We start from the raw sequence: 144,179 nt of genomic DNA, 5'->3' as shown, positions 1-144,179 counted from the left end.
ATCCCAGACGGGCTGGCCTGATCTGTTGGTGATCTAGCAAGACAAAAAGACAAGAGACACAGTGAGATATTGGGAAGGATCCCAGCATACTCCTGGCAAACGTCCAAGCGATCGAAAACAAGCTGGATGAACTTAACGCCAGACTTACCTCTCAGAGGGAAGTAAGAGACTGCTGTGTGCTCTGTTTCACAGAGACATGGCTCACCCCCGCCTCACCGGACTGTGCCATACAACCTGAAGGCTTCTCAATTCACCGGGCGGACCGCCACGGCATCATCAGTCAAAGCGAAGGGTAGAGGGGTGTGCCTCCTCATCAACTCCTCCTGGTGCTTGGATGTGGCGACTCTGGCGACCTACTGCTCCCAGACCTGGAATATCTGACCGTGAAGTGCCGCCCATATTACCTTCCACGTGAGTTCACTTCAGCCATTATCATAGCGGTCTACATCCCACCCCAGGCAGTAGTGAGGAAGGCGCTGGATGAACTATACACAGTAATAAACAACTACGAAACAGAACACCCGGAGGCCTTGTTCATCGTGGCCGGAGACTTCAACAAGGCCAACCTCAAGAGTGCACTGCCAAAATTCCACCAGCACATCTCCTGTCCCACCAGGGGCGACAACACTCTTGACCACTGCTACTCAAAAATCAAGGGTGCCTACCGTTCCATCCCCCGACCGCACTTTGGGAAATCAGACCATAAGACGGTGCTCCTTCTCCCGGGATACAAGCAGAAACTCAAGCGGGAGAATCCAGCTAAGAAGGTTGTGCAGTGCTGGTCCGAGGAGACAGAAGAGCTCTTACGTGACTGCTTAGAGACAGTGGACTGGTCCATATTTAAGAACTCAGCAACCAACTTAAATGAGTATGCCACCACCGTCACAGACTTCATCAGCAAATGTGTGGACGACTGCGTGCCAAAGAAAGCAGTACGTGCATTCCCCAACCGGAAACCATGGCTCGATCGCGAGATTGACTCCCTACTGAAGGACAGATCTGAGGCGTTCAAGGCAGACGACCCTGACCTATACAAGAAATCCAGGTACGACCTCCGCAAAGCCATCCGGAATGCCAAGAGAGAATATCAAACCAAGCTAGAGTCACAGACAGACTCTCGGCGGTTGTGGAAAGGACAAAACAACATAACGGGCTACAAAGCGAAGCCGAACAGTATCTATGGCAGCAGCGCACTCCTCCCCGATGAACTCAATGCATTCTATGCTCGGTTCGAGCAGGTAACCAACAATCCGCTGGCGAGTGCCCCAGCAGCCCATAATTCACCCATACCCACCATCACAGCTTCCGAAGTCAGATTGGCCTTCCTGAAAGTGAACCCTCGGAAGGCGACGGGCCCAGACGGGATCCCTGGTCGTGCACTCAGAGCCTGCGCGGACCAGCTGGCAGAGGTATTCACGGACATCTTTAATCTGTCCCTATTCCACTCCGAGGTCCCCACCTGCTTTAAGAAGACCACCATCATACCGGTACCAAAGAAGAACCAGGCAACGTGCCTCAATGACTACCGACCAGTGGCCCTGACTTCAGTCGTAATGAAGTGCTTCGAGAGGTTGGTCATGAAGTGCATCACCTCCATACTCCCAGATCGCCTTGATCCACTGCAATTCGCATACCACCGCAACCGGTCCACAGCAGACACCATCTCCCTGGCCAACAACACCTCCTCCACAATAGTCCTCAACACCGGCGCCCCGCAAGGCTACGTACTTAGCCCCCTACTCTACTCCCTGTACACACACAACTGCGTGGCAAAACTTGGTTCCAACTCCATCTACAAGTTTGCTGACGATACGACCATAGTGGGCCGGATCTCGAATAACGATGAGTCCGAATACAGGAGGAAGATAGAGAACCTAGTGGAGTGGTGTAGTGACAACAATCTCTCCCTCAATGCCAGCAAAACTAAAGAGCTGGTAATTGACTTCAGGAAGCAAAGTACTGTACACACCCCTGTCAGCATCAACGGGGCCGAGGTGGAGATGGTTAGCAGTTTCAAATTCCTAGGGGTGCACATCTCCAAAAATCTGTCCTGGTCCACCCACGTCGACGCTACCACCAAGAAAGCACAACAGCGACTATACTTCCTCAGGAAACTAAGGAAATTCGGCATGTCCACATTGACTCTTACCAACTTTTACAGATGCACCATAGAAAGCATCCTATCAGGCTGCATCACAGCCTGGTATGGCAACTGCTCGGCCCAGGACCGCAAGAAACTTCAGAGAGTCGTGAACACCGCCCAGTCCATCACACGAACCTGCCTCCCATCCATTGACTCCATCTACACCTCCCGCTGCCTGGGGAAAGCGGGCAGTATAATCAAAGATCCCTCCCACCCGGCTTACTCACTCTTCCAACTTCTTCCATCGGGCAGGAGATACAGAAGTCTGAGAACACGCACGAACAGACTCAAAAACAGCTTCTTCCCCACTGTCACCAGACTCCTAAATGACCTTCTTATGGACTGATTTCATTAACACTACACCCTGTATGTTTCCTCCGATGCCAGTGCTTATGTAGTTACATTATATGTTGTGTTGCCCTATTATGTATTTTCTTTTATTCCCTTTTCTTCTCATGTACTTAATGATCTGTTGAGCTGCTCGCAGAAAAATACTTTTCACTGTACCTCGGTACACGTGACAATAAACAAATCCAATCCAATCCAAGGAGTGGTCTGGGGGACAGGGGTGACTCACTTACTATAGGGACATCACTTTGCATTAGGCGTTTACTTGATTGTCCCATTTCGACCTCCAGCTGGGATGTAGTCCTCCCTTCCACCTCCCTTGCTAACTCCATCACCCTCTGCCATGTGGGGGTGAGAGCCCTGAGGTCCTGCTCAGCCCCTCTGTTCTTCTCTCGTTCCCGGTGATTAGGGGCCATCTTTTCCTAGGAGATACATAAAGGACATGGTGAGATGCATGGAGGAGAGTTACACCGGGGGGTCTGTAGCTGGTGGCCTCTGAGTGTAAGGTACCTACCCAGAGAGGACAATACAGGTGTTGGGGTTTGGTGCAGGGTGGAATGTGAGGGAAATGCAGGCAAATGGGCTTTGATTGGCCTCTGGAACGGGTGGTGACGAGTGAGGGACGGGGCTGATACCAGGGGCACAGAGGCGGTGACTCACTCGAGCTGACCGAAGGAGGCCATTCATCGTTTGGCGACATTGCAAGCCAGTCCGCCTGGAGAGGCCCACAGCACTCGCTGCCTCTGCAACCTACGCCCAGGACCGGTTGACGTCCGCAGGCCACAGCCTCCTGCCCACTCTGGGGAAAAGGGTGCCTTGCCTCTCCTCCACCACATCCAGCATTCGGTCCAACTGCTGCTCTTCACGGGGCCTGTATCCATTGCCGTGCTTTAAGTGTCCTGCCCCCGGGACCCTCCGTATTGTCTGGACTCAGAGCTGCAGGTTCCACCAGCGGGTAATCGAAAATCCCAATTCTGGCATAGACTTTGTCCTGAGGGAGACAGATTTTGTACATCAGATATGGGCATAGCACCTTTTCTGTTACACGTTATCCTCATTATAAAATTCTCTGTTATAGCACTCTCCCATCTCCATTCAGCATCCTTATTAAGGAACTCTTGCTTCTGACATGTTTTATTATACCCCACCCTCATTTATAACTCTCAGTTATAACACCCTCTTAATCCACTACCCACCCTTGTCAAACAGCTCTCGGTGATAACTCATTCTTCATTTTGCCACACCATCCACACCAGTGGTTTGGAGAAAGTTCAGAGGACTTTATCAGCAATGATCTTTATCTGATTCTACACAGGGATAGCTTGGATTTCCCGCTCCTTTTTCAATAAAATCATCCAGGACTGACTGGGTGGATTGATGAAACAAAGACCATTCCTTACCGTTGTAAAAGTTATTTTTCCTTCTTTAGTAGGATGCTGTTTTATCGCTTGTCCGTTAAACTTGAAGACAATGTGTATGTGCCTTTAGCCAATAAATGCTCATTTCCTCTACTGATGTGTCATTAGGGTTTGCCTTTCACAGCCACAGTTAATGGAACCTCTTAGAGAGCCCGGTACCATAAAGACAGCCCAATTAAATTCCTGTTCGTGGAAGAATCTTCAGCCTTAGTATTAATTTTAAAAATAAATTTAGAGTACCCAATTAATTTTTTCCAATTAAGGGGCAATTTAGCATGGCCAATCCACCTAGCCTGCACATCCTTTTGGGTTGTGGGGGCGAAACCCACGCAAACACGGGAAGAATGTGCAAACTCCACACGGACAGTGATCCAGAGCCGGGATCGAACCTGGGACCTCGGCGCCGTGAGGCAGAGGGCCAACCCACTGCGCCATCATCCTTAGTATTCTTTATTGACCTTAATATCCAATTTTCTCTCTTCTCCGCTTGAAGATTGTCAGTCAATGCTGGCAGCTTTCTGCTACCACGTTACGGTCGCCATTTTCCATGTGGGCCTCCAGATGAGGCTTTTACAGGCTGTTTATTCATCTGGGCAATGGGATTCCTCTCTTCAGTGCACTTTGCAACAGAAATCACTGGGCAGTACCACAAGTGGGAAGTTTGACTGATAATTTTGTCCATAGCCCAGATCCACCTACATTTTTGATTTGAAAGTATAAGTCACCTCAATGCCTCAGTGCTTGATATATTGATTCCGAAATGGCGGCTGTTAGCCAACTGGTCAGCGATGCAGGATAATAATAAGGATCACCACATCTCAGGGAAGGGGCAGGGCTGAGAATTCATGAATAACCTCAGCCGGTACGGGAATTGATCCCGCGCTGCTGGCCTCGCTCTCCATCACGAACCAACCATCCAACCAACTGAGCTGAACTGTATGGTGTCTGCACTCTGCCAGAAATGGCAGTCAGATATTCCAACTGCCTCAGTGTGAAGGAGTCACTTTCCAGATCTCAGACTATGTAAGAGCGCAGTAACACAATAATAATTAAGGCAGGATTGCAACATTGGTCTGCCAAGCCAACGCTTCTAAATCCCTGATCAGATCCCTGTGTGGAATGAAGAGCATTATATAATACCCTTTTGTAACAGAATTTCACCTAGTCCTTTTTAAAATCTGCCCTTGTTTCTGTTCCAATGTCTCCACCCTCAACCTTAGTAATCTTTCCAGAATTCCATCAACCTTCTTTGAAAAGAAGGATGCATATATTTCCTATTTTCTTTTTAATTAAATTTAAATTGTGTATATTACTCCTCAATTTCTGTGTCTGACTTTATTAATACTTTCCTGGGTTGAAATCTTCATTCAAAAAATTCCGTCAATTCTCTCCTTATTCCCCTCCTTTTCCCAGAATAGAGTTCCAGGATAGGTCAGCTTTGATTAGATTAAGGAGAAGAATCATTACTGGAATAATCACACAGAGTTACTCTATTTTATTAGTCTTCCAACATCTGCCATATCTTTTGCTTTCCTCTCCTGAACACATCATAGAATCTTGACAAAAGGGCAGCACGGTGGCACAGTGGTTAGCACTGTTGCCTCACGGCGCCGAGGGCCCAGGTTCGATCCCAGCTCTGGGCCACTGTCCGTGTGGAGTTGGCACATTCTCCCTGTGTTTGTGTGGGTTTTGTCCCCACAACCTAAAAATGAGCAAGCTAGGTGGATTGGCCACGCTAAATTGCCCCTTAATTGGAAAAAATGAATTGGGTACTCTAAATTTAAAAAAACAAATTGAATCTTGACAAATAGCATCTTGACAAATACATGAATAGGATGGGAATAGAGGGATATGAACCCCGGAAGTGTAGAAGATTGTAGTTTAGTCGGGCAGCATGGTCGGCGCAGGCTTGGAGGGCCGAAGGGCCTGTTCCTGTGCTGTACTTTTCTTTGTTCTTTGTAATCATAGAATCCCTTCAGTGCAGGAGGAGGCCATTCGGCCCATCGAGTCTCTGGAAAAGTACTTCACCCAAACTAACTCCCCTGCCCTATCACATTAACCCCTTAATCTAACCTACACATCTTTTTGGACACTGAAGGGCAATTTACATTGTCAATACACCTCACCTGCACACCTTTGGACTGCGGGAGGAAACCGGGAACAGGCGCCGGAATGTGGCGACTCGGGGCTTTTCACAGTAACTTCACTTGAATTTACTTGTGACAATAAGCGATTTTCATTACATTTCATTTCATTTTGGGGCACCCGTAGGAAATCCAAGCAGACACGGGGAAAATGTGCAAACTCCACACAGACAGTGACCCAAGGCGGAATTGAATCCGGGTCCCTGGCACTGCACTGCACTGGGATACTTGTTTGTAATCCGTGGAATCAGCATGGAGATTGCTACAATTCACATTAATGTCCTTGGGCTAGGGAACCTATATCAGCTCTGATCACTGTTTCCAGTAGTATGGATGTGTCCATGTCAGACAAGGATAGTATTGGGCTTGTCTGTGATGTCCTCATGGTTAATATCCTGCTCGTACATTATCTAAACTCAAATCTGATCATGGATTGATTGTGGCACCAGAGGTGGGTTGGGACTGTGATCCCTGAATCTAACCCCTTAAGCAGAGAAAACACTTGAGCAAAACCCCTGTAGTGTCCAAAGACACTTCTGCAAAAGGAGTTCAGCACTGAACTGTTCATCTATATTCTTTTATTACTGCCTTTGTCCATCACAGAATGGCCTGCGAGCATAAATTGCCTAGCGTGACTAATCCCACCACAACAGACTGGCCTGGGTGTCACGCACATTTACACTTACTGCCATTTGGCATTGTCATGGGTGAGGGAGGTGGGGGTGGCTGCAAGAGGCGCTGCTGTCTCCCCGCCCCTAATCTATCTTGTCTACCTGGCAGCTAGCTAGGGAGGGAACTTAGATTCTAATGGCACTGAATGTGTGTGGAAGAGTTTGAAATGGAGCAGGCAAGGCTGCCAATGCATGTATGAAGAAAGCAGATGGCTTGGTGTGGTGAATTGTGTCTGCATGAAGGGGCAGCCACGGCTTAATTTACTGCTGGCAATCTTTCAGCCTCGGAAAGAATTCTCAGGATGCAGACTTGGGAGGGTTTTGAAGATGGCGGGCGCGATTTAACAGGACAGAAACAGAGTCCGTTTCGGGCGTGTTCAGTGGGGTGGTTCTCGGTACTACCGGGCTGAGAAACACCCCGCTATTTAACCAAACTTTCCCTGTCGAGGCGGCACGTACATCATTTCCTGTACTGATGAGATCAGCTCGCTAGTGCAGGAAGATGATAGGCGGATCCGGGGGCCATTTTTAAATGCTGCACCGATCTTTGAACCTTCCTTCCCCCCCCCCCGGCCTCCGGACCCCCAACCCCTCCACTGCACCCAACTTGCCTTTTGCAGGGTCCTTGAGCTCCCCCTAACCCCCCCCCCCCAACCCTGCAACCTCACCCCTGCGTCCAATCCCTGGCACGGGCAACCTGGCACCTGGGGACTGTCAGCTTGGCACCCTGGCAGTGCCCCAGCAAGCCTGGCAGTGCCACCCAGGCCAAGATGTCAGGCTGGCAGTGCCCAGGTGCCAGTGAGAGTGCCAGAGTAATGCCCTGCCCAGAGCCAGACCACCCAGGGGACTCTAATGGCTTGCGAGAACCCCTCCAGGTGCTGTTACGCCCGGTCCACTTTTGTGTGGACCAGTGTTAAACGGCAGCATTGCGAATTATCCCAGATGAGGCGGTTCGATCCCAGGCGCCGGGACACTGCACACAGACATATTTAAATGAGCCCAATGAGTTGAATCTCGCGAGAGGTTTCAAGCTTCGCGAATCTCACGCGACGCCTCTCGCGAGATTGAATGGCCTCGTCATGTCACCAAATCGGGCGCGACAAGGCCGCTAAATTGTGCTTGGCTTTTCTCGGGATTCAGTGGCTTAAGTCCTGCTCCAAAGTCTTTTTTCTTTATAAACTTAGAATACCCAATTCATTATTGCCAATTAAGGGGAAATTTAGCATGGCCAATCCACCTACCCTGCACATCTTTGGGTTGTGGGGGTGAAACCCGCGCAAATATGGGGAGAATGTGCAAACTCCAGACGGACAGTGACCCGGGGCCGGGATCAAACCTGTGTCCTCGGTGTCATGAGGCAGCAGTGGTAACCACTGCGCCATTGTACCACTATGGGGCGTCAATATTAGAGGTCGCACCAATCTCAAATTTAAAAATAAATAAATTTAGAGTACCCAATTATTTTTTTTTCCAATGGTAACCACTGTGCCACCGTGCAGCCCTGATCTCAAAGTTAAGAGACAGCCTTCCCTCCCCACCCCGCAGATATCAGGATCCCGCCCAATTCCACCCTTGCCGGCAATAAGGCCCCACTACAAATCCATCCCGGCCAGATATCTCTCCCCGCCCTCCCCATCCATCATCACCAAGGCCCCACTGCCAATCCATCCCGGCCAGATATCTCTCCCCACCCTCCCCATCCATCATCACCAGAAATCGTCACCCCACCCCCGGCTCAGCCCGGCCCCTTGGCAGTATCAATCTGGCACTACTCAGTTGGCACTGCTAGGGCACTGCCAAGCCTTGTCCTTGACCACCTGGGGGCTACACTGACCTCTGCGCTCCTGGCGTGGTCATCTAGTTGAATGTTTTTAAGGCAAAGATAGATCGATTTTTGAACGGTAAAGGAATTAAGGGTTATGTAGAGCTGGCGGGTAGGTGGAGCTGAGTCCACAAATAGAGCAGCCATGATCTTATTGAATGGTGGAGCAGGCTCGAGGGGCCAGATGGCCTACTCCTGCTCCTAGTTCTTGTGTTCTTATCTCGAGTGCTGGAGAGTAGAAGTGATCCCTGCAGCCTGATGCCACCCATATGGTGATATGTCGTTTAGGCATTTTAAAATCCTAACTATCTGCCAGCAGGGGGTGCAGAAATCCTGTCATGGTCCTCTCGCGAGTATTAATGGCTCTAACGGGGCTTGCGCCCATGGCGAAGCAGCCTGGGAAATCGCTGCCATTGTGAGCAGATTTTTTTTACAAGCAGACTGCTGTGTTTTTAATGCTTCCCATCTCCAAACTGTTGATTGTGAAAATGGCTTTTATTTAAACAAACCTCCATTCCCGTTTCCTGGACACTGCTGCACAATAAGGGAGCAATACAAACATCAAAGGAAGCCCTGTTCAGTTAGCGAGAGCAAAGACTGATGCTTCTCCTTGCCTCACATTTGCCTGCTTTAACTTAAGTTTGGACCTGATAACAGACATGATTAATATTGTCACCCTCTATTATGTTAGAATAAAATCACACTTTAGACTCAAAATGCTGGAGCTTCATTAAGTGTATCTTTTGTAAATTTATGTTTAAATAAAATTGGGGCACCGATCATGTGGAGCTGGGCTTGCCACCATCATTCGGCCTTGCCCCTCAAGAATGACAGCGCAAAGCATGCCCCCTGCCTTTTTCGGACCAAGTGTCAGAGGAGCTGGAGAGGCAATCTGGCTGTTTCTCTGGGGGGGGGGAGCAGTTTTCAGTCAGAACCTGACACGTCATTTTTTTGGTAAGATTCTGCCTAACGTCTCAGCACATTGCAAACAAACATTCCCCAAGTGGTAATCCTGAGTGGAATTCTGGCACCATTCCAATGTGTGAATCCCACCGGCAGGGTGGGAACTTCAGGTTCTATCTTTGTCATTGTTGGAGCGACTGGATAATGGAATTGTCCACACTGAGCTACATCGGTATCGAGGTGGCTGGCCTCAAAACAGGCTTTCTGGCCTAAGTTATATTCCTGCATCAACAAATTGAAGATGCTTCCTGTCCACCCAGTAGTGATGGCATGGGCTGGGATTCCCCGATCCCACGCCGGGTCCGAGAATCGCGCTACGCCGCTCCGATGCCGGCCCGCCAATTCTCCAGCAGCCGGAGAATCGGCGGCAATCGCGCCCGTGCAGTCGCCGGTCGGGGGCCGTTGAAAGCGCCCCCACCCCCCCGGGTGCCACCCGGCGGGACCTTGGAGTTCTGGCTGCAGGGGCCGTCCTGGTGGGAGGATACGACTCCGGGAGGGGCCTCCAAGGTGGCCAGGCCCGCGATCGGGGCATGCCAATCGGCGGGCGGGCTAATTCCGGGGGGAGGGGGCTATGTTCCTCTGCGCCGGGGCCCTGTAGGGCTCCGCCATATTGCGCCGGCTGTGGCGCGCATGCGTGGACCCGCGCCGGCCGTGGCGCACCGACGTTCGAGCGCACAGCACTCCGGCGCCGCACTAGCCCCCGAGGCAGGGGTGAATGCCTGAGCCTGGAGGCCCACTGACTCCGGCGTCGCTTGTGCCGGGTTTGACGCCAGCGTCAACACTTGGCCGGGATTTCAGAGAATCCCGCCATCATCTAGTGTTACATAAAGGCATGTGTTCCTCATCTGTGCTTTCAGCTGCCTGGATGGAGCTATTGTTGCTACAACTGATAATACCCTGTTTGTGTTCTTGTTCTCACCATGGTCTCGGGAATGTTGAGGTTTAGTTTGGACCACAACCAGTGTAAAGCTCCCTCTGCTCTTTCCTGAAGTTGACCGAATGCCCAGTGCTGTCTCCACAAGAATCTGTAGGTTCACTTACATACTCGAGGCTGGTGGGCAACAGTGTCACTATATGAACATTTCAGACTCTGGTCTGCTCCAAGATTTGGGAATGTATGTGTTTGTCGTATTGTAGACAATGTCCAATAACCATAACACCAGAGACCCATCAAATCTAATCTTGGGACCCTATATGAAGGTCCCATCCAGACAGTTTCCCTGGTGGGTAAGCCCTCACTTCCCCATTGGTGGGGCCCACTCGTACATTACTAGAGCCTGGTTACGTACTTCTTTCTCAGAGTGCCAGCATTCAGTCATAATTCCCTGCTGAGCAGGGAAATTATCAATCCCCTCTGAATCCTTCCAGTAACTGCCACTCTGACTATTAGGGCCAGGCAGAGGCTCCCAGAGTCGATAGGGGCCAGGGCTTTTACTAGGATGTTCTGAGGGACTCCCGCTGGGGTTATAACTAAACTCCCATGGAATGCGCGACGACATGTCTAAATCCCAACCTTTGAACGTCACTGCCAATATGACACTTACTATTTTGTGCACCAACTTGTTCTTTCTTTCAGTGAGGCAGCCAGTTTAATGTTATTTTCTGCAGAAATATGGACAATGTTGGTCTGTAAAATCAGGTATATAAGGACAATGAAGAGTATCCAATTTTACGTAGGATCTGACTATCTCAAAGGGATCTTCATTTGACCAGCTCAGAAGGGCATCAAATGAGATTTGAAAGGACAATTTTGTAACGGACCATGCCACCCATTCTGATCAGTGACTGCCTATCAGAGCCGGTACGTCTCCAGTAAACTGCAGGGACATCTGGCCTGTAGCTTCAGGTTTCTCTACCCCAGAGTTCACTGCACTCTGCAGATGCTGTGCATTTAAAAATAGGATGTGACAGGAGAGTAACAAATGCAACTCCAGAGCATTTGGAGCCGTTAAACCAAATGGGAGAGGCGTGTTCTTACTGAGTGAGCAGGTTTTAGCAAACAGATGGTTGATTTAAGAGGAATTTCCAGCATTGCCTTTGATCGGTTGTTTGTTAAAGAGTAGCCCATCCACCACCTCTGTTCCAGCACAGTAACTATCAGAATAAGGAGTGACGATTCAATCAGGGCTCTGTATTGGTCGCTGTGGCAGCTCTGTTTGTGTTGCGAATTGATTTGTTGTCAGGACTGACCTTTTTCGGAGATTTGGAATGAAGAGAGTTTTCACACAGTGGAACCTGGGAGTGATTACAGAAAACGAGGGGGTGGGGACTGGGGAATGTGTTCAAATCACTTTAAACATCCCCTGCATTTAAATTCAAAAACAACACCGTGCGCTTTTATAGTCACTTTTAGGCGGGAAAAATACAACAGTTCACAACACAGGAGAGGAAGCAGACAAGAAATGATGCTCAGGCAACGAGAGATGAGGGCAGCACGGTAGCATTGTGGATAGCACAATTGCTTCACAGCTCCAGGGTCCCAGGTTCGATTCCGGCTTGTGTCACTGTCTGTGCGGAGTCTGCACATCCTCCCCGTGTGTGCGTGGGTTTCCTCCGGGTGCTCCGGTTTCCTCCCACAGTCCAAAGATGTGCAGGTTAGGTGGATTGGCCATGATAAATTGCCCTTAGTGTCCAAAATTGCCCTTAATGTTGGGTGGGGTTACTGGGTTATGGGGATAGGGTGGAGGTGTTGACCTTGGGTAGGGTGCTCTTTCCAAGAGCCGGTGCAGACTCGATGGGCTGAATGGCCTCCTTCTGCACTGTAAATTCTATGAATATTAGCTTGGTCAAAGCAGGTCTTGAAGGAGGAGAAGTGGCAAGGCAGAGAGATTGAGGGAAGGAGTTCCAGAGCCTGGAGCTCAATGAAGGCAAGACCAGTAACGATGGGTGCAGGGCACGTGGAGTTGTGAGTTAGGGACACCTAGAGGTCATAGTTGGGAAATCACAAGAGACCTGGAATGATTGGTTGGGTTTCAGGGATATGGGAATTGAGTAAGTGAACTGTAAGTTGAAAGTGTTGGTGGACTGGGAGGCATGCTGGGTGCAGGGGTGACCACCGTTCGTGCGAGGTCGTATCTGGGGATCAGGTTTTTGGATTGTCTGAATTTATGGGAAGTGGGAGGAAAAAGCAGGTGTGTCTGTGGTGGGTCAGGCTTCAGAATATCCAGTCCACTGGTGATTTCCTGCTTGTAGTATATTTGCATACTATTAAAACTTTTTGTAATTATGAGCTACCTACAAAGTCTGGGGTGCACAAGAAGCCCGTGGTACCCCTTTCACATTTGTTGTCATCTTTTGACAGACATGAAAAGTAGGGCACAGTTGGCGTGGTGCATGCTATGTCTGAGGTCAGCGGTCTTCCTGTTGAACTCTGCAGCACAAGGGAGCAGGAGAATGGCAGCTTGCGTGGAGGATCGGGACTGGCAAGGGTGAATCGGGGGTGGATGGGGGATGGGATCGAGCGGGGTTGGAGGGCATTGGGGAGTGAAGTGGGAAGGAGCTGGCATCCTGGATGTGGTGGGGCTGATTAGAATGGTCAGTCAGTGTAAGAAAACGAGGGGCTGTAGGAGCGATTTAATTACTGTTCTCATTGTGGGTGGGTCCATCTCCGGGTGTTGACTGGCAGAGTCCTTACAGGGCTTTGAGTTCACCGACAATATTTCAGTATCCCTGCCGAGAGTGATCTCTGACAATGTCCTTTCCAATGCATAGAAGGGAGGGTCGGCTGTGCCTGCAGATTCAGTCATGTCCCACAGAGTGATGTGATCCAATGTCCCACACGGGACACTAACATGAACATTCAATAAAGAGTAAAGGTAAAAAAACTACGGGCGGAATCTTACCACAAAATGGCTAAGTCAGATCCGGTGAGAACATTCTCAGCGGCGTCGATGGGAATCATCACGGAATTTTGACCCTTCACGTTTTTTTTCTTCACGTGAAAAACTCCATTCTCTTGGTGCTCTCCCTCCGATTCGCTTGTCTGGGGAAACTGAAATGGGGAACGCCATTTAAATGCCTCCCCAGCACTTGTTTCAGATTCATTAGCCAGGAAGATGTCTTACAGCACCAGGTTAAAGTCCAACAGGTTTGTTTTGAATCACTAGCTTTCGGAGCACAGCTCGTTCCTCAGATGAGTGAGGAAGGAGCTGTGCTCCAAAAGCTAGTGACTCGAAACAAACCTGTTGGACTTTAACCTGGTGTTGTCAGACATCGTACTGTGCCCACCCCAGTCAAACGCTGGCATCTCCACATCATTAGCCAGGAAGACTTGCTCCACAATTCTCGGAGGGAGCCCCGACCAGACTCCTGGATGGAGTCCAGCAGAGGCGGGACCTCCTGTACCCGCATTCATCAAGGCAAACATTCCGATAGTGGCGTCTGCAGTGGAGACCTTGGTACAGGAGGCGCACTCCACGGTGGGGCATGTCCGCTCCATGGCTCATCTCCTGACCTCCATGGCTGAGGGCATGAGCTCCATGGTACAAACCTTCAACTACATGGTTAGGCACTAGTGGCATGAGGGTCTGTGCCAGCGGATGGCAGGGTTTCTGGATCTCATTCCAGCTGCCCCTCTAACGCATGAGGGATTGCAGGGGCCCGTGGACACCCAAAGGGAAGAGGATCAGCAGGAGCGCACCCCTGGGCCCTCCAACCAGGACACCTTGGAGATCTGCAACCCATCTGACACCCCTTCCTTATCTGTGACACCCCCCAGCCCCGCACTCATGAGGGCAGCACTGCAACACCTGTGCTGCCCAAAAGTAAGACTGGTCCCTCAATGTCCAGGCCCCCAGGGGATGTTTGCCAAGGTCATCTCAGGCAACAGGCCACCTCAACCTCAGCTGTGGATCCGGGGAATAAACCTAGATGTAACAGAGGGTGAGGAAGAGTAAGAACCTATTGGCACCTAATTGGTAGGGGTGGACATAGGCACCAGTAGAGATAAGTCACCATTGTAATATCCCTGTTGTATTAAACATGACTTTGTTCCTCTACAGATCCTCCATCCTGTCATTTCATGGCGCCATGTTCTGCAAACCCCCAATCACACTCGGTTCATCATCCCTGTGGAGTGTGAGATGCACAGTCATATGTCTCTCCCCCCTCTCACACTGATGACTCAGTAAAGATGTGCTGTTGCTGGTAAGCCCCCCCCCCCCCCACCAAACCGAGTGGCGATGAGGGTGTCCTTGGCTGACGGCCCATGGGGCAATGGCCATTGCCCAAAGTCCTTTGTCCTCCTCTTCTGTGGGTAGTGCCTCACTGCCCTTCTCGACCTGTCCTCAGGTGGCGCTTTTCCATCTCCTGGTCCAACAGGTCTTCCGTCTGCAGTGTCAAGTAGTGGGGAGAGTGCAGAAAACCATAATTATCTGGGATACCCTTCAAGGGGCTGGTTTTCAGGGCACCCCCAGACCGATCCAGGCACCAGAACGACATCTTGAACAATCCAATAGCCTGCTCGTTGTTGCAAGCCCCACAGGTGTTATGGCCTCCCTACTGGCGTCATCTACCACCTCGGTTGGGTACCCCCTGTCCCTGAGGAGCCATCCCACCAGCCACTGCTCTCCCTCAAAGACAGCTGGCATCAACCCGCGCCCCAAGATGTAACTATCATGGACGATCCCCGGCAAAGAGGCTCACACCTGCATTATGTGCACCGTGTAGTCACAAACGAGTTTGGCATTGAGGAATTAGAATCCCTTGTGGTACATAAGAGGTGCCACATGACGCCATGGGGACCGCAGGGCCACATGGGCGCAGTCTACCACACCCGGCACCTGGGTTATGCCTGCTAAGCAGTTGAAGCCCATGGCCCTGGTGCCTTGGCTTACCTGGTCCCGGTACAAGTTAACATACATGTGGGCAAGTTCCGGTGGCGGCCATGGAGGAGTAGGTTGCACATTCGATAGCTCCCGCCTAAATCGAACTTTCGGACCTTTTCTCCCGGATTTTTGTTGACTTTATGGGATAAATCGGTGGAGTTAGCATCAGTAAGGAGGATTTCCCTCCCGGTGTATGGATAGCTGGACCAGAAGTGGCCGTGTGAAACGAATTAGTCCGATGGAGGAAAGCGAGGGGAGCTGGCAGTGTTGGCGAAGCATGGCAGACGGCAAGGGCCAGGGATCGGCGGCTCACTGGCCGAAGGGGCAACAGATGAAGTTTTTTAAGAGTTGCTTTGCCGAGCTTAAAAGGGATACGCTTGACACGATGAAAGTATCGATCGACTAAATGGTCGCGACTCAGACAGCCCAGGGGAAAGCGATCCAGGAGATCGAATTAAAACTCTCCAACCAAGAGGATGAGATAACTGTGCTGGAGCATAAGGTGGCGGTGCTAGAGGACCGCCACAAGCAGATGCAGGAGAAGCTGGAGAACAGAACCAGGAGGCAGAATTTAAGAATCGTTGGCCTTCTTGAAGGTATTGAGGGGCCAGATTGGGAGCGTATGTGGTGGGTATGCTGGAGTCGTTGATGGGAGCGGGGCCTTCCCTCGACCCCTGGAGCTGGATGGAGCCCACAGAGCCCTCGCAAGGAAACCCAAGACGAGTGACCTGCCAAGGGCCATAGTGGTCCGTTTTCACCGATTTTCAGACAAGGAGCGTGTCCTGCGATGGGCCAAGAAGGAATGGAGCAGCAAGTGGGAGAATAATGAGGTGCGCATCTATCAGGATCTGGGTGCGGAGTTCAACCGGGCGTGCGGGGTTCAACCGGGCAAAGGTGACCCTCTTTGAGAAGGGAGTGAAGTTTGGGGTGTTATACCCAGCGAGACTGTGGGTAACGCACGAGGACCGACACTGTTATTTCGAGTCGCCAGATGATGTTTGGACATTTATTAAAGAGAAGTTGGACTCGAACCACAAACGACCTGGGAGCAGCCTGTTGAACAGCAGCAGCTGGAGCTGACCAGCCTCCACCAGGCAACTTGACGCAAACAGCGTCCTTCGGAGAGAGCACGGGCAGGTCAGTAGCATGAGCATCATATGTTAGCTTTTGCTGGGTTCTGATCTGCTGCATCTTTTGCAGCACTCGAAGGTGATCCAGGTCAGGTACATGAATGGCCGGAACAGTTGTCCGCAGGTTACGATTCATAAGGAGCTGTGCCGGAGACACACCGTTGGACAGAGGGGTTGCCCTGTACACCAGGAGAGCAAGATTAAAGTCGGAAGCTGAGTCCCCAGCCTTACAGAGCATCTGCTTCACGATATGGACCCCTTTTTCGACCTTCCCATTAGATTGCTGGTAATGCGGGCTCGAGGTGATGTGCTGGAAGTGGTATTGCTTTCTGAAGTTGGACCATTCTTGACTATAGAAACAGGGACCGTTGTCGCTCATAACCGTGAGCGGGATTCCATGCCTGGCAAATGCCTCCTTGCAGGCCTTTATGACAGTCCTGGATGTTAGACAGTTTCACTACCTCGGGGTAACTGGAGAAGTAATCAGTTATCAGGACGTAGTCACGCCCGTTTGCGTGAAAAAGGTCAACTCCGACCTTTGACCACGGAGAGGTCATGATCTCGTGCTGCTGGAGCGTTTCTTTGGGCTGAGCAGGCTGGAAGCGCTGGCAGGTCGCGCAATCGAGGGCCATGTTTGATGTATCCTCATTGATGCCGGGCCAATAGACAGCCTGCCAGGCCCTGCGCATGCACTTCTCAATACCGAGGTGTCCCTCGTGTATCTGCGTGAGCACCAAGCTCTGGAGGCTGCGCGGAATGACGATGCGATCCAATTTCAGGAGGATCCTCTCGACGACAGTTAGGTTATCCTTTACATTATAGTATTGGGGGCATTGCCCTTTCTGCAGCCATTCGTGAGGTGATGTATGACCCACTGCAGAAGAGGATCCTTGGCGGTGTCTTCTCGAATGATGACGAGGCGTTCGTTGGATGTCGGGAGGGTGCTGGCACACAGTTGCACCTGTGCATCAATGTCGTGTATGAAGTCTACCTGCTCACATGGTGAAGTGATGACATGTGACAGGGCATCCGTGATGATTAGCTCCTTTCCAGGTGTATAAACCAGTTCAAAATCATACCTGCGGAGTCGAAGGAGAATGCGCTGGACCCTGGGTGTCATGTCATTTAAGTCCTTGTGTATAATGTGCACTAGGGGTCTGTGGTCCGTCTCTACTGTAAAGGTCGGGAGACCATAGACATAATCGTGGAATTTCATGACGCCAGTGAGAAGGCCCAGGCATTCTTTCTCTATTTGAGCATATCGTTGCTCGGTGGGGGTCATGGCCCTTGACATGTAGGCCACTGGAGCCCAGGACGAGGTGTCGTCCTTCTGGAGGAGCATCGCCCCAATGCTGTCCTGGCTGGCGTCTGTGGAGATTTTAGTCTCCCTCGCTGGGTCAAAAAAAGCTAGAACAGGAGTGGTGGTTAGCTTCGCTTTCAACTCAAGCCACTCTGCTTGTTGTGCGGGTAGCCACTGGAAAGTGGTGGACTTCTTCAGCCGGTGCCTGAGGTGCCGGTGTGTGACGCGAGGATGGGAATGAACTTCCCCCAAAAATTTACCATCCCCAGGAAGCGGAGAACTACCTTCTTGTCGTCTGGGGTCTTCATTATGTTGATGGCCTTGACTTTGTCCGAGTCTGGTTGCACGCCCTGCTGGGAGATCTGATCACCCAGAAACTTAATTGACGACATGCCAAAGGAGCATTTGGTTTTATTTAATTTCAGGCCGTTGGCATGTATGCGCCTGAAGACTTGTTGCAGACGAGAAATATGTTCCTCCGGGGCCGTGGACCACATGATGACGTTGTCAACATAAACCCGCACACCATCAATGCCCTCTAGTATTTGCTCCATTATTCAATGAAAGATTTCAGAGGCTGAAACAATACCAAACGGCATGCGGTTGTAGCAATATCTGCCGAAGGATGTATTAATCGTGCAGAGCTTCCTGCTGGACTCGTCCAGTTGTATCTGCCAGGAGCCACGCGATGCATCCAGCTTTGTAAAGAATTTGGGATGTGCCATCTCACTCGTCAGCTCCTTCCGCTTTGGGATCGGGTAGTATTCCCTCATAATGTTGCGGTGCACATCCTTGGGATCGATACAAATGCGCAGTTCTCCAGAGGGCTTCTTGACACAGACAATCGAGCTGACCCAGTCAGTTGGTTCCGTCACCTTGGATATTATTCCCTGATCTTGGAGCTCCTGCAGCTGCGCCTTTAGACGGTCTTTTAGGGGCACCGGCACCCGGCGTGGCGCATGGATGACAGGCGTGGCATCAGACATGAGCAGAATTTTATAGCAGTAGGGCAGCATACCCATCCCACTGAACACATCCGGGTATTGCAATAGTAGCTCCTCAATGTCGGCCTGAAGAGTGCTGTTGGCAGAGGACATGGCATGTACATGCTGGACAAGATGGAGTAGCTTGCATGGGCACCAAGCAGAGATACCTTGCCGGGCTTGACGACCTCAAACAGCAAAGTGGCCTTGATGGCCTTGGTGGATACATGCAGGTGACAGGACCCTAACGCAGCGATGGCATTTCCATTGTAGTCGAGCAACTGGCAAGCCTGCGGAAGAATTGTTGGCTGCCTTTGGCTACGAGCAAGATCTGCTTGGGATATTAGATTGGCTGAAGCACCGGTGTCCAGCTGGAACCGGATGCTACAATCGTTGACTTGTACTGTGGCACACCACTCGTCCGCATAATCCACATTGAGGATGGGTGTGTGTATTGCTGAATGCGAGGAGGCCTTGTCATGCATGGTGATGATGCCCGCTCGATATGGGGACTCCGGGCAGTCATCCTCTGGATCCGTGACAGGCTCAGGTTCCAAATCCAGCAGCTCTTGCTGCACACTTCGAACGCGTCTGCGTTGGAGCTGGGATTGCTGGCCCCCTAATCAGAGGTGCAGACCTGCACAAAGCTGCATAATGGCCAAGCTTCTTGCAGTTGAGACATCGCCTGCCTCTTGCTGGGCATTGCCGCTTTAATTGGGCGGTGCCGCAGTTGGGGCACGTCATCACGTCGACGTCATGACACTCGTTGCGTCGTCGCACATGCGCAGTGCGGTCAGCCGCCGCTCGCACCTGAGCAGTGTCGTTTTCGGCCGGTTCGTTCTCCCGACCGTGGTGCACATGCGTGGGACCCCTGGAAAAGCGCGCAAAATGGCCGCCTTCATCGATGCTCAGGTGCCGCATTCGGGCGATGGCCTGTACACTCTCAGCCTCGTGGAGGCAAGTTGGTCCTGGTCTGCCGACCTAAGGCGGGAATAGCGACTTTTCGCCTGTTCGTGGACTTTGCACGTCTCGATGGCCACTGGCAGGGTCATATTTTTTATTTTTAGGAGCTGCTCTCGCAGGGCATCGGAGTGGACGCCAAACACGATCTGATCCCTGATGAGGGAGTCAGCGGTGTCACCGTAGTTGCAGGATTGAGCAAGAATGCGAAGATGAGTGAGGAAAGATTGGAAAGGCTCATCCTTACCCTGAAGGCGCTGCTGGAAGACACAACGCTCAAAGCTTTCGTTCGTCTCAACCTCACAGTGACTGTCGAATTTGGCTAAGACGGTCTGGAACTTGGTCTTGTCCTCACTGTCGGCAAAAGTGAGTGAATTGAAGATTTGGATGGCCTGGTCCCCCGCAGTCGACAGTAGCAGCGCGATTTTTCGGGCATCGGACGCACTTTCGAGACCCGAGGCCTCAAGGTATAGACTGAATTTCTGCTTGAAGACTGGCCAGTTGACGCCAAGGTTCCCGGAGATCCGGAGCTGTGGAGGTGCCTGGATCTTTTCCATGCCGCTGGAAGGCAGTTGCTGGTCATCAGTGAATTTTCGAAGGTAAATTACTTAGAATCAGTAGCCACCCCTGATATCATGTTGTGTTATTCACCTTGGGGTAACACGGAGTGCAACACGATGCAGTTAAATGATCAAGCATACACCAAACGTAGGCGTTGGTTCAATAAGATTTATTGAACTTCAGTAACGAAGCACACAGTTGCCTGTGGGTTGACTCTCTACTACTCTAAGTAAACTATCATTAACTATCTAGACCAGGCTAGCTCTGATCCACGTGTAGAAGGTGTTGAATGATTTGTACACCCTGACTGTCACTACAGTTGACACCAGTGGAAAGAGGCAGAGTGCTGATGCCTCGTGTGTTTTATAGTTGGAAGCCCCCCCACTGGTGTTCTGTCTGGTGATTGGTCATGTTTTGTTCTGTATGTTGATTGGCTCACCTGGGTGACTGTCACTGCCTGCTTTTACCTCATGATGTGCATGGGTGCATATTATGACAGCGTCCTGCTCCCAGGGCCCCGCACAAACTCCCTCTTGGTCGGAGTTTGTGTGCTCACGTGCGATTGGCCCCGAGCCAGTTAAGTGGTCTGTAGAGCCCACCCCTTAAAGGGGCCACAAGTTCCTTATTACAACCACCCCAAAATGATATGCGAAAGTTACAAATGTTGCAGAGACAAGTGAAGAGAGAGTCCATCAAATAATCGATCGATCTGTAAACCTCGGGGTCCTCCTGGACCCCTGTAGCCTTGCCACAGGCTCAGAACTCTTCCGAGCGATCGAGCGGTCAACAGTCGGTGCCGCCTCAGGAGGTACCACCTCAATGACTAGCGAACTGGCCTCACCGGCCTCAACAGGAGCAGAGGTGGAAAGGGTTCTATCGCAACAAAAAATTAGTCAACCGTTGCCGAAGTGGTTTATCAGATTGCTTTTTCATGGCATTCTTGAAAGTTTGAAAGGCCCTTTCAGCCAGACGGTTCGACACTGGGTGGCAGAGCTTACTCCGTGTGTGTCGTGTACCATTTGCTTGCACTAAAAAGTGGAAATCATTGTCGGTAAAGGGGTGTCATTGTCCGAAGCAATTGACTCGGGAGGGCCATGAATGACAAACACTTGGCGCAAGGCATCCTGTGATCCCCAACCCTTGAACCATTAGCCACTTGCCACCAGCACCAAAGACACCTTGCTCATAAATGGGCCTGCATAGTCAACGTGTACCCTGATGCACAGGTGACCTGGTCATTCCCAAGGGTGAAGAGTGCTGTATTTGGCAAGGGTAGCACTGTTGTACTAGTTCTTCAATGGCTTTATCTATGTCTGGTCACCAGATGTAGCTGCGTGCCAGCCTTTTCTTCTTTGTCTGCCCTGGGTGGGCACTATGTAGCTCTTGATGGGGTGGCCCCCTGTCCAGAGTCAGGATGACCACTCGTGAACCCCCACAGAATCACGCCATCCTCACATGTCAGCTCATCCTGACGAATGAAGTAGGACCGCAGCTGTTCAGACGTCTCATAATGCCAGTCAGACTGTATAATTTGTTTAACCTTTGAAAGAATAGAGCTTCTTTGGGTCCAGCTACTGTTGCACCCCACAGACACTGGCAAGGTGGCTCGGAGGTTGAGGACTAAAATGATCTCCTGGGGTACAGGTGATGGCGGAATGCTCTTGGGTAGGGGAAGGCCCGGCCCATGCTGGAAAGCACAGTTGTAGGCCGCCAGCAGTTAGGGCCAATGTTGAACCCGCTCTGAGGCAATGGGCACTATGGGCTTTTCTTCGCTTAACAGGCCCAGTAATGGTTTGTGGTCAGTCACTATGGTGAACCATCGGCTGTACACATACAGGAGAATTTCTTTGCACCATATATGCCGGTTAAGCCCTCCTTCTCAATCAGGGTATAGCTTTGTTCTGCTTCTGAAAGGGTCCTTGAGGCAAAGGCTCTAAACTATCTCCCATTTTGTGGGATAAGGCTTCCCCATAACGTAAGGGGACACATCACATGTCAGCACGATTGGTTTTCCCGGGCCAAAATGCACCAAGAAGACTGTAACGTTTGCTCCATTACTTGAATGGCTTCATCTTGGGTCTCTCTATATTGCCACTGCTGACGGCACCATTGTTGTGGCTAAATGCGAATTGAACCTTCCAGAATAACTTTTTGGGTGCAGGGACATCTCGTATGGCCTTGACCTTTTCCTCTAAGGGGTGAAACCCCGTTACATCAATGTGAAATCCTAGCTATGTCACTTCTGAGGCCTGGAAAGTAAATTTTTTGTGTTTTAGGTGGACCCCTGCATCACAAAACCTCTTTAATACTTTCTCTAGGCTGGCCATGTGTTCTTCGGATATATGTTGTTTGAGAATTCCCTGGAGAAGATTTCCCATTGTGCGTTGGAATATAGTGCAGACTGAAGAGATGCCGAACGGCAGTCTGGTATATTGGAGGAGGCCTTTGCGGTTATTGTAGCAAATCTCTGAGACTCGGCATCCAACTCTAGTTACAGGTAGATGTGACTGAGGGCCAATTTTGAATAGATAGCCCCCCGCCGCCCCCCCCCCCCCCCCCCCCCACCACCACCAGCTTAGTAGTCAGCTTATAGTTCCCACAAATCCTTGTCGAACTATCTGGTTGGACAAGGACTATCGGTGCCTCCCATTCTGAAAACTGGACTGGCTTGATTATCCCCAGCTCTTCCAATCTCTACAGCTCTGCTACAAGCTTCTGAGCAGTGTATATGGCACTGGTCTAGCTCTGCAGAACTTGGCCGTCGAATTCAGATTGACAAATATCTTGGCTTTTACACCCTTCATCCGGTCCATTTCCTTGTGGAAGACATCTTCACAGCTGCTTAAGACATCTTGGAAGGGACTTTTGGTGGTGGCTATGAGGGAGTAAGTCGCATACTTGGTGGCTCCCGCTCTGGCCGGGCTTTTGGACCTTTTTCCCTGACTTTTCCGTGACTTTGAGTTCTGATTTTGAAAGTGCGGGTATTTAAGCACTGGATCCACACAGTGGTGCATGGAATGGAGAACCCCAAGGGATCGTAAGGGAAGGAATAGAAAGATAAGCAAGGGCTGGGTAGACGTGGCTGCTGAAGCTAACATGGCCGAGGTTCGGACCCCTGCTGCGACGGCCCAGCCATCGATGGAGGAGCTGGTGCAGGTCATCCAAGAGGGCTTCGCCAGACAGAAACGAGATTGTCTCGACCCGATAAAGGAGTCGGTCGATCGGATGGAACGTAGGCTGGATGCCCAGGATCGGACGATCCAGAAGTTGGAGAAAGCGCTGGCGGACCAGGAGGAGCACCAAATGGTGGCGGAGCTGGAGGTGGGGATGATGAAGGATCTGCAGAAAAGGCTGTTAGAAAAGGTGGAAGAGATGGAGAACAGCGCGCGCCAGCAGGACTTAAGAATTGTCGGTCTCCCTGAAGGGGCTGAGGGGGCTGATATTTTGTGGTAAATATGCTCCAGAAGCTTCTGGGGGAGGGGGCTTTTCCCCGACAGTTGGAGGTGGACAGGGCGTACAGGGCGATGTCGAGGAAGCCACGGCCGGGGGACCCCCCCAAGGGCGATGGTGGTTCGGTTCCACAGATTTTTGGATAAAGAGCGTGTACTCCAGTCGGCCAAACGTACCAGGAGCTGCAAGTGGGACAATAGCATATTGCGTATCTATCAGGACCTGAGTGTGGAGGTGGCCAGAAGGAGGGCCGGCTTCAGGCAAGTGAAGGAGATCCTGTTCAAGAAGAAAGTGAAGTTCGGGCTCCTCTACCCGGCGCGCCTCTGGGTCACTCATGGGGACCAGCACCATTACTTCGAGATGCCCGAAGAGGCGATGGATTTTGCCAAGAAGGGTCTGGCGCAGAACTGAGAACTTTTTGGACTTAAGCGGCGGTATCTTTCTTTTTTTTTGAACGATGTATATATGGCGTGATTGTTGCCTTTTTTTTGTCTTTGAAGTTTGGGTGAAGATGGGGGAGTAAAAGATATTCATTTTTTGTTGGGTTTTTTGGTGTTTTGATGGGGATGGTTGGTGGGGGCTTTCTTTATTTTGTATTACTTTAAATTGTGTTATTGAGGGGTTTATTGTGGGGGTCTTTGTCTCTCTTGGGCTGTCTCCTATGGTAATTAGGAGATTGTTCGGTTTTGGTTTGATGCGGGAAGTGGTTTCGATGGGCGGGGGGGGAGGGGAATAGGGAACAATAGGTGGGAGACTTTGTGGCGCCGGAGGCGAGGGTCACCAGGCTAGCTAAGTGAGCTAGTCCACGGAAGCACAGTGGGGAGGGGGGGACTGTATTGGTTCAACACAGGGCAGGGGTTGGGTTACAGGGTGATGTTGCTGGAGAGGGGAGGGGGGAGTTACTCTGCTGTCGAGGGAGGGACCTGGGTTCTGGGACGGAGAGGAGGTCGGGGTGAGGGCTACCTGGAGGCGGGCAGATGGCGGCGTGGCGCATGGGTGGGGGATGGACCCAGAGAGGGGGATGGCTGATCGGCAGGGGGGGGGGGGGTGGCGGGACGCGGTGCCCCCCAACTGGGCTGATCACCTGGAACGTTAGAGGGCTGAATGGGTCGGTCAAGAGGGCCCGTGTGTTCGCACACCTGAGGGCTCTGAAGGCGGATGTAGTGATGTTGCAAGAGACACACCTGACAGTGGCGGATCAAGTTCGGCTAAGGAAGGGTTGGGTCAGTCAGGTCTTCCATTCGGGGCTGGACACCAAGACAAGAGGGGTGGTGATTTTAATTAATAAGCGGATGCAATTCCAGGCGGGCAGTACAGTTTCGGACGGGGGGGGGGCGTTATGTTATGGTGAGCGGTAAGCTGGAGGGGAGAAAGGTGGTATTGGTTAATGTCTATGCGCCGAACTGGGACGATGTTGAATTCATCAAGAGGGTGCTGAGGAAGATACCAGGTGATCTGGACTTGCACAAGCTGGTGATGGGAGGGGATTTTAATACGGTCATCGACCCCGGCCTGGTCCGGTCGTGCTCGAAAACGGGGAGGGTGCCAGCGATGGCAAAGGGGCTGATAGGGTTCATGGAGCAGATGGGGGGGATCGACCCATGGAGGTTTCGGCAGCCGACGGCCAGGGATTTTTCTTTCTACTCGGATGTACATAAAGTGTATTCCCGGATCGATTTTTTCATTTTGAGTAGGGATTTGCTGGCGGGGGTGGTGGACACTGGGTACTCGGCCATCACTATTTCTGACCATGCCCCACACTGGGTGGAACTGCAGGTCAGTGAGGAGAGCTTCCAGTGCCCGCAATGTCAATTGACGTGGGCTTGTTGGCGGATGAGGCGGTGTGCGAGAGAGTAGGGAAGTGCATGCAGGACTACCTGCAGGTCACCGACACAGGGGAAGTCTCAGCAGCGGTGGTCTGGGAGGCGCTGAAGGCAGTGGTGAGAGGGGAGTTGATTTCAATCCGAGCTCATAGGACAAGACGGACAGGGCAGAGACGGACCGACTGATCAAGGAGATCCTACGGGTGGATAGGAGGTGGGCGGAACTGTTAAGGGAGCGCCGGAGGCTGCGGGCTGAGTTTGGGGTACTGTCCACGGGCAAGGCAGTGGAGCAGCTTAGAAAGGCGAGGGGGACGCTGTATGAATATGGAGAGAAGGCCAGCAGAATGCTGGCACAGCTGTTGAGGAAGAGGGAGGCGGCCAGGAGAATTGATAAGGTGGTCGACGGAGATGGGAACCTGGTAGGGGACTCGGCTGGGCTAAACAGGGCATTTAGGGACTTTTATAGCGGAGTCTATTGCTTGGAACCCCCCACGGGGCCCGAGGAGATGAAACGCTTTCTGGACGGGTTGACTTTCCCAAGGGTGGGTAGGCAGCTGGTGGGCGAGTTCGGGGCTCCGATTAGGGCCGAAGAAATATCTGAGGGCTTGAAGGCGATGCAGTCAGGTAAAGCTCCGAGGCCAGATGGGTTCCCGGTGGAATTTTACAAGAAAGTTCCGGGGATATTAGGGCTGTTGCTGGGTAAGGTTTTTAATGAAGCGAGGGATAGAGGGGTGCTGCCCCCGACGTTGTCACAGGTCACCATGTCGTTAATATTGAAGCGGGACAAGAACCCGTAGCTATGTGGGTCCAATAGGCCGATTTCGGTGCTTAATGTGGATGCTAAGTTGCTGGCCAAGGTGTTGACCTCCAGGATTGAAGTTTGTGTGCTGAAGGTGATTATGGAGGACCAAACCGGATTTGTCAAGGGTAGGTAGTTGGTAGCCAATATAAGAAGGCTGCTTAATGTGATTATGATGCCCCCGGAGAGAAGGGAAGTTGAGGTAGTTGTGGCCATGGACGCAGAGAAGGCGTTTGACCGAATAGCGTGGGACTATCTACGGGAGGTGCTGGAACGGTTTGGGTTTGGTAGGGGCTTTGTCGACTGGGTCAGGCTGTTGTACCAGGCCCCGGAAGTCAGTGTAAGGATGAATAAGACGACCTTGGACTATTTTAGGCTCCACCGGGGGACAAACAGGGGTGTCCCCTCTCCCCACTGCTGTTTGCGTAGCCATAGAGCCGCTGCCAATTGCTCTGAGAGCTTCTAGGGGCTGGAAAGGGCTGGTTGGGGTGGGGTGGGGGGGGGGGGGGGGGTGGAGCATAGGGTATCGCTGTATGCGGATGACTTACTCCGACATGTAGCAAACCCAGGGGCAGGGATGAGGGAGATTCTGGCGATTCTGGGGGAATTCGGCCGGTTTTCGGGTTACAAATTGAATATGACGAAGAGTGAGCTGTTTGTAGTCCAGGCAATGGATCAGGAGGGCCAGCTGGGGGAGTTACCGTTCAGGTTAGTGGGAGACAATTTTAGATATCTGGGGATACAAGTGGCACGTGACTGGGGCCGGTTACATAAGTTGAACTTGTCCCGGCTGGTTGAGCAGATGAGAGGCGAGTTTCGGAGATGGGATGCGCTCCCGCTGTCACTGGCGGGGAGGGTGCAGACGGTTAAGATGACGATATTGCCGAGATTTTTATTTGTGTTCCAATGCCTCCCGATTTTCATCCCGCGGTCCTTTTTTAAGAGGATCGACAAAATTATTTTGGGCTTTGTTTGGGCGGGTAAGTCCCCACGGGTGAAAAAAGTGATGCTCGAGGGGAATCGGGGGGGAGGGGGGGCTGGCCCTGCCAAATTTTAGTAATTATTACTGGGTGGCCAATATTGCGATGACAAGGAAGTGGGTAGTGGGGAGCGGATGGAGACAGCCTCATGCAGGGGCACCAGCTTGGGGGCGCTGATAACGGCACCGTTGCCGTTCCCGCCAGCGAGATATTCTGCCAGGCCCGTGGTGGTGCTGGCCCTGAGGATCTGGGGTCAGTGTAGTGTGGTAGTCACCACCAGTAGTATATTAAATGTATTACAGCACTGCCCGTATAGTAGAGGTACCTGGGTAAATCCCTGCCTGCTGGCTCCACCCAATAGGCGGCGTATAAATGTGTGTGCTCGCCGGTGCTGCAGCCATTCTGGTTCCAGCTACAGGAGGCACAACATCTTTGCTCAGTAAATCCTCGATTATTCCACTCTTCTCGTCTTTGTGGTAATTGATAGTGCATCAATTTATTGAGCAAAGTTTGTAAAAAACGATTGATCTTCGCATCAAGCCTGATCGCCTGCAGCTGAGCCCTCAAGCAGCCAACGCTACATCCGCCATTGACCACTGGCTAGCCTGCTTTGAAAGCTACCTCCGAACATCCGCTGAGGAACCCTCGGACTCACAGAAGCTCCAGGTCCTCTATTCACGGGTGAGCCCTGACATTTTTCCTCTCATCCGGGATGCGCCCACATACTCCAAAGCGATGGAGCTCCTGAAGGTACATTATGTTCGACCAGTCAATCTAGTATATGCCAGACACCTCCTGGCCACGAGACAGCAGCTCTCCGGGGAGTCTCTGGATGATTTCCGGCGTACCCTGCACATCCTAGATAGGAACTGTGGCTGCCAGGCAGTTTTGGCAGTCCAGCACAACGGACTTTTAATTTGATACGCTTACGTTACGGGCATGAAGTCTGCGTACGTCCGCCAGCGGCTACTGGAAGAAGGCACACTTGATCTTGCGGGAACTAGGCAGCTCACTAATTCGTTAGAAGTGGCCTCCCATAACCTCCAATCCTACGCCCCCGACCTCGTGGGCATCGTGGGCCCCACCAGCTGCTGACTCCAGCTCACCGCAAGCCTGCGCTGTGCGGCTCCCAGCCAACTCTGGGGGGCCCAAGTGCTATTTTTGCGGGCAAAACAAACACCCCAGGCAGCGCTGCCCGGCGTGGAGCGCGACCTGCAACGGCTGTGGGAAGAAGGGACACTTTGTTTCTGTTTGCCAGGCCCGGTCGGTCGCCGATGTTTCTAGGCCCGGCGTTTCTACACCCCCCACGTGCGATCCAGGGGCGCCGCCATTTTCCCCTTCACAAGCCACGTGCGGCCCATGGGCGCCGCCATCTTCCTCACCGCAAGCCACGTGCGGCCTGTGGGCGCCGCCATCTTTGATGCCGCCCGCCATGTGCGCCCCATGGGCGCCGCCATCTACGGATGCCATTTTGGACGGCGCCTCAGGACCCCTGTTGGTCTGGCCGTTCATCGCCTGCCACTACCTCCGCCACCGCTGACCAGCCCGGGACCTCCCAGCATCTGCCGCAGCTCGCCTCTATCACCCTGGGTCAGTCCCGGCCCTGTAGCATCGCGACCACGACGATGACGGTGAAGATCGATGGGCAAGAGACGACATGCCTTTTCGACTCCGGGAGCATAGAGAGCTTCATCCACCCCACTACGGTAAGGTGCTGCTCCCTCCCGGTACACCCCGTCACCCAGAAAATCTCCCTGGCCTCTGGATCCCATTCCGTGGAAATCCGGGGGTACTGCATCGCGACCCTCACCGTCCAAGGCGTAGAGTTCAGCAACTTCCGACTCTACGTCCTCCCCCACCTCTGCGCTGCCCTGTTACTCGGCCTGGATTTTCAGTGCCATCTCCAAAGTCTAACCTTAAAATTCGGCGGACCCCTACCCCCCCTCACCGTCTGCGGCCTCACGACCCTTAAGGTCGATCTTTCTCCCCTGTTTGCGAACCTCACCCCGGATTGCAAACCCGTCGTCACTAGGAGCAGACGATACAGTGCCCAGGACCGGACCTTCATCAGCTCGGAGATCCAACGGCTTCTGCGGGAGGGGGTCATCGAAGCCAGCGATAGCCCCTGGAGAGTGGTAGTAGTGAAGACTGGGGAGAAGCACAGGATGGTCATCGACTACAGTCAGACCATCATTCGGTACACTCAGCTCGACGCGTACCCCCTCCCACGTATATCTGACATGGTCAATCAGATTGCGCAGTATCGAGTCTTTTCCACAGTGGACCTGAAGTCCGCCTACCACCAGCTCCCCATACGCCCGGAGGACCGCCAATACACTGCTTTCGAAGCAGATGGCCGCCTCTATGACTTCCTTAGGGTTCCCTTCAGCGTCACCAATGGGATCTCGGTCTTCCAGCGAGAGATGGACCGAATGGTTGACCAGTACGGGCTGCGGGACACCTTCCCGTACCCAGATAACGTCACCATCTGCGGCCACGATCAGCAGGACCACGACGCAAACCTCCAAAAATTCCTGCAGACCGCCAAACTCCTTAACCTCACCTACAATAAGGAGAAATGCGTATTCCGCACCAACCGCTTAGCCATCCTTGGCTGTGTCGTGGAAAATGGAGTTCTAGGGCCCGACCCCGACCGCATGCGCCCCCTCATGGATCTCCCACTGCCCCAAGGCCCTGAAACGATGCCTGGAATTGTTCTCCTATTGCGCTCAGTGGGTCCCTAATTATGTGGATAAGGCCCGCCCACTCATCACGTCCACAGTTTTTCCCTGACGGCTGAGCGCCGCCAGGCCATCAACCGCATCAAGGCAGACATCGCCAAGGCCACGATGCACGCGGTCGACGAGTCCCTCACCTTTCAGGTGGAGAGCGATGCATCGGACATAGCTCTGGCCGCCACCCTCAACCAGGCGGGCAGGCCCGTGGCCTTCTTTTCCCACACCCTCCATGCCTCCGAAATTCAGCACTCCTCTGTCGAAAAGGAGGCCCAAGCTATTGTGGAAGCTGTGAGACATTGGAGGCATTACTTGGCCGGCAGGAGGTTCACTCTCCTCACTGACCAACGGTCGGTTGCCTTCATGTTTAATAGTACACAGCAGCACAAAAATTATAAGATCTTGAGGTGGAGGATCGAGCTCTCCATCTATAATTACGAGATTTTGTATCGCCCGGGGAAGCTCAACGAGCCCCCTGATGCCCTATCCCGCAGTACATGTGCCAGCGCACAAGTGGACCGACTCTGGGCTCTCCACTATGACCTCTGCCACCCGGGTGTCACCCGGTTCTTCCATTTCATCAAGGCCTGCAACTACCCTACTCCATTGAGGAGGTCAGGCCCATCACCAGAGACTGCCAGATCTGCGCAGAGTGCAAGCCGCACTTCTACCGGCCAGATCGAGTGCACCTAGTGAAGGCTTCCCGGCCTTTTGAACACCTCAGCGTGGACTTCAAAGGGCCCCTCCCCTCCACCGACCGCAACACGTACTTTCTGAACGTGATTGATGAGTACTCCCGATTCCCTTTTGCCATTCCATGCCCCGATATGACTTCTGCCACGGTAATTAAAGCCCTGCACAGCATCTTCACTCTGTTCGGTTTCCCTATCCACATCCACAGCGATCGGGGATCCTCTTTTATGAGCGATGAGTTGCGTCAGTTCCTGCTCAGCAAGGGCATCGCCTCGAGCAGGACGACCAGCTACAACCCCTGGGGAAACGGGCAGGTGGAGAGGGAGAACGGGACGGTCTGGAAGGCCGTCCTGCTGGCCCTGAGGTCTAAAAATCTCCCGGTCTCCCGCTGGCAGGAGGTCTTCCCCGACGCGCTCCACTCCATCCGGTCACTCCTCTGCACCACGACTAACGAGACCCCTCACGAACGGGTGTTTGCCCTCCCCAGGAAGTCCATCTCCAGGGTCTCGCTCCCAACATGGCTGACAGTTTTTGGACCTGTTCTCCTCCGGAACCATGTGCGGACCCATAAGTCAGACCCCTTGGTCGAAAAGGTTCACCTCTTACATGCTAACCCTCAGTACGCCCACGTGACACACCCCGACAGGTGCCAGGACACAGTCTCCCTCCGGGACCTGGCACCCGCTGGATCCCCCCCCCCCACGACCCCCGACCTGGCACTGCCCCCCCCCCCTGGTTACCTCATTCACCCCTGCGCCACTCATCCTCCCTCCAGCGAACCTCACCGCAGCCCCCACCCCAGCAGGACCGTCCTCCCACTGGTTCCACTCAGGGGTGACGAAGACGAGGACAACACGCTCCCGGAGTCGCAGGTGACCAAGTCGGCGCCCACATCACCACCAGGACTGAGGCGATCACAGAGGAGGGTCAACGCCCCTGACAGACTTAAATTATAATATTTTCCACCACCCCCGCCGTACTCTTTTTTTAAATGAGGTGAATGTGGTATTCACCACCAGTAGTATATTACATGTATTACGGCACTGCCCGTATAGTAGAGGTACATGGGTAAATCCCTGCCTGCTGGCTCCGCCCAGTAGGCGGAGTATAAATGTGGGTGCTCGCCGGTGCTGCAGCCAATCTGGTTCCAGCTACAGGAGGCACAACATCTTGGCTCAATAAAGCCTCGATTATTCCACTACTCTCGTCTTTGTGGTAATTGATAGTGCATCATGGAGGAGGTACGTTGGTGCAGTGGGTGCATCGCTTTGGTCCCCAATATGTGACAACCATTGGTTCGCTCCTGGGAGCCTAGGTGGGGGATTTCGGGTATGGCAAAGGGCGGGAATTGAGAAGTTGGGGGACCTGTTTCTAGAAGGGAGCTTCCCCAGCTTGAGGGCGCTGGAGGAGAAGTTCGGGTTGGCAGCAGTGAATGATTTTAGATATCTTCAGGTACGGGACTTTCTGCGCAGGCAGGTATCACCCTTCCCGCTCCTGCCACTAAGAGGGATTCAAGATAGGGCAGTGTCTAGAGGATGGGTGGGGGAGGGGACCGTCTCGGACATCTACAAAGAATTAATGGGGGCGGAGGAGACGCATACAGAAGAGCTTAAGCGTAAGTAGGAGGAGGAACTGGGGGGTGAGATGGAAGACGGCCTATGGGCGGAAGCGCTGAACAGGGTCCACGCGACCGCTACATGCGCAAGGCTCAGCTTGATCCAGTTTAAGGTGGTGCACCGGGCGCACACGACAGCGGCCCGGATGAGTAGATTTTTTGGGGTGGAAGACAAGTGTGTCAGGACCAGCGAACCATGTCCACATGTAAAATTAGGGGATATTGGCAGGGGTTCGTGGATGTCATGCCCAGGGTATTGAAGACAACATAGATTAACATAGAATTTACAGTGTAGAAGGAGGCCATTCGGCCCATCGAGACTGCACCGGCTCTTGGAAAGAGCACCCTACCCAAGGTCAACACCTCCACCCGATCCCCATAACCCAGTAACCCCACCCAACACTAAGGGTAATTTATCATGTCCAATCCACCTAACCTGCACATCTTTGGACTGTGGGAGGAAACCGGAGCACCCGGAGGAAACCCACGCACACACGGGGAGGATGTGCAGACTCCGCACAGACAGTGACCCAAACCGGAATCAAACCTGGGACCCTGGAGCTGTGAAGCAATTGTGCAATCCACAATGCTACCGTGCTGCCTGTGACAAGGGTGGAAATGAGTCCAGGGGTAGTGATCTTTGGGGTGTTGGAAGACCCGGGTGTTCAGGAGGAAAGAGAGGCAGATGTTCTGCCCTTTTCCTCCTTGGTAGCCCGGCGACGGATATTACTGGCTTGGAGGGAGTCTAGGCCTCCGAAGTCAGAGCCCTGGTTAACCGACATGGCGAGCTTTCTCGGCCTGGAAAAGATCAAGTTCACCTTGAGACGGTCGGTGACAGGGTTCGCCCGGAGGTGGCAACCATTCATTGACTTCTTTGAGGAGAATTAATCGTCCGGGGGGGGGGGGGGGGGGGGGGGGGGGGGGAGATGGTGGTGGTGGTGGGTGGGAGGGGGGGTTAGGGCAGTATAGAGTAGGGGGGGGGTGGTGGGTGGGGGGGGGGTTAGGGCAGTATAGAGTAGGGGGGGGTGGTGGGTGGGAGGGGGGGTTAGGGCAGTATAGAGTAGGGGGGGGGTGGTGGGTGGGAGTGGGGGGTTAGGGCAGTATAGAGTAGGGGGTTAAATAGGCAGGCCTTGGAGGGACGGATGTCGGCGGTTACTTTTTGATTACTGTTCTTTGTACTCTATTGTTTTTGCACTGTGATTGTTTGTTATGCCAAAAATACCACATTAAAAAATTGTTTGTTAAAAAAAAAGACATCTTGGAAGGACGGCATCAGATATTTTGACGATTTCCACCCGGTTGAGCCGGATCTTCTGTAACCAGTCTCTTCCCATCAGACAGGGTCTAAGACCTTCCATGGCAACCAAAGGCAGATTGGCCTCCTGCTCTCTGTAGGACACTGGGGTATTGGCTGCTCCGAGGATCTTCAAAATGTCTCCAGCATGGCTGTTATATTCTTCAGGTTTAAAGTCTGGGACCCTGCACAGAGATATTGGAAAGTCTGCCCCCCCTCCCCCCCCCCCCCCCCCCCCCCCCCCCCCCCCCACTAAGATCACCAAGCCCTGGTGTCGACTTCCATTTTAAGAGGTTTGCCATTTACCCTGAAGACAATTTGAATCAGGGACATCTTATTCAATTGGACTGCATTCAATAGCTACATTGCATGCCCTTCATCTTCTTCAGAGCTCTTCTCCACTATGTTCAGTGCCACTGGGGACTGCTGCTGCTGTAATTTTTTTGCACTGACCTGTTTTGCCTCATGCAGCAATGTGCTTGAATGTGCCGCCTTCGGTTGCTTCAGAAACACACAAACTCCAGAACATGACAGGTCTCCTGGTGATACCCCCCCCCCCCTCAATGAAAGCAGTCCACCTCAGACTCGGGTTGGCACCCTGATGCATGGGTTCCGGTCCCAAGGACCGTGTCTGGTTTTCCGTTGTGCTTGTTGATCCCGCCGCAGACCTCGTGGCCATACCGTCCCATACTTGGTCAACCTCCCCTTCAGCCACACTTTGGAGCTCAGTGGTGCCTTTCCAACATAAATATGGTCTCCACTAGAAGCTTCTTCAGGATATTGAGGTTATGGATCCCACAAACCAACCGATCATGCAACATGTCACTAAGCGCGGTTCCAAATTCACAGTGCTCAGCAAGGTGGTGAAACCTGGCTAAGAAGGCTGAGACAGACTCTTCATGCTCCCCAACTGCAGAGTTAAACTTACAATGTTGGAGGATAATCGAGGGTCTTAGGTTGAAATGTTCCCTAACCAATTTCAGTATCCGGTTAAAGGTCTTCGAGTCGGGTGCCTTCGGTGACATGAGATTCCTATCCGAGTTATACGTTTTGGGCCCGCAAACTGTCAAAAATATCACCTTCTGCTTGTCCTCACCTGTGATCTTGTTCACGGTAAAACAAAATGGAGCTGTTCGAAGTACTGACACCGATCCTCATCCCTTTAGTCAAATGGGTTGTAGCCACCTGAGTTGGCCACTTCCCGACTTAAAATGGAGAACCGCAAAGGCTGAAGGGAAATTCAGCCAACACAGGCAAAGACTAGCAAATACAGAAATCATGTGTATTGAAACCTGTAAGGAACCAGACAGCACTGAAACCAGCAGCCATCTACATAGTAATGCAGCAGCCATCTACATAGTAATGTGCGATTCCAAGGCACAATGGCAACAGTTAAGGTAAACAAAGCCAAGCCAGACTCCTCGGCGCCAGCAGGAGCCAAGACAAAGGAAGGCCAATGGACACTTAAGGACCGCCCAGCGATCAGGGAGCAGCTCCAGCATTGGAGAAATCGATCCAAGTGATCGGAAAGTAGTCCAATCACTTGGAACCAGGTACGGGGTCCGCCCCAAAGGGCGGGAAGCCCCTGGGGACTATAAAGTAAAGCCCCCAAGTTCAAATTGTTCTTCTTTGGCAGGGTCACTCAGCAACTTGAACCAACCCTTGACAGTGACCTGCCTCGCTGCCATCAACCAAGTAAGTCTCAAGTCAACGCTCGCTACGAGATAGGCGCTCCTACCTACCAGTCCATACCAGCTTTTGAATCCTGCAGACTCAGGAACTGAACGAAAGGCCATTTGTTCCCCTGACCTGGTGGGCCAGTCCGAAGCTAAGTATAGGCCTTTCAGTGATAGGAATAGCCTAGAAAGTAGAGTTTATGCATGAGTAGTGATTTACTGTGTATAATAAATGTGTTTTGATTTGAATCTTACTAATTGGTGTGTAGAGTTATTGATCATTACTTGAACTTGAACCTCGTGGCAGTATCATAAAGATACCTGGCGGCTCTAGAGCAAAGGTTAAACAAACAGAGCAAATTACGATTTAAGAGCCAACCAAAAGTTAGCAACATATTATTGCCGACTTCCTGACGGGACCCGATCTAGAAGTGGCTTAACCACTCCGGGAGAACCCAAAAATTTGAATTAGAAATCCAATTGAGAACAGAAAAAACCACAAGTGTTCAAGCAGTTCTGATCAATCCTCATAATTCGGAAGCGTGTTAATGCATGCGTAACTAACAGGGGGATAAGGTAAACTGATAGATTTTTGTTGCGACAAACTGTCGGGAGTTTGTATTCCGGAAAATAGCGAAAGCCGTACCCGTAATTACAGCACCGCCTTAATACGCCTTGTTCCAAATTTTAAGAGAAGTATTTAGAGAGGAAAGATGGCAATGCAGGCAATGCAACGCCTCATGAACCCCGAAGAATTCATGGTTGCGGCGACCAGCAGCAGAGTAGGACAGTGTCCCGTTTGGGAAGAGGAAATCAGAAAGTACCTCAAAGGGAAAGGGTGGCCCCTTTGGAGCGAATTCTGTGACAATGAGGAAACAGGTCCCGGGAGTATAGGACATACTTGGTGGGAGAACCTGAGCGAAATTCATAAGAAAAGCTTGGGAAAAGCTCGCCAGCTGATGGCAATCGTGTCCTGTTTGGCACAATTGTGAGGCACAGAGGAGGTCGTTCGGACGCTCCGAAAAGAGATAGAAGGAGTACATTGAATGAGTTAGGTCGATGTGGGAGAGATAGAGAAAGAGAACCTAGAATTAAGAAAGAAGTTAGCAGCAAAGGACGGAGAGGTGGATGATGCCAAGTGGGCACACCAGTCTTGTCTGGCACACCTAAGCAGCTTCCAGACACAGTATGAAAAGGCCTATCAGGACATGCAACGTGCAGTCCTGGTAAGAGAGGAAACAGAGAAACAGGTAGAGGCATTGCAAAGGCAGTGTAGCGACCTGAAAGCAGCATTACGAGCACTCCATGCTACCACCACAGAGCACAGACAGAGCTCATTAGATCACGCAAAGTGCCGGAAGCAGATTGCAGAACTGCAGTCTTTACTTTCAGTTCAGAATGGATTCCAGAGCACCTTTGGATCCCAGTTAGATACAGAAGACGGCCCGGATTGGGAAGAATTAAATGAGACCGCGCATAGATATGTTCAGGGAACATGTGCGCAAGGAAAGCCCCAGAAGAGAAAAACGCCCCAACCCCCCACAGATAGTTCAGGCACCAATTAATCCAGTAACCACCCACCGCACAGTCACGTCGGACGGAGATACAGAATTTCCTTTATACGACCCCCTAAACCGTGACCCAATTACGGGACATGTGCGAGAAAATCACACCGTTCCTCCCCACCTCAGATCCCCACCACTTCTTTGCTAGAGTAAAGCAGCAGGTGACCATGTACGGCCTGGATGAGCGTGAATACGTGAAGCTCGCAGTTTTGAGTTTAGACCCTTCAGTCGTAGCAGCCCTTCCCGACCCACAGAATGTAGGAGGGGGCACCCTTGAGGAAATGCACGCAGCGATCCTAGACGCGATCGGCTACAACAGAGGTGACCCCGTAGAAGGCCTGAATAAGTGCAGGCACAAAAAGACGGAACACCTCAGCGTTTGCTGGACGCCTATGGACTCACTTCACAGCAGTTTTGGGAAATTTAGAACGCGCCCATTTGCCCCAAGACGGTATGGCCAAATGGACCTGCACCCTTATCTCCCATGCCACAAAGGCAGGACAAAAAGCCTGTACGAATTATGACCCCTCAGAGGAAGCCCACAATGAGAAATGGGTTTTAAAAAGATTGTCCCGCGCCTGGGAGCAGTCTGTACAAAACAAACCCACAGTTCGGAAACCCGAGGAACGGCAGGCAGAAGCAGACATCCAAGCGGTGAAAACGCACCAGAACCCCGCATGGATGAACGAAGGCAGGAACAGCCTCCCACAAAAGCCACAGGAGTGTTACAACTGTGGACAGTTAGCACACTTTGCACGAGAATGCAATGACCCACGAAAGCCACAGAGAGCCCAGCAGGCAGGCACTCTGAATAAGAAAAGGACAGAGCCCATACATAGTGTAAGCACCCGCTCAGACCATACGGACCTGAACGGAACGGACTGACGGTGTTCGGGCTCCCCCAGTTGGGTCTGCAACACCCTTTGGGTGTGGGGGTGGTGGTGGGTGTGGGGGTGGTGGTGGGTGTGGGGGTGGTGGTGGGTGTGGGGGTGGTGGTGGGTGTGGAGGTGGTGGTGGGTGTGGGGGTGGTGTGGGGGGTGACACACCTGCCATGGGGATCTGCAATTCAGTGGATCTCACTTCCTCGCCGATGCCGAGCTCCGCCCCGGTCACTAACCTTTCTGTGGGCCCGCCGACCATGTCCGGCAGTCCTCCAGACTTCTCCTGTTCCCGGCGGTTGTGCGAGGCCTTCTCCGGGGTGTGGGTGAAACAGGAAGTGCACAGTGTTAGACAGTCTGATGCATGCAGCCCAGGTGGTAGGTAGCTGTTGGCTTCAGTGGCCAAGGCCCCTGGCCATAGCGGTCGGAGTTGGTGCTGACATACGGTGCAGGTTGGGGATTCGGCTGCCCTCTGGGTGGAGGGGGAGGTAGGGTTACGGGTGTGTGGGACCGGGCCAAGGGCACAGTGCTGCCTCCTCACCCTGGCCACCCTGAGGTGGTCACGCAGTTTCTTCCGGCGGTATTGCAGGCTGGTGTTGCCCACAGCGATGACCACCTCTGCCACCTGTGCCCAGGCCCTGCCAATGCCAGCGGCTGGCAGCCTCCTTCCCACCCCGGGTACAGAGTCGCCTGTCTCTCCCCCACGGCCAGCAGGGTTTCCAGTGAATCTCAGAGGCCTCGCGCCTCGCTGCAATCTTGTTGGCTGGGATGGTGTGTGTGGGGAGTGAATTGTGTGTATGTAGCTGCAGCTTGCCAGCCTCCTGAGTACCAATCCCGGACCCGGCGAATCCGGCACAGTTTCCCATTTGAATCGATTGTGTTCCACGTGTCCCCGGTGCTCGTCCCTTAACGGTCACTAAATGAGTCCAGCTGCGGTGCCAGGTTTGCTGTCGTAGACATCCACGAATCCTGCGCTGGCGTCGACACGCAGGAACGGATCACCCGGCTGCTGGTTTAAAAAAAATTAATTTCCTGTTTCTGTTGATGAATTAAAAACTGCATCTACGTAATAACAATATACAATATACAATATACCCGGCTTCACATTCAAACATTAGCTGTCTGGTTAAGATATTAGAGGGTGACCAGCTCTTGTGGAAACCCCCAAAGAGGGGAGGTGGAAGGCTGGAAAGTGTGGTGTTGGGTGCTCTGAGGTACAGATGAACCAACACGGTTGCATTTGGTACAACGCAGTTTTATTCCAACTTGCTATTTACAGATCTGTCTTGATACTCTGCACGTGGTGACTCCCTGAGTGTGTTGTTAATCAGGTCCTGTCCTTGTCCTGGTCTCTAGATGGACTGGCCACCAGGTGTCGTGTTCCTTGTCTTATACTGTCTCTGTCCTTGTCTGTGATTGGCTGTCGTGTTATGTGTGCTAATTTGTCTGTTGGTCTGTCTATCATGATGTGTGTGTTTGAATATCATGACAGAAAGAAACTTCAGAAACTCCACACCACAAACTCTCAGGTCGGGTCAACTCTGGAGGCCAAACTACAATGAATTATCTCCTCCCAGTTCAGGGTGTTGGTCAGAAACTGGAGGGGGAATGCTCTTTAACCCAATGTTTGTTTCTGCTTTGGAGTCTGTTAAATTCTGGGTGAGCTGTGGGAAAATCATGGCTTATACACAGACTCTAGGGTTAGTCACTAAATGTTTTTCTTCACCATCTCAGAATAATATCCCCCCCCCCCCAACTTCAACAGGCCAGAGATCTCCTCTCAACCAGAGCAGACAGCAACTCAACCTCTGCCAGGAAGCATTCCCAGGAACAGTCTGAGAATTTAAATAAGCACGTTAGCTGCCGTGATTTCCCAAACACACAACACGTTAAATGGAAACTGGACAAGTGCAGAGACGCATAGAAATGTATCACTTTCACACACAAAATTATACCATGGAATCCCTACAATGCAGAAGGAAGCCCTTCAGCCCATTGAGTCTGCACTGACCCTCCGAAAGAGCACTCTATCTTGGTCCACTCCGTGTCCTATCCCCGCAATGCCGCGCATTGAGCAACTAAGGGGCACTGTTGCTTCACAGCGCCAGGGTCCTGTAGCCACCTGGGTTGGCCACTTCCTGACTTAAAATGGAGATCCGCTAAGAATGCAGGGAAATTCAGCCATCGCAGGAAAAACAAGCAGGTGCAAAGTTTCCTGTATATTAGAACTTGCAGGAACCCAGACAGCAGTGAAACTAACAACCATCTACATATTAATGAGCGATCCCCAGGAACAATTGGCAACGGTTGAGGTAAACAAGGCCAAGCCAGACTCCTCGGCGCCAGCAGGAGCCAAGACAAAGGAAGGCCAACGGACACTTAGGAACCGCCCAGCGATCAGGGAACAGCTTCAGTATTGGAGAAATCGATCCAAGTGATCAGAACTCAGTCCAATCACTTGGAACCAGGTACGGAGTCCGCCCCGAACGCCCCTAGGGACTATAAAATAGAGTCACCAAGTTCAATTCGTCCTTCTTGGCAGGGTCTCTCAGCAGCTCGAAACAACCCTTGAACGTGACCTGCCTAGTAGCTGCACCAACCAAGTAAGTCTCCAGTCAACGCACGCTTCGAGATAGGCGCTCCTAGCTACCAGTCTATACCAGCTTTGAAGCCTGCAGATTCAGAATCGAACGAAAGGCCATTTGGTCCCCTGACCTGGTGGGCCAGTTCCAAAGCTAAGTATAGGCCTTTTAGTGTTAGAGATAGTCTAGTAAGTAGAGTTTTATACATGAGTAGTGATTTCCTGTGTATAATAAATGTGTTTTAATTTGAAACGTACCATCTGGTGTATTGAGTTATTGATCAGCACTTGAACTTGAACCTCGTGGTGGTATCATAAAGATACCTGGCGACTCTAGAGCAAAGGTTATAGAAACAGAGCAAATGAAGTAAAGACACAACGAGCAACATTTAAGAGCCAATCAAAAGTTAGCAAGTCCCAGGTTCGATTCCTGGCTTGGGTCACTCTCTGTGCAGAGTCTGCATGTTCTCCCCGTGTCTGTGTGGGTTACCTCCGGGTGCTCCGGTTTCTTCCCACAAGTCCTGAAAGACATGCTTGTTAGGTAATTTGGACATTCTGAATTCTCCCTCAGTGTACCTGAGCAGGCGCCGGAGTGTGGCCACTAGGGGCTTTTCACAGTAGCTTCATTGCAGTGTTAATGTAAGCCTACTTTGTGACAATAAGAAAGACTATGATTAGAATTAGCATAGCCAACCCACCTAACCTGCACGTCTTTGGACTGTGGGAGGAAACTGGAGCATCCGGAGGAAACCCACACAGACACGGGGAGAACATGCAGATTCTGCACAGAGAGTGACCCAAGTCGGGAATCGAGGAAACCCATGTAGACACCGGGATCAACGTGCAAATCCACGCAGTCACCCAAGAGAACCCAAGGTCAGAAGTGAACCCAGGTCCCTGGTGCTGTGAGGCAGCACTGCTAACCCCTGTGCCTCTGTGCCGCACATTCACACACAAAACAAGAAACACGTGTAAATACACCATAGTCACACACAAACAAATATTGACATACACTATAACAGATTCACACACAGATACACACACAGAATATACAGCATTCACAGAAGCAAACACACAAACAAAACTATTGCACATTCATATGCATATAATACAAAAGAATACACAAACAGACACACAAGTGCAGACTCACATTGATTTAAGCACCAACACAGAGACACACATATAAACAGTGGTAAATATTAGCAATTTTATCAACAAAGAGCCACTCCTCATACCTCATCCCATTTTCACCCTAGCCTAACCTGAACTATCAAACTAACTCTAACCCTGGTCCTGACCCTGAACTCAACCTTAACTGGGCCTCATCTCTAGCATGTTTGCAGGCTCTGAACTGGTAAGGTCACCCTAATATGGCAAACTGTAATTGAATACAAAGTAAAACCAATGTTATTTAATGTGAAAATAATCTGGATAAAATTATGCATCAACTCAAAAGTGCAGATATGTGGATATTACGTATTGTCATGCCCAGTAAGTAGGTTACATTCATACATTTCAAGACACAGACTTTGTTTCAACGGGAACTTTTTGAAATTGACTGTAACAATGTGCTGCAAAGATGGCCACTGAGGGTCAGGAGACATTTTATGATTTTATGCACAAAGAATTAACTTATGTCTCCGTAAATTTCTCAAAATGTAAATGACTGTGGGTGAAATATCCTCCCCTGAAAATAAATTCACAATGCAAAGCCGCTTGTAAATTTACACCTCCTATTCGTCAAACCCAAAATCAATAGCTCACCAGACCCAATGTCTGAGAGCTTAATATTTAACAAAGTAAGGTACAGAGAAACTAATTTATCACAAGAAGGTGTAAACAGCCATAAACCATCCCCCATTGTAGCAATGGCTTCTACCTTCAAATGCTTTGCGTGGATCATAGAAGTATTGATCATGTGGTCATATGATCGAAACTGACTTCAAATATCAAATCTTATTACTCCAAGAACCAGCCAGGGATGGGTCAGTCTAGAGAACAACAGGGCAAGAGGGAATATTCCTGCAACAAAAAGAATGAATTCCTGCTTTGACAAGTCAACCCAAACAATGAGAGTGGGGAAGGGGGGTTGTGCCTAAGTTGTCTTCACATGCAAAGGTTCGTCTTTGCAGATACTCAGCCATGGCGTCATCTGAAAAACCAGAGGCTGCCAACTTACGTACGGCCAAAAAAACATGAGATAGAACTCATCCAGGTCTACAGTGTGTGCTTCTTAAAGAACTGAAACTCCAACACGATTTACTTCTTGTATTTCTGCGAATAATTTAAGTGTATGTTTTATCTCTAGGATCCATCTTTATGTGTGTTTGTGTCCATGAGGAAATGAGTGTTTTTATCGTGTTTATATTTTGGGCTGTTGAATAAATAAACTTAATCTTTTCCTCTGATTTAAACTTACCCAAAAGCCGTGCTTTGTTTATGACTGAAAATCACAAGTCAGAAGGTGCAATAAGTCTGCTCTGTACACACTCCTGTTGTGGACAACTGGAAGGTGAAGAGAAAGGGGTAGGGAGAAAGGGGAAGGTGATCCGATCATCTTTGTCCCATTTGTAACAGTATGGACAAGATGTAGCTTTGCGGTGCTAACTGCCACAGTCAGATAACATACTTAAGATCACACACACAGAAAAGTTACTTGGGGCAATGCTCCAGAGGGTAATTGATGCCCATAAAACCATATGGCAGCATGTTTAGGATAGGAAGTGAGAAAATGAGGTGGGGAGAGTGAAGCTGATAAACCGTTAGAAATCCAACAGCCTCATAACTGATAAAACCACACCAGCAGTGAATGTGAAAACCATTTAACATTACGCAGATAATCACACTGTGAGAAGGAGACTTCCACACAACATTAATGTCTGCGGCTGACCCCAGGGATTAGGAAATGATTTATGATCATTATTGTGAACATCTGGCCAGCTATGCTCCATTAATTATCAAATACTCCAAAGCCATGTCTGAGACAGTTCATTCTTTGTAGTTCTTTTAGGAACGCAGAATTCAGTGGGCTCCCACTCGACTGCAGATAATCTTGTACCTGAGCTCCAAGTGTTGAAGCTGTCAAATCCAACTCCCTGTAATTCCAGCTCATTTCACGGTTTGGAACGTGTGTGTGTGCGTGTGTGAAGGGCGGGTGGGGGTGGTGTGGGTGTGGGGGTGAATCTGTCGATATTTCGTGTGTGCGTTTATTTGTGTGTATGTTTGTGTGTACGTGTATGGTGTGTGCGTGTGTGGTGTTTATGTTTATATGTGTGTTGTGTGCTCATGTGCGGTGTGTATATTTATGTGTGTGTGTGATGTTTATGTGTGTGTGGTGTGAGGGCAGCATGGTGGCGCAGTGGGTTAGCATTGTTGCCTCACAGCGCCGAGGTCCCAGGTTCGATCCCAGCCCCGGGTCACTGTCCGTGTGGAGTTTGCACATTCTCCCCGTGTTTGCATGGGTTTCACCCCCACAACCCAAAGATGTGCAGGCTAGGTGAATTGGCCACGCTACATTGCCCCTTAATTGGACAAAAATGAATTGGGTGCTCTAAAAAAATAAAAATAAAAATGTGTGTGTGGCTTGTGTGCATGTGTGGTGTGTGTGTGGCGTGTGTGCATGTGTGGTGTGTATGTTTATGTGTGCATGTGTGGTGTGTGTGCATGTGTTATGTGTGCATGTGTGGTGTGTATGTTTATGTGTGTGTGGTGTGTATGTTTATGTGTGTGTGGTGTGTATGTTTATGTGTGTGTGGTGTGTATGTTTATGTGTGTGTGGTGTGTATGTTTATGTGTGTGGCGTTTGTGTGCATGTGTGGTATATATTTTTAAAATTTAAAAATAAATTTAAAAATAAATAAATTTAGAGAACCCAATTATTTATTTTTTCCAATTAAGCGGCAATTTAGCGTGGCCAATCCACCTAACCTGCACATCTTTGGGTTGTGGGGGTGAAACCCACGCAGACATGGGGAGAATGTGCAAACTGTGTGGTATGTATGCTTATGTGTGTGTGGTGTGTGTGCATATGTGGTGGGTATGTTTATGTGTGTGCATGGTGTGTATGTTTATGTGTGTGTGGTGTGTGTGCATGCATGGTGTGTATGTTTGTGTGTGATGTGTGTGTGCGTGTATGGTGTTGTTTGTATGTGTGCATGTGTGACGTGTGTGGTGTGTGTGTGCGTGTGTGGTATGTGTGTGATTTCATAGAGTGTTTCACAGAGACCCTAGAGTGCAGAAGGAGGCCATTCGGCTATCGAGTCTGCACCGACCCTTCGAAATATCATCCTACTGAGGCCCAATCTCCCACCCTATCCCCCTAACCCACCTAACCTGCACACTAGGGGCAATTTAGCATGACCAATCCACCTAACCTGCACATCTTTGGACTGTGGGGAAACTGGAGCACCCGGAGGAAATCCATGCAGAAATGCGGAGTACGTGCAAACCTAGTGTGTGAGTGTGCATGTGAGTGTGTGCGTTGGGGATGGTAAAGGCACTGCCCAGTCAGTTATATAGATCTACTAAATCCTACCCTTCCCCATGACTATGTGGTTTGTTGTTCTACCCTAGAAGAATTATGAACATGACTTAAGCTCAGTGTCCCAGGGTTAGTGAGGGGGAAAGAAACAGCCAGCATTCCCATCACTGATTATTACATCAGTTACTAACAACTGGAAGGACTTTGATTCAGAGAAACTGGTTTTAACATTTTGTGGCAGAAAGTATACGCCTTGAGGTTCAGTCTATTCTGAGAGCTGGGTCTGATTGGACCTGGTGAGGTGCCAGCACCAAATCGAGCTCACCTGTTGGTGAGGGTGCGAGATTGCCCGGCTGACAGTCAGACAGCTTTTGATAAAGTCCCACGGAGGAGGTCAGTATGCAAAATTAAAGCAACTGGGATTGGTGGTAATATTTTGGCATGGATTGACAATTGGTCAGCAGACAGGAGACAGGCTAGGAATAAATGGGTCTTTCTCAAACTGGCAGGCAGTGATTAGTGGAGGCCCACAGGGATCATTGCTTAGGGCCCCAGCTGTGCGCAATTTACATCAATGATAAGCAATGTTTTCAAATTTGTGGATGATATTAAATTGCTGGAAAGGTGAGTGGCGAGGAGGATGTTACGAGGCTTCAAGGTGATTTAGACAAGTTGAGCGACTGGGCAAATACATGGCAGAGGCAGTGTAACATGGACAAATGTGAAGTTATCCACTTTGGATAGAGAAACAGAATTCAGAGTATTATTTAAATTGTGCTAGATTGGGAAATGTTGACGTACAAAGGGACCCTAGTGCCCTAGTAAACAAGTGCCTGAAAGCAGGCATGCAGATACTGCAAGCAGTTAGGAAGGCAAATGGTACATTGATCTTCATTGCAAGAGGATTTGAGGATAGGAGTAATGTGGTGACTTCCCGTAACAGCAAAGGGGGTTTATTAGCAACAGGCAAAGATAACTATGATACAGGCACAGGACAATGATGACTAGGTCTTAACTCTCTGGTTCCAGGGTCCACACTGCCCGGGCCGCTGCTTCCAGGGTTCCGCACTTTCTCCCCATTAGTCTGGGTTCATACGCTCCCACGCAATTGGCCCTGAGCCAGTCACATGGACCGCAAAGGTCTTGGCCCTTAAAAGGGCCACGCTACCACATTTCTCCCCCCTTAAGTCCCTTAATTACATTTTACAGAATAAACTACATACAAGTGCAATAAACATGTGAAAAGGTCAAGAGGGATAAGGGAAAAGGGTTCATCACCAAGTCAGCATGTCTGGGGACCTTCGAGTCCTTGTGGACCACCTCAGGTTCCCAACCTGCTCCTTCACCACTGAGATAGTCTTGTTGTCGGCAGAAGACGCTGGTCCAGGAGACTTCACTCTTTCTGCAGGGCCATTCCGTTCTCCAGCTCCCACCTGGGCTGTTGGCTGAGTCAACTATGAACTCCTTGGTCCCTCTGCTTTGGGCACCAATGGCACATGTTGGACATGTCTGCTCAGGAATGGGGGTTGTCGTTTCCCCCGGCCTCTCACATGGTCAAAATGCTTCCGTACTGTCCTGTCATCTACATTTACCACATATGCGAAGGGTCCAGATTTGGAAACAACCCTGCCTGGTAACCAGAGTGGGCCTGAGGTGAAATTTCTAACAAGAATCAGGTCACCTGGAGTTACCTGTCACCATTTTGTAAGCATGTTGGTTCCTCTGGGAGGCGTGATGCGCCTCCATCCACCCCGTCAAATTTAGGAATACCATGTCTAGATGAGTCAGGAGGTGAAGGCCCATATGCAATTCAGCCGGAGTGACCCAGGAGCATGGGGTGGGGGTGGGGAGTGGGGGGGGGGGGGTGTGGGGGGGTCGTATTGTAGGACAAGAGAACTTTTGCCAACCTATGGCACAACGGGCAGTCTGGTTGCTTTTTCATGTCATTTTTTTAAAGTTTGAATGGCTCTTTCCACCAACCCGTTTGATGCAGGGTGACATGGGGTTATTTTGGTAAGTCGCCTTCCGTTTGTTTGAAGGAAGAGTCGGAACTCCTTTCACGCAAGGCTTCTACTGTGGCCGCCAAGGTCGTCACTCCCATCTCTTGTATGGAGAACCATTTTGAATGAGCGTCTGCCAAGATGAGGAAAATCCTGCCCAAGAAAGAGCCTGCAAAGTCTACGTGAACTCTGATCCATGGGTGACTGGCCACTCGCAGGGATAGAGCTTGGCTGTAGGCGACAATGGCTATTGTGTTTGATAGAGGATGCATTGACACACCTCGTTTTCAATATCTTTACCTATCCCTGCCCATCAGAATTAAAAAAAAAAAAATTTAGAATACCCAATTCATTTTTTCCAATTAAGGGGCAATTTAGCATGGCCAATTCACCTACCCTGCACATCTTTGGGTTGTGGGGACGAAACACATGCAAACAATCGGGAGAATGTGCAAACTCCACACGGACAGTGACCCAGAGCCAGGATCGAACCTGGGACCTCGGCGCTGTGAGGCAGCAGGGCTAACCCACTGCGCCACCGTGCTGCCCCCTGCCCATCAGATATAACCGCGAGCTAGCATTTTCATTTTCCTCTGGCCCGGATGGGCACTGTGTAATTATTGTAAAAGGGGTTCCCTCGTTGGGGGTGGTGCGACAACACGAGGCCCCCAGAGTATTCGCCATCCTCGCAGGTAAGCTTTTCCCTGTGACAGAAGTAGGGCGTCAACTATTCAGATTTTTTGTGATGCCAATCTGTTAGTTTCACCTTGGATAATGCCGGATCTCACTGAGTCCAATTTCATATATGCCCAGATGTCAACAGCAAGGTGTCAAGGGAGTTCAGCGTCAAGATGGTTTATTGGGGTACTGGTGGTGGCGACAGGCTTTTTGGCAAGGGGAGTGCACTCAACGCATCTACATTGGAGATTTGGGTGCCTGGCCTGAATTTTATGCTGCTAGCAGCAAAGCCCATCGTTGAACCCTGGCAGAGGCGGTTGGGGGTATCGGCTTCACCTAGGAGTCCAAACAATGGTTGGTGGTTAGTTCTTATTGGAAAGCACAGCCTGTCGATGTAGTGATGGAATGTTTCAATGCCACAGATAACAGCAAGTCCCTCATTTTCAATTTTGGCATGTTTTCACTCAGCTTCTGAGAGAGTTCTGGAGATTACAGTTATATAAAACGTTGGTTAGGCCACATTTTGGAATACTGTATCCAATTCTGGTCACCGCACTACCAAAAGGGCCTGGGTGCTTTGGAGAGAGTACAGAAAAGGTTTACCAGGGTGTTGCCTGGCATGGAGGGTATTAGCTATGAGGAGAGATTAAACTGGGACTTTTCTCCCTAGAGAGACGGAGGCTGAAGGGCAACCTGATATACATTTATAAAATTATTAAGGGTGTAGATAGGCTTTTTCCCAGGGTGAAAATGGCAATTACAAGGGGGCACATGTTCAAGGTGAGGGGAGACAAGTTCAGTGGAGATGTGCGGGGGAAGTTTTTTTACAGAGGGTGGTGATGGTCTGGAATGCACTGCCAAGTGAGGTCGTTGAGGCAACTACGTTAGTGACCTTTAAGACTTATCTGGATAGGCAAATGAACAGACGGGGTGTAGAAGGATACAGGTGGTTGGTCTGGATAGGACACGTGATCGATGCAGACTTGGAGGGCCGAAGGGCCTGTTTCTGTGCTGTATTGTTCTTTGTTATTTGTTCTTTGGGCAGCACAGTAGCACAAGTGGATAGCACTGTGCTTCACAGCACCAGGGTCCCAGGTTCGATTCCCTGCTGCGTCACTGTCTGTGTGAAGTCTGCACGTTCTCCCTGTGTCTGCGTGGGTTTCCTCCGGGTGCTCCGGTTTCCTCCCAGTCCAAAGACGTTCAGATTAGGTGGATTGGCCATGATAAATTGCCCTTAGTGACCAAAAAGGTTAGATGGGGTTATTGGGATAGGGTGGAAGTGGGTCGGTGCAGATTCGATGGGCTGATTGGCCTCCTTCTGCACTGAATGTTCTATGTAACAAAGGCAATTGCTCTTTCTGATCCGTCAGTCATTTTTTGGAATCAAACCGCCCCTACCCTAAATGGTGATGCATCACAAATTAGACCAATTGGTTTTCCTGGATCAAAATGTACTTGAGGACTTGAAGACTGTAAAAAGGTGGAAGACTTGCCCTTGTTTCTCTTTCCAGTGCCAGCACTAGTTCTTTCTCAATAGCCGGTGTAGTGGTACCAATGTCATGGCTAGGTTGGGGAAGAACCTACCATAATAGTTCACCAGACTTTAACTCATTCCTGGGTGCCGGGACCTCTCGTGGGTGCTCAACCCTTTTCTCTGAGTGGGCACAGACCTGTGGCATCCACTCAGAACCCCAAGTACATGACTTGTGTAGCCTGGAAAATTCATTTCCCATGTTTAAAGTGGATCCCCGCATCCCTGAATCTCTTTAGTACCTTTTCCAAGATTGGCGTGTGCTGCGGGATTCTCTGTTGGCGGGATCCTTTGCCCCGCTGGCATCGCACCCACGCCCGCGTGTTTCCTGACAGCGTGGGGTGGCCCACAATAGGAAACCCCCATTGGCCAGCTGCGGGAACGGAGAATCCCGCTGCCGGTAGGGACACGCCTCACCAGAAAACGGGGCTGGTGGGACGGAGAATCCCACCCGTGGTCTTTGTGTGTTGTTCTAGTTACTAGGACATCTTGGTAGACCACCCGCTTTAGGGATACTCTGAAGTAGGCTGTCCATGGTGTGCTGGAATATAGCGCAGGCCAAGACAATGGCAAAAGGTAGCTGAGTGTATTGGAATAAGTCCTTATGTGCGTTGATCGTGGCAAACTTTTGGGACTCTTCATCTAATTCCAGATGCGGGTATGCATGGCTCAGGTCCAGTTTGGAGTATGTAAGGCCTTCTGCCAGCTTAGCGTAGAGGTCTTTGATTCTGGGAATTGGGTAGTTGCCGGTGCTCCTCATCACAATTTGTCTCCAATTGGTACAGTGGTGTCGCGACTCACGGCTGCTGCTGCTGGTTTTTTAATTGCCGCGCCTTGTCTACCGTGGCAACCTGCCTGGATGTGGCCTCTTTGATCGCAACAAAAACAGACAAACTCGCAACAATGGCAAGCTTCCTGGGGTGGTCTCTCCCACGTTAGTAATAATCCACGTCCGTTTTAGGCTGACGATCCATTTTCTCCCGTGTTCTCCATCTTCCATGGCTGGTTCTCTGCAATGCCTGTCGATTTTGCTGTGGCCTCACGCCCATACTGCCCCACAACTGGTTTACTTCTCCTGCTGGCACGCTTCGGAGCTCAGATGCACCTTTTTCAGCGCACTCAGGCGACTGAGCTATCTCGATTGCTTTGTCTAACGTAATGGTAGTTTTAGCCAGCAGTTAGTTCTGGATGCTTAGGTTGTTAATTCCACACACTAAACAGTCATGCAGCATATCGCTGAGCGTTGCAACAAACTCACACTGCTCGACCATTTGCTGGGGTCTGTCTACAAAGGCGGAGATGGACTCTTCTGGGACCCCTACGGCAGAGTTGAATTTGTTTCTCAGCAAGATAATTGAGGGCCTAGGGTTAACAATCTCCTTGACCAATGCCACTAACTGGGCAAAGATCTTGGTGTCCTGAGCCTTCAGGGACATAAGATTTCTTTTCAGGTTGTAGGTTTGAGGCCCACAATCCGTCAATAGTATCACCTTCTGTTTGTTCTCCCCTGCTACTTCATTCACTATGAAGAGGTAGCAGAGCCATTCAATGTACTGGCTCCCGTTGTTGGCCCTCTGGTCGAAAGGGTCTAACCTCCTGATCATCAGCATATTCACTGACTCTTTTGGAGTTTCCATCGAAGCTTCCCAATTTTTCATTTGTTTTTGGAGGCTTCTTTCTCCTCCCCTCAAATCGCAAACTTCTGAGGACTAGCGATCGATCCGGTTTATACGCGTCACCAATGTAGTGGCTCGAGACAATACATTGGAGACTTCCAGTAACAGCAAAGGGGGTTTATTAACAATAGACAAAGATAATTGTACAGATGCAGAACAATAATGTCCAGGCCTTAACTCTCTGGCTTCGGGGCCCACACTGCCCAGGACCCAGCTCCCAAAGCCCTGCGCTTTCTCTCTATTGATCGGGGTTTGCGCGCTCCTGTGTGATTCGCCCCAAAGGGGTCATGTAGACCACAAAGGGCTTTCCCCCGAATGGGGCCACCCTACCACCAGTAAGAATGACTTAATGCAGCTGTACATGGCCTTGGTGAAAGCACACCTGGAGTAGTGTGTGCAGTTTTGGTCTCCTTATCTAAGAAAGGATACAATTGCTATAGAGGGAGTGCAGCAAAGGTTCACCACACAGATTTCTGGGTTGGCAGAATTGTCGTATGAGAGGCGATTGGGTGGACTAGGCATGTATTCACTGGAATTTAGAAGAACAAGAGGGAATGTAAATGAAACAGAAAATTCTGATCGGGTGGACAGACTGGATGTAGGGATATTGGGCGGGATTCTATGTTTAGCTGATGCCCGGGGGTTTTCCGATGGCGTGGGGCTGCCCCACATGGGAAATCCCATTGACCGGCCGGCGTAACGGAGAATCCCGCCGGCAGGTCGAGGCAGAAATGTGGCGTGGCTGGGTGGAGAATCCCATCCGTTGTTTTACCTGCTGGGGAGTCTAGAACAAAGAGTCACAAGATATTCTAGATTGAGGTGAGGAGAAATTTCTTCACTCAGAGGTGTGCTGAATGTGTGGAATTCTCTACCCCAGAGGCTGTGAGACCAAGTCACTGAATGCATTTAAGAAGCAAATAAATAGACTTCTGGACTCTAAAGTTGTTCAGAGGTATGGGGAGAGCCTGGGAGTATGGTGTTGAGATTGACCATGATCATAATGAATGCGCGAGCAGGTTCGAAGGGCCGAATGGCCTACTCCTGTTCCTATTTTCTATGTTTTTATGGGGGGCGGAGGGGTGATCCTGGGACACTGGGGGAGTGGATTAGGCACGGACTATTCCCATCGGGTCGGGGGTGAAGGTTAGAAATAGTTCGGGTTTTGTTTTGAGTGGCATCTAGTGGTCCTTTGAAGGGTTGCTGGGTTTAAAAATTGATTCTTGCGATGTGAAAGTCAGTGGCAAGGCTCACTTATTACAGCCCCGTGTCAGCGCTGAGGCCATTCAGACAGACCATGCAGTGGTCGTGTCACATGTAAGCCAGACCGGCAGAGACAGCACTTCCCTTTCCTTAAAAGATGGGGCAGAAAGGCAGAGAGACGTTGATAGATGAAGTGAGTGGTCAAAACAGTGGCCGATAGTGTTTAATGTGGGAAAGTGTGAGGTCAGTCACCCTAGACCATGGCACGATGTTAGGAATTGTAGAGGGGTAGGAAGATTTTGGGGTCCAAGTCCAGGTACAAAACACAATTTATTATTATTTTTAAAAATAGTTTTATTCAAACGTTTTCCATTTTATATATCTCCAAAACAACCCACCCTCAATCACACACCCCTCCTTCCCATAGAAAAAACCCCAAGAGACCCAACTCCCTAACTCCCTCCCCCTTCCTCCTGCACCACCCCCCCCACTGCCCCATTCCCCCCCCCCCCCCCCCCCCAGCAACTAACGGTGATAAACGGCTGCCATCTTCAGTAGAATCCCTCAATTATTCCCCTCACGGTGTGCCTGACCTTCGCGAGGTATAAAAACTCCATCAACAAAACACAATTTAAAAAGCAAATGGAATGTTGACTGCGATTGCAAGACGGGGTTGAACACAAAGGGGTTGATGTTACGAGATACAGCTGCACAGAGTTCTGATTCAACCCATCTGGAGAACTGCATTCACTTCTGAACACTTCATTTCAGGAAGGATATGTTGGCCTTGGATTCTGCGGAGTGAGACCAGGATCTGTAATGGTTAAATTATGAGGACGCGTTACGTAGCCTAGGTTTATATTCCCGTGAATATAGAAGATTAAGAGGTGATCAAATTAGAATCCCTACCGTGCAGAAGGAAGTCATTCTGCCCATTGAATCTGCACCGACCCTCTGAAAGAGCATTCTACCCAGGTGTACTCCCTCACCCACCTCGCCCTATTCCCGTAACCCCACCTAACCTACACATCCCTGGATACTAAGGGGCAATTCAGCATAGCCAATCCACCTAACCTGCACATCTTTGGTCCGTGGGAGGAAACCGGAGCACCCGGAGGAAACCCACGCTAACAGGGGGAGAACGTGCAGACTCCACACAGTCACCCAAGGCTGGAATTGAACCCAGCTCCTAACCGTGTGTTTAAGACGAGTTGATAAGGATAAACTATTTCTTCTTGCGTAAGATTCCAGAACAAGGGGGGAATATCACTTAAAGTTACAGTTAGGTCATTCAAAGAACAAAGATCTGTACAGCACAAGGACAGGCCCTTCGGCCCTCCAAGCACGCCCCGACCATGGTGCCTGTCTAAACTAAAACCGTATGGATTTACGGAGTCCGCATCCTTCCACTCCACCCTATTCATATATTTGTCTAGATGCCCCTTAAATGCCACTATCGTACCTGCTCCCACCTCCCCAGGCAGCGCGTTCCATATATTTACCACCCATTGTGTAAATAATTCGCCTCGTACATCTGCTCTAAACTTTTCCCCACAAACTTTAAACCTCTGTCCCTTCGTACTTGAGTGTGATGTCAGAAATACCTCTTCATACAAAGAATAGTGGAAATGTGGAATACTGGTTAGATCTTTTAAAAATTGCTAGGTTTTTATTAGGTTATTCAGGTTATTGAGGGTTACAGACTCAAGGTGGGCAGATGGAGTTAAGGTACTGGTGGGTCATCATTTATTGAATGTGCAGCAGGACAGACTCTAGGGTTGACAGGTCTACTATACTTGTTCCTATATTTCCCTAGTGTGGTGGCTTTTTACAACAATTGGGTAGTTTTTGTGATTGTGTTATTTGGACATCGTGTCACATCACCAGATTTACTGAATTCAATTTCCATTGTTGCCGTTGTGGGATGTCAGGATTGCTAGCTCAGTTGGGCAATCTTACCCTACCATTCGCTCACTGTCGATATACTAAATTGCCACATTAGAAGTGAACTCTCTCTCTGTCTGTTTTCTCGGGCGAAATTCTCCGTTATCGGCGCAAATTCCGCTGATCGGCGCAAAAAACGGCGCAAATCCGACTTGCGTCACGTCGGAAAAATGGGTCGAAAGTCTCCGGCCCGAAATGGGCTAGCAGCGACGTAACGGGATCCGCGCTTACGCAGTGGTTCACGCCGTGCAGCGTCATACGCGCCGCAAGGCGTGACGGCTCATAAGGCCGCGCTGCTCCCCCCCACCCGACCGGAACACCCGACTGGATGGCTGGCCGCCGCTCAGCCCCGAGGTTCGAGTCACGGGATGTGGAGGCGCTCCTGGACGCAGTGGAGCAGAGGAGGGACGCCCTGTATCCCGGGCACGGCCGCAGAGTTGCCCCACGCCACAGCCGGCGTCTGTGGAGGGAAGTGGCAGAGGCCGTCACCGCTGCGGCCCTGACACCACGGACAGGCACCCAGTACCACAAGAAGGTGAACGACCTCGTCAGAGCAGGCAGGGTGAGCCTCCCCATATCCCCCCTCCCCCATATCCCCCCACCCCCATATCCCCCCTCCCCCATATCCCCCTCCCCATATCCCCCCTCCCCCATATCCCCCCTCCCCATATCCCCCCTCCCCATATCCCCCCTCCCCATATCCCTCCTCCCCCATATCCCCCCTCCCCATATCCCCCCTCCCCCATATCCCCCCTCCCCCATATCCCCCCTCCCCCATATCCCCCCTCCCCCATATCCCCCATATCCCCCCTCCCCCATATCCCCCCTCCCCCATATCCCCCCTCCCCCATATCCCCCATATCCCCTCCTCCCCCCAGCCAGGTGGCATGGACCGCATGGGTCCAACTGTTGGAGGCTGGCACCTGGCCAGGTGGACCAACTCACTTGCCCTCGCATCCCCCTCCCCAGCACGGACCCCGCATCCCCCTCCACGGCACGGACCCCCCCATCTTCCTCCCCGGCACGGACCCCCCAACCTCCTCCCCGGCACGGACCCCCCTCCCGGCACTCCCCCGGAGCCCAGCCCACTCTAACCACCCCCCCCCCCCGCCGCACACACACACACACATCCCGAGACACACCTCTCCCCACACATTCAGACTGCGGCCACGCCATTGCCTGCCCAGCGGCCAACCCCCCAGGCCGTCACTCACCTCCACGCTGGTCAGCGTGAACCTGGAGCACAGGGTCACGCCGATGAAAAGGAGGTTTGATTTACGTCGACGTGAACGGTCATCACGTCGACGGGACTTCGGCCCATCCGGAAGGGAGAATATCGGCAGGCCGAAAATCGGCTGCCTTGCGCAGACCCGTGACATTCTCCGACGGCAGCGGCGACATTAACGCCCCGCCGACTTTTCTCCCTTCGGAGACTTCGGCAACCGGCGGGGGCGGGATTCACGGCGGCCAACGGCCATTCTCCGACCCTCTGGGGGGTCGGAGAATGATGCCCCTCATCTCCTTCTGCCTCCTTTATTCACCACCCCCACTCTCATTTCCCCAATTCTCCCATCTCTTCCCATTCCTTCCTTCTCCCCCTCTCCTCACCTCTCCCCATCACCCCCACCTACTGAATTTGAGGAGGGTTGATCAATCTGACCAGATGTTTCCCAAACACCAGACCAGATGGTGGCTAGGAGAGGAGAGCACAGGATGAGCACCGGAATGTGTTCACTTTAACGCATCCTGTCATTCTGCCCTTTGATCTTTCCTCTATAGGAAGCTGGGCCTTGGGGCTTGCAATGAAAACTTTATATGGGGTGGGCTGGCCCAACTGCAAAGGTGCTGCTGCGTTATTGTAGTGTCTGTGAGGCCTGCCATGTAGGTCCAGGGAGCTGAGGATAGCCAACAGCAGTGATATATTCTTGCAGTGTTGCTACCTCCCATATTGTCTCTGTAAACATGCTGAGCCCCTTTGGTGCATTCATGTAAAATGACCCAGGTGTAGCCACACTCAGTGTCTTATGTCCCTGGACCCATTTTTCATTTCCATTTATAATTTAACATTTCCCTCTGAAAGAGAAGAAACCTTTTTTGATTTGTGGCCCTGCTCCCCTTATTGACGTATAGGGGAGACCGCTTTGGGACATGAGGCACGATCAATTGGACAAAGACAATAGTTGAATCCAACTGAGGCTTTATTGCTATCAGTGTGTGGCCTCCCACAGCAGCTGGTGAAATGGCTGCTGGCTGGAGGACATGCATATTTATACCCCGCCTCCTGGGCGGAGACAGCAGGCAGGGACTACCGGCAAACCTGTAGTACAGGTCCTACCGTACATCACCTAATACAGGTGCAACAGTGGTTTACCACATTCACCCCCTCTTAAAAATTGAGTCCGGCGGGGGTGGTGGATAACTATATACAACAATGAGTTAATATTTACACGATTTGAGCAAACAAATGTCCTTTGATGTCTGGTGGACCGGTCATAGGTTTAGCCGGTCCGGGGCCTTGATGGTCCTCTGGGAGCGACGCAATGGTGTCGGCGATGTTGGTGCTGATCTGGTCGATGGTGACTCCGGGAGCGTGCCAAAATCCTCTTCATCATCGGTCGTGGGCAGGGGGAGGACGGATGGTCCTGGTGGGGATGCTGTTGGTAGCGACGGGGGAGGGGAGGGTGGCGCCGGGGACGGAGGGGGTGTGGGGGTGGAACCTACTGGTGCCAGGTCCCTGAGGGAGACAGCATCCTGGCGGCTGGCGGGGAATGCCACGTAGGTGTACTGGGGGTTTGCATGGAGCAAGTGCACCCTCTCCACCAACGGGTCCGCCTTGTTGAGTCGGACGTGCTTACGGAGAAGCACGGTTCCTGGGGCTGCGAGCCAAGTCGGGAGCGACACCCCGGATGTGGACTTCCTGGGGAAGGGAAAAAGATGTTCATGGGGTGTTTTGTTAGTGGCAGTGCAGAGTAATGAGCGAATGGAGTGGAGTGCAGGGTGGACCTCCTGCCAGCGGGAGGCTGGGAGGTTTCGGGACCTTGGGCCAGCTGGACGGCCCTCCATACTGTCCCATTCTCCCTTTCTACCTGTCCGTTTCCCCGGGGGTTATAGCTTGTCGTTCTGCTGGAGCTGATACCCCTGCTGAGCAGGAACTGACGCAGCTCATCACTCATGAATGAGGATCCCCTGTCACTGTGGATGTAGGCGGGGATGCCAAACAGAGCAAAGATTGTGTTGAGGGCTTTAATGACGGTGGCAGACGTCATGTCGGGGCATGGGATGGCAAAGGGGAACCTGGAGTATTCGTCGATCACACTGAGAAAATATGTGTGACGGTCGGTGGAGGGGAGGGAGCCTTTGAAGTCCACGCTGAGACGTTCAAAGGGGCGGGTGGCCTTCATCAGGCGCGCGCGGTCCGGCCGGTAGAAGTGCGGCTTGCACTCCGCACAGACCTGGCAGTCCCTGGTGATTGTCCTTACTTCCTCGACGGAGTAGGGCAGATTTTGTGCCTTAATGAAGTGGTACAACCGTGTGACTCCTGGGTGACAAAGGCTGTCGTGCAGGGCCCGGAGTCGGTCTACCTGTGCGCTGGCACATGTACCTCGTTATAAGGTGTCTGGGGGCTCATTGAGTTTGCCGGTGCGATACATAATCTCGTAATTGTAGGTGGAGAGCTCGATCCTCCACCTCAAGATTTTAGTGTTCTTGATCGTGCACGGCTGTGTGTTGTTGAACATGAAGGCTACCGACCGTTGGTCAGTGAGGAGAGTGAATCTCCTGCCAGCCAGGTAATGCCTCCAATGCCGCACAGCTTCAACGATAGCTTGGGCCTCCTTTTCGACGGATGAGTGCCGAATTTCTGAGGCATGAAGGGTGCGGGAAAAGAATGCCATGGGCCTGCCTGCCTGATTGAGGGTGGCACCAAGGGCGACGTCTGATGCGTCGCTTTCTACTTGGAAGGGCAGTGTCTCATCTACAGCGTGCATTGTGGCCTTGGCAATAACAGCTCTGATCCGGGCAAAGGCCTGTTGGGCCTCGGCCGTCAGGGGAAACTGGGTGGACTGTATGAGTTTGGACCCATAGTTTGAGACTCACTGAGCATAGTACGAAAAGAATCCCAGGCAGCGTTTGAGGGGCTTGGGGCAGTGGGGGAGGGGAAGTTCCATGAGGGGGCGCATGCGGTCAGGATCGGGCCCCAGAACTCCGTTCTGGACTACATAGCCGAGGATGGCTAAGCGGTTTGTGCTGAACACGAACTTCACCTTGTTGTAAGTGTGGTTTAGGAGAGTAGCGGTGTGGAGAAATTTAGCAAGGTTGGCGTCGTGGTCCTGCTGATAATGGCCGCAGATGGTGACGTTGTCTAGGTACAGAAAGGTGGCCCGCAACCCGTACCAGTCGATCATTCGGTCCATCTCCCTTTGGAAGTCCGAGACCCCGTTTGTGACGCCGAAGGGGACCCTAAGGAAGTGGTATAGGCGGCCGTCTGCCTCGAAGGCGGTGTATGGACGGTCCGATTTACGGATGGGGAGCTGGTGGTAGGCGGATTTCAGGTCTATCGTTGAGAAGACCCGGTACTGTGCAATCTGGTTAACCATGTCAGATATGCGTGGGAGGGGGTACGCGTCGAGCTGCGTGTACCGGTTGATGGTCTGGCTGTAGTCCACGACCATTCGGTGTTTCTCCCCAGTTTTAACTACTACCATTTGGGCTCTCCAAGGGCTGTTGCTGGCCTCGATGATGCCTTCCCGAAGCAGCCGCTGGACTTCGGACCTCATGCAGGTCTTGTCCTGGGTGCTGTACAGTCTGCTCCTGGTGGCGATGGGTTTGCAATCTGGAGTTAGATTGGCAAAGAGGGAAGGTGGGTCGACCTTTAGGGTCGCGAGGCCGCACACAGTAAGAAGTGGTAAAGGCCCGCCGAATTTCAGAGTTAGGCTCTGGAGGTTGCACTGGAAGTCCAGGCCGAGGATTAGTGCAGCGCAGAGGTTAGGGAGGATGTAGAGGCGGAAGCCGCTGAATTGTACGCCCTGGACTGTGAGCGTGACCGTACAGTACCCCCGGATCGCTACGCAATGGGATCCGGAGGCCAGGGAGGTTTTTTGGTTGGCGGGGTGTATCGTGAGGGAGCAGCCCCTTACCGTATCCGGGTGTATGAAGCTTTCGGTGCTCCCGGAGTCCAGCAGGCAGGAGGTTACATGTCCGTCGACTTTCACGCTGGTGGATGCATTGGTCAGGTTATGCGGACAAGACTGGTCGATTGACATGGAGGCAAGTCTTGGTTGGTTGTCGGATAATGGGGCGGCTGGTGAGCCCGGGTCCTGGAACGCTGGTGGTGCCCATGTGCTGAGGGGTAGACAGGATGGCGGCGCCCGAAATCTTGAGGGTTAAAAAATGGTGGCGCCCATGGAACGCACATTGCTGGGGTGGAACAAGATGGCGGCGCCCATGGAATGCACGTGTTGCGCGGAGGGGAAGATGGCGGCGCCCACTAGCCGCACGTGGTCTGAGGGGGGGATGGCGGCGCCCATTGTCCGTGACCGAGGGGGGTGGGGGCGATAGCGGCTACTGAGCGGGCCTGGCACACCGCAGTGAAGTGGCCCTTCTTCCCGCAGGCTTTACAAAGGGCAGCGCGGGCCGGGCAGCATTGGCGGAGGTGCTTCTGTTGGCCGCAAAAATAGCATCGGGGGCCCCCGGGGTTCGCTGGCTGGCATGCAGCGCAGGCGTATTGAGTGGGCAGCACCCCCGCTGGGGCGGCTGTCTGTGGGGTCCACGAAGCGTAGGAGGGGTGGGCCGCGCGGTTGGTGGTGTAGGACTGGACATTGCGCAGGGCGACCATCATGGAGAGCGCTAGCATTTTAGTCTCTGCGAGGTCGCGCATGGCCCCTTCTAGGAGTTGCTGGTGTATGAGATCTGACCCAATTCAAGTCACAAAAGTGTTTTGCATAAGGAGGTCTGAGTGTTCCTTGGCCATAACGGCCTGACAGTCACAGTCCTGGACGAGTGGGATTAGGGCCCGCCAGAAGTCTTCTATGGACTCACCAGGGAGTTGAGAGCGAGTGGCAAGTGCGTGCCTGGCGAAGAGCGTGTTCGTTTTCTGAGCGTAGTTGTCCTTGAGTCGAGTCATGGCTTTGGCGTAGTTCGGCGCGTCCTAGATTAACGGAAAGACTTTTGAGCTCAACCTGGAATATAAAATCTGGATCTTCTGAGCCTCCGGAACAGGGACTGGTGCCGCGTTGATATACACCTTGAAGCAAGCTAGCCAGTGCTGGAAGTCCTTTCTGGCGTCGCTTGAGTGCAGATCCAGCTGCAGGCGATCCAGTTTGATACGGAGGTCCATCCTTAGAAACTGATAGCAATAAATTAAGGCACGATCAATTGGACAAAGACGATAGTTGAATCCAACTGAGGCTTTATTGCTATCAGATGTGTGGCCTCCACAGCAGCTGTCGAAATGGCTGCTGGCTGGAGGACACGCATATTTATACCCCGCCTCCTGGGCGGAGCCAGCAGGCAGGGACTACCGGCGAACCTGTAGTACAGGTCCTACCGTACATCACCTAATACAGGTTCAACAGTGGTTTACCACAGGACAGAAACACAAGCCCCCATCTGATATCATTGTCCCGCATGTTAAAGCGAAAATAAAAATGCAAACAGCAAATCTAAGTACCAAATATACAGATCCTCAGGAGAAACCTGCTGCCTTAGCTTCCAAAGGGTGTGTGTTGGACTGTCCAGTTTTTGAGTGTTCTGTCTGGGAACCTATTAAACTGTGGACTGGACAAAAGTGGTGTAAATTCAAGGATGTATGGCCCTGGTGACCTTTCCCACCAGGAACATGGGTTGGGAAATGGCAGAGGATGTGAGAATGCAGCTGCTACGATGAGAAGGTTTAGCTCGAATCCCTTCACCTGGAGTCAGTGGGACAGTAACGGCCACAGCAGCGGCAGCCGGTTTCACGTAATAGGCCCCTTTCACGATGGAAACCAAGGCTGTCCGATGGAAACAGGACACTGAACTTTATTTTAGGTTTGAACAGGGCAGCAATGCTGCCTCCTGGCGCTCAGGACCCGGATTTGATCCTGGCCCCGGGTCACTGTCCATGTGGAGTTTGCATATTCTCTCCGTGTTTGCGTGGATGTCACCCCTACAACTCACAGATGTGCAGGGTAGGTGGATTGGCCACGCTAAATTGCCCCCTAATTGAAAAAGAAAGAATTGGGCACTCTAAATTAATTATTTTAAAGAAAAAATAGATTCAGGTCAAAACTACTGGAGTTTGCACCGTGCTTTTTTTTATTTGTTCTATGGGATGTGGAGGATGCAGACTGTGCCAGCATTTATTGCCCATCTCTAATTGCTCTTGAGGGGACAGTTAAGATTCAACCACATAGCTGTGGATATGGAGTCACATGTAGGCCAGACGAGCTAAGGATGACAGATTTCCTTCACTAAGGATATTCGTGAAACAGATGTTTTTACAACAATCGACAATGGTTTCAGGGTCATCATTAGATTTTTAATTTCAGATTTGTATTTAATTCAAATTTTGCCATCAGCAGTGGTGGCATTTGAACCTGGGTACCAGAGCATTACTCTGGGGTCTCTGGTTTATTAATGCAGTGACAATATTGCTATGTCACCGCCTCCCCATGCTAGCGGTTGATCAAAGTCAAAAGGCCTAACGAAGCGAAGTATTTTTCACAGAAACAGGGATGGGCTTCCAAGACCCACAGAGACATTGGGACCCGGGACCATCATGACTATGGCCATCTCCACTCCCAAACCACAACTTAAAAAATATATAAATTTAGGTTACCCAATAATCTTTTTCCAATTAAGGTGCAATTTAGCGTGGCCAATCCACCTAACCTGCATATCTTTGGGTTGTGGGGGTGAAACTCATGCAGACATGGGGAGAATGTGCAAACTCCACACGGACAGAGACCGGGGGGCCGGGATCAAACCCGGGTCCTCAGCGCCATAAGCAGCAGTGCTGCCCACTGCGCCATCCACACCACAACCTACCTGGCTGGCTGCTGCCCTCACCCTGACTGTGAGGCTTCAATCTGGAAACTGCACCAGTAAGTTTATTTAATGCCTCCTACCTTGCCTACCATGTTTAACTGTGGCGGGGGTTCCAAAGTGATGACGACTTTCTCACCAAAGGTCAAAAAGTACCCTGTCATGATATTCAAACACACACATCATGATGGACACACTAACAGGCAAATCAGAGTACACAACACCACAACCAATCACAGACAAGAACACCAACCACATAAAAAGCACGAGCACGACACCTGGTGGTCAGTAGGTCTGGGGAGAAGGGAACAAGAAAGAGCTGTTAAAACATCACAAGCAGGGAACCCCCACGTGCAGAGTGCAAAGACCAAACTGTAAATTGTAAGTTTAAATAAAGTAGCGTTGTACCATATGCAACCGTGTTGGCTCATCTGTGTGTCAGAACACCCAACACCACATGGTACAGGAGTGGATCGATACCTGCCTACTAACCTGCCATTCTGGACATGGACCACACCGACAGACCGCAGCCGATGCAAGTCGCGGGGAACCTAGGTACCAACTGGAAGCTCTACAGGCAGCGTTTTGACCTGTACATCCGTGCCACCGAAAAACAGAATGTCTCGGATGACTCGAAGATTGCAATGCTCCTCTTCTACGCAGGTCCGCACGCCACCGACGTCTTCAACTCACTGGTGTTCGAAGAAGGCGAAAACCAAGCCAAATATGACACGGTCATCCTCAAACTGGACCAGCACTTTCAAGTTGAAGTAAATGAAAGTTTTGAAAGATACCTCTTTCAGCAACGCCTGCAAGGTAAGGAGGAGCTTTTTCAACCCTTTTTGACGCACCTCCGGATTCTAGCGCAGTCCTGCGGTTACGGCACCACCACAGAGTCCATGATCAGGGACCAGATTGTTTTTGGCGTTGCCTCTAGTGGCCTACGCCAGCAGCTTCTTAAAATGAAAAGCCTCACCTTAGCGTCTGCTGTGGAAGCCTGTGTCCTCCACGAAAATGCTACCTGCCGTTTTGCCCGATTTCAGGCGTCCGAGTTGGCACGGAGGGGGTCCCCAGCCGTCGAATCGGCAAGCCAGGCCGCCCACGACGTCGAACGCATCCAGGCCGTCGATTACTTCCCGACCCACGGCCCGGACGACAGCGGCCGCTTCCCGCGCTTTTCGCGGTCTCCCGCGCAGGTGCGCGCCAAAAATAATGGCCACAACGAGGGACGCACTGCGCAGGCGCGCCCACCGCAAGATCTCACTGCGCATGCGCAGTGGCGCAACGAACGCCGTGACGTCATGACGTGCGGCAATTGTGGAGCTCTACATTTAAAAGGGCAATGTCCTGCAAAAAACCGACAGTGCCACAGATGTGGCACGATGGGCCACTACGCAGCCCACTGTCGTTCGGCTCAACCCATGGATCCGGCTATCCTCGACAACCTCGCAGACGAGTCATGACCGTCCAGCCCACGCATCAAGACTTCCAGTTAAGTGATGCAGATGACCAGGATGCCTTCCGAGTTTCCGTCATTGATGTCAACAAGGTCAATGCCATCAATCCAGCCGATGAGTGGTGTGCCACCCTGACGGTCAACCCGAACTCGTCGCAAGCCCATTAGACTGGACTTATAATACCGTTCATATGTTTAACAAGTTGCACAATTTTACATGATAACCTGTTGTTGTTTATCGTTCCAGATGTCGTCTGACTGGACAACTGTTCAAGTTTTTTTTTCTTCTTCTCTCGTTCGCATTTATGTTATGTTATGGTACAACTTGGTTCATGTGACGCACCCGACATCGCCCCATGTACATAGTTCCGTCATATGCACATGCTGCACACGACACACACACACTCTTAGATGCACTCACGACACGATCGTATTTATTACCACGTAGGCACATATCTTTGTAAAAAGGGGGGATGTCATGATATTCAAACACACACATCATGATGGACACACTAACAGGCAAATCAGAGTACACAACACCACAACCAATCACAGACAAGAACACCAACCACATAAAAAGCACGAGCACGACACCTGGTGGTCAGTAGGTCTGGGGAGAAGGGAACAAGAAAGAGCTGTTAAAACATCACAAGCAGGGAACCCCCACGTGCAGAGTGCAAAGACCAAACTGTAAATTGTAAGTTTAAATAAAGTAGCGTTGTACCATATGCAACCGTGTTGGCTCATCTGTGTGTCAGAACACCCAACACCACATACCCCAGGATGTATTCCAGGCAGGAAAGCATCTGCCTCTTGGGGGGGGGGTAACCAGTAAATGATCCTCATGGCAATCCATGCTTGGGATTCACACACATGCAAGTCGGTCAGAGGCCATGAATCTTGGAGCAGCTGTTTACATGCCGCCTCCCCCATCCTCCTTTAGTACAAAGCCATTGAGAGGACAACGGGAAAAATGCCCTGCAGGTAAGCGTGTGTGAGCTGGTTAAAAGTGGCCGACATGGCACCCATTTAGACGGCCCCAGTTTGTCAAATCCATGGGTTGTTTTTGCATTGAGGTGCGAGCTGCTTGTCTCTGCGGCGTGAGAGGTTCTACAAAAACATACAGATGCTTCTGTGCCACACTGCAAGGCTGTCCAGCTGGGGGCTAAGGGAATGATGAAACAGGACCAAATGATTTCCTGCTTTTAATTTTCTCTTTGCTTCTTGCCTGTCAGGATGTGATTTACAAAAAAAAAAAAACAGGCAAAAAGTTAGATCAAAGGAAAGCACAGAACATGCTAATAGAATTGAAAGACCTTTGAAGTATGATTCCCATTGAAGTGGTGGAAAACAGCTTGTTAAAACAGAATCTCACCCAGAAAACAAAGGTCCCTTCTGAACTCGAAGAGCACGTACAAAGTTCTACAGAATTTGCAGAATAGGAACAGGACATTCAGACTGACAGGTTTATACTGATGTTAATGCTCCACCCGAGCTCGGCTCCAACCCTACCTCATCCCACCCCAGCCAACATATCCTCACATTGTTAACAAGATCGCCCTTAAACGCCATTTGACATAACTGTACCACGTGGTATTGAGTTACATTTCCTCATCATGCTCTGAGTAAAGAGATTTCTCTGAATTCCCTATTGGGTTTATCAGTGGCCATCACAGAATCATGGCCGTCAAGGCTTTGGACAGCTCCTCAAGCGGGAACATCGAGATGCAAATGTGTCGAGTCCCTTCATAATTGTAATGAATTCTATCAGGTAATTCTCAACCCCCTCTTTTCTGGAGAAAGAATCAATTTAGCGGTGCCCCCCTCCCATCCCTTCATTTCCTGATGCCGTCTCTAATTTCCCATATACTCACCCAATATAAATATTCACCTAATATGTAGAAATGCCCTAACATTGTCAATTTACCTGTAGAATATAGAAACAGAAAATCGGTGCAGGGGGGGCCCATTCAGCCCTTCGGGTCTGCTCTGCCATCCATATAAATATAAACATAAGTCATAAATGTTGTGGTCTAGTAATTTCAGTATCACAGAACACACAGGGCCAAAACACACAGTACCGGTGTCGGTTGTATCGAACGCTGTTATTGATATCGTGGGCATTTGGAACATACCCCAGAAATATGCAGTATGGACAGATCATGATATCAACTTGAAGTGTCCTGTTATTTTCGACCTGAACTTTCCAGCAAAGATCTTCTCTTCAGGGTCTTCAGGAAGCAATTCTTCAACCTCAACCATGGCAAGGAACAGTGGCGCACAATCTGACAAGAGCACATTTCCTGATTTTCCACCCCCCCACGCCCCCCCCCCCACCCACCCCCACCCCCACCCCCCCCCCCCCCACCTACAACTCAGCCCCCACGCGGAGAACTTGGCTGCGATATTTAAACACTGGCTGGCGTGCTTTAAAGGCTACCTCGAGACGGCCGGAGGCACCCCCTCACAAGGACAGAAAATGCATCTCCTGCGTTCAAGGGTCAGCCCTGGGATCAACACACTTATTGAGGAGGCGGAGGACTATGATGCCGCGATCGAACTGTTAAAAGGACATTATATCCGCCCTGTAAATCAGGTCTACGCACTTCACCTGCTTGAAACTAGACGGCAAAGCCCCGGGGAATCGTTGGAGGATTGCTACCGGGCGCTACTGGTGCTGGGCCGAAACTGTGTCTGCCCGCAAGTTTCGGGGAGCGAGCACACGGAACTTTTAATCAGGGATGCCTTCGTAGCAGGTATGAACTCCTCAGAGATCCGCCAAAGACTCCGAGAAAAGGACACCCTGGGACTTAGAGGGGCATGGGCCCTGGCAGGATCCATGGACGTAGCCTCCCAAAACGCGCAGTCCTATGCACCCGACCGCGCGGCGGCCCCCTGGGCTGCGTGGCACCCCGCAGCGGCAGCCCCACAGACCTTCCCCCTGACCCTGCAGGCCTGTGCTGCGAGACGTCCCGCTAACGCCGCCGGGCCCCGCTGTTTCTTCTGCGGGCAGGCGAATCATCCCCGCCAGCGCTGCCCGGCCCGCACCGCCACCTGCAAAGGGTGCGGCAAGAAGGGCCACTTTGTGGGGGTCTGGCAGGCCCGCGCCGTGGCCGCGGTCTCCAGCAACTCCGGACCGCCGCGGCAACCTCCCCTTCAGGTCCCGACCGGCCAGCGCTCACCACCACCCCTCTATCCTAGGGCCACGTGCGACCCATGGGAGCAGCCATCTTGCCCCCCGGACACCACGCTGGGCGGGTGGGCGCCGCCATTCTGTCCATCCCCGCCGCCATCTTGTCCATCCCCGGCCACCATGTGCGACCCATGGGAGACGCCATCTTGGATGGGGCCCCAGGCCCCCAGCACGGCCGACTACACGCTGCCCAATCAGAACGTGGGCAGCACGGTAGCCTTGTGGATACCACAATTGCTTCACAGCTCCAGGGTCCCAGGTTCGATTCCGGCTTGGGTCACTGTCTGTGCGGAGTCTGCACATCCTCCCCGTGTGTGCGTGGGTTTCCTCCGGGTGCTCCGGTTTCCTCCCACAGTCCAAAGATGTGCAGGTTAGGTGGATTGGCCATGATAAATTGCCCTTAGTGTCCAAAATTGCCCTTAGTGTTGGGTGGAGTTACTGGGTTATGGGGATAGGGTGGAGGTGTTGACCTTGGGTAGGGTGCTCTTTCCAAGAGCCGGTGCAGACTCGATGGGTCGAATGGTCTCCTTCTGCACTGTAAATCCTATGATAATCTATGAAATTCGCAACTGCTTCATCTGGCCTCGGTGACACTGGATCAAAGTCGACCTCGGACATTCGCAACAGCTACAACGGCGGTCTTCATCAAGGCCACGAGACGTCTTGCCTGATTGACTCTGGTAGCATGGAAAGCTTTGTTCACCCCGACACAGTAAGGCGCTGTTCACTTGTTACCCACCCTGTAAACCAAAGGATCTCCCTGGCCTCCGGGTCACACTTGGTGGAGATAAAAGGGTTCTGCCTAGCGAACCTCACTGTCCAAGGCGGGAGATTCAACAATTTCCGCCTTTATGTCCTGCCGCACCTCTGCGCGGCTACACTCCTGGGGTTGGACTTCCAATGTAACTTTAAATTCGGCGGCCCTATACCCCCCCTTACTGTCTGCGGCCTCGAGACCCTTAAGGTCGACCCGCCTTCCCTGTTTGCGAACCTCACCCCTGATTGCAAACCCGTCGCCACCAGGAGAAGACGGTACAGTGCCCAGGACCAGACCTTCATCAGGTCAGAGGTCCAAAGGCTACTGAGGGAAGGGGTCATTGAAGCTAGCAACAGTCCCTGGAGAGCTCAAGTAGTGGTGGTAAAGACCGCGGAGAAACATAGGATGGTCATTGACGACAGTCAGACCATCAACAGGTTTACGCAGCTGGATGCGTACCCTCTCCCCCATATCGCCGACCTGGTAAACAGGGTCACGCAATACAAGGTCTTCTCCACGGTGGATCTCAAGTCCGCCTACCCCTCCGTAATAGTGACCGCAAGTACACTGCCTTCGAAGCAGAAGGGCGGCTCTATCAATTTTTAAGAGTTCCCTTTGGTGTCACTAATGGGGTCTCGGTCTTCCAGCGAGAGATGGACCGAATGGTTGACTGAATGGCCACTGCACAAGTGGACCGCCTCTGAGCCCTCCACGAGGACCTCTGCCACCCGGGGGTCACTGGTTTCTTCCACTTCATCAAGACCCGCAACCTGCCCTACTCCATCGAGCAGGTCAGGACAGTCACCAGGGACTGCCAAATCTGCGCGGAGTGCAAACCGCACTTCTACTGGCCAGAGACGGCGCACCTGATAAAGGCTTCCCGTCTCTTTGAACGCCTCAGCATGGACTTCAAAGGCCCCCTCCCCTCCACCGACCGCAACACGTATTTCCTGAACGTGATTGACGAATACTCCCGGTTCCCATTCGCCATCCCCTGCCCAGACATGACCGCAACCACCGTCATCAAGGCCCTCCAGGGTATCTTTACACTGTTCGGTTTCCCCGCGTACATGCACAGTGATAGGGGGTCCTCCTTTATGAGCGATGAACTGCGTCAATTCCTGCTCAGCAGGGGCATTGCCTCAAGCAGGACGACCAGTTGCAATCCCTTGGGAAACGGACAGGTGGAGAGGGAGAACGGACGGTCTGGAAGACTGTTCTACTGTCCCTATGGTCCAGGAATCTCCCAGTCTCCCGCTGGCAAGAAGTCCTCCCGGTGGCCCTCCACGCCATCCGGTTGCTGCTCTGTACAACTACCAAACAGACACCTCATGAACTCTCCTTGTTTTCCCAAGGAAGCCCTCCTCCGGGACCTCGCTCCCAACCTGGCTAGCGACACCCGGACCCATCCTGCTTCGGAAGCACGTGCAGGCGCACAAGTTGGACCCGTTAGTCGAGAGGGTCCACCTGCTACACGCCAACCCCCAGTACGCCTACGTGGCGTTCCCTGACGGCAGGCAAGATACAGTCTCCCTCCGGGACCTGGCGCTCACCGGAACCCCATGCCCACCTGAACTATTACCCCGACCCCCACTGCACCTCACTGGAGGGTCAGTACTCCCGCCGCTCCTGCCTAGGCCCGCCCACCCACCGACGTCACCTACAGGCGAGCCCCCCCGTGTCAACCATTTGCCCCAACAGTGCCGCCTAGGGGTGACGAAGCTGCCAGGGAGGCCGAAACCACGCTCCCGGAGTCGCAACCACCTGGACCCCCACCAGAATCCTCACCGAAGCCCAGACGATCCAGAAGGCCGACCAGGCCACCTGATCGACTGATTGCTTCGCTGTGACTTTAACCGTGAATGAACACTTTGTAAATATTCTCGACAGCCCTGTAAGGAGGTATCACGGTACCTCCATAGCTGATCATACCATGTTAAAGGCGACTGTTACCACTGGCCACCACCCCCGCCGGACTCTTTTTGAACAGGGGGTGAAAGTGGTATTATCAGGTATTGCTGTACCTAAGAGGCTGATGACCATTGGTTAAACCTAGGAGTTTACCATTGGCTGTTGATACGTAGCTCCGCCCTGACAGGTGGAGTATAAGAACTGGTGCCATCCCAGCAGCCTTCACTTTCTGTACCGAAGCTGCTGGGGAACAGTTCTAGTCGGTTAAAGCCTTCAGTTATGAAATCACTTTGTCTTGAGTGTAATTGATCGTGCATCATCGACATTCCTCACGTCCACTTTCCTGCCCTTTCTCCGTAACCCCTCATTCCCTTACTCACCAAAAATCTATCTATTTCAGCCTTAAATATACACAAGGATTCCTCATCTCAGTGTTTAATTGGCACCCCTTTATTCTGAGGCTATGCCTTCTGGTCCTAGGCTCCCACATGAGGGGAAACATCCTCTCAGCGTTTACTCTGTCAAGCCCCCTTCAGAATCCTACATGTTTCAATCAGATCACTTCTCATCCTTCAAAATTCCAAGAAGCAGAGTTCCAACACGTTTAACCTCTGCTCATAAAACAATCCCTCCATGTGGGAAGCAGAGGAGCTACTGGGGATCATGGGGAGTGTGTCTGTGTGGGTGGGTGGGTGGGGGGGGGGGGGGGGGGAGCGGGGGGGGGGGGGGGAGATAGCATGACAAGTGCTGGGACCCTGTAAAGTGGCTGGGAGAGAGATCAACATGGAGGTGTGAAGACGTGTGAAGGGGTGTCGCGGTATACGTCAGGAGGCAGGCGTAACCTGGCTGCACCAAGGTCATTCACCTTTCCTGGCACTATCCACGCCGTCATCTTATGGAGTGAGCTGGTACTCACTATCGCGGCCACAGCCTCCCAGGCGGGGATAGTGACCTTGCTTGCTTGGCACCTGTCCAATCACGGGTGCAGGATGTCACGCCTTGGCTCACCACCGTGCAGCTGTTTGGTGAGAGCTCTCTCCATGAATCGTGGTTCTGTCTTCATGGCAGCCATTCCCCCAGGCTGGACTTGGAACAAGTGCTGGGGAGGCATTTAAAATGGGCACCCCACTGATTACAGGGAGTACGTATTCCCGGGGAGAGCGAATCAGAGGCAAGCCGCGTGGTGGCAGGATTATCTCAGGTTTTCCCGCTGAAACTCACACTTTCAATAAATATCGGAAAATTCCACCCAGTTTGTGTAATATTTCCATTTTATCAAGCGAGTGTTTCGTGAAATCTGCCACGCATTGTTGCAGCCTCAGAGTAAGGTGAGGATGGCATTGCTCATGCCAAATAGGTGACCATGGAATCATAGAATTTACAGTGCAGAAGGAGGCTATTCGGCCCAGAGAGGCTGCACTGGCCCTTCTAAAGAGCACCCTACTTAAGCCCACACCTCCACCCTATCCCCATAACCCAGTAACCCCACCTATTGAGTGCTGAATTTGGTGCATTTGAGTGCTATAGTGAGAGTTTGGTGACTGAGGGAGTTAGGTGAGGAGGGAGCAAGGTGCTCCTTTCATTTTGTTTCCTACATTTCCACAAAGAGTGAGAAGAGAGCCAGGGGTTTACAGAGAGTGCAGCTGACTGGGAGCAGAGTCGGAGGGCGGAGATCCAGTTGGTCCACAGGGCAGCTATATTCTGTCAGGTAAGAGGGGATGGAGGCTAGGCCAGTTGCATGCTCCTCCTGTAGGATGTGGGTGGTGAGGGATACCACCGGTGTCCCCGCTGACTATACCTGCGGGAAGTGCACCCAACTCCAGCTCCTCAAAGACCGTGTTAGGGAACTGGAGCTGAAGATGGATGAACTTCGGATCATCCGGGAGGCAGAGGGGGTGATGGAGAAGAGTTACAGGGAGGTAACCACACCCAAGGTACAGGACAAGAATAGCTGGGTTACAGTCAGGGGAAAAAAACCAAACAAGCAGACAGTGCAGGGATCCCTCGTGGCCGTTCCCCTTCAAAACAAGTATACTGTTTTGGATGCTGTTGGGGGGGAATGACCTACCGGGGGAAGGCCCTAGCGGCCAGGTCTCTGGCACTGAGTCGGGCTCTGGGGCTCAGAAGGGAAGGGGGAGAATAGAAAAGCAATAGTTGTAGGAGATTCAATGGTTAGGGGAATAGATAGGAGATTCTGTGGTCGCGAGCGAGACTCCCGGAAGGTATGTTGCCTCCCGGGTGCCAGGGCCAGGGATGTTTCGGATTGTGTATTCAGAATCCTTAAGGGGGAGGGGGAGCAGCCAGAAGTCGTGGTGCACATTGGTACCAACGACGTAGGTAGGAAAAGGGGTGTGGAGGTAATATACGAGTTTAGGGAGTTAGGCTGAAAGTTAAAAGCCAGGACAGACAGAGTTGTCATCTCTGGTTTGTTGCCAGTGCCACGTGATAGCGAGGCTAGGAATAGGGAGAGAGTGCAGCTGAACACGTGGCTGCAGGAATGGTGTCGGAGGGAGGGCTTCAGGTATTTGGATAATTGGAGCGCATTCTGGGGAAGGTGGGACCTGTACAAGCAGGATGGGTTGCATCTGAACTAGAGGGGCACCAATATCCTGGGAGGGAGGTTTTCTAGTACTCTTCGGGAGGGTTTAAACTAATTTGGCAGGGGAATGGGAACCGGATTTGTAGTCCAGCAACTAAGGTAGCCGATATTCAGGACGCCAAAGCGTGTAATGAGGCAGTGGGGAAGGGAACACTGACAAAGGAGAGTACTTACAGGCACGGAGATGAGTTGAAGTGTGTATACTTCAACGCAAGAAGCATCAGGAATAAGGTGGGTGAACTTAAGGCATGGATCGGTACTTGGGACTATGATGTGGTGGCCATCACAGAAACCTGGATAGAAGAGGGGCAGAAATGGTTGTAGGAGGTCCCTGGTTATAGATGTTTCAATAAGATTAGGGAGGGTGGTAAAAGAGGTGGGGGGTGGCATTGTTAATTAGAGATAGTATAACAGCTGCAGAAAGGCAGTTTGAGGAGTATCAGCCTACTGAGGTAGTATGGGTTGAAGTCAGAAATCGGAAAGGAGCAGTCACCTTGTTAGGAATTTTTTATAGGCCCCCCAATAGTAGCAGAGATGTGGAGGAACAGATTGGGAAACAGATTTTGGAAAGGTGCAGAAGTCACAGGGTAGTAGTCATGGGTGACTTTAACTTCCCAAACATTGAGCGGAAACTCTTTAGATCAAATAGTTTGGATGGGGTGGTGTTTGTGCAGTGTGTCCAGGAAGCTTTTCTAACACAGTATGTAGATTGTCCGACCAGAGGAGGGGCAATATTGGATTTAGTACTTGGTAGTGAACCAGGGCAAGTGATAGATTTGTTAGTGGGGGAGCATTTTGGAGATAGTGACCACAATTCTGTGACTTTCACTTCAGTAATGGAGAGGGATAGGTGCGTGCAACAGGGCAAGGTTTACAATTGGGGGAAGGGTAAATACGATGTTGTCAGACAAGAATTCAAGTGCATAAGTTGGGAACATAGGCTATCAGGGAAGGACACAAGTGAAATGTGGAACTTGTTCAAGGAACAGGTACTATGTGTCCTTGATATGTATGAAACCTGTCAGGCAGGGAAGAGATGGTCGAGTGAGGGAACCATAGTTGACAAGAGAGGTTGAATGTCTTGTTAAGAGGAAAAAGGAGACTTATGTAAGGCTGAGGAAACAAGGTTCAGACAGGGCGTTGGAGGAATACAAGATAGCCAGGAGAGAACTGAAGAAAGGGATTAGGAGAGCTAAGAGAGGGCATGAACAATCTTTGGTGGGTAGGATCAAGGAAAACCCCAAGGCCTTTTACACATATGTGAGAAATATGAGAATGACTAGAGCGAGGGTAGGTCCGATCAAGGACAGTAGCGGGAGATTGTGTATTGAGTCTGAAGAGATAGGAGAGGTCTTGAACAAGTACTTTTCTTCTGTATTTACAAATGAGAGGGGCCATATTGTTGGAGAGGACAGTGTGAAACAGACTGGTAAGCTCAAGGAAATACTTGTTAGGAAGGAAGATGTGTTGGGCATTTTGAAAAACCTGAGGATAGACAAGTCCCCCGGGCCTGACGGGATATATCCAAGGATTCTATGGGAAGCAAGAGATGAAATTGCAGAGCCGTTGGCAATGATCTTTTCATCCTCACTGTCAACAGGGGTGGTACCAGGGGATTGGAGAGTGGCGAATGTCGTGCCCCTGTTCAAAAAAGGGACTAGGGATAACCCTGGCAATTACAGGCCAGTTAGTCTTACTTCGGTGGTAGGCAAAGTCATGGAAAGGGTACTGAAGGATAGGATTTCTGAGCATCTGGAAAGACACTGCTTTATTAGGCAGAGTCAGCACGGATTTGTGAGGGGTAGGTCTTGCCTTACAAGTCTTAGTGAATTCTTTGAGGAGATGACCAAGCATGTGGATGAAGGTAAAGCAGTGGATGTAGTGTACATGGATTTTAGTAAGGCATTTGATAAGGTTCCCCATGGTAGGCTTCTGCAGAAAGTAAGGAGGCATGGGATAGTGGGAAATTTGACCAGTTGGATAACGAACTGGCTAACCGATAGAAGTCAGAGAGTCGTGCTGGATGGCAAATATTCAGCCTGGATCCCGGTTACCAGTGGCGTACCGCAGGGATCAGTTCTGGGTCCTCTGCTGTTTGTGATTTTCATTAATGACTTGGATGAGGGAGTTGAAGGGTGAGTCAATAAATTTGCAGACGATACGAAGAGTGGTGGAGTTGTGGATAGTGAGGAGGGCTGTTGTCGGCTGCAAAGAGACATGGATAGGATGCAGAGCTGGGCTGAGAAATGGCAGATGGAGTTTAACCCTGGAAAGTGTGAGGTTGTCCATTTTGGAAGGACAAATATGAATGCGGAATACAGGGTTAACGGTAGAGTTCTTGGCAATGTGGATGAGCAGAGAGATCTTGGGGTCTATGTTCATACATCTTTGAAAGTTGCCACTCAAGTGGATAGAGCTGTGAAGAAGGCCTAAGGTGTGCTAGCGTTCATTAACAGAGGGATTGAATTTAAGAGCCGTGAGGTGATGATGCAGCTGTACAAAACTTTGGTAAGGCCACATTTGGAGTACTGTGTACAGTTCTGGTCGCCTCATTTTAGGAAGGATGTGGAAGCTTTGGAAAAGGTGCAAAGGAGATTTACCAGGATGTTGCCTGGAATGGAGAGTAGGTCTTACAAGGAAAGGTTGAGGGTGCTAGGCTTTTTCTCATTAGAACGGAGAAGGATGCGGGGCGACTTGATAGACGTTTATAAGATGATCAGGGGAATAGATAGAGTAGACAGTCAGAGACTTTTTCCCCGGGTGGAACAAACCATTACAAGGGGACATCAATTTAAGGTGAATGGTGGAAGATGGGGATGTCAGAGGTAGGTTCTTTACCCAGAGAGTAGTGGGGGCATGGAATGCACTGCCTGTGGAAGTAGTTGAGTCGGAAACATTAGGGACCTTCAAGCAGCTATTGGATAGGTACATGGATTACGGTAAAATGATATAGTGTAGATTTATTTGTTATTAAGGGCAGCACGGTAGCATTGTGGATAGTACAATTGCTTCACAGCTCCAGGGTCCCAGGTTCGATTCTGGCTTGGGTCAGTGTCTGTGCGGAGTCTGAACATCCTCCCCGTGTGTGCGTGGGTTTCCTCCGGGTGCTCCGGATTCCTCCCACAGTCCAAAGATATGTAGGTTAGGTGGATTGGCCATGATAAATTGCCCTTAGTGTCCAAAATTGCCCTTAGTGTTGGGTGGAGGTGTTGACTTTGGGTAGGGTGCTCTTTCCAAGAGCCGGTGCAGACTCAATGGGCTCCTAACCCTAACCCTAACCCTAACCCTAACCCAATCATTATTTTGCATGTAGCCCCCCCTCCCCCCGCCCCCCCTCCCCCCTCCGCCCCCCCTCCCCCTGCCCCCCTCCCCCTGCCCCCCTCCCCCTCCACCCCCCCGCCCCCCCGCCCCCCTCCGCCGCCCCCTCCACCCTCCTCCCCCCCTCCGCCCCCCCGCCACCCCCCCGCCCCCCCTCCGCCCCCCTCCCCCGCCCCCCGCCCCCCTCTCCCCCCCGCCCCCCCTCCCCCCCGTCCGCCCCCCCTCCCCCCCCGTCCGCCCCCCTCCCCCCGGTCCCCCTCTCCCCCCCCCCCCCCCCGTCCGCCCCCCCTCCCCCCCCCCCCCCCAGATGAGGAGGACAGTTTGATGCAGTTGAACTGCTTCACAGCCCTGAAGATAGCACCGATCCAGGTCATATTACAAGTTAATAGTCATCCTGTAATGATGGAAATGGACACGGGGGCTGCCATCTCCATTGTGGATCATCAGACGTTTTGACGACTTTGTGTAGGAATCATGCCGTTGACATTACGTGATACCAAGGCGAGATCAGCAACCTATACTTGCGAGCCACTGAGCATCGTGGATACTATTGTAACTCCGGTAACTTTTGTGCGGGCCATGAAGAATCCAGCACGAGTCGAAGGATAGAAAGAAATAACATTTATTTACAATATACAACAGCAGTAGCAACTCCTTGCTGCTCACTCTCCTCTAGCCTGTTCCAAACTGGCCAGCTTTATTTATGCAGGGAATCTGCTAATGATTTCTCCGCCCCCCTCATTGAGGAAGCTCATACTCCCAAAGGATTGTGGGATTGCCATTCGTCCCCAGCCAGTGGTAAGCAGACAGGTTATAACATCCCTCCCCCCCAAAGTCCAAGGAATCCCTGGCGAAGGAGGGCGTCGGGCTCGTTTTACCGCAGGCCGAACACCATTTGCACGAGGCGCTGGATTGGGCGGCGTGTAACGAGATGGAGAACGGCGCTTCCGTGATGAACGGCATAACGGTGTACATCCACGGCCCGTGGGCCCGAGGATTCGCCCTCTGAAGCGTCCTGTGTCTCCATCTCGGAGTTGGAGTCCGCTGCCTTTGTCATCTCGGCGTCTCTATCTCCACGCGGTTCTGCAACGACCTGCGCAGGCTTTGAGTGCGGCACCAGAGGAAGATTGTGAGGAATACTTTCTACTTTGTCTGGTCTCTGTGGCTGTAGAAATGAACTCCGGGGGCGGAGAATCTTTGGAAGGGATGGTCTTCTGGACTGAACGTGGTCTACATGCTTGCGCTGGAGACGACCCTGGACTTGCACCAGGTAAGAGATAGGGCCCGTTTTGCGAAAGATTACGCCAGGGACCCACTGGGCACCACCAGCAAAATTCCGAATGAACACTGGGTCACCGGGCACAAAGTGCCGAATCGGCCGATGCCGAGAAAAAACATGTCCCTGCCGTTCTTGTGTGCGCCGTACTTTTGCGCCAATGTCTGGGAAAACCGTGCTAAGGCAGGTGCGAAGTCTCCGGCCCATTAGGAGTTCCGCGGGAGCTACCCCAGTCACCACATGTGGGCTGGTTCTATATGAAAACAAAAAACAAGCCAGTCTCGTGTCCATTGACCTGGAAGACTGCTTCTTTAGGCCTCATTTGAATGTCAGCACTGCGTGCTCCGCCAACCCATTTGAAGCCGGGTGGTAAGGGGCGGTGCGGATATGGCATATGTCGTTCATCTTCATGAACCTCGCAAACTCCTCACTTGTGAACGGAGTGCCGTTATCCGTGACCAGCACCTCGGGGAGGCCATGCGTACTGAAAGACAAACGCATCTTCTCGATTGCTGCGCAGGACATTGTGCCTACCATCTTATGCACCATTTAGACTGGGCATCGATTAATAGAAGGAACATGGATCCTTGAAAAGGGCCGGCGAAATCCGCATGCAAGCGCGCCCAAGGCCGCCCTGGCCATTCCCAGTGATGTAGGGGCACGGCCGTCGGAAGCTTCTGATGCTCCTGGCAAATGGAGCAGTTTTGGGCCACTTTCTCAATGTCGGTGTCGAGGCCTGGCCACCAGACACAACTCCGGGCCAACATTTTCATTTTGGTCTCTCCCGGATGCCCATTGTGCAAGTCTCTTAGTATCAGCTCCTGCCCTTCTTCCGGGACAATCACACGCGTCCCCCACAAGAGGAGACCGTCGTCCACACTAAATTCTGTCAGCTTGGAGGAAGATGCCCGCAACTTGCCTGGGAGCTGTCTATGCTGCCCACCATACAGGACTATGTGCCAAACCTTTGACAGGACTGGCTCTGTCTGAGTCCACTCACGGATCTGTGATGCCGTGACAGGCAAGGTGTCCATAAAATGTAGGGTTGCAACCACCTCACCGGTCGTGGGGGTCGACATGGGGCCGGTCGATAAAGGCAATCGGCTCAGTGCGTCGGCATTCGCTATCTGAGTTCTGGTTTGTGCTCCAGAGAATACTCGTAGGCAGCGAGCAACAAAGCCCAGCGCTGGATCCGTGCGGAAGCAATGGGCGGTATTGGCTTATCCTCTCGGAAAAGTCCCAGCAGAGGCTTATGATCAGTCACGATAGTGAAGTGGCGGTCATACACGTACTGGTGAAAGCGTTTCACCGCAAAGACCACTGCCAGGCCCTCCTTCTCGATCTGCGCGTACTTTATTTCTGCTGCAGTCAATGTGCGGGAGGCGAAAGCTATCGGCCGCTCAGCCCCGTTCTCCATCTTGTGGGACAGGACGGCCCCAATACCATACGGGGATGCATCACATGTGATGAGCAAAGGCTTTCTAGGATCATAGTGGGTTAGTAATCCAGACAACGACAATTGTTGTTTTACCCGCCGGAAAGCGGTTTCTTGCGGCTGACCCCAAACCCAGGTGTGATTTTTCTTTAGCAGAAGGTGCAACGGGGTCAGCGTAGTTGCCAGATTGGGGAGGAACTTCCCGTAATAGTTTACGAGGCCGAGAAAAAACGAAGATGCGAAGTGTCAGTCGGGGCGGGGGCCTGTTGAATTGCACGCACCTTCTCTGCGACGGGGTGCAAACCTTCGCGGTCCCCCGATAACCTAGGTAGATTACTTCCTTCGCCTGAAAGACGCACTTTGTGCGACGTAAACGGACTCCAGCCTCTGAAAAGTGTCTGAGGACAGCCTCCAAATTTTCCAAATATTCCTGCTCCGACGTCCCTGTAATCAAAACATCGTCTAAGTAGACAGCGACACGCGGTAAACCTCTCAAAATGCCCTCCATAACACGTTGAAAAATTGCGCAGGCAGAGGATACCCCAAAGGGCAACCGTGGATATTCATACAGGCCCCGGTGTGTATTAATCGTTACATATGGCTGGGAGGCAGGGTCCAGCTCCAACTGTAGGTAGGCGTGACTTATATCTAATTTTGTGAACGAGAGTCCGCCTGCAAGCTTCGTGTAGAGATCCTCTATGCGAGGCATTGGATATCGGTCGAGCCGGGAAGCCGTATTCACTGTAAGTTTATAGTCGCCGCACAAGCGAACTGTGGCATTAGGCTTCGTTACAGGTACAATTGTGCTGCCCAGTCAGCGAAACGGACGGGCCTGATAATACCCAAAGTCTCCAAACGAGTGAGCTCCCATTCTACCTTCTCGAGCAAGGCGTAAGGCACCAGGCGCGCCCGGAAATACCGCGCGTGGCTCCTGGTTCGATTTGGATACGGGCTACGGCCCCTTTTAGTTTCCCCAAACCAGGCTGGAATACACTTGGGTATCGTCCTAGCACCTCAGCCAACCCTCCAGAAACTGTTTGGAGGATGTGCTGCCATTGCAGCCGCAAATGGTGCAACCAGTCCCGATCCAACAGGCTGGGCCCGTGGCTGCGCACCATGATAAGTGGGAAACGCCCCGCCTGGCGTCCATAAACAACAGGGGTCATTGTAGTTCCTGTAATGTCCAGTGGTTCCCCCGTATAGTATACCCTGCTTGATGCAGCCGAATGTCCTCTGGGCGATCACGGAGACCGCTGCGCCAGTGCCCAACTCCATCTCAAGCGGGTGACCATTGACCTGTACTGTCACCTTAATGGGGGCCACACGGGGAGCTGCCACACAATGCAGCTGCAGGCAGTCATCCTCCGTCTCCACGTCCTCAGGAGTAGTCGCCGCAGGTTCACCCAAATGGCCCCTGGGCTGGCCCCAATTTCTGTCAGAATGACGGCGCCTCTGGTGCCCCCAGGACCGGCGTCTGCGGCGGGGTCGGCGCCCACAAGTCTGACAGGGACATGGCTCCTCATCCATTGGTTCTGGGGAAGGCTCACTTCGGGGAGGAATGTCCGACGGCCACTGGCGTCGATCCGGACGTCGCCTCACCCAAGGTACCACAGGGGTGCGGGGGGACGCTTTTGGACGGAAGGGGTTGCGCCCCAAGGCATGCACCTCCATTCCCTGTAGCTCCTGTACTCCCCGTTCTGCGCTCTCTCGGGACAATACTGTTTGAATGGCCTGCTGAAAAGTCAATGTTGGTTCAGCTAACAACTTTCTCTGGGTGGCCGCATTGTTAATACCGCAAACCAAACGGTCGCATAACATTTCTGACAAGGTCTCACCATAGTCACAGTACTCCGCAATCCTGCGTAGCCTGGAGTGAAAATCGGCAAGGGATTCTCCTGGGGTCCTCTCAGCGGTATTAAACCAGTAATGCTGGACTATCGTGGACGGGGTTGGGTTATAATGTTGCCCCACTAAGTTCACAAGTTCATCAAACGTTTTGGTATCTGGCGCAGCTGGGTAATTAAGGCTCCTAATCACCCCAAATGTATGCGGGCCGCAGGTGGTGAGCAATATGACCACTTGGCGCTCGTTTTTGGTGATGTTATTTGCACGGAAATAGTAACGCACCCGTTGTGCGTACTGGTACCAGCTTTCCAGCGCAGCATCAAAAACATCCAAACTCTCCGTACAGAGGCATTGTGTAATAGAAAACAACTTCCAACCTGTATCCAACAAAAATCCATGGAGGTGGCTTCAGCAGTGTAAACAGCTAAACCCTTTAACCCTCGTCGCCAGTTTTGTGAGGGCCACGAAGAATCCAGCACGAGTCGAAGGACAGAAAGAAATAACATTTATTTACAATAACATATATATACAACAGCAGCAGCAACTCCTTGCTGCTCACTCTCCTCTAGCCGGTTCCAAACTGGCCAGCTTTATGCATGCAGGGAATCTGCTAATGATTTCTCCACCCCCCTCATTGGGGAAGCTCATACTCCCAAAGGATTGTGGGATTGCCATTAGTCCCCAGCCAGTGGTAAGCAGGCAGGTTATAACAGTAACACACGGGCAACAGCCTGTCTGGCTTCCATTGCTTGTGATCCGGGGACCAGGGCCCAATTTGCGGGGCGTGACTGGCTGTGAGTCCTCCGTGTCAGCTGGCAGCAAGTTTTTGGGATGGGTGCCGGGAATCTGTATGACATCTCGGGCAAATGAAGTGTTCCAGTACCTGATGCCCAGAGTGAAGGTTTCATACACAAAACTGACCGGAGGGTGTTCTTCTTTGAAACTCGACATGAGCCACGCCTATTTACAAGTGGATCTAGACAAAGGGTCCAGAAAATCTATGACCAAAAACAGCCATAGAGAGTTATTTGAATACACCCACCTCCCGTTTAGGGTCTCATCTGCCCTGGCGATTTTCCAGCGATGAACTTTCCACAATAATTTATCAGGCTTTAAAATGACCGGAGTTCAATGGTGTTCTTCCAGGTTGGGGCCCCTTTTATGAGCTGAACATTATTTTCCACTGGGTATAGACCACCCCTGTCCAGCCTGTTATATTACTAAATTATAATATAAGTATTACTCTTTTGTCTTGCCGAGTTGTTTTGAATTCTGATGCGAAATAGTCAAAGGTTTTCAGATGATGACAAAATGTTTTCTGAGTAATATATAATAAACTAGTGAGTTCTTTCACTTCAATACTAAACTAGTAAAACAAGTAAGTAAGTTTATATTAAATTAACACTTATAATTATAATAGCCTGCACTCTGATCTAATCACGTCTTCACTCTAGCTGCTCTCTACCCACAGTAACTCACACACACTAAGAAAGAGCGGGAAACTCCTTTTTATAGGTCCTGTTAGTAAGTGATCATTTGTCTGCACTTACTTTACATTAACTGAACATATATTAACACATACGGAGATCACTATACAGCCTGTATCATTAGTAAGTTACCGCTCTAGCTCGGAACACATACTTTATTTTTTTTAAATTTCTTTTTAGAAATTTAGAGTACCCAATTAATTTTTCAATTAAGTGGCAATTTAGCGTGGCCAATCCACCTAGCCTGCACAGCATTTTGGGTTGCGGGGGCGAAACCCACGCAAACACGGGGAGAATGTGCAAACTCCACACGGACAGTGACCCAGAGCCGGGATCGAACCTGGGACCTCAGTGCCGTGAGGCAACAGGGCTAACCCACTGCACCACCATGCTGCCCATCGGAACACATACTTGCTCCTCTTCAGCTAGGCGTCCACTTGGGGAAACCACCTGAGCACTTCCTGCAGGTAGTCCTTGATAATGGATTCAAGAATTTTCCCCACTACCGATGTTAGGCTTAGTGGTCTATAATTCCCTGTTTTCACTCTACCTCCCTTATTGAATATTGGAGTGGCATTAGCTACCCTCCAATCGGCAGGGACAGTTCCAGAGTCTATTGAATCCTGGAAGATGACCACCAATGCATCCACTTTTCCTCCTTAAGCACTCTGGGATGCAGATTCTCAGGCTCTGGGGATTTACCCGCCTTCAATCCCATCAATTTTCATAGCACCATTTCTCTACTAATATTGATCTCCTTCAGTTCTTCCCTCTCACTAAACCTTTCATTCTCCAACATTTCTGGTATCTGATTTGTGTCCTCATTTGTGAAGACAGAACCAAAGTGTGTATTCAATTGCGCAGCCATTTCTTTGTCCCTTATTATACATCCCCTTGTTTCTGTCTGTCGGGGGCCAACATTTGTCTTTACCAATCTCTTTCTCTTCACTTATCTGTAGAAACTCTTAATTTTTATGTTCCCTGCAAGCTTACTTTCGTATTGTATTTTCCCCTTCTTAATCAATCTCTTGGTGCTTCAGGGGAGAGTTCAGCAAAGACATTTGGACCACCTCAAGAAGCAGGAGCCACGTTACATGATGCCCAACCAGTGGCAATGGCGCCTCCTCCATGCCGGGAACTGCTCCTCAGCCAGAGGATCCAGCTGTCTATTTCCAAACACCCAGTTCAGCAAGTGGATGATGACTCCAGCTCGGAAATGGTCACGGAAGTATCTCTGCAGAAGATGATGTTGTTGTCGAGACCAGGAAAAGACAGTTGACAAATCGATATATACCCCCCCTGACTCAGAGCCTCTGCAAGCTGAAGCATAGCCTCGGGCGAATAGGCACAAAAGGCCTATTGGCAGCTGAAGGGCAGCTTTCGGACTTTGGGGGGAGGGGTGTCATGACCCTCACGAGGACCTCGGGGAAACCATTGTCAATCTCCCCGTGGGACCTGTGGAGTATGAACTTCCCAGGTAGGGGGCGGCGGCCATCCAGCTGGAGCTCGTTAGACACACACATAAAAGCCGGCCCAAGTAGGACCCGGAATTGCTGGTTGTGCCAAGGGGGACGGTGCTTGTGGAACGTTACTGCCGTGGGCAGAGTATTGTATGTAGTTTAAAATAAATCCTTGTTCCACTACTGCTGGCTTCCTCAGTTACTAAACACATTGACTCACCACATGCACATCCCACCTTGATGAGAGACAAAGCCATGAATATTAGGTAAGAGCCCTGATTGATAGAGATTGTTGGAGGATGGTTGAAGGGTGTACAGTGAATTGAGCAGTGTTTAAGGCTTGAGGTGCTGTTAGTAGGATATTACATTTGAAGAGGTGTTTTCTGACCTTGGCCACTCGTGTGGGGTCATTAAACTTCTTCCAGCAATGTATCCTGGTCCTCAATGCTAGATTGGCTGTGATAGATATTTGCCTGCATATCTTTGCAGGATATGTTTGGAGGGCCTTCTGGCTCCTGGTATTTTGTTATAAGGCCTCCAATGCCTGATCATAGAATCTTGATCCTGGTGTGACTTTATTCAGAATTCATTCTGCGCGGACGTCCTTCCCCGACCACTTACAACACCTGGAGCAGCCAGAATGTGCCTCTGGTTGTAACGAGTGCGGGTTGGCTTCAAGTGGTGAAAGCCTGGCTCAAACGTGGACTTCTGCTGGGGCGTAGGGACAGCCACTTAATTGTGAACATTGTGTTGTTTGAATGTTGCAGTCACGGTATCGAGCAGGGAGAACAATGTTTGTGACAGAATGGGAGTTGGTTAATTCCCCATCACGATTCTCATGCCTGCTTTTGGGGCCTATCCAATTTTTCCCCTCGTAAATATACCCTTACAAAGTATACCATGACAGAGTGATCCAGTTGTGTCTCAGAAGGAACTGTCTGTCCTCGGAGTCAGACAGTTGTGGGTTCAAGTCTGAACCGTGGAGACTTGTTGACAATATCTGGGCTGATGCACCAGTGCAATACTGAGGGAGTGCTGTACAATTGGAGATGCTGTCTTTTGGAAGAGATATTAAAACTAAGGTGCTTACTGCCTCGCAGGTCGATGTAAAAAAAACTATTTTAGTATTTTGATGAAAAGCAATGTGCAATGTATCGCTCACCCAACATCACTAAAGCAGATTATCAGGCCATGTTACCTCTCTGTTTGTGGAGGCTGACTGCTGTGTGTTCAATATTACAGCAGTCACTGCCTTTCATGAGTGGTGAGGTGCTTTGGGACCTCATGGCCCCCTGGTGTCTAACTTTCTGCCACTCCAAAGATGTCATCAATTATTCTTCATGCCCTGACATCCCTTTACCGGCCACAGCTGTGGGCAACTTGCCTCCTCTGGATCTGAGCCATCTGTATATTTAGTGGCTCTTAGGAGGCAGTAAGGGCAGCACGGTGGCATAGTGGTTAGCATTGCTGCCTCACGGCACTGAGATCCCAGGTTCGATTCTGGCTCTGGGTCACTGTCCGTGTCGAGTTTGCACATTCTCCCCGTGTTAGCGTGGGTTTCGCCCCCACAACCCAAAGATGTGCAGGGTAGGTGGATTGGCCACGTTAAATTGGGTACTCTAAATTTATTTTAAAAAAAGAAAAAACTGGAAGGAATGAAATGAAAATCGCTTGTCACAAGTAGGCTTCAATGAAGTTACTGTTGTGGTGTTGGGCGTTCTGACACACAGATGAGCCAACACAGTTGTATTTGGTACAACGCTGTTTTATTCAAACTTACTATCTACAGTTTTGTCTTGATACTCTGCACGTGGGTCTCCCTGTCTGTGATGTTAAAACAGGTCTTGTCGTTGTCCTTGTCCCCAGATCTACTGCCCACCAGGTGTCGTGTTTGTCCTTTTATACTGTCCCTGTCTTTGTCTGTGATTGGTGTTGTGTGTTCTGATTTGTCTGTGGTGGTGTCTATCATGATGTGTGTGTTTGAATATCATGACATCCCCCCTTTTTATAAAGATATGTGCCTACGTGGTTATAAATATAATCGTGTTGTGAGTGCATCTAAGAGTGTGTGTGTGTGTTGTGTACAGCATGTGCATATGACGTAACTATTTACATGGGGCGATGTTGGGTGCGTCATGCTAATGAGGTTGTACCATAACAAAACATGAATGCGATAAAAAAACTTTGAATAGTGGTCCGGTCAAACGATATCTGGAACGATAAACAACAACAGGTTATAATACAGTAGTGTTTAACTTTTTAAACGTATGAACAGTGTTATAAGTCCAGTCTAGTGGGTGTGCGACGAATTCGGGTTGACCGCCTCAAGGGTGGGTCAAGAACCACCGGCTGATGTGCAAGCATGGCCATGGGTGGCGATGGAGAGGGCGTGATCTGCGGCAGCTCCACAAAGTCATCCTCGGAAGCCTGTTGACGATCCGGCGTGTGTGTACAGTGTGGCTGCGAGCGTGGAAGTCGGCGAAGGGCGCGCCGATTGCGGCGACGCACTGAACCATCCGGCATGCGTATCAGGAACGAGCGGGGAGCCACACGTCGGAGAACTTCGGCCGGTGCTGACCAGCCACCATGCGGTAGATGGATGCGTACTTTGTCTCCGGAGGACAGGGGGGCAAGGTCCGTCGCTTGTGTGTCGTACAGACTCTTCTGGCGATCACGCTGCATTTGCATCTTACGAAGAACCGTATCATGGTCCGTTGTTGGTGCCAGGATGGATGGCACCGTCATCCTGAGGGAGCGACCCATCAGGAGCTGTGCTGGCGAGAGACCCATGGCTAGCGGGGCCGATCAATAGGCCAGCAAGGCGAGGTTAAAGTCCGACCGGTCAGCAGCCGCCTTGCAGAGGAGCCGCTTGGCAATGTGAATGCCCTTCTCTGCCTTCCCATTCGACTGTGGATGTAGAGGGCTGGACGTCACATGAGTGAAACCATATGCTGCGGCAAAGGACGACCATTCACAGCTGGCGAAACAGGGTCCATTGTCCGACATGACAGTCATTGGAATGCCATGGCGAGCAAATGTTTCCTTGCAGGCCCCAATGACTGCGGACGACGTCAGATCGTGTAGAGGTATGACTTCCGGGTAATTGGAAAAGTAATCTATAATAATGATGTAATCTCTGCCGAGCGCGTGAAATAGGTCAACACCCACCTTCGCCCAGGGGGACGTCACCATCTCATGTGGTAGAAGCGTCTCCGGAGGTTGCGCCGGCTGAAACCTCTGACAGGTTGTGCAATTGAGCACCATGTTGGCTATGTCTTCATTAATACCCGGCCAATATACCGCCTCTCGGGCCCTCCGTCTGCATTTCTCGACTCCCAAGTGGCCTTTGTGTAGTTGATTAAGAATCATCTGGCGCATGCTGTGCGGAATGACAATCCTGTCTAACTTCATAAGGACACCGTCAATGTTGGTAAGGTCATCTCGCACATGATAAAACTGCGGGCACTGCCCTTTGAGCCACCCTTCCGCCATGTGGCGCATCACTCGCTGTAGAAGGGGGTCAGTCGCTGTCTCTGCGCGTATGCGGGCCAGACTTGGGTCGTCAGCCGGCAGATTTGCTGCTGTCAGAGTCACGTGTGCCTCAATTTGACATACGAACCCCTCCGCATCTAGTGGTGTGCTCACTGCTCGGGAGAGCGTGTCCGCCACGATGAGACCCTTCCCCGGAGTGTAGATCAGTTCGAAATCATACCTCCTCAGTTTAAGTAAGATGCGCTGGAGGCGAGGGGTCATGTCGTTCAGGTCCTTGTTTATTATGTTGACCAGGGGGTGGTGGTCAGTTTCGACCGTGAATCGTGGAAGATCATACACATAGTCGTGGAACTTGTCCAATCCAGTTAACAAGCTCAGGCATTCTTTTTCTATTTGCGCGTAGCGCTGTTCCGTAGGGGTCATGGCTCGTGAGGCATATGCAACCGGGGCCCATGACGACGTGCTATCTTTCTGCAAGAGCACTGCTCCAATGCCGGATTGGCTGGCATCCGTTGAGATTTTTGTGGGGCGAGCCGTGTCAAAGAACGCCAGCACTGGTGCCGTGACCAGTTTGTGCTTGAGCTCCTCCCATTCCAGCTGGTGCAATTGTTGCCATTGGAATTCTGTTGATTTCTTCACGAAATGGCGCAGAGCCGTTGTATGAGAAGCAAGGTTGGGAATGAACTTCCCAAGGAAGTTGACCATGCCCAAGAATCTTAGGACAGCCTTCTTGTCAGCCGGCCGTGGCATGGCTGTGATGGTGCTAATTTTGTCTGCATCGGGACGGACCCCTGATTGTGAGATGTGGTCCCCGAGGAACTTCAGCTCAGTCTGACCAAAGGCACACTTGGCGCGGTTGAGACGCAGGCCATTTTGTCGTATGCGGGCGAAGACGCGTCGTAGACGATGCATGAGCTCCTGCGGAGTGGTGGACCAAATGATGATATCGTCCACATATACACGCACCCCTTCGATGCCTTCCATCATCTGCTCCATGATTCGGTGGAAAACCTCAGATGCCAAGATGATGCCAAATGGCATCCGGTTGTAGCAGAATCTGCCGAAAGGGGTGTTAAACGTGCATAGCCTTCGGCTGGCCGGGTCCAATTGGATCTGCCAAAATCCTTTGGACGCATCCAGTTTGGTAAATATTTTGGCTTGGGCCATCTCGCTGGTGATTTCCTCTTGTTTCGGGATGGGATAGTGTTCCCGCATAATGTTGTTATTTAGATCTTTAGGATCTATGCATATGCGGAGCTCGCCAGAGGGCTTTTTTACATAGACCATGGAGCTGACCCATGGCGTGGGCTCCGTGACCCTGGATAGGACCCCTTGGTCCTGAAGAGCCTGCAGCTGCAACTTGAGGCGGTCTTTGAGTGGCGCAGGAACCCTGCGAGGTGCGTGAACGACCGGGATGGCGTCCGGTTTAAGTCGAATCTTGTACGTGTATGGCAATGTCCCCATGCCTTCAAATACCTCCTGGTTGTGAGCAAGGAGGGAATGGAGATTTGCGTGGAACTCAGCATCCGGGAAGTCGGATATGTCATCTGGAGAGAGAGACATAATGCGCTGTACCAGGTGAAGGACCTTACACGCCTGTGCGCCCAGTAACAAATCTTTTGATGAGCCAACAACTTCGAAGGGGAGTGTGGCTGTGTGCGTTTTGTGAGTTACCTGTAGCTGGCAAGAACCCATGGACTGGATGACGTTCCCGTTATAATCAACCATCTTGAGCCGGGATGGGGTAATGGGTGGTTTGACCTTCATGGCCTGGAATTCAGAATATGCAATCAGGTTGGCGGATGCGCCGGTGTCCAGACGGAAGGTGACGTGCGATCGGTTGACCGTTAGGGTGGCACTCCACTCATCGGCCGGATTGATGGTGTTGACCCTGTTTACATCGATGACGGAAACCCGGAAGGCATCCTGGTCATCTGCATCATTTAGCTGGAAGTCTTGATGCGTGGGCTGGACGGTCCTGACGTGTCTGCGAGGTTGTCGGAGATGTGTCGGATCCATGGGTTGAGCCGCACGACAGTAGGCAGCATAGTGGCCCATCTTGCCACATCTGAGGCACTGTCGGTTTTTAGCAGAACATTGCCCTTTTAAGTGTACAGCTCCACAGTTGCCGCACGTCATGACGTCACGGCGTTCGTTGCGCCACTGCGCATGCGCAGTGCGATCTTGCATTGGGCGCGCCTGCACGGTGCATCCCTCGATGTTGCCGTTGGTTTTGGCGCGCACAAGCGCGGGAGACCGCGGAAAGCGCGGGAAGCTGCCGCTCTCGTCGGGGCCGCGGGTCGGGAGATAATCGATGGCCTGGATGCATTCGGCGTCGTGGGCGGCCTGGCTTGCCGATTCGACGGCTGGGGACCCCCTCCGTGCCAATTCGGACGCCTGAAAACGGCTGGTTGAATTCTCGTGGAGGACACAGACTTCCACTGCAGACGCTAAGGTGAGGCTTTTGATTTTAAGAAGCTGCTGGCGTAGGCCACTGGAGGCAATGCCAAAAACAATCTGGTCCCTGATCATGGACTCTGAGGTGTTGCCGTAACCGCAGGACTACGCTAGAATTCGGAGGTGCGTCAGAAAGGGTTGAAAAAGCTCCTCCTTACCTTGCAGGCGTTGCTGAAAGAGATATCTTTCAAAACTTTCATTCACTTCAACATTAAAGTGCTGGTCTAGCTTGAGGATGACTGTGTCATACTTGGATTGGTTTTCACCTTCTTCGAACACCAGTGAGTTGAAGACATCGATGGCGTGCTGACCTGCGTAGGAGAGGAGAATTGCAATCTTTGTTTCGTCCGAGGCACTCTGTTTCTCGTTGGCTCGGATGTACAGGTCGAATCGCTGCTTGAAGAGCTTCCAATTGGTGCCAAGGTTCCCCGCGACTTGCAACGGCTGCGGTTTATTGGTGAGGTCCATGTCCAGAATGGCAGGTTAGTCGGCAGGTATCGATCCACTCCTGTACCATGTGGTGTTGGGCGTTCTGACACACAGATGAGCCAACACAGTTGTATTTGGTACAACGCTGTTTTATTCAAACTTACTATCTACAGTTTTGTCTTGATACTCTGCACGTGGGTCTCCCTGTCTGTGATGTTAAAACAGGTCTTGTCGTTGTCCTTGTCCCCAGATCTACTGCCCACCAGGTGTCGTGTTTGTCCTTTTATACTGTCCCTGTCTTTGTCTGTGATTGGTTGTGGTGTTGTGTGTTCTGATTTATCTGTGGTGTGTCTATCATGATGTGTGTGTTTGAATATCATGACAACTGTGAAAAGCCCCTAGTCGCCACATTCCGGCGCCTGTTCGGGGAGGATGTTACCGGAATTGAACCGTGCTGCTGGCCTGCTTTCAAAGCCAGCGATTTAGCCCTGTGCTAAACAGCCCGGGTAGCTGTGGTGTACTTCGTTTGTAAGAAACTGTGCAGCTGTCCTGCAGCATTGGGATGGTAAACATGATTACCAACTGAAATATGGCTGCACCTCCCGACAGGCACCCATCTCATGCAAACCCACGGCATTCCAACAGCCATCTGGGGACAGGGTCGGCTGTATGTCTGATGATTCATTTGGCTGCAGGCATGTGCCTTTTTCCTTACCATCATTCTGCCCGACCATTCAAATCCACCATTACCTTTAGGCTCGGAAATGGTTGAAGATGAATTGCGATGTTTTTCGAGGTTCCCCGAATGTCTGTCTCCCTGTTGTGGTCTCACTTTAATTACACCCAACCAGGCCCCCCCCCCCCCCCCCCCACCCCCCACCCCCCCCGCCATTCCTTTGAATTCACCTCCTTGACTATTTTCCTCTCCCAGTGCTAGCCTTTGCGTCAGATCAGCCCACATCCGCGTGGGAAATGATGTGATTAAGCTGACCTGGGAGAATTGGATATAAGTGGCCTAATGCCATCTGAGCCTGTCAGAAACCTGCCAGTCATTCATGTTTCTGTCACTTCAGTCTCGATTATCCCAGTGCTCCCCCTTGTCTGCCTCCCGTGCTGTTCAGACCATTATTGTGCAATGAAAATTCTGATGCAACGTCTGCCCGTCCAGTCTTCCAGGAGCTGGCAGCCCTGGTGCTGAACTTAATCCAAATAGGTCATTCTGCCTTTTGCTTGCTTCGCCTGGCAGTACAGAAAGTGCGCAGCGATTTCTGGTGCCTTTTCATTTTGACATTACAGGCTGGAACGTTACCGGTGTATCAGCTGTGACATGATGTTAATGCTGTCACCTTTGTGACCGAAAGAACGTGGATCCCAATTCGGGAAACTCAGGAACACCAGTCGCTTTGATTGACAGGTGCTAAACATGACCAGGAATGGGAAAACATTCCAGCTTCATTTTTAAATGAGGAAAACTGACACCACAATTTTATTCTGTATATATCACCGGGCACATTGCTCCGACTAATGACTTTCAGTGCAATTTTCAACTTTACCTAACCTGGGAGTCTCACACAAGTTAGTCACTGTTCAAGTCTATACTGAGCCCGCTCTTGTTGCGTCAACATACTTGGATTCAATGCCCTTGGGCTAAGGCGATGGTGAGGGGTAGGGTCGGGAGAGGGGTTGGGGTGGACGCGGGCCGAGTGGCTGCGGGGGCGTGGTGTTGATCAGGCAGAGGTTCCTGTTCTTATTCGCTATTTGGTGATTACCTACTGGAAAGTGCCCACATGTGGGCATTGAGGAGCATGATCAGATTTGACTGTCGAACCGCCTACAGTTGAATAGCCTGGTGAATTTGATTGCCTGCTCTTATGTGACCTCAGGATACTCCTCCAGAAGTGGAACAAGAATTCTGGGGTGGCAGTGAGAGCAGAGGACTGGTAAATTCTAACAGACAGCAGGTAACAACCATACACCCCTGATCTGGAGGATGTGTTGGGAGAATGCAGGGGTTTCATAACCCCATGCGGACAGCAGGAAATCATTCAGCCTCTTATTAAAACAGTCTAACTTTAGGATACAAGTTTAATCTAAATAAATCCTTTGTCTCTTACTGCTGCCCTGAATGCTAATGATCAGAGCACCGTTTACGAGCTGGCTCAACACATAGGCTGCATTGATATCTTAATTTTATGTATTTACGTATATTATAGACAAAAACAGAGTCTTTGCTTACATTTTCACACATTCTTTCCATACTCTGCCCTGGGATTCAGACAGCAAAGGCTGCAGTTTTCGCAGTGCTTATTATTATTTAACAGCTTTATTTTTATTGTGCCGATAATTTGAACTTTTCCAAAATAAACAGAAGGAAAATCTGTCCTAAAGTTTATTTTCCAATGTGCGAGTAGCACAGACTGAGGGTTGGCCACTGTGTAACTGTACAAAATCTCTGTTTAATCAGCAGGATGAGACTTACTTACTAATGAAATAAAGGATTTGCGTTTACAGAGAGTCCATCAGTACCTCAGGACCTCCCAAAGCATTTCACAGCTCATGAGGCACTTATGAAGTGCAGTCACTGCTGTTCTGTAGGGAAATATAGGGAAATACACAGCAAGGTCCCATTGTCATAATATACACCAGTATATCATGGTGCAGACACACACTGATGGACACACAGTGGGACCAATCAACACACACAACACCACAGCCAATCACCGGTGAGAGCGCACACACTATAAAGACAGGGGGCATCAGAGTTCCCGCTCATTCGAGTAGCAGCTAGCTAGGAGCACAGAGCTCACAGCCTGCAACACAGACATTCACCATGTGCTGAGTGCATCAACTGGTTAGGACAAGGCAAAGGTCTTTAGTTAAAGCTAGTATCGTAAAGCAACTCACCCTAGCGACCTGTGTCCTACATGAAAATGCCACCAGTCGGTACTCCCATATACAAGCGGCTGGAACGGTGCGGCAAGGGCCCCAGGAGGCGGAACGGGTCCAAGTGATTGAGCACCTCCAGGGCCTCAGCCTCGATGAGGGCGGCCATTTCGCGCGCTTTTCGCGGACTCCCGCGCTTGTACGCACCAAACGAGGGAACTGCGATGTGGAGGAACGTAATGCGCAGGCGCGCACCACGCATGACCGCACCGTGCATGCGCGGTGGCGTAGCGAACGTGCTGACACCACGACGTGCGGCAACTGTGGCTCCGCCCATTTAAAGCAGCAATGCCCCGCAAAATATCGACAATGCCTACGATGTGGAAGACTTGGCCACTATACTGCCTGTTGTCGAGCAGCTCAGCCTTCCAATTCATATCGCTTCAGCCAGCCTCGCAGGAATGTTCGAGCAATTCAACCCACGGTCACCGAGTCCAATTCCGACCTCCCAGCAGTGAGAAAATAACCAGATAATATGCTTTGGTGAAGTTGTAACATTTCTTTCCTAAATTCCCCCATTATAGAATCATAAAATTTACAGTGCAGAAGGAACCCATCGAGTCTGCACCGGCTCTTGGAAAGAGAACCCTACTCAAGCCCACGCCTCCACCCTAACCCTGTAACCCAAGAACCACACTTAACCTTTTTAGACACTAAGGGGCAATTTATCATGGCCAATCCACCTAACCCGCACATCTTTGGACTGTGGGAGGAAACCGGAGCACCCGGAGGAAACCCACGCAAACACGGGGAGAACGTGCAGACTCCGCACAGACAGTGACCCAAGCCGGGAATCGAACCTGGGATCTTGGAGCTGTGAAGCAACCATGCTAGTCACCGTGCTACTGTCTTGCCCTAATTATCTGGTGCTCCTTCCTGAAGAATTGGGTAGAGTTTTGTTGGCGTTGTGACGGCTGTTGCCTTTGCTAAGACTAAGTTAGTTCATCAAAGATCAGTGCTTGAACTCAAAAAGATTGGGTTAAATTATTAGGCCCTGATGGGGCAGGTGAAGAGATGGTTGGATATGGTATTTTGGCCCATGGGCCAGTGTACTGATACCATCTCACCTTTGAACCATTTTCCTGGAGGTGGAAAGAGGAGTGGTAGGGCTAACCATCACCCAGTGGTGAGTAGTCAACCAAGGCACTTAGGCCAATTGTCAGAGGTTAGCTAGAAAACCGGGGAGGCCTGTGCTCCATAAGAGCAGGCTTTGTGGGCCTCCCTGCTTGTGTGAAATCAGCAGCCATCGTGGACTACCCTGTGGAGCAGTTCCCCCACCCCAGTGATGGCCTGTTGCTGAGGGCACTTTTAACGTTAATACTTTGAAAGTTGGAGGGAGGGTGTCTCTCTAAAAAGGCAGCCTCCTATTGGCCCTCCAGCTTCGAGAGCCCACTCACAGTGCTTAACTAGCTAATTCAGAAATAATTCCCGCCAGGTGACAATCTTTCCGAACAGTGTGGGCTTCTGACCTCCATTTGAACTGATGTTGGGTCCTGAAAGCCCCGGGGAAAACCCTGCCCATTGTCTGAGTAGCGCAGCACCACCCCCTCCCGACACCCTCCCCAACACCCAGCCCAGAAGAGAACTCAATTCCAAACCAACCACTTTTAATAACCCCCCTCTTCCCCGCAAATGGGGTGCGCTGCTGACAGCCTTACCAAGCTGAGTGTTGGACTACCTCCCCTCAGTTAAAGGAAGGCCTGCCCTTGAGAGCTTCCTGCCAATCTGAATGGCCCGCAGGTCTCGCCACCCCGGCAGTAGTGGTGGCTGCAGCTGGGACTGCAAGCAGGCCCCAAGGTGAAGAAGACATAGCTACTGGAGAGTGGGAAATGAGTTTCGGATTGGGAGGGTTCAGTGAGCCTCAGGTGTGAGGCAAGGGATGGGGGGGGGGGTTTGAAGGCTAGACGGGGAGGCACAAAGGGAGGGGGAGGCGGAATTTCCCCCGATGCACACAAGGTGACCCCCCGCTGCCCCCCCCCCAAAAAAAATTCTCCATCCTTGCTGCCTTTTCAATAAATTTGTTTAAAAAACAGCCTTCTCATTCTTACCCACCTGCCGTTGCCCATCTTAATTTGGCAGTGGAGGGGGGCTGAGGGCCTTAAGTAGGGGATAATTGGCCACTTAAGGGACTTAATAGGTCTAAGGGCAGGAGGGGTAATGGGTGCCTTACTTGCTCATTCCCTCGCCCCTTTATGGGGACTGAGTTGGGGATGGGCAGGAACGTGATGGGCTGGCGACCTGTCATATGCTATGTGCCCCACCCCCTCGCCAATGCTGCTACGGTGGTGGACCATAAAATACAGCCCAGTGTTTCTTTCGTCCATCAACAACTACAACACTTGATTTGTCATTTAATCCTTTTATTCTATTATCCATTCATCTCGATGTGAATCATTTCTTAGTTCCTTCCACTCGTCCATCGTATGTGTGCCTATCACTCATTTCTTTCCATTCTCTTTGCTGCCTTCCAGAAATCCATCCAGTCTTCCAACCTTTGCTTCAATATATATATATCTAAATGTTCATTGAATATATTATATTTATATTCAAATCTTCATTTTATATATCTGCATCTTTATTTTATGTGTGTACATCTTCATTTTTCTATGTCTATCTTTATTATGTGTATCTAAATCTTCATTATGTATATCCAGTCCTTCGTTATAAATATCGAAATCTTCATTACACGTTTCTATATCTTCGTTATATAGTTTTCTATGGGCATATACATGGTAAAAGGGTGGTAAAAGGAGGCGTAGGGCCGATTAGGGACATAAACAGAGATTTACATATGGAGACAGGGGGCTTGGCTGAGCTATTAAATCCATAGATCCCAACAGTGAAGTAAGAGGCCACACGTTCCATCGTGTCTGCACTAACCCTCTGAAAGAGCACACTACCTTGACCCCTTCGCCACCTTGTCCCTGTGACCCCACCTAACCTGCACATCTTTGGACTGTGGGAGGGAAACCGGAGCACCCGGAGGAAACCCACCCACGGGGAGAAAGTGCAAACTCCACACAGACAGTCAGCCAAGGCTGGAATTGAACCCGGTTCCCTGGCTTTCCCTGAAGACTTTGCATCCGTCTTTACCAAGGACGTAGATGCTACCCATGACGTACTGACAGTCAATGAATTATGCCTCTATAAGGGTTCAAAATTGATAAGGAGGAAGTGTTGAACAAACTCTTGGTATTGAAAGTTGACAAGGCATAGGGACCCGCTCAATATCCAAGGATATTGAAAGAATGAGAATGGAAATTGCAGGGGCGCTGGCCATAATCTTTGGTCTTCTCTCGCCTCAGGAAAGGTGGCAGAAGACTGGGGAATTGTAAATGTTACGCTCGTGTTCAAAAAAGGTTGTAAGGGCAGCCCCAGCAATTACCAATCAGTTTAACAGTGGTGGGCAAGCTTCTCGAAACAATTATTCAGAATGGGCGGCATGGTGGCGCAATGGCTGAAATATAGGAAGCAGAGAGTAATGGCCAATGGATATTTTTGGGCTGGAGGAAGATTTGTACTCGTGTTCCCCAGGGGTCCATATTGGAATCCTTCCTTTTCCTGATATGTATTAATGATCTAGATCTTGGTGTGCAGGGGACAATTTAAAAGTTTGTGGATTATAAAAACTTTGAAGCATTGTAAATTGTGAGGAGGAAAGTGTAGAACTTCAAAAGGACATGGACAAGTTGGTGGAGTGGGCAGATAGGTGGCAGATGAAGTTCAATGCAGAGAAGTATGAGATGATGCACTTTGGCAGGAAGAACATGGAGAGACAATATAAAATAAGGGCAAAATTCATAAAGAGGTGCAGGAGCAGAGGGACCTGGGTGTATATATGCACAGGTCATTGACGATGGCAGGACAGGTGGAGAGAGCAGTTAAGCATATAGTATTCTTGGCTTTACTAATAAAGGCATAGAGTGCAAGAGCAAGGTGGTAATGCTGAACTAATACAAGACACTAGTTAGACTTCAGCTGGAGTATTGTGCACAGTTCTGGGTGCCACACTATAGGAAGGATGTGATCGCATTGAAGAGAGAGCAGGAGAGGTTTACAAGAATGGTTCCAGGGATGAGCACCTTCAGTTATGAGGATAGATTGCGACTCTTCTCCTTGGAGAGAAGAAGGCTAAGAGGCGATTTGATAGAGATGTTCAAAATCATGAGGGGGCTGGACAGATAGGGGGAAACTGTTCCTCCTTGTGAAAGGACCAAGAACTGGAGGGTGCAGGTTTAAGGTGATTTGCAAAAGAAGCAAAAGTGATGTGAGTAAAAACCTTTTCACGCAACGAGTGGTCCTGGTCTGGAGTGCACTGCCTGGAAGTGTGGTGGCGGCACATTCAATTGGGCATTCAAGGGGGCATTGATGATTATTTCAATAGAAACAAAGTGCAGGGATACGGGGTATAGGCATAGGAATGGCACGAAGTCACAATGCTCGTTTAAGAGCCGGTGCAGACACGGTGGGCCAAATGGCCTCCCTCTTCGCTGTGATCCTGCGCCATGTATCGAAATCTCTACACATAAAGCAAGGCAAAAAAAAAAGCTTTGTATTTATATAACAAGTCACAACCTCAGGATAAACTAAAGCACTTTGCAGACACTGAGGACTCTTGAAATGCAGTCACTGATGTGCTAAGGGAAACCCAGCACCACCTCCATGTTCACTCACCTTCACTAGCACCTCGTCTGGCACTGCCTCCAGTTTAAAATTCTCACATTTGTTTTCACAACGCTCCTCAGCCTCGCCACTCCCTCTCTCTGTAATCTCCTCCAGTTCTGCAACCTGTGGCCATATCTGTGTCCTCCAACACTGGCCTCTTGTGCACCCTGATTATAACTGTTCCACCACTGGTGACTGCTCTGCTTGGCCCTATGTTCTGGAATTTCCCCCCAGAATCTCCTCCTCTCCACATTGCTCCCCTTGGAATCGACCACTTTCACCAAACCTTTGATCATTTGACTCTAAATTGGGTCCAATAATGCTGTTGTGAAATTCCCTCATGATGTTTTTCATGTTGGACAAAGGTTTGTATCCCAGGGGTCAGTGTTGCTTTTCATTTTTTTTTCAATTCATTTTACGGGATGTGGATGTCGCTGGTTAGGCCAGCATTCATTGCCCATCCCCAGTTGCCCTTCATAAGGTGGTGGTGAGTTGCCTTCTTGAACCGCTGCAGTCCATCAGGTGTAGGTACACCCACTGTGCTGTTAGGGACAGAGTTCCGGGATGTTGCCCCAGTGACAGTGAAGAACGGCGATATATTTCCAAGTCAGGGTGGTGAGTGACTTGGAGGGGAACCTCCGGGCGGTGGGGTTCCCAGGTATCTGCTGCCCTTGTCCTTCTACATGGTGGTGGTCATGGGTTTGGAAGGTGTTGCCGAAGGAACCTTGGTAAATTACTGCAGTGCATCTTGTGGATGGTACACATGCCTGCGACTGTGCTTCGGTGGTGGGAGGACTGAATGTTTGTAGAGGGGAAGCAATCAAGTGGGCTGCTTAGTCCTGAATGGTGTCGAGCATTGTTGGAGCGGCACTCATCCAGGTAAGTGGAAGGTAATATTACGCTCCTGAATTCTGTCTTGGAGATGGTGGACAGGATTTTGCGGGTCAGGAGGTGAGTTACTCACCTTAAGATTCCTACCCGTTCACATGCTCTGGTAGTGACAGTATTAATACTTCTCGTCCAGTTCAGTTTCTGATCAATGGTAACCCCCAGGATGCTGATAGTAGGGGATTCAGCGATGGTAATACCATATAATGTCAAGAGGTGGTGGTTAGATCCTCTCTTGTAGGAGATGATCATTACCTGGCACTTGTGTGGAGCAAATGTCACTTGCCGATTGTCAGCCCAAGCTTGGATATTGTCCAGATCTTGCTGCATTTGAACATGAACTGCTTCATTACCTGAAGAATTGCGAATGGTGCTGAACATTGTGCAGTTATCTGAGCACATCTCAACTTCTGACCTTATGATGGAAGGGAGGTCATTGATGAAGCAGCTGAAGATGGTTGGGCCTAGGACACGATCCTGAGGAACACCTGCAGTGATGTCCTGGAGCTGAGATGATTGACCTCCAATCACCACAACCATCTTCCTTTGTGTCAGGTATGACTCCAACCAGCGGAGACTTTCCCCCAGATTCCCATTGACTCCTGTTTTGCTAGGGCTCCTTGATGCCATATTCGGTCAAATGCTGCCTTGATGTCAATGGCAGCCACTGTCACCTTACCCCTGGCATTCAGCTCTTTTGTCCATGTTTGATCCAAGGCTGTAATGAGTCAGGAGTGGAGTGACCTGGCGGAACCCAAACTGAGCGCCCGTGAGCAGGTTATCGATGAGTAAGTACCACTTAATAGTGCTTTTGCTGACTCCTTCCATCACTTTGCTGATGATGGAGAGTAGACTGATAGGGTGGTAATTGACTGGGATTATTTTGCCCTGTTTCCTGCAGGATACACCTGGGAAATTTTCCACATTGCCGGGTAGATGCCAGTGTTGTAGCTGTACTGGAACAGCTTGGCTAGGGGTGCGGCAAGTTCTGATGCACAAGTCTTCAGTATTATTGCTGGGATATTGTCAGGGCCCATTGCCTTTGCAGTATCCAGTGCCTTCAGCCATTACTTGATATCACGTGGAGTGAATCATATTGCCTGAAGACTGACACCTGTGCTGCTGGGGACTCTGGAGGAGACTGAGCTGGATAATCCACTCAGCACTTCTGGCTGGAGAGTTTTGTGAGTGCTTCAACGTTTTGCACAATTGTGCTGGGCTCCTCTATCATTAAAGATGGGGATATTTGTGGAGCCTCCACCTCCAGTGAGTTGTTCAATTGTCCACCACCATTCACGGCTCGATGTGGCACGACTGCAGAGCTTAGGTCTGATCCGTTGGTTGTTGGATCACTTTGCTCTCTCTATCACTTGCTGTTTATGCTGTTTGGCATATAAAGTTGTCCTGTGCTGTAGCTTCACCTGGTTGACACTTGGGGCGGGATTCTCCGACCCCCCGCTGGGTCGGAGAATCGCCGGGGGGCGGCATGAATTCTGCCCCCGCCGGCCGCCGAATTCTCCGGCACCGGAGATTCGGCGGGGGCGGGAATTGCACCGGTCGGCTGCCCCTCCTCCCCCGGCGATTCTCTGGCCCGCGATGGGCCGAAGTCCCACAGCTTCTATGCCAGTCCCGCCGGCGTAAATTGAACCAGGTCCCTTACCGGCGGGACCTGGCAGCGCGGGCGGGCTCTGGGGTCCTTGCGGGGGGGGCGCAGGGCGATCTGACCCCAGGGGTGCCTCCACGGTGGCCTGGCCCACGATCGGTGCCCACCGATCCGTGGGCGGGCCTGTGCCGTGGGGGCACTCTTTTCCTAAGCGCCAACCATCAGCCTCCGCCATGGCCGACGCGTAGGTGAGCCCCCCCCCTGCGCGTGCACGGGGATGACGTCAGCAGCCGCTGACGCTCCCGCGCATGCGCAGACTCGCGCCGGCCGGCGGAGACCCTTCGGCCCCGGCTGGCATGGCGCCAAAGGCCTTTCATGCCAGCCGGCGGGGTGCCAACCACTCCGGGGCGGACCTAGCCTCTCAAGGTGCGGGCCTAGCCCCTAAAGGTGTGGAGGATTCCGCACCTTTGGGGCGGCCCGACGCCGGAATGGTTCACGCCACTCCGTCCCGCCGGGACCCTCTGCCCCGCTGGGTAGGGGAGAATCCCGCCCCTCATTTTTAGGTATGCCTGATGTTGCTCCTGGCATGCTCTCCTGCACTTTATATTGAACCGGGGTTGATTCCCTGGCTTGGTGATAATGGTAGAGTGGGGGATATGCCGGTCCATGAGGTTGCAGATTGTGGCTGGGTACAATTCTGCTGCTGCTGATGGTTCACAGCACCTCATGGATGTCCAGGCTTGAGTTGCTAAGTCTTTTCTTGCCACAGGTTCATGACCTGGACTTGGTGTGCTGGACCACAATTTCAAAGTTTGCGGATGAGTCTGGTTAAAGCAGAAGTCAATGATATTAAGGAATATGGGAATAGTACGGGAATATGGTGTTGAGATAGAAGATCATCTGTGATCCAGTTAAATGGTCTCCTCCTGCTCCTATGTTCCTGGTTGGCCTTGGGGGATGGCGGTGGTGTTGAGAGGGAGCGGGGATGGGAAGGGATTTGGTGGCGAAGACGATGGTTATTTTATGAACAAATTAATTTACTTTGCTCAAATTTGGATGAAGGACCTTGGCCAATAGGTGAGCTGGTGAAGTGAACATGCAGCTGTGCCATTCATACCAGAAGATCAACATTTGAGATATCTTTATGTCAAGCAGAACAGCAATTGGGATGTTGCAACTGGCCTCAGTAGCACCGGAACGGGGAGAGACAAATCCAGGGAGTCTTTGCTGCTGTTATTTTGCTGGAATGTGCACCTGTGCAGGTATTTGTCGCAGGTGAGATTGGCCTGCTCTAATGCCTTGAGAATTCGATCAGCTCGCTGACATGGTCTAGATTCACAACTGACGAAGATCTTTCTTCGGCAAAGTAACAAAGATGCTTCCCAACTGCAGCCCTCAGATAGAGGGAAGCTGAGGAAAAGTTGGCGACAGCAAATAACTTTCTTGGCTTTAACTGTAAAAACACAGTGTCAGTCATCCGTGGCTTAAAGTCCCTGCCTGGCGGGTGTCCCATACAATATTCCCCTTTGATTAACATGTCCTATCCTGTCAGGTTGGCTCCAGTCCCTTATTGTGTAAAAATAACTTCTTATTAAAACTGCTTACAGTTTGCTTGACAGCCCATCCTCTGCATTAGATCCTTTCTGTGCTGCACCATCAGACACTTGGAGCATTGTTTTTCTTCACATACTGCCTGAGGGAGACTCTTTAATAACACGGGCTGTGCGCTCTCGCCCACATTATAAGGCACCCAGGTAATATTAAACAGAGCACTCATCATGATTAGCTAAAGCCTTTCATGTTCTTCCCAGCTTCTTGCAGAAACACAGAGCTCAAACTTGGCCTTCAGACACTGTCTGTTTTCTGGAGATAGATCTGTGATGTAGCCCAGGGTGCCTCCGGGAGCGATGGCTTTGAAATCGTGTCAGCCACATCACAGGCTGAGGATATTCAGCAATGCACTCTACTCACCTGATATGGTGGAAATACTGAGCCAGAGGGCTGGGAGGCTCCTAGGCCGGATCCCTGGCGCGTGCTGTGGTAGCAGACGGGTTGCTCCACCTGGCCTTGTGTTCGTGTGCTAGAGGGAAAGCTCGATGTGGATGGAAGTTCCTGGCCCTCTCACCTCTTCAGGAAAGGTGTGCGCGTGTTTGGTGAGGGCAGGTTGAATTTGTTTACGATGCCTTCTATGGTTGAATATCCCACCACCATTCCGTGCCAGGCTTCACACATGAAGAGTACTCACTTGGATGGGTGTTTTGGAGGGCTGCCGATACTAACTGGCTGACATGTAGGAAGCCCTTCAGCATATGTAATAGCTTCCAAACCGAGCTAGTGTGAATTGTCTGTCTGCCCAATGCAAGGGGCCCAGCCTCCATCATACACTCAATCCAGAGATATGAGCTACAGATTGGTAATAGGACGCTCAAATAAACATAGGGTGCTCCCAGAGCTTAACATTTTAAATGGGTAGATTACCAGTGCAGACCATGGTAATTTCACACTGTTTGTCCAATTTACACACTCTGCTAATAGGACATTGGTCGCCGAGTTATCTCGATTTTGATGGGAAGACGCCTTCTCCACTCAAAGGAAAAAGAAAGGACTCGCATTTACCTGGCAGCTTTCACAACCTTAGGATATCCCAAAGCCCATTACAGACGCTGACATATTTCTGAGAAGATCTTATGGCGCAGTGGGTAGCGTCCCTCCCCCTGAGCCAGAGGTTCCAGGTTTGAGTCCCATCCCAGGACTTGATTTTCATAGAATTTACAGTGCAGAAGGAGGCCATTCGGCCCATCGAGTCTGCACCGGCTCTTGGAAAGAGCACCCTACCCAAGGTCAACACCACCACCCTATCCCCATAACCCAGTAACCCCACCCAACACTGAGGGCAATTTTGGACACGAAGGGCAATTTATCACGGCCAATCCACCTAACCTGCGCATCTTTGGACTGTGGGAGGAAACCGGAGCACCCGGAGGAAACCCACGCACACACGGGGAGGATGTGCAGACTCCGCACAGACAGTGACCCAAGCTGGAATCGAACCTGGGACCCTGGAGCTGTGAAGCAATTGTGCTATCCACAAGGCTACCGTGCTGCCAACTGGCCAAGGTGCATAACGCAGCCAAACAGGTTGAGTGTGCCAACCTGCAAAATCTTTCCAAACACGTCAACGGCTGGCGGTAAGAGCGGGAGAGACTCCTGGTCAGCCATGCCTGATGTGGAGTGGCGCCCCCTCAAGCTATAAGCCCCTGGTGTCAGACCAGCAACCGGTTCCAGGAAAAACTCACAATGGAAACAGATGGAGGTCTGTCTTAGTGCACCACTAGATGCTGGAAGAGAATTGGGGCAAGTATTTCTGAAGTGCGGCTACTGTTGTAATGTTGGCAGCCAATTTGCAATCAGCAAGTTTCCACAGGCAGCAATGACCAGGTAATCTGCGTTACAGTGATTTTGATTGAGAAACTAAGCAGTGACCAGGAAAACCCCCTGGACATGTAGTTGAATCAGGTAGCACCATTTCTAGCGGTGCCAATAAGGCCGACCAGGCTCCTGCGGGGTGTGGCTGTGCCATGGGGCTCCACATGCACCGCTCAGGAGGCATTCGCCATTGATGTGACCATGCACATTGAATTGGTGTTCTCCTGCCGGCCCTCAGCCCAGCTGACTGATGCGACGCCATGATTCTAAATTTAGACAAGGCAGATCCTGGCAGTGACTGTGCTTTCCATTCCTGTAAGGAGAATAATGATGCAGCAAGATTTGGGTCCTGCGGTAGTGTTCTTAAAGAACCCTGATTGCTGGTAAGTGATATTTTTTGGAAACTGTTTCCCTTGAGAGTGCTTGAAAGTTCTCCATAGTGTTTTGGAGATGATTTGGCACACTTGCCGGACAGCAATGCTGTAGCCTCTGTAGAGGGTGCCATCTCCGCGACTCCACTACTGGGCCGATATCTGGGGTTTGAATATCTGTGTGTGTCTCTCTCCAGCTGGCACTGAAACTTCAGAGGCCAGGGGATGTCGCACTGGGACACTTCCACTGAAGAGAGCACTGATTCAAGCCTGCCGTTTATTCCTAACCGACAGCCTGAGACTTATATCACACAGATCTCCAGACCCCCACCAATGCCCAGGTGATTCTCTCTCTTGCCGGTGGTGCAACACCCACCCGGTTCCTACTCCACTAGAGTAGCTTTCCCAAGAGAGAGAATAGGACACTGCTGTTTATTTCCTAACCAGCAGTCTGTCCTGAGTGAATCGCTCAAGATGACCCTCGATTCTTGAACCCGGAATTAAGGTGAGGAGTATTTTAACAATGACTTGGTCAGAGATCGCTGGTGAAAGATTGAAGAATTTAAACGACTCCAATTATCATCAAATCAAGGTTTATTGCAAAACCCAGGTCAAAATCATCAACAGAAGAAACACAATAAAATCTTATGCTCTAATACAAACTAAGTCTATTCAAAAGTAATATAGCGGACACAACGAAAATTCTTATGATTACACAGTTTTTAGCAATATCACAAGGCACAAAACAAGTTCCCTTCCCCAAAGCCTCAACCACTATTAAAGTCAAGGGAGTTTCGCAAGCTGCTGCAGGGTACTTACGGTCACAGGCTGCAGAGGTCAAGTCAGGGGTGCAGAGGTCGAGCCAAGAACGAAGAGAGAGCCCCAATCGAAAACACAGCCCCTTTTATATTGTTTTACCTGGCTTTGTTCTGTGATCGGCCAGCCCCTTTTGCATTGAAAAAGGTAAGATTTAAAGTTCCCGCTGGTCCCGCCCCCTTTGAGCCGGTCAGAGCTGTATGTTTCCGGGTATTCCTTGCAGGTCCGCTTCTTCCAGCTAGGCAGACCTGCGCGATTTGAATTTGGCGCTGGCTCCGCCCCCTCCTTCCAGTGAGTTTCTGCCGGTAGCTTCTGTCAAGCTTGGAGTACCTCCCCCAGGTCCGCCTCCAACTTGGTTTTTTTCAGACCTGCGCGATTTGAATTTGGCGCTGGCTCCGCCCCCCTCCTCCCAGTGAGTTTCTGCCGGTAGCTTCTGTCAAGATTGGAGTACCTCCCCCAGGTCCGCCTCCAACTTGGTTTTTCTGCCGGTAGCTTCTGTCAAGATTGGAGTACCTCCCCCAGGTCCGCCTCCAACTTGGTTTTTCTCTACCGCTGATCTTCTAGGGGCTTTTCCAGCGCAATATGCTGAACTCAGACAGTCTGATTTCTAGGATAACGAGGTTCGGCTCTTCTGTGGAGAATTTCAGTGTCTTCCAGCTGCTCCGGAGATGGCTGCTATTCTCACCTCGCTATGTTGATGGGGTGTTAATTGGATTCTGCTCTGGTGGAGGCCAGGTCATTTACATTTGCATGGGGCTATGACCATCCCATTGTCCTGCTTGCATGCAAGCCTCCTGTGTATTCCCGTGTCCCTTTGTCTGTGTTTTGATGTTATCTTGTTGTCTGGCTCCTTCTTCCTTGTAGCTCCTAGGGGGGTGTTTGTAAATATTTATGTGCTTATGTCCCTACTCAGCTCAGCGGATCAAGCCTGCTGGGAAAACTGGTTCTGTTCCCTTGGCTGGAAAGTCAGTTTACAGTCTCTGAGTTTCTCCAAAAGGGCCGAATTGCCCGAAAACCTTACAGATGCCCCTTCGATACGTCCCTACCTGCTTGGACCGTATCGACACAGGTGAAGGGCAATTGTTTCCCTTTGTGTGGACCGTAGGTCCCCCCCCCAACAACATGCGAAACTACAAGTCCCAAGACAGTTCCCTTAATCTAGGCTACCCCTGATTTCAATGAAAGGGAAAGACAAGACCATACTTAATTCAAGCAGACAGTAACATATACACATTTCACCGGAACCCCAAACGTAAGGGTCCCTGTACATATATCACAGTCAAGTAACTGGGACCCGCGAATCCATACAACTATTTACAATTGCATCTGTTTATTTCACCAAGGATCCTCCTTTCTTGGCTGCACTTCGCTTCTTCCCGTTGAGGGCTCTTCATTTACTCTCCATCGTCGATACCTGCAGCTGAGAGGTTTAGTCCAACTGAGGCGACAGCACAATGTACCCCCTGTACAACATTTCCTTTGTGGGGCAAACACTAAACCATTCTCAGGCCCCCCCCTGGTGGTGATCGGACAGTTGTGAGGGTCGATCGGTTGGGCTGTGGGCAGGGGTCGCTTTACCTGAACCAGCAGTTCGGTAGCTTCTACAGTCATCCCTTCCCTGGGCGTTACACATCCCTCCCCACTGCGGTCAATTTATCCCGTTCCCTGGGTTCTGCCACCACCTTACAAAAGTGATTAATGCCCCTTGTGGACATGCCTTGGTAGATCCCCATGAACACAAATAAATGCCCCGGTCAGAAGCCCACCCCTTATCCCCGCAAACGGTGATCCTACCCGGTGACCCCGTGATGGTCCGTTAGGTGTTGGTGTCCAGGCGTTCCCAGTCCGAGGACCGATCCCTCATGTCCAGCCTCAGATTCCTGGGCCACCACCATCTCCCCAAAGGAACGTCCCCCTCACAGGTTAAACACACCCGCCTGCCCTCAGTCACCCTAACCCGGTCAGTCGAAGGACTCTTCTGTCTCGCCTCTGCGGAGTTCTCCCGGTCCCACCATCGCCAAGATCCTCAAACTCCACATCGTCGGGTGCCCCATCTGTAAAAAACAAAACACATTCTTGCCTCTTCAGCCCTACCTACCTTAAAGTGCATGGGTTCTATCCAGTGGCAGCAGCAGCTCCCGCTTTGAAGTTGCCGCAGCCTGTCTGTGATTCTGTGTCCACAGCCCGGCTCCCCAGGGTCCTAGTGCCTGCCGCTATCATGTGGCAGCAGCAGCTCCCGCTTTGAAGTTGCCGCAGCCTGTCTGTGATTCTGTGTTCACAGCCCGGCTGCACCAGGGTCCTAGTGCCTGTTGCTTCATCATTTTACCCTTGCACCAGGCGCTTCTGTGTCCCCACGATCCTAAATACCTCACACACAACTACACACTAATTAGAACTAACAGGGGGGGAATGCTATATACAATGCCACCCGTCTCCGGGTGGCCAAATTAAAACTGTGCCCCACTAAACTGGGGCAGTTCACCTGTTTGGTCCAACGGCTCGGGCCAGACCGTCCCCTCCCGGGGGTTCGGGCTGCCCCTTGCCTCTCCTTCCCCAACAGGGTTCGGGGATCCCTCAGCGTTCCCTTCTACTCGGGCCCCCTTACTGCGGGACCGGGTTCTAGGGAGGTGTGATGGGGACCATCTTAGAGGGGGCTTGGAGACCCGATTGCTCCTTCGTCCCCTGACTGGTTCCCAAACCCAAGGTGATACCTCCACTTCCTCCGCCTCCTTAGCCTCTATACTAAGGCAGGCCACCTGACCCACAGGTAAGGGCTTGGGAATCGTTACTGTCCCTGGGCTGGGTGCTTGCAGCACTGTCGGTCTCTTTGGGACTGCCCCTTCGGGACAGCACCTTGTCACCGGTTGTGTGACCGTGGAGTCAGGGACCTCCCCCACCGTCGTTAATTCTACGGGGGGTTTCTCCACTACCACCCCCAGTCTTCCCCCCACCTTGCTTTTTTTTGTCCTTATGGGGTGGAACAATTTAAATTGACTGATGTGGCGTTCGCATGGGTCCCACCTTAAGGGATTTAAACTGCAAATAGCCGCTGAGGCAGCCTCCAGAATGGGACCCTGCACCTGGACCGGACCAGGGTCTGGGGCTAGAACTACCCCTGCGCTCCCTTTTTCCTGAGGCTGCTCCCTGGGTAGTCATACGGGTTCTTGTGGTGTGGGTGCGGGCAGGCCCTGGCCCGTTGCCATTGCCACCTGTCCCGACCCAGCTGCTAGGCTCTGCAAAAAGGCTAAAAGTTTCTTTACCTCGAAGGTTTCCGGGGCAGCTGCTCCTGCCGCCGGGGTCTGACTCTCTACTGCGGGAGCCCTCTCCTGCTTGCTAGGGTTTTTACATTCCCTCTTGAAATGCCCGGCCTCCCCACACCCGTAGCATACCGGTTTCTTGTCGGAGGTCCGGGTGCCCTCATGCTTCCACTCTCTCTTAGGGGCTGCTGGCACGATTTCGTGCACTTTGCCCTTAAGGGGCTTGTCCTCACCCCTCTCCCCATTACGATATGCGAGGGTAAGTTTCCTAAGGACCTCTTCCTCATTAAGGGCCGGGGTCTGCGGGTCGAACCAGTGTTCGGCTTTTGCCCTAACGTTAGGGAGACAGTTGGCAACTAGGGTCTTCAGCCAGTGGGCGGTTCTTTCCCCTAAATTCCGTCTATCCGCTTGAATCCCGCATGCCTCCATATAGACAGTCCACAGTCTGTCTGCGAACATGGTGGGAGATTCTCCTGGTTGCTGCTTGGTTTCCCCCACCCTCATGAAAGGGCTCCCCAGATTTAAGCCCATCGCCTCCAGAACAGCAGTCTGTGCTGCCGCCCATGTGTCAGGTCTTCCCCCATTCCCAGAGGTCACTGTCCTGCATAGCTGTGCATCTAGGGTCATCAGGAGCATCTTTATTTGCTCCCCTTCGTCGCAGTCATTGATGCTGGCTGCCTGTTCCACCTCCATAAAATGAAGCGACGGATCCCCTTTTGGAGTTAGTCTGGGAACGTGGGCCACCATCCCCCTGAGCTCGGATGCCCCATGAGGAACGATAATGTCGCCCTCAACCGGTCCCCTATTTGCCATCCCCGCCGGGGGACCATACCTTCGTTGCCTGACAGGGCACATCTGCCCTACCTGGGGTTCCTGCTCCTCCTCCCCACTGTCCAGCTCTCCTGCCCCGTTGGGTAGCCCCCCTGTCCCCGGGCTAGCTACCCATATAGGAGACGCCGCTATCTGGGGATACACCACTGACCCCCCTTGGACCTGCCCCTGACCGGGCGGTCCAAACCCTACCTGCTGACCCGGCCCCATCACCGGCATCCCAGGCAGCGGTCTGTCCCCATCCCATGGGGACCCACATACGAAACCAGGCGGACACGCCTCCAGCTGGGGGTACCCTGCCGACCCCCCTTGGACTTGCCCCTGAACGTGCAGTCCGTTCCCCGCCTGCCGACCCGGGCACGATCCCGGTGCCTCAGGAGGCGGTCTATTCCCCTTGGCCTGTGGGGAATCATCCGCTGCGAGGAGCACCTTGCCCCTTTGGAACCCCCCTGGACCTACCAGGTGTACCTGTCCCCTGACCTTGGACAAGGCCTCCTCCAACTCCGTTATTCGTGCCTGGCACGGCCCATGGGCACAGTCCCCTACTTCCTCGCGAGCCACTCGGTACGCTGCCTGGATGTCCCGGAACTTCCCCTCCAGCTTCCTACACTGCTCTGTACTCCGAGCATAGAGTTCCTGGAGCCTCCGTTCCTTTTCTTTACCCTCCACTATCTGGCAGTGGAGATAGTCCTTCTCACACCGGTTAGACTCGCTTTCCTGTTTCATTTCTGCCATTTCTTCCCGCAGTCGTTCCGCTGCGCTAGCGCTGTCCCCTGCGCTGGCCCTCACTTCTCTCAACTCCTGCTCTAACTCTTCGACCCTATCCTCTGTTTTGACTACCTGCTCGGACAGGCAAACCAGCCAAACTGCCTTCTCCAAGTGCCTTTTGTGCGCCTTGCTTTCTGTCCATGCAGCCGCTGCCATTACCGGTTGCTCCGCATTGATTAATTCTGAAACCCAAGGTTTGGTGAGGTTGACCTTTTGCCACAAATACGAGGATATTCTCTCCTCCATTTTGCTTCGTTCCCTCACCCCCTCTGCCAAGTCACATACTCCAAACCACCGGGGTCCTGCCGCGGTCGCCATTGTAGAGGGTGCCATCTCCGCGACTCCACTACTGGGCCGATATCTGGGGTTTGAATATCTGTGTGTGTCTCTCTCCAGCTGGCACTGAAACTTCAGAGGCCAGGGGATGTCGCACTGGGACACTTCCACTGAAGAGAGCACTGATTCAAGCCTGCCGTTTATTCCTAACCGACAGCCTGAGACTTATATCACACAGATCTCCAGACCCCCACCAATGCCCAGGTGATTCTCTCTCTTGCCGGTGGTGCAACACCCACCCGGTTCCTACTCCACTAGAGTAGCTTTCCCAAGAGAGAGAATAGGACACTGCTGTTTATTTCCTAACCAGCAGTCTGTCCTGAGTGAATCGCTCAAGATGACCCTCGATTCTTGAACCCGGAATTAAGGTGAGGAGTATTTTAACAATGACTTGGTCAGAGATCGCTGGTGAAAGATTGAAGAATTTAAACGACTCCAATTATCATCAAATCAAGGTTTATTGCAAAACCCAGGTCAAAATCATCAACAGAAGAAACACAATAAAATCTTATGCTCTAATACAAACTAAGTCTATTCAAAAGTAATATAGCGGACACAACGAAAATTCTTATGATTACACAGTTTTTAGCAATATCACAAGGCACAAAACAAGTTCCCTTCCCCAAAGCCTCAACCACTATTAAAGTCAAGGGAGTTTCGCAAGCTGCTGCAGGGTACTTACGGTCACAGGCTGCAGAGGTCAAGTCAGGGGTGCAGAGGTCGAGCCAAGAACGAAGAGAGAGCCCCAATCGAAAACACAGCCCCTTTTATATTGTTATACCTGGCTTTGTTCTGTGATCGGCCAGCCCCTTTTGCATTGAAAAAGGTAAGATTTAAAGTTCCCGCTGGTCCCGCCCCCTTTGAGCCGGTCAGAGCTGTATGTTTCCGGGTATTCCTTGCAGGTCCGCTTCTTCCAGCTAGGCAGACCTGCGCGATTTGAATTTGGCGCTGGCTCCGCCCCCTCCTTCCAGTGAGTTTCTGCCGGTAGCTTCTGTCAAGCTTGGAGTACCTCCCCCAGGTCCGCCTCCAACTTGGTTTTTTTCAGACCTGCGCGATTTGAATTTGGCGCTGGCTCCGCCCCCCTCCTCCCAGTGAGTTTCTGCCGGTAGCTTCTGTCAAGATTGGAGTACCTCCCCCAGGTCCGCCTCCAACTTGGTTTTTCTGCCGGTAGCTTCTGTCAAGATTGGAGTACCTCCCCCAGGTCCGCCTCCAACTTGGTTTTTCTCTACCGCTGATCTTCTAGGGGCTTTTCCAGCGCAATATGCTGAACTCAGACAGTCTGATTTCTAGGATAACGAGGTTAGGCTCTTCTGTGGAGAATTTCAGTGTCTTCCAGCTGCTCCGGAGATGGCTGCTATTCTCACCTCGCTATGTTGATGGGGTGTTAATTGGATTCTGCTCTGGTGGAGGCCAGGTCATTTACATTTGCATGGGGCTATGACCATCCCATTGTCCTGCTTGCATGCAAGCCTCCTGTGTATTCCCGTGTCCCTTTGTCTGTGTTTTGATGTTATCTTGTTGTCTGGCTCCTTCTTCCTTGTAGCTCCTAGGGGGGTGTTTGTAAATATTTATGTGCTTATGTCCCTACTCAGCTCAGCGGATCAAGCCTGCTGGGAAAACTGGTTCTGTTCCCTTGGCTGGAAAGTCAGTTTACAGTCTCTGAGTTTCTCCAAAAGGGCCGAATTGCCCGAAAACCTTACACCTCACAGGACCAACAGAACAATAGGTGGCCTGTGCAGCGTAACAGGGAGATGGAACAGAGGCTGGAGAGAAGGCAGGCTCCTCATCATGCCTTCTGCTAAGTTGGTGCCCGACTCTGCCATGCATCATGAGAGTGATATGAGGCTACATCCAGCATCTTGGTGCACATGCTGATTCAGCACCCATCTGTGCACGAGGCCCTCATCTGAATCTTTTGTCACAGGTCTCATCTGCAACTTCGTCTTTTAGTCAGCTGCCAAACAAACCCCCCCCCCCCCCCCCTCCCCACCCTGGCACGGGCTGCAGCCCATCCGTGCCTGGTGACTACTGATCATAACTTTGTGTGGCTAGTCCAGTTCAGTTTCTGATCAATGGTAACCCCCAGGATGCTGATGGTGGGGGAATTTAGTGATGGTAATGGCACTGAATGTCAAGGGGCGATGGTTAGATCTCTCTTATAGGAGATGGTCATTGCCTGGCACTTGTGTGGCATGAATGTTACTTGCCACTGTCTGGATATTGTCCAGGTCTTGCTGTATTTGAACATGAACGGCTTCATTATCTGAGGAGGCCATTGATGAAGTAGTTGAAGATGGTTGGCCGAGGACACTACTCTGAGGAACTCCTGCAGTGATGTCCTGGAGCTGAGGTGACTGACCTCCAACCACCACAAATCTTCCTTTGTGCCGGGTATGATTCCAACCAGCAGGGAGTTTCCCCCGATTCCCATTGACGCCAGTTTAGCTCGGGCTCCTTGATGCCATACTCAGTCAAATGTTCTGCTCTACTCCCCTCTGCTGTGCACTGTCTTGTCCTGCAAAAGAAAGGACAGGCTGTCAGTGATTATATTGGGTGATGCGCCTGTCATAGCCGAATAGCTGGAGGTATGTGAAGGCAGCAAGAGATGGGTGGGAGTTTGAATTTGTCTGGATATTAAGTATGAGGTCTGGGAATACACATCTGGATGAGTGCTGGGGATGTGGTGCCTTGAACCATATGAGAGGTTGGTGAGCTGTCTAAAAGACGCCATGTGAAGATGCACACTGACGTTGACCACCGTGCAAAGTTACTAGACTGCTTGTGGCACTTTGCCTCCAAGTCATCAGGTCCAAACTCTAGGAGTTGAGCTTCCTGGTCACCTTCTCCCAAACCTTTCAGTGGGTGGTCACTGAGGCTTGCCTCCCCATTGTTGGAGCATTGGCACCTCACCTCCGGCCCCCTCGCACCAGTAATGCCTCCAACATCTCATTCATTGGTCTGGACCTCTCTGTCTGCCCTTCTAATCAGTCTGCAAGCATTTTCATTGCGCCAATCTTTTTAGTGCAGTTTCTTATTAGGAGGTAGCTTGCCTTTATGAAAGAGGAGGCTGACTGTACCACGTGGTACGTAGCAATGCTGCCAGGGCCTCCTGTTGTATGCAGAGCTCACCACTTGAGAACAGGAGGACAGCACTGGAGGTATAGGAACTAGCGGCAAGATGATTCGGGTCGGCAAACGTTCTGTCTTACCCATTCTGCGAATCACAGGCGCTTGCACCCACATCCTCTCACCTGTTCGACGCACCTTTCGTCATGTCCCCTAATCTTCTCTTTGGCTGGGTGTCCATTTTCCTTTCACCTTGCAAGTGTCTTGGGACATTTTTAGGGTGGCACAGTGGTTGGCACTGCTAACTCACAGCGCCAGGGACCCGTGTTCAATTCCGGCCTTGGGTGACTTTGTGGAGTTTGTACGTTCTCCCGTGTCTGCATGGGTTTCCTCCGGTTTCCTCCCACAGCCCAAAGATATGCGGGTCAGGTGGATTGGCCATGATAAATTGCCCCTTAATGTCCAGATGTGCAGGTTAGGTTATGGGGTTACAGGGATAGGATGGGATGGACGGGGGAGTGGACATGGGTACAGTGCTTATTCGAAGGGTTGGTGCAGACTCACTGGACTGAATGGCCTCCTAGTGCACTGTAGGAATTCTATGATTTCGCTCACAAATCTGGTGTTCCCTTAATTCTATTACGGTTAATGATTCGTATCTGCCTGGTTCAGGTATTAAATTAATTAGCTACAAAGGTGACTTACTTCTCATTTGAACCTCAACACCCGAAGGGAAGTCTTTACCATTAGTGAGGTACATGGCAGTGGGTGGTCTGATTTTCCCTGATTTTCCTTCAGGAGCAGTCTCACAGTGTGTAGATCGGAAGTCCAAGGGAAGCACTGGCTGCAAAAATTAAAACTTACTTCAAAGCCTTTAGAAGAGGGAGGAACATTGAGGTGAGCAGCAAGCTTGCTGGTGGCAATGATCTCTTTGAAGTTGCATCAACGTCAGCAAGACCTCAGTGTGGATCACTGGCAGCGTCTGAAGTAATGTCGCTTGGACTTGGAAATAATCTGGTGGTATTTCTGATAAATCTCGGCATGGTGTCAGAGGCTAAAGATGAGCTTTGATAAAAGTAAGAGCAAGACAAGTTAAGACACGGAATCACAGAAGAGGAGAGGTTGAGTAGACTGGGACTGTACTCGTTGGAATTTAGAAGGATGAGGGGGGATCTTATAGAAACATATAAGATTATGAAGGGAATAGATAGGATAGATGCGGGCAGGTTGTTTCCACTGGCGGGTGAAAGCAGAACTAGGGGGCATAGCCTCAAAATAAGGGGAAGTAGAATCATAGAATCATAGAAGTTTACAGCATGGAAACAGGCCCTTCGGCCCAACCAGTCCATGCCGCCCAGTTTTTTACCATTAAGCTAGTCCCAGTTGCCCGCACTTGGCCCATAACCCTCTATACCCATCTTACCCATGTAACCATCTAAATGCTTTTTGAAAGACACAATTGTACCCGCTTCTACTACTACCTCTGGCAGCCCATTCCAGACACTCACTACCCTCTGAGTGAAGAAATTGCCCCTCTGGGCCCTTCTGAATCTCTCCCCTCTCACCTTAAACCTATGCCCTCTAGTTTTAGACTCCCCTACCTTTGGGAAAATTTAGATTTAGGACTGAGTTTAGGAGGAACATCTTCACCCAAAGGGTTGTGAATCTATGGAATTCCTTGCCCAGTGAAGCAGTAGAGGCTCCTTCATTAAATGTTTTTAAGATAAAGATAGATAGTTTTTTGAAGAATAAAGGGATTAAGGGTTATGGTGTTCGGGCCGGAAAGTGGAGCTGAGTCCACAAAAGATCAGCCATGATCTCATTGAATAGAGCAGGCTCGAGGGGCCAGATGGCCTACTCCTGCTCCTAGTTCTTATGTTCTTATGTTCTTATGTTACAGAGCGGAAGGAGGCTAATTGGCCCGTCGTCTCCGCACCAGTTCTCCAAATGAGCAATTCACTTGGTGCCCAATCTCCTGCCTTCTCCCCATTAAGCCTTCAAAATCTCTCTGTTCAGACAATCGTCTGAATCTATTTTGAATGCTTTGATTGAACACAGAAATCGAGAAGCTGGAGGTGAAAGGTGGGTTGTGTGGGCTGCCCGAGGTATCACATTACTGTGGAATCAAAGCCCATCTGAAGTCGATGCCTCCAGGTTGGGAGGAGAGGAACTTGGAGATGAAAATAGATCCAAATTGCAAAGTAACTCACAAGCCACAATCAACAAGCACCCTGGCCAATTTTATTTCTCTTGAGTGTAAACTCATCGGAGGAGAGACGCAAACCGAAGTCAGTTTTGTAAAGGTCAGTCTTGAAGATTTGAACTCACTTGCCTCCTATCCTGCCGGCAATTTCTGAGCAGAATTGGACCAAATTTGTGAAAGACAGCAAGTCATTTTGTGGCAATATAACACGCTGCAGATCCATGCTGTTAAACACAGCAGGCCCGTTTCAGTGGACATGAGCTGAGTAAGTTAGTGTGTGTTAAACATCTAGGAATCTCCCTATTTCCCCTCCTTACTTGTTCAGCTGACTGACCCTCACATTACACTTGCAGCTCTATAATGTGCCTTTGTAAACTGCTTCAGCCCCCTTGAGTCCATTGAAGACTGCAACAGTGTTCATGCATAAAGAAGCAACTTACATATTTAACCAGAGTGGCGTCAGTTACTCAGACTCAAATAACTGCCAATGTTTTTACATTTGCCTTCTCGCTGTAGGTACTCAGTGCTCTTTTCCATTCCTTGGCAATGAGTTTAGAAAGGGAGCTGTCTCCAGGCTCCTGCCGATTCTCTGTTGAAACTGCAAGGATTTATTTCAGATTACGCTCCCTCTACCCAGCATTATTTTGTGCCTTCATCCACCTCTATGAACAGTTTCAGAGTTGTTTCTATCAGTATAAAGTAAAGTGGCCATAGTCCCAGATGACCATAGGCTACTTTCTCCATTGAGGAGGGATTTAACCTGAGGGCCACCACACCTCAGGCGAGGAGCTAGGTTGAGAAGGTCATGAATAACCTCAGCCTGTACGGGAATTGAACCCACGCTGTTGGCTGCTCTCTGCATCATGAACCAACTGTCCAACCAACTGAGCTAAGCCAGAAAAACCTACTAGGCCTCACCCTTGCCAACCTTCCTCTCAGGAATGCACCTGTCCATGGCAGTATTGGTAGGAGTGACCACCGCAGAGTCCTTGTGGAGATGATGTCCTGTCTTCAAATTGACAATACCATCGTGTTGTGTGACACTGTGTTAAATGGGATAGATTCCGAACAGAATGAGCAACTCAAGGCTGGTCATCCATGAGGCGCTATGAGCCATTATCAGTAGCACAACTCTACTCAACCGCAATCTGTAACCTTATGGCCTGGCACTCTACTATTACCACCAAGCCAGGGGATCAACCCCGGTTCAATCAAGTGTGAGGGAGGGCATGCTAGATGCAACACCAGGCATGCCTAAAACTTGGGGTGTCAACCTGGTGAAGCTACAACACAGGACTACTCGTGTGCCAAACAGCAAAAGCAGCAAGTAATAGACAGAGCTAATCAATTCCAGATCTAAGCTCTGCGACCCTGCCACATCCAGTTGTGAATGGCGGTGGACAATTAAACAACTCACTGGAGGAAGAGATCGGGACGGCTTTTGAAAATGCGGCCTCAGTGGGGCGTTCCCCACTGAGACCCCAGATTGTAACAAAGTCCCGTTCGACAACATGGTCTTTCTCGACGCTGCAAGCCCATTATCAAGAAACGGCTGAAGTCACTGCATACTGCAAAGACTATGGGGCCGAACAACATTTCAGCAATAGCACTGAAGACTTGTGCTCTGGAACTTTCCGCACCCCTAGCCAAGCTGTTCCAGTACAGCTACAACACTGGCAGCTACCCAGCAAAGTGGAAAATTGCTCAGGTATGTCCTGTCTACAAAAAGCATGACAAATCCAACCCAGCCAATCAGTCTACTTTCAATCTTGAGCAAACTGATGGAAGGAGTCATCAGCAGTGCTTTCAAGTGGTACTTACTCAGCAATAAACCTGCCCATTGATGCTCAGTTTGGGTTCTGCCAAGGTCACTCAGCTCCTCGCCTTGGTTCAAGCATGGACAAAAGAGCTGAACTGAGTAGCTGAGATGAGAGTGACTGCCGTTGGCATCAAGGCAGCATTTGACCGAGTATAGCATCAAGGAACCCTCGCAAAACTAGAGTCAATGGGAATCAGGGGGAAAACTCACCACTGGTTGGAGTCATACCCGGCACAAAGGAAGATTTGTGGAGGTTGGAGGTCAGTCATCTCAGCTCCAGGACATCACTGCATGAGTTCCTCGGGGTAGTGTCCTAGGCCCAACCATCTTCAGCTGTTTTATCAATGACCTCCCTTATAACATAGGTTCAGAATAGGGGTGTTCCCTAATGATTTCTTAATGTTCAGTGCCATTCGTGACTCCTCAGATCCTGGAGCAGTCCCTGCCCATATGCAGCAAGAGCTGGACAACATTTAGGCTAGGGCTGGTAAGTGACCAGTAACATTCGGGTCACACAAGTACCACCTCCAACAACAGAGAATCCAACCATCACCCCATGATATTCTATGGCATTATCATCACTGAATCCCCAACATGAACTAGACAAGCCATATAAATACGGCTCAACACCATCCAAGAAAAAGCAGCCTGCTTGAACCCCTTCAACACCACCGACACACAGTGGCAGCGGCGTGTACCATCTTCAAGATGCATTGCAGCCACTCACCAGGGCTCCTTAGACAGCCTTTGGAGTTGTCAATATTGACTCTGTTTCCTCATGCAGTCTCAAGGTTGGCACAGTAACACAGTGGTTAGCACTGTTGCTTCACAGCGCCAGAGTCCCAGGTTCGATTCCTGGCAGCGTCTGAAACTCAGACTCCAGCCCATCAACTCTGAGCCAAAGTTCCCCAAGCAACCTACACTTGCTACAGACATGTTCACCAGGAACCACAATGGGGTCAACCAGCTCCCACATCATACAGGTACAACACATCGCCTGGCCCTGCAGCACTATTTTATTTAATTTGTTTAATTTGTTTTTTTCAAATTTCCGGCTGGTTTTTAGTCTTTCTAATCTGTAAAATATTACTCTTTACACCTTTAATTTGAAAGCAACTTAGAATAGGTAATGCAGATTAGCAGTTACTTACCAGCGTATGAATTTACAATTTTCCAGGTCACAGTGGGTCTATAGTACAATATCACCCTCATCGATCATACAAGTGATCCACGATATGAGTAAGATGGGGAAAGGTGCCTCAGTGAGGTAGTTGATGTGCTTTTATCGGAGTTGGGTTGAAGCACAATGTTAGTCCACAGTAGCAGGAGTTTTACTCTGGGAAGTGACTAGTTTATGGCACAGTGGTTAGCACTGCTGCCTCACAGTACCAGGGACCCGGCTTCAATTCCCGGCTTGGGTCACTGTCTGTGTGCAGTCTGCACGTTCTCCGTGCATCTGTGTGGGTTTCCTCCGGGTGCTCCGGTATCCTCCCACAAGTCCCGAAAGATGTGCTTGTTAGGTGAATTGGGCATTCTGAATTCTCCCTCTGTGTACCCGAACAGGCGCCGGAATGTGGCGAAGAGGGGCTTTTCACAGTAACTTCATTGCAGTGTTAATGTAAGCCTTCTTGTGATAATAAAGATTATTATTATAAGGCATCAGGTCAAACCCGGGCAAGAAAACCTCCCGCTGAAGAGTAGCTACTGCCCTTTCACAGCTGATGAAGTAGTGCTCCTCCATGTTGAACACCACTTGGAAGGAACACTGAGGGTAGCAAAGGCACAGAATGTAGTCTGGATGGGAGACTTCAATGTTCGTCAGCAAAAGTGGCTCAATAGCACCGCTACTGATCAAACCGGCTGAGTCCTGAAGGACATATCTGGCAGGTGGGTTTGTCTCAGGTGATGAGGGAAGTAATGAAGGAAATATCTGCTTGACCTCACCCTCAGCAATCTATCCATCTATTACAGATGCATCCGTCCATGATAGTGACCATGGCACATTCCTTGTGGAGATCAAGTATCCTCCTCACACTGAGACGATCCTCCATCATTTTGGATGGCACTGCCAATGAGATAGACTCAGAACTCATGCAGCCGCTCAAATCTGGGCCTCCAGGAGGCGCTGTGGGTCAAGTGGTAGAGCCAGGTGATCAATCCTCGTTCAATGAGGAGTGCAGAAGAGCACGTCAGGGGTGTCACCCTGGTGGAAACACATATTACAAACACACTTAAGTAAACCAACAGCCAAGGGATTAGATTAAACATTTGCAGTCCTGCCGCATCCTGTTGTCAATAGCGGTGGACCTTTTGGGGCGAGGAGGCTCCATGGATCACCCCATCATTTTGGAGTCCAGCCTGAGGCCCCCCCCCCCATTGTGACACATGCCATCCTTTAGTCAACTCAATTCACTCTGCATGATAACAAGAACTAGCTGAAGGCACTGGATACTGCTAAGGCTATGGGTCCTGACAATAACCCAGCTGTCATTTTAAAAAATAAATTTAGAGTACCCAATTATTTTTTTTCCAATTCAGGGGTAATTTAGTGTGGCTTATCCACCTAACCTGCACATCTTTTGGGTTGTGGGGGTGAGACCCATGCAGACACGGGGAGAATGTGCAAACTTCACACAGACAATCCCAGCTGTCATACTGAAGACAGGATTAGCTATACCTCCAACCAGGTTGTTCCAGTGCAGCTAAAACATTGGCACCTAGCCGACAAAATGGAACATTGTCCAGCTATGTCCTGACCACAAGACATAGGACAAAGCCAATCAGCCAATTACTGCCTCATCAGTCTACTCTCAATCGTCAGCAAAGTGGTGGAAGGCAACCTCAACAGTGGTGCCAAGCAGCATCGCCAATAAAAGGTTCACCAATGCTCAGTTTAGATTCTGCCAGAACCTCTAGTTCTCATGGGAACATAAATAAAAGAGCTGATCTCCATATGTGAGGTGAGAGTGGCTATCTTTGCCATCAAACCAGCATTTGATTGAGTATGACACCAAGGAGCCATAATCACATTGAGGTCAATGAAGAAAAAACAATATCCTGGGTCCAACTATCCTCAGCTGTTTCATCTTCCTTCCATCGCAACATCAGGAAATTGGAGTGTTCACTGATGATTGAGCAGTGTTCAGTTTCATTTGCAGCTTCATTTGCAGGATAATGAAATTATCCATGCTTGAATGCAACATGCTCTGAATGACATTGAAACTTGGGCTGGCAATTGGTAAGCAACATTTGTGGGAGACAAGTTCCAGGCGATGATCATCTCCAATAAAAGTGAATTGAACCACCTCACCCTGACATGCAAGGGCACCACCATTTGCCGATTCACCTACCATCAACATCTTTGGGCTTCATCATTCACTATTTTATTAACTGGACCAGTTAACTGCAGTGCCTAGCCGGTTAGTGGCTTGGAGTTCTGTGGTGAGTAACTCACCAATGACTCCCCAAAGTCTATCTGCCATCTATAAGGCACAAGCCAGGAGTGTAATGGAACACTTTCCTGTCTGGGGGTGATAGGTATCTGGGTCTTGGGGATAACAGGCATATGGGTCTTGGAGGTGATGGGTATATGAGTCTTGGTGATGACAGGTATATGGGTCTTGGGGGTGATAGGTATATGGGTTTTAGCGATAAGAGGTGTATGGGTCATGGGGGTGATGGGTATATGAGTCTTGGTGATGACAGGTATATGGATCTTGGTGGTGACAGCTATATATATGGGTCTTGGTGGTGATGGGTATAACGGTCTTGGGGGGGTAACAGGTATATGGGTCTTAGGGTGATGGGTATGTGTCTTGGGGTGATGGATATATGGATCTTGGGGTGATGGGAACAAGGGTCTTGGGGGTGATGGGTCTTGGTGATGACAGGTATATGGGTCTTGGAGGTGATGGTATATGGGTCTTGGTGCCGATGGGTATATGGGTACTGGTGGTGATGGGTATATAGATATTGGTGGTGATGGGTATATGGATACTGGTGGTGATGGGTATATGGATAATAATAGCAATGGGTACACGGGCCTTGCCGTTGATAGGTATACCAGTCTTGGTAGTGACGAGTATATGGGTACAGGTGGTGACAGGTATATGGGTCTTGGTGGTGACTGCACATGGGTCTTGGTGGTGATAGGTATACCTGTCTTTGTGGTGTTGTGCACTTGGACATGTGTTGGGCACGTGCTTCCTCAGTGAGTGAAAGTTGGAAGACATGGTTGGTGGCTTTCAGTGAAATCATAGACTGTATCGTAACTGGAAATATTCCCAGGCTACTGCCTGCATTCTGCTCATTTTTATGGAGATTTTTGCACTCATAGAAAGCATTGTTTGAAGAATATAATTCCTTTCAGATGCAAAACTGTCAAGTTCAGTAGCACCTCAGCAACTAAATAAAATAAATGAAAGCTTGCCTGACAATGTTTTATTTTATTCACTGTGAGCTATGTTTTATTTTATTCACTGTGAGCTCTCATTGCATGCGGAAATATGTCCTGCTGTACCATCTATTACTCAAATTACACCTCATGTTCCATATTTTAGTCTTCAACATGCAAGCACACAGAACTTTGGAGCTGCAATCGGAGCTCAGTGGGTCCATTGGCAGCAGTGAAACAGTCCAATACATTGAGCAGGATTTATACAGAGAGGGTGGTACACACCAGAAAATCAAGTGAAGAGGCGTGAGGCCTAGTACACACACAATTTGCAGCAAGTGAACGATGATTGGAGCATTACCATCACTAACATGCCATGTTTGGCCAGTCACTGACAGGAAAGAGTTAATAACCTTTTTAAGCCAGGCAAAAGGAAAGGAGCCAGCCACACCATTGTACCAAGTGTACCTCCAATTTACATGAACATTTCCTCAAGCCTCACTCAGAAATGTTAATTGTTTTACCATCAATGTCCAGGAGGTACCATGGTGCCCTCAGTCTTCACCTGAATCTTTCCCTTCATGCATGATGCTACCAAAAACCTTTCACCGAATCTAATTGCAGACGCAAACATCTGTCACCATGTCGATTAATGAATGCACAGTGACAGCTTCATTTCATAGAATGCCTACAGTGCAGAAGGAGGCCATTTGGCCCACTGAGTCTGCACCGACCCTCCGAAAAAGCAGCCTACTTAGGCCCACTTCTCCACCCTGTCCCCTTAACCGTACCCAACCGTTGGACACTAAGGGGCAATTTAGCATGGCCAATCCACCTAACCTGAACATCTTTGGACTTTGAGAGGAAACCGGAGCACCCGGAAGAAACTCACCCAGACACGGGGAGAGCATGCAGACTCCACACAGTCACCCGAGGCTGAAATTGAACCTGGGTCCCTGGTGCTGTGAGGCAGCAGTGCTAACCACTGTGCCCCCGTGCCGCACCTTGCAATTTCATTGCAAGTCATGGAATCAAAACAAAATTCTGACTGCATTCTTTTTATGAAGGATTATAAATTGGCGATGTGGGAATGAAAACTGTGACAGGCTGTGGCCACTAAACCCAGGTCATAAGGCTCTTCAGAGGAAGAGGCTCTGTAACAAGGGAATCCTGTTAAAAATTGAGATATAGTAGCGCATTTGGTCATCCTGGGATTTCTCAATTTCATCTCTTCCTTCTTATCAATGGTAGTGGACATTATTTACTCAACATCCGGGCCCCTTTCACTGAGGATGACAGTACAACTCAGCTGCTCAACACCATTTTCCAAGATCTCATTTTCCTCTGGGAGCACCTGAAGGGAATGAATCAGGACCAAGTTTGTGCAGCCACTTAACAACATGTGGAATTGTTCATTCTCCCCATACCAACATAATTTCACAGGAATCCAGCCCATGGTAGAGGTCCAGAGAGAAGGGTCAGCACTAAATCAATAAATAGTAGCTGGCGCTGACATTTGAGGAGGAGCAGGGATGGTGACTCGATTGTCAGAATGAATTTTTCCAGACAAGCCCACCGAGGGGTCCAGACCAGACAGGTTCTGATTGTAAAAGAAAAGCAAGGTGCCAAAAATAGGATTATAAACACCAGGGGAGTTGTGTCATAGTGAGGCGTGTGTTAGAGTGAGGGGTGGCTTATAGTGAGGTGAGTTTTATCGTCAGTGGTGTGAAAGTGAAGTGTGTATTAAGTGAGGGGTGTGTTATAGTGAGTGGTGTTATAGTGAGTGGTGTTATAGTGAGGGGTGTGTTATAGTGAGAGGTGTGTTACAGTGAGTGGTATTATAGTGAGGGGTGTGTTATAGTGAGGGGTGAGTAAGGGTGAGGGGTGCGTTATAGTAAGTGGTGTTTTAGTGATGGGTGTGTTTTAGGGAGGAGTGTTTTAGCGAAGGCTGCGTTAGAGTGGCGGGTGTGCTATAGTGAGAGGTGTTATATTGAGGTGTGCTGTAGTGAGGTGTGTTATAGTGAGAGGTGTTATATTGAGGTGTGTTATAGGGAGAGGTGTTATATTGAGGTGTGCTGTAGTGAGGTGTGTTATAGTGAGAGGTGTTATATTGAGGTGTGCTGTAGTGAGGTGTGTTATAGTGAGAGGTGTTATATTGAGGTGTGCTGTAGTGAGGTGTGTTATAGTGAGAGGTGTTATATTGAGGTGTGCTGTAGTGAGGTGTGTTATAGGGAGAGGTGTTATATTGAGGTGTGCTGTAGTGAGGTGTGTTATAGAGAGAGGTGTTATATTGAGGTGTGCTGAGGTGTGTTATAGGGAGAGGTGTTATATTGAGGTGTGCTGTAGTGAGGTGTGTTATAGGGAGAGGTGTTATATTGAGGTGTGCTGTAGTGAGGTGTGTTATAGGGAGAGGTGTTATATTGAGGTGTGCTGTAGTGAGGTGTGTTATAGGGAGAGGTGTTATATTGAGGTGTGCTGTAGTGAGGTGTGTTATAGGGAGAGGTGTTATATTGAGGTGTGCTGTGGTGAGGTGTGTTATAGGGAGAGGTGTTATATTGAGGTGTGCTGTAGTGAGGTGTGTTATAGGGAGAGGTGTTATATTGAGGTGTGCTGTAGTGAGGTGTGTTATAGGGAGAAGTGTTATATTGAGGTGTGCTGTAGTGAGGTGTGTTATAGTGAGAGGTGTTATATTGAGGTGTGCTGTAGTGAGGTGTGTTATAGGGAGAGGTGTTATATTGAGGTGTGCTGTGGTGAGGTGTGTTATAGGGAGAGGTGTTACATTGAGGTGTGCTGTAGTGAGGTGTGTTATAGGGAGAGGTGTTATATTGAGGTGTGCTGTAGTGAGGTGTGTTATAGGGAGAGGTGTTATATTGAAGTGTGCTGTAGTGAGGTGTGTTAAAGGGAGAGGTGTTATATTGACGTGTGCTGTAGTGAGGTGTGTTATAGTGAGAGGTGTTATATTGAGGTGTGCTGTAGTGAGGTGTGTTATAGTGAGAGGTGTTATATTGAGGTGTGCTGTAGTGAGGTGTGTTATAGGGAGAGGTGTTATATTGAGGTGTGCTGTGGTGAGGTGTGTTATAGGGAGAGGTGTTACATTGAGGTGTGCTGTAGTGAGGTGTGTTATAGGGAGAGGTGTTATATTGAGGTGTGCTGTAGTGAGGTGTGTTATAGGGAGAGGTGTTATATTGAAGTGTGCTGTAGTGAGGTGTGTTATAGGGAGAGGTGTTATATTGAGGTGTGCTGTAGTGAGGTGTGTTATAGGGAGAGGCGTGTTTTATGGATTTAGATTTAGATTTATTGTCACGTGTACCGAGGTACGGTAAAAATATTTTCTGCGTTAAGCCCAGGCAGATCACTCCATACAAGAAAACAGAACATCTGATAAATACATGAGGATACATAATGAAAATACATAAACATAGACAGCGGGTGAAGTATACGGAATATAGTGCTACAACTGTAGAGAAGATGTGTAGAAAGATCAGTTCAGTCCATAAGATCAGTTCAGACCCTAAGAGGGTCATTTAGGAGTCTGGTAATAGCGGGGAAGAAGCTGTTTTTAACTCTATTGGTACGTGTTCTCAAACTTTTGTATATTCTGCCCAATGGAAGAGGTTGGGAGAGAGAATAATTCGGCTGGGAGGGGACTTTGATTATGCTGCCCGCTAAAGCTCATTTTGCCTTGTATATATCTTGCTCTGCGCGATTTCTCGTTTTTTTGTTACGGAGGGCGGGGGCGGGGAGTGGTTATTGTTTGTAAGGGAGAAAAATTGTGTTAAAAAACTTTAATAAATATATTTTTTTTAAAAAGAAAAGATTACGCTGCCCGCATTCCCCATCAGCGGGAGGTGTAGACAGAGTCAATGGATGGGAGGCAGGTTTGCGTGATGGACTGGGCGGTGTTCACAACTCTCTGAAGATTCTTACGTACGGTCTTGGGTCGAACAGTTGCCAGACCAACCTAAGATGCAGCCAGATAGGAGGCTTTCTATGGTACATCTATAGAAATTGCCAAGAGTCAATGTGGACATACCGAATTTCCTTAATTTCCTGATGAAGTTTAGGTGCTGTTGTGCTTTCTTGGTCGTAGCGTCGACATGGGTGGACCAGGATAGATTGTTGGTGATGTTTACACTTAAGAATTGAAGCTGTCCACCATCTCCACCTCGGCACCATTGATACAGACAGGGTTTATGGAGGTGTATGTTTTAGTGAGGGTGTGTTATATTGGCGGGTTTTACAGGGGGAAATGTTATAGTGAGGGATGTGAGAAAGTGAGGGGTGTTACATTGCCAAGATGTTAGAATGAGTGGGGTTAATCGGGAATGTTTTATCCCGAACAGGCGCCGGGATGTGGCGACTAGGGGCTTTTCACAGTAACTTCATTAGAAGCCTACTTGTGACAATAAGCAATTTTCATTTCATTCATTTCATTTCAATGGGCTTGTTTTAAAAGGGTGGGTCTGTTATGAAAATTAAATGAAAATTAAAATTGCTTATTGTCACAAGTAACCTTCAAATGAAGTTACTGTGAAAAGCCCCTAGTCGCCACATTCCGGCGCCTGTTCGGGGAGGCTGTTATGGGAGGGGTGTATTTTATGGAGGGGTGTGTTATAGGGATGGGTGTGTTTAGTGAGGGGTATATTTTAGGGAGGGGTGTGTTTTGGGGAGGGGTACGTTTTAGGGAGGGGTGTGTTTTAGTTAGGAGTGCAACTGAATGGGTTTGAATAAGTAAAATCACCATAGTCCCAGATGCTTTTCCCTTTGACAGGGAGAGCTGACGGGTGGTGATTCAGCCTGAGAATCACCACACCTCCGGAGAGGCAAGGTTGAGAAGGTGGATCTTCATGAATAACCTCAGTTGGTCTGGGAATTGAACCCACTGTGTTGACCTCGCTCTGCATCACGAACCAGCTGTCCAGCCAACTGAGCTAAACTGGAGGGTTCGAAACTATAATATGTAGCACTTGTGGCAGTGACCAATACTAGGAGCCATGAATATGAGATGATCACTAACCAATCAGTAAATTCAGGAGAAACTGCTTTTGCCATTGCCCAAACTTACATTCCATACCCTGAAGGGGTTTTGCTCATTTTGAAGTAGAGGTGTGGAATGAAAGTTTGCACCTGTCGGCATAGTAACGAAGGAGACAGCTGGAAAAATGAAGGTGTAATTGTTGGTTAGATTCCTTTATTGCTGTGCTGTCCTCTTTCAAAGGAAAATATTGCACTCAACTGGAGACAAAGAAATGAAGCTGGAGGGGGAATTTCCACTGCGTTTCTCTGCCTTGACTCAGGCCAAAGAGCTGGAGGAATCCCAGTGAAATGACGGAAGCCCCATTCATAAGAGTTATTTACAGCTGAAGTGCTGGAGACGTCAGTGGAAATTCCGCCACCCAAATGAACTGGGGGAGGAAGCTTTCGGCTGATTGGAGGTCAAGCAAATGAGGCTGTGGGATGGAGATGGGGAAGTAGCTGGTGAAGTCCCCAGAATAGATTGTTAAAGGCAAGGCAGAACCATGTCACAGCTTTGTATGCAATGTCCAAGGATTTAAGCAGGCATTGACTCAGCCACTGTTTTTTAATGTGACTCGGGATGATCATTTGCTTTGTTTGGATAGTCTTCTGGTGGGTCATACGGGCAGCATGGTGGCACAGTGGTTAGCACTGTGTGGTAGTCACCACTGTTGTATTATATTGTATATATGGGTATTACGGTAAGGCCCCTGTACTACAGGTACCCGGGGGTAGATCCCTGCCTGCTGGCACCGCCCGGGAGGCGGAGTATAAATGTGCGTGCTCTCCGAACAGCAGCCATTTCGTAAGCTGCTGTAGGTGGCCACACATCTCTGTGTAATAAAGCCTCGATTACATTCTACTCTCGTCTCGTCGTAATTGATAGTGCATCACACTGTTACCTCACAGCGCCAAGGACCTGGGTTCAACTCTGTCCTAGGTGACTGTGTGGAGTTTGCACATTTTCCCCGTGTCTGCGTGGATTTCTGCCGGGTGCTCTGGTTTCCTCCTGCAATCCAAAAATGCGTAAGTTAGATGGATTGGCCATGCTAAATTGCTCCTTAGTGTCCAAAGCCTAGGTGGGGTTACGGGTTACGGGGATAGGGCAGGGGATTGGGCCTCGGTGGGGTGCTCTTTCCGAGGGTAGGCGCAAACTCGATGGACCAAATGCCTCCTTCAGCACTGTAGGGATTCTATGAATCTATTGCTTTTATGTGCTGGACATGCGAAAGATGGCTCGGACGAACAGAACAACCTGTCAGAGGAGCAGCCAGACATTTGGAGCAGCACAATCCCTGACACATCCTCAATAACTCAATCTTATATGTTACATCACAAGCCGCCACAATCCACTTGAGAGGAAGTGAGTCTGAAGGTTTTTCACTGTGAGGCAAAGTCGGAATCAGTGGCTATAAGACTGTAAATCATAGGAGCAGAAGTCGGCACTCATTGAGTCTGCTCTGCCAATCACTGAGATCACAACTGATCTGATATGATAATCCTCAAATCCACTTTCCCTCCTTATCCCCATAACCCTTGATTCCCTTACTGATTAAAAATCTGTTTATCTCAGCCTTGAACATACACAACGTGCCAGCTCTCTCCGCTAAAGATTTCCATAGATCCACTACCCTCTGAGAGAAGAAATTCCTCCTCATCTCTGCCTTAAATAGGTGATCCCTTGCTCTGTGATTATGCCCTCTGGTCCTAGACTCTCCCACAAGGGGAAACAACCTCTCAGCATCTACCTTGCCAAGCCCCCTGAGAATCCTACATGCCTCAATAAGGCCATCTCTCATTCTACTAAACTCCAGTGAGTACAGGCCCAACCTACTCAACCTCGTCTCATAGGAAAATCCTTCCCTACCCAGATCAACCTAGTGAACCTTCTCTGGACTGCCTCCAATGCCAGTATATCTTTCCTTAGGTAAGGGGACCAAAACTGCTCACGTTACAAAAATACAGAGATAGAAAGAACAGTACAGCACAGGAACAGGCCCTCCGACCATCCAAGGCTGCACCGATCATGATGCCTGTCTAAACTAAAACCTTCTGCACTTCCGTAATCAGTATCCCCCGATACCCTCCTATTCATGTATTTGTCAAGATGACACTTAAACGTCGCTATTGTATCTGCTTCCACCACATCCCCCGACATCGAGTTCCAAGCAATCACCACCCTCGGTGTAAGAAACTTGCCTCGCACATCTCCTCTAAACTTTGCCCTTGCATCTTAAACCTATGTCTCCTAGCAATTGACTTTTCCACCCTTTGGGAAAAAGCGTCTGACTATCCACTCTGTCCTTGCCACTCGTAATTTTGTAAATCTCTATTAAGCCCCCCTCAGCCTCTGTTGTTCCAGTGAAAACAATCCAAGTTTATCGAACCTCTCCTCATTGCTAATACCCTCCAGAGCAGGCAACATCCTGGTAAACCTCTTCTGCACCCCCTCCAAAGCCTCCACATCCTTCTCGTAGTGTGGCGACCAGATTTGTACGCAATATTCCAAGTGTGGCCTAACTAAGGTTCTGTACAGCTGCAGCATAACTTGCCAATTTTTATACTCAATGTCCTGACCAATGAAGGCAAGCATGGCGTATTCCTTCTTGACTGCCTTATGCACATATGTTGCCACTTTCAGTGATCTGTGGATCTGTACGCCCAGATCCCTCTGCCTGTCCATACTCCTCAGCGTTCTGCCATTCACTGTATATACAGTATTCCATGTGGGTGTGAAAGAGGGGGGAGTGAGCAGCTCCTCCATGGAGGTTGCGAATTCACTTTCTCTCAGTTGATCCATCTCCTCTCTCTCCTGAGCAATGTCCTGATGTACAAATGGGAGGTCAGTTTCGTCATGCCCATCTTCATCCACTTCAGCTTCAAGTTGCATTCATACATTTCACAATGGCAGCATTAGGCAGCATGCCTAGTGAAACTGAGCACCCCCATTAAGCTGCACTGTAGACCCCGACCTTCCTGCTGCTCACCATTTGAATTCACCAGCTTGCTCTCACGCTCACATTTACCGTCCTTGACCAGTGATGTTCCAGTGAAGCCCAGTGTAAGCTTGAGAAACAGCACCACATCTTACGATTAGGCACCTTCCAGCCTCCTCTACTCAACACTAAATTCAACAATGTCAGACCATGAACTGGCCTCCTTTCTGATTTTTCTCCCCCCCCCCCCCCTCAAGTGCCAATCAATTGTTCTCAGACAACGCTGACATAGAATCTGCTGTTAACACCTACTCCACTAAAAGTTTGGTCTTCAATACTATCATTGCCATTCCCTTTGTCTTGTGTTCTATGGCATCTTTGCCATTTAACCTCTCCTGCCCTCTAACCTACCCCTGACCTTATATTTTGTTCCACCTTCCCCGCGCCCCCCCTTTTTCAACAGCATAAAACCCATCATACCTCTCTCCTGTTCTGAAGAGTCATATTCAACTCGAAATATTGACTCTGTTTCTCTCTCTACAGATGCTGCCAGACCTGCTGAGCTTTTCCAGTTTTTATTTCAGATTTCCAACATTCACAACATCTTCCTTTTATCCAAGGTTTTTTAAAAATCCTTTCATGGGATGTGGGGCAAGGCGGCATTTGTTGCTCATCCCTAATCGTCCTTGAGAAAGTGACGGTGAGCTGCCTTCTTGGGCCACTGCAGCACACATCCATCAGTCGATATGCAAAGGTGGGTTGTCTTCTCTCTAGCATAGCACCACTGAGTCGAAATATGAATCCCTATGGAGTTCTTGTTACCTCAGGAGACGTGGTGGGTTGCCAGCTGGTATCTCTGGTGTGTGTGTGGCCCAGCCACTCACGCACTTTACCAACTGAGGCTACCAGTAGTCTTTTTAAGCACAGACCTTACCTACTGGTCTCTTTGTTCTTCTGAATGCACCAGTTTTCCTTCTGGTACTGGAGGCAGTCTGGATGAATGAAATATTACACCACCTTCAAAGACAGCAAGTGCCTTTCCCATGTGAGCTATCAATGTCGTGTGTGCCTAGATCTAATTTGTCCACAGTGTGTGAATGTGTGTGATGAGTCCTGGGGAAGGTAGCAATTATCCTCTCAATGGATGCAGACTGACTGATATCCTTGGGCAGACTTTTATTATTTAGGTACGTGCATTCGATTTGATCTCTTTACAATTCAACACCCAGGGCTAGAATCCAATCAGGCACAGTATGGTTTCACTTTGGCCTGTTGACCAAAGAAAGAAAAGAGGAGCCTCTTAACCCTTACTTTAAAAAAAATGCCATTACAAACATTCTTCAACTACTTCTGATTGCGTCAATGGATCATTTGGTGTGTACCTCCTTCAGAAGTGAGCTACATGCAGTTAACATCGCAGATTCGATCCCCAGATGGGGCTAAATTAACTAAACTCAGGCTGATGTTGTCCGGGGAGCGAGAATTCCCCTCAACCCTCATACACGGTGGAAAAGAAATTCAACCAAATCCTGGTGATCACTAACTGAAAGATCTTGTGTTGTGCGTAAGGGGACGGGACAGGTTCGAGTTGAGTAATCACACAGCCAAACAAGAACAACAGGCTGCATTTGTACAGTGCCTTGGAGAGGCTGAGGGATGTGGGTAGAATTCAGAGTTTATCTCCCAGACAGAAGAAGATATGATGAAGGAAGCAAATATGGAATATAGAAGAGGCCAGAGTTGGAGAAGTGAAGAGTTGTTAAGGAGATGGGGAAGTATTTGAACATCCGGCCAAGGTTTTTCAAGTTGAGACGTGGTGGGTTGGAAGCCACGAAGAATGGCCAAGTGATTGAGGTGGTGGTGGAGTTTGGCGGGTGGGGGGGGGCGGGGGGGAGCTGTGGAACTGCACATAGTGAGGCATCTCCTCCAGCCAAAAAAACAGGAGGCAATGCTCCTAACAGTCTGAATAGGAGTCACAAGAAATCTTCAGCTGGTACCTCCTTCCCTTCAGTAGTCCCAGTTTTAATAATATATGCAAATTAGGGGACAGCGAATCACTTGCTGCAGGCATATTCAGTTACCTGACGGATGCTCCGATGAGGAGTGTGCAAGCAGAAAGTTTACCCACCAGCCTGTTGCTCTTTTTAATGAGTGGAATACTATCCCACCAGCGTCACCAATAATGTTGCCAAATAAACTAGATATGGCAGTTATTAATGATAATATTGCTTTTCAGAGTCGCCAGGTATCAAATGATACCACCACAAGGCTTTACCGGATATCGATCAAAAACCAAACAACCAGTTAGTCAGTTCAAGTTCAAAGATAGTCTATTTATACACGAGGATTACTTCGCCATACAACATAAAACACTACAAGTTAAACTACACCTAACAACTACAATAACCTATACTTAACTTCAGGGCAACCGGCTCTTTGCAGATGAACAAGGCCTTTGTGCGGATCTTGCGTGGCTGGGTAGAAGAAGTGGCTTCGTTTCTGCTGGGCTCATCTGTCTGGTAGCGATCGTTGGTCTTGAACTTGTCTTCTGGTCGTAATGCTACACTTGGTTTTAGGCATAGGCCGGTGCCAAGAGAGATAGAACACATGGCTGTGTCTCTTTTTATCCCTCTGGGATTTCGCGCTCTTTGGGGCGGTCCTTAGCTTTGGACCCAATAATTCGACAGGCTTCGATCACTGCCTTCGATTTTGGCCAATAAAGGGGCGGGTGCCTTGATGGCTGGGCGTGTCCTGAGCGGTCATTGACCTTGGCTGTTTGGGCTTTCTTAGCAAAGGGAGTGGTGCCGGTTAGTCCTGTATCGGTTACCTGAGTACAGTCCTTTTGTTCTGGGGAAATGGGCCATTAGAACGTAAACGAGCGGGGGTTTCGATCGCATCTAGCTATCTGGGTTGCAAATACACACACAAGCTCTGAGTGTGTCTCAGTCCTGGGATAGCCATAACTCCCATGGTCCTTTGCAGGTGGCCATCTGAGATGGCTACAAGCCTCACTGCTGACAAGTCAAAAGAAATCTCTTCCTGGGCTGCGCTGTGCTGACACAAGGCCTTTTGGCTAGCATCAAGCATCAAATCAAGCCCAAGATGAGGTAAAATGCCTTGTTAACTTGGGTCTTCTGTGTCTCTCTCGGGAGGGCAGTTCGGTGGCGTAGTGGTTATCACTGCTGCCTCACGGCACCTAGAGCCCAGGTTCAATCCTGGCCTCGGGTCACTGTCCGTGGGGAGTTTGCACATTCTCCCCGTGTCCGCGTGGGTCTCACCCCCACAACCCAAACCAAAAAGATATGTAGAGTAGGTGGGTTGGCCGGGCTAAATTGCCCCTTAATTGGGAAAAAAGGAATTTTAAATAATTTTACGCCCCTCTTGGGGAGATGGTGAATTGGGTTCAATTTGAATTGGAATTGGTTTTTGGAGCAAGCAATGAGGAGGATTAAGGGTTTGCCTTGCATTGTCTTTAAGAATGGAGCAAAACCGGCGGCATGTAACAACCTTTTATTGTCACAAGTATGAAGTTACTGTGAAAAGCCCTTAGTCACCATATTCTGACGCCTGTTCGGGTAAGCTGGTACAGGAAGCTGGCGCAGTGGTTAGCACCGGGACTGCAGCGCTGAAGACCCGGGTTTGAATCCTTGCCCTGCGCCACTGTCCGTGTGGAGTTTGCACATTCTCCCCGTGCCAGCGTGGGTTTCACCCCCACAACCCAAAGATGTGCAGGGTAGGTGGATTGGCCACGCTAAATTGCCCTGTAATTGGAGAAAAAATAATTGGGCACTCTAAATTTATAAAAAAAGAATGGAGCAAAAAATGTTTTTTTTGAGGGGCAGAGTAGGGATCTGATCACTTTGGGTAGAGTTACCACCTGTCCAGAATTTGCTCGTATTGGCATAGTTCCGAACCGACCTGCTGTTTGGTGAATGCCTGTTCTTAAAAATCTGATCAAAGAAACAGTTCTTGGCATTGTAGCTGGATTTTATTAAAATTTAACAGCACTGTAAAAATAAATCAGAAGTTGTGCAGTAGTGAACCTCATAGAAACCAATCCGTAAACAGGGAAAGGGTCTGCTCACATTCCACTCATGCCTAAACCTCTCCCAACAAATATTGAGGCACTGTAACGGCAGCAGTTGCTGTTGTCACCAGAACTGCATGGTCATCACGAGGGGTCTTCACATTAGGCGGGAGGATGGAGCCAGCATGCAGACCCCAGTCGAGTGGCCTGTGCTGGAGAAAGTAGCTGTCATTGGGAGAGGGAGGATGGGGTGTCGCGTGTCAGAGGAGATCCCTGCGCCCAGCAGGACTGACCCAGTGGGATGGGGAAGATCACTGCGCCCAGCAGGACAGTCCCAGTGGGGTGGGGAAGGGGATCACTGCGCCCAGCAGGACTGTCCCAGTGGGATGGGGAAGGTGATCGCTGCACCCAGCAGGACTGTCCCAGTGGGGTGGGGAAGGTGATCGCTGCACCCAGCAGGACTGTCCCAGTGGGATGGGGGAGATCTCTGCACCCAGCAGGACTGTCCCAGTGGGGTGGGGAAGATCACTGCGCCCAGCAGGACTGTCCCAGTGGGATGGGGAAGATCACTGCACCCAGCAGGACTGTCCCAGTGGGATGGGGAAGGTGATCGCTGCACCCAGCAGGACTGTCCCAGTGGGGTGGGGAAGGAGATTGCTGCACCCAGCAGGACTGTCCCAGTGGGATGGGGAAGGGGATCACTGCGCCCAACAGGACTGTCCCAGTGGGGTGCGGAAGATCACTGCGCCCAACAGGACTGTCCCAGTGGGATGGGGGAGGTCACTGCACCCAGCAGGACTGTCCCAGTGGGGTGGGGAAGGTGATCGCTGCACCCAGCAGGACTGTCCCAGTGGGATGGGGGAGATCACTGCACCCAGCAGGACTGTCCCAGTGGGATGGGGGAGATCGCTGCACCCAGCAGGACTGTCCCAGTGGGGTGGGGAAGGTGATCGCTACACCCAGCAGGACTGTCCCAGTGGGATGGGGAAGGAGATCACTGCACCCAGCAGGACTGTCGCAGTGGGGTGGGGAATTTCGCTGCGCCCTGCAGGACTGTCCCAGTGGGATGGGGACGGCCGTTGCACCCAGCAGGACTGACCCAGTGGAATGCGGAAGATCGCAACGCCCAGCAGGACTGTCCCAGTGGGGTGGGGAAGGAGATTGCTGCACCCAGCAGGACTGTCCCAGTGGGATGGGGAAGGTGATCACTGCGCCCAACAGGACTGTCCCAGTGGGGTGCGGAAGATCACTGCGCCCAACAGGACTGTCCCAGTGGGATGGGGGAGATCACTGCACCCAGCAGGACTGACCCAGGGGGTGGGGGAGATCGCTGCACCCAGCAGGACTGTCCCACTGGGATGGGGAAGGCCATCACTGCGCTCAGCAGGACTGTCCCAGTGGGATGGGGAAGATCACTGCGCCCAGCAGGACTGTCCCAGTGGGATGGGGAAGATCACTGCGCTCAGCAGGACTGTCCCAGTGGGATGGGGAAGATTACTGCGCCCAGCAGGACTGTCCCAGTGGGATGGGGAAGATCACTGCGCTCAGCAGGACTGTCCCAGTGGGATGGGGAAGATCACTGCGCCCAGCAGGACTCTCCCAGTGGGGTGGGGGAGATCGCTGCACCCAGCAGGACTGTCCCAGTGGGATGGGGAAGATCACTGCGCTCAGCAGGACTGTCCCAGTGGGATGGGGAAGATCACTGCGCCCAGCAGGACTGTCCCAGTGGGGTGGGGGAGATCGCTGCACCCAGCAGGACTGTCCCAGTGGGATGGGGAAGATCACTACGCCCAGCAGGACAGTCCCAGTGGGGTGGGGAAGGGGATCACTGCGCCCAGCAGGACTGTCCCAGTGGGATGGGGAAGGTGATCGCTGCACCCAGCAGGACTGTCCCAGTGGGGTGGGGAAGGTGATCGCTGCACCCAGCAGGGCTGTCCCAGTGGGGTGCGGAAGATCACTGCGCCCAACAGGACTGTCCCAGTGGGATGGGGAAGATCACTGCGCCCAGCAGGACTGTCCCAGTGGGGTGGGGGAGATCGCTGCACCCAGCAGGACTGTCCCAGTGGGATGGGGAAGATCACTGCGCCCAGCAGGACAGTCCCAGTGGGGTGGGGAAGGGGATCACTGCGCCCAGCAGGACTGTCCCAGTGGGATGGGGAAGGTGATCGCTGCACCCAGCAGGACTGTCCCAGTGGGGTGGGGAAGGTGATCGCTGCACCCAGCAGGACTGTCCCAGTGAGATGGGGGAGATCTCTGCACCCAGCAGGACTGTCCCAGTGGGGTGGGGAAGATCACTGCGCCCAGCAGGACTGTCCCAGTGGGATGGGGAAGATCACTGCGCCCAGCCGGACTGTCCCAGTGGGATGGGAAGATCGCTGCACCCAGCAGGACTGTCCCAGTGGGATGGGGAAGGTGATCGCTGCACCCAGCAGGACTGTCCCAGTGGGGTGGGGAAGGTGATTGCTGCACCCAGCAGGACTGTCCCAGTGGGGTGGGGAAGGTGATCGCTGCACCCAGCAGAACTGTCCCAGTGGGATGGGGGAGGTCACTGCACCCAGCAGGACTGTCCCAGTGGGATGGGGGAGATCGCTGCACCCAGCAGGACTGTCCCAGTGGGGTGGGGAAGGGGATCACTGCGCCCAGCAGGACTGTCCCAGTGGGATGGGGAAGGTGATCGCTGCACCCAGCAGGACTGTCCCAGTGGGGTGGGGAAGGTCATCGCTGCACCCAGCAGGACTGTCCCAGTGGGATGGGGGAGATCTCTGCACCCAGCAGGACTGTCCCAGTGGGGTGGGGAAGATCACTGCGCCCAGCAGGACTGTCCCAGTGGGATGGGGAAGATCACTGCACCCAGCAGGACTGTCCCAGTGGGATGGGGAAGGTGATCGCTGCACCCAGCAGGACTGTCCCAGTGGGGTGGGGAAGGTGATCGCTGCATCCAGCAGGACTGTCCCAGTGGGATGGGGAAGGAGATCACTGCACCCAGCAGGACTGTCCCAGTGGGGTGGGGAATTTCGCTGCGCCCTGCAGGACTGTCCCAGTGGGTTGGGGACGATCGTTGCACCCAGCAGGACTGACCCAGTGGAATGCGGAAGATCGCAACGCCCAGCAGGACTGTCCCAGTGGGGTGGGGAAGGAGATTGCTGCACCCAGCAGGACTGTCCCAGTGGGATGGGGAAGGGGATCACTGCGCCCAACAGGACTGTCCCAGTGGGGTGCGGAAGATCACTGCGCCAAACAGGACTGTCCCAGTGGGATGGGGGAGATCACTGCACCCAGCAGGACTGTCCCAGTGGGGTGGGGAAGGTGATCGCTGCACCCAGCAGGACTGTCCCAGTGGGATGGGGGAGATCACTGCACCCAGCAGGACTGTCCCAGTGGGATGGGGGAGATCGCTGCACCCAGCAGGACTGTCCCAGTGGGGTGGGGAAGGTGATCGCTACACCCAGCAGGACTGTCCCAGTGGGATGGGGAAGGAGATCACTGCACCCAGCAGGACTGTCCCAGTGGGGTGGGGAATTTCGCTGCGCCCTGCAGGACTGTCCCAGTGGGATGGGGACGGCCGTTGCACCCAGCAGGACTGACCCAGTGGAATGCGGAAGATCGCTACGCCCAGCAGGACTGTCCCAGTGGGGTGGGGAAGGAGATTGCTGCACCCAGCAGGACTGTCCCAGTGGGATGGGGAAGGGGATCACTGCGCCCAACAGGACTGTCCCAGTGGGGTGCGGAAGATCACTGCGCCCAACAGGACTGTCCCAGTGGGATGGGGGAGATCACTGCACCCAGCAGGACTGACCCAGGGGGTGGGGGAGATCGCTGCACCCAGCAGGACTGTCCCAGTGGGATGGGGAAGATCACTACGCCCAGCCGGACTGTCCCAGTGGGATGGGGAAGATCACTGCGCCCAGCAGGACTGTCCCAGTGGGATGGGGAAGATCACTACGCCCAGCAGGACAGTCCCAGTGGGGTGGGGAAGGGGATCACTGCGCCCAGCAGGACTGTCCCAGTGGGATGGGGAAGGTGATCGCTGCACCCAGCAGGACTGTCCCAGTGGGGTGGGGAAGGTGATCGCTGCACCCAGCAGGACTGTCCCAGTGGGGTGCGGAAGATCACTGCGCCCAACAGGACTGTCCCAGTGGGATGGGGAAGATCACTGCGCCCAGCAGGACTGTCCCAGTGGGGTGGGGGAGATCGCTGCACCCAGCAGGACTGTCCCAGTGGGATGGGGAAGATCACTGCGCCCAGCAGGACAGTCCCAGTGGGGTGGGGAAGGGGATCACTGCGCCCAGCAGGACTGTCCCAGTGGGATGGGGAAGGTGATCGCTGCACCCAGCAGGACTGTCCCAGTGGGGTGGGGAAGGTGATCGCTGCACCCAGCAGGACTGTCCCAGTGAGATGGGGGAGATCTCTGCACCCAGCAGGACTGTCCCAGTGGGGTGGGGAAGATCACTGCGCCCAGCAGGACTGTCCCAGTGGGATGGGGAAGATCACTGCGCCCAGCCGGACTGTCCCAGTGGGATGGGAAGATCGCTGCACCCAGCAGGACTGTCCCAGTGGGATGGGGAAGGTGATCGCTGCACCCAGCAGGACTGTCCCAGTGGGGTGGGGAAGGTGATTGCTGCACCCAGCAGGACTGTCCCAGTGGGGTGGGGAAGGTGATCGCTGCACCCAGCAGAACTGTCCCAGTGGGATGGGGGAGGTCACTGCACCCAGCAGGACTGTCCCAGTGGGATGGGGGAGATCGCTGCACCCAGCAGGACTGTCCCAGTGGGGTGGGGAAGGTGATCGCTGCACCCAGCAGGACTGACCCAGTGGAATGCGGAAGATCGCAACGCCCAGCAGGACTGTCCCAGTGGGGTGGGGAAGGAGATTGCTGCACCCAGCAGGACTGTCCCAGGGGGATGGGGAAGGGGATCACTGCGCCCAACAGGACTGTCCCAGTGGGGTGCGGAAGATCACTGCGCCCAACAGGACTGTCCCAGTGGGATGGGGGAGATCACTGCACCCAGCAGGACTGACCCAGGGGATGGGGAAGATCACTGCACCCAGCAGGACTGTCCCAGTGGGGTGGGGGAGATCGCTGCACCCAGCAGGACTGTCCCAGTGGGATGGGAAGGAGATCACTGCGCCCAGCAGGATTGTCCCAGTGGGATGGGGAAGATCACTGCGCCCAGCGGGACTGTCCCAGTGGGATGGGGAAGATCGCTGCACCCAACAGGACTGTCCCAGTGGGGTGGGGGAGATCACTGCACCCAGCAGGACTGACCCAGTGGAATGGGGAAGATCACTGCGCACAGCAGGACTGTCCCAGTGGGGTGGGGGAGATCTCCGCACCCAGCAGGACTGACCCAGTGGGGTGGGGGAGATCTCCGCACCCAGCAGGACTGACCCAGTGAAATGGGGAAGATCACTGCGCACAGCAGGACTATCCCAGTGGGGTGGGGTTGATCACTGTGCCCAGCAGGACTGATCCAGTGGAATGGGGAAGATCACTGCGCCCAGCAGGACTGTCCCAGTGGGATGGGAAGGAGATCACTGCGCCCAGCAGGATTGTCCCAGTGGGATGGGGAAGATCACTGCGCCCAGCGGGACTGTCCCAGTGGGATGGGGAAGATCGCTGCAACCAACAGGACTGTCCCAGTGGGGTGGGGGAGATCACTGCACCCAGCAGGACTGACCCAGTGGAATGGGGAAGATCACTGCGCACAGCAGGACTGTCCCAGTGGGGTGGGGGAGATCTCCGCACCCAGCAGGACGGACCCAGTGAAATGGGGAAGATCACTGCGCACAGCAGGACTATCCCAGTGGGGTGGGGTTGATCACTGTGCCCAGCAGGACTGATCCAGTGGAATGGGGAAGATCACTGCGCCCAGCAGGACTGTCCCAGTGGGCTGGGGGAGATCACTGCGCCCAGCAGGACTGACCCAGTGGAATGCGGAAGATCACTGCGCCCAGCAGGACTGTCCCAGTAGGGTGGGGAAGGAGATCACTGCACCCAGCAGGACTGTCCCAGTGGGATGGGCAAAATCACTGAGCCCAGCAGGACTGTCCCAGTGGGGTGGGGAAGATCCCTACGCCCAGCAGGACTGTCCCAGTGGGATGGGGAAGGAGATCACTGCGCCCAGCAGGAGTATCCCAGTGGGATGGGGAAGATCACTGCACCCAGCTGGACTGTCCAGTGGGGTGGGGGAGATCGCTGCCCCCAGCAGGACTGTTCCAGTGGGATGGGGACGATCACTGCGCCCAGCAGGACTGTCCCAGTGGGGTGGGGGAGATCGCTGCACCCAGCAGTACTGTCCCAGTGGGATGGGAAGGAGATCACTGCGCCCAGCAGGATTGTCCCACTGGGGTGGGAAGGAGATCCCTACGCCCAGCAGGACTGACCCAGTGGAATGGGGAAGATCATTCCCCACAGCAGGACTGTCCCAGTGGGCTGGGGGAGATCGCTGCCCCCAGCAGTACTGTCCCAGTGGGCTGGGGAAGATCACTGCACCCAGCAGGACTGTCCCAGTGGGATGGGGAAGGAGATCACTGCACCCAGCAGGACTGTCCCAGTGGGATGGGGAAGGAGATCGCTGCGCCAAGCAGAACAGTCCCAGGTGGATGGGGAAGGGGATCACTGCGCCCAGCAGGACTGTCCCAGAGTGATGGGGGTGATTGCTGCCCCCAGGGAGATCACTGCACCCAGCAGGACTGTCCCAGTGGGATGAGGAAGGAGATCACTGCGCCCAGCAGGACTGACCCAGTGCGGTCGGGAAGGGGATCGCTGCCCCCTGCAGGACTGACCCAGTGGGGTGGGGGAGATCCCTGCACCCAGCAGGACTGACCCAGTGGGATGGGAAGATCACTGCGCGCAGCAGGACTATCCCAGTGGGATGGGGAAGATCACTGCACCCAGCTGGACTGACCCAGTAGGGTGGGGGAGATCACTGCACCCAGCAGGACTATCCCAGTGGGGTGGGAAGGAGATCCCTACGCCCAGCAGGACTGTCCCAGTGGGATGGGGAAGATCACCTCACCCAGCTGGACTGACCTAGTGAGATGGGGAAGATCACAGCGCCCAGCAGGACTGTCCCAGTGAGATGGGGAAGATCACTGCGCCCAGCAGGACTGTCCCAGTGGGGTGAGGAAGGGGGTCACTGCGCCCAGCATGACTGTCCCAGTGGGGTGAGGAAGGGAGTCACTGCGCCCAGCAGGACTGTCCCAGTGGGATGGGGAAGACCGCTGCGCCCAGCAGGACTGTCCCAGTGGGATGGGGAAGGAGATCACTGCGCCCAGCAGGACTATCCCAGTGGGATGGGGAAGATCACTGCACCCAGCTGGACTGTCCCAGTGGAGTGGGGGAGATCGCTGCCCCCAGCAGGGCTGTTCCAGTGGGATGGGGACGATCACTGCGCCCAGCAGGACTGTCCCAGTGGGGTGGGGGAGATTGCTGCACCCAGCAGGACTGTCCCAGTGGGATGGGAAGGAGATCACTGCACCCAACAGGATTGTCCCACTGGGGTGGGAAGGAGATCCCTACGCCCAGCAGGACTGACCCAGTGGAATGGGGAAGATCATTCCGCACAGCAGGACTGTCCCAGTGGGCTGGGGGAGATCGCTGCCCCCAGCAGGACTGTCCCAGTGGGCTGGGGAAGATCACTGCACCCAGCTGGACTGTCCCAGTGGGATGGGGAAGGAGATCACTGCACCCAGCAGGACTGTCCCAGTGGGATGGGGAAGGAGATCACTGCGCCAAGCAGAACAGTCCCAGGTGGATGGGGAAGGGGATCACTGCGCCCAGCAGGACTGTCCCAGAGTGATGGGGGTGATTGCTGCCCCCAGCAGGACTGTCCCACTGGGGTGGGAAGGAGATCACTGCACCCAGCAGGACTGTCCCAGTGGGATGAGGAAGGAGATCACTGCGCCCAGCAGGACTGACCCAGTGCGGTCGGGAAGGGGATCGCTGCCCCCAGCAGGACTGACCCAGTGGGGTGGGGGAGATCCCTGCACCCAGCAGGACTGACCCAGTGGGATGGGGAAGATCACTGCGCCCAGCAGGACTATCCCAGTGGGATGGGGAAGATCACTGCACCCAGCTGGACTGACCCAGTAGGGTGGGGGAGATCACTGCACCCAGCAGGACTATCCCAGTGGGGTGGGAAGGAGATCCCTACGCCCAACAGGACTGTCCCAGTGGGATGGGGAAGATCACCTCACCCAGCTGGACTGACCTAGTGAGATGGGGAAGATCACAGCGCCCAGCTGGACTGTCCCAGTGAGATGGGGAAGATCACTGCGCCCAGCAGGACTGTCCCAGTGGGGTGAGGAAAGGGGTCACTGCTCCCAGCAGGACTGTCCCAGTGGGGTGAGGAAGGGGGTCACTGCGCCCAGCAGGACTGTCCCAGTGGGATGGGGGAGATCGCTGCACCCATCAGGACTGCCCCAGTGGGATGTGGACGATCACTGCACCCAGCAGGACATTCCCAGTGGGATGGGAAGGAGATCACTGCACCCAGCTGGACTGTCCCAATGGGGTGGGGGAGATCGCTACGCCCAGCAGGACTGTCCCATTGGGGTGGGGGAGATCACTGCACCCAGCAGGACTGTCCCGGTGGGGTGGGGAAGAAGATCACTGCACCCAGCAGGACTGTCCCAGTGGGGAGGGGGAGATCGCTGCAACCATCAGGACTGTCCCAGTGGGATGTGGACGATCATTGCGCCCAGCAGGTCTGTCCCAGTGGGGTGGGGAAGACCCCTGCACCCAGCTGGACTGTCCCAGTGGGATGGTGAAGATCACTGCACCCAGCAGGACTGCCCCAGTGGGGTGGGGGAGATCACTGCACCCAGCAGGACTCTCCCAATGGGGTGGGGAAGAAGATCCCTGCACCCAGCAGGACTGTCCCGGTGGGATGGGGAAGATCACTGCACCCAGCAGGACTGTCCCAGTGGGATGGGAAGGAAATCACTGCGCCCAGCAGGACTGACTCAGTGGGGTGGGGGAGATCGCTGCACCCAGCAGGACTGTCCCAGTGGGGTGGGGGAGATCCCTGCACCCAGCAGGACTGTCCCAGTGGGATGGGAAGGAAATCACTGCGCCCAGCAGGACTGTCCCAGGGTGATGGGGACGGGGATCACTGTGCCCAGCAGAACTGTCCCAGTGAGATGGGGAAGATCGCTGCGCCCAGCAGGACTGTCCCAGGGGGATGGGGAAGGGGATCACTGCATCCAGCAGGACTGTCCCGTTGGGGTGGGGGAGATCGCTGCATCCAGCAGGACTGTCCCAGTGGGGTGGGGAAGGAGATGACTGCATCCAATGGGACTGACCCAGAAGTGGGAGGAAAGGAGATCCAGCAGAACAGTTCAAGTCGGGGGCCAGGAAGCAGTGGGGGTAGGGCGTTGGTGCGGGGTGATTGTCACCACTGTTGTATTGTATGTACCGCACACGAGGGGTATTACGGTAAGGCCCCTTTACTACAGCTACTGAGGTAGATCCCTGCCTGCTGGCTCCGCCCAGTAGGCGGAGTATAAATGTGTGGGCTCTCTGGGCTGCAGCCATTTCGGCAGCAGCTGCGGGAAGCTACACATCTCTGTGTAATAAAGCCTCGATTACTCTCTACTCTCGTCTCGTTGTAATTGATAGCATCAATTTATTACGCAGAGATTTTACAACGATGGATCGCCGCATCAAGCCTGATCGCCTGCAGCTGCACCCTCAAGCAGACAACGCCAAGTCGGCCTTCGCACGCTGGCTAGCTTGTTTTGAAGCATACATCGGATCTGCGACAGACCCACCCTCAGAGGCACAGAAGCTCCAGATCCTTTACACGCGGCTGAGCTCCGATATCTTTCCCCTCATCCGGGACACGCCGACCTACGCTGAGGCCCTGGCACTACTGAAGGAGAACTACACTCAGCAGACTAACAAAATCTACGGCAGGCACCTCCTGTCCACGCGGCATCAACTCCCCGGTGAGTCTGTGGAATATTTCTGGTGTGCCCTGCACGTCCTGGTGAGAGACTGCGATTGCCAGGTCGTTTCGGCGGTTAAAAATTCTGACCTGCTAGTTAGAGATGCGTTCATTACGGGCATAGGGTCGGCCTACATCCGCCAGCGCCTCTTAGAAGGGGCTACCCTCGACCTCGCGGCAACCAAGAAGCTAGCGATCTCGCTCACAGTCGCCTCACGCAATGTACAGGTGTATGCCCCCCACCGCACGGCCCACCCCTCCTGGGCATTGTGACCACGCCAGCGAACACCCCATCGCGGACCCCATCAGCGACCGCCCTCAGCCAACCTCAGACCTGCACCGCGTGGCAGCCAACCAACCCCGGGGGACCCAAGTGCTACTTTTACGGACAGACAAAACACCACCGGCGGCGCTGCCCGGCACGGAGCGCGCTCTGCAAGGCCTGCGGGAAGAAAGGACATTTCACTGCTGTGTGCCAGGCCCGCTCGATCGCCGCTATTGTCCCTGCATCCCCCACGTGCGACCCGTGGGCACCGCCATCTTGCTCGCCTCACAACACGTGCAGCCCGTGGGCACCGCCATCTTGCTTGCCTCAGGACACGTCCGGCCCATGGGAGCCGCCATCTTCCCCGCCTCAGGACCCCTGCTTTTCGGCCACCTCATCGGGCCGCTCATCGCCTGCAACCGCCGCCGACCAGCCGCATCTCGTCTCCATCACGATCGACCAGTCCCGACCGCAGAACCTCGCGACCGTGTCGACGACAGTGAAGGTCGACGGGCACAAGATATCCTGCCTTCTGGACTCCGGGAACACAGAGAGCTTCATCCACCCCGATATGGTAAGGCGCTGCTCCCTCACAGTACACCCCATGAACCAGAAGATCTCCCTGGCCTCCGGATCCCACTCCGTGGCGATCCGGGGGTACTGCACCGCTGCCCACACCATCCAGGGCATCGAGTTCAGCGGCTTCCGGCTCTACGTCCTCTCCGACCTCTGCGCTGCCTTGCTACTCGGCCTGGACTTCCAGTGCAACCTCCAGAGCCTAACTGTCGTGTTGGGTGTTCTGGTGTACAAACAATCCAACACGGCTGGAGATGGTGTAACTCAATTTTATTTACTACTTAACTATAACAGCACACTGCTAACATGGGTACGTGCATTACCAGCTAATCTGTGGACCCTGTTCTATTACTATCTGGGTGAGGCACTCAGCACATGGTGAATGTCTGAGTGGCAGGCTCTGAGCTCGGTGCTCTGAGCTGGCTGCTGCTGGAATGAGCGGGAACTGTAGTGTCCCCTGTTTTTATAGTGCGTGTGCTCTCACTGGTGGTTGGCTGCGATGTTGTGTGTGTGTTGGTTGGTCCTACTGCATGTCCATCGATGTGTGTGTGATTGCACCATGATATGCTGATCTAAATATCATGACACTAACCATGAAATTTGCCAGGCCCCGACCACCCCTTACTGTCTGCGGTCTCACGACCCTTAAGGTCGACCCGCCTTCTCTGTTTGCAAACCTCACCCCGGATTGCAAACCCGTCGCCACCAGGAGCAGACAGTACAGCACCCAGGACAGGACCTTCATCAGGTCTGAGGTCCAGCGGCTGCTACGGGAAGGTATCATCGAGGCCAGCAACAGCCCCTGGAGAGCCCAAGTGGTAGTTGTGAAAACTGGGGAGAAAAACAGGATGGTCGTTGACTACAGTCAGGCCATCAATCAGTACACGCAGCTCGACGCGTAGCCCCTCCCACGCATATCAGATATGGTCAATCAGATTGCACAGTACCGGGTCTTCTCGACAGTGGACCTAAAATCTGCCTACCACCAGCTCCCCATTCGCAAGGCGGACCGCCCGTACAC

The sequence above is a fragment of the Scyliorhinus torazame genome, chromosome 12, assembly GCF_047496885.1.
Source record: "Scyliorhinus torazame isolate Kashiwa2021f chromosome 12, sScyTor2.1, whole genome shotgun sequence".
NCBI lineage: Eukaryota > Metazoa > Chordata > Chondrichthyes > Carcharhiniformes > Scyliorhinidae > Scyliorhinus > Scyliorhinus torazame.
Note: the sequence above shows the minus strand (reverse complement) of the source record.